This window comes from Heptranchias perlo, chromosome 3 (genome assembly GCF_035084215.1).
Source record: "Heptranchias perlo isolate sHepPer1 chromosome 3, sHepPer1.hap1, whole genome shotgun sequence".
In the NCBI taxonomy this organism is placed as follows: Eukaryota; Metazoa; Chordata; class Chondrichthyes; order Hexanchiformes; family Hexanchidae; genus Heptranchias; species Heptranchias perlo.
The window spans coordinates 12131914-12276092 of NC_090327.1; the positions used below are offsets into that span (position 1 = coordinate 12131914).

General features: G+C 44.0%; 1 protein-coding gene across 2 annotated transcripts; it reads right to left on the reverse strand.

Moving 5' to 3' along the window:
* Positions 1–11233: 11233 nt before the first annotated feature.
* On the reverse strand, positions 11234–106086 carry LOC137305964 (cadherin-7-like). Of its 2 annotated transcripts, XM_067974941.1 has the most exons (11): positions 105862–106086; positions 97753–98047; positions 93829–93948; positions 88531–88698; positions 68509–68696; positions 44973–45226; positions 39995–40131; positions 32178–32299; positions 19809–19926; positions 18161–18412; positions 11234–11727 (listed from the first exon to the last, which is right to left on the reverse strand). In XM_067974941.1, the coding sequence occupies exons 1-11, from the start codon at positions 106084–106086 to the stop codon at positions 11234–11236; spliced, it is 2373 nt and encodes a 790-aa protein (XP_067831042.1). The 2 variants fall into 2 exon arrangements, with proteins under 2 accessions (XP_067831042.1, XP_067831050.1); XM_067974949.1 differs by lacking the exons at positions 93829–93948; positions 105862–106086 and having other exon boundaries at positions 97753–97780.
* Between the last annotated feature and the right edge of the window lie 38093 nt (positions 106087–144179).

Below are 144179 nucleotides of genomic sequence, written 5' to 3' on the forward strand. Positions count from 1 at the left end.
AGTTAAAAAAGCATACGGGATCCTGGACTTTATAAATAGATGTAAGGAGTCGCACAACACCAGGTTATAGTCCAACAGCTTTATTTGAAATCACAAGCTTTCGGAGCTTTGCTCCTTCGTCAGGTGAGTGACTCACCATGCGCCGGACGCCATCATGGTATAAGTGTTTATGCACACACAGATAATGAACACCGGCAGCATGTAAAGTAAGGGGAATATGCATTCCATCAGTGTGCAGCGCTGATTTAAAGGGACAGATACGATTGTAGAACTCAACGCTCCAGCCAATTCATTGTCTTAACCTTGCACAGCTGAACAGGTCATAAATAGCATGCAGGACGCCCCAGCCATGCTATTTAAAGGGACCGTGCAGGATTTACTGATTAGTTGCTAGATTATTGCTTCTGGCTGCTGATGCATTTTTACCTGTTTTTGGAGGTTTCCTATACTTAAATATTAGGACTAGGGGACACAGCCTAAAAATTAGAGCTAGTTCTTGCAGGAGTGAAGTTAGGAAATGCTTCTACATGCAAAGGATGGTAGAAGTTTTGAACGCTCTTCTGCAAACGGCAGTTGATGCTAGCTCAATTGTTAATGTTAAATCTGAGGTTGATAGATTTTTGTTAAGGGATATGGGGCTAAGGCGGGTATATGGAGTTAGGTCATAGATCAACCATGATCTCATTGAATGGCAGAACAGGCTCCAGGGGCTAAGTGGCCTACTCTGTTCCTACCTTCCATAATAAAGTTTCAATACTCTGCAGGGAGTGGGCTGGCCAGCTGACAGGCAACAGCAGGGGCACTGGCAGAGTGGCAGAATGGGACAGGAATGCTGTCATCCTGAGAGAGAACAGCAGGATCATGTTCCATGGAGCCACTGCCACTTGCTGCCTCCTGTTATGCGTCACCTCCTCCTGCAAGAAAGCGGGACGTATGTCGGTGAGTGTCCTGTAGGATGTCTGGGTGATGTGCCTGTCATGGTTGACTAGATGTCAGAGTGTGTGAGACCTGTGAGTTGTAGGTGTGCAGCTTGCAACAGTGGTAATGTGTGAGGGTGAGAGGAAGCATCTGATTGGAAGAGTTGAGTACTGATTGAAAGAGTTTGTTGGTAGGTGGGTGATGGGGGGGTGTAGTGCGTGGAGCAGTGGATGAGGCTAGTGGCACAGTTGGTAGGGGGTGCCACTTGTCTGTTGACCTCACTTAACTTGACCACTCATGTCAAACCATTGAACTTCTTCCTGCACTGCATCCATGTCCGTGGTGCTATGTGCCTGGCATTGATTTCGTCACCTACTGCCTCCCACTGCCTCTTGAGCATATGTCTGAAGGGCCTCTTACCCCTCCTTCTGTCCACCTCTTGCACCAAGGCCTCTGGTGCATCATTAGAGAACCTTTGTGCACGCTGTCTCAAAGGCCTGGTACAAACTCGGGTCGGCAGATTGGTGAGGTCTGGCGTGCAGATTAGGATTTAGTAGTGCGCGACCTTTATTCAATGTGTTAGCATAACTCAACAGTTTGCAAATATAGGGATGGGACCTGCATCTGTGTTTTACGTGTGCAATGTCTGATCTCTGTTCAGACTCCATGCGGACACGTGCCTTATATTTTGCAAATAAGAGGTGCAGGCTGCCTTTAAGTGGTGCAGGCTGCCTTTAAGAGGTGCAGGCTGCCTTTACATGATGCCAGCCACGCGCGCGATGTTGGGCCCCCCCCTGCTGATGAGCAGCCGGTCAACAGCGCAGATAGGCCTGGCTGCTCACAGATATCAGGTAAATGACCAGGCAGAAGGAATCTGACGTGCTGCCTGCATCTCAACGGCCGGGCGTGGTTATTTGAAGTGATTGACACCAAAAGAGGTGAAATGTTCTGAACATGTGTCACTCAGATTGGTCAATTACGTAGAAATGGGGGTTTTCTTTGAAATTAACATTTACAAAGGGGTGTTTTTGTCAGATGCAGATTTTCATTGTTCATTTCCATCCTCTTTAATCTCCTGTAGTAATCTTTACCTAGCGTATGGAGAAAGCTCTGGAATTCCCTCCCTAGACCTCTCCGCCTCTCTACCTCTCTCTCCTTCTCTAAGACATTCCTGAAAACCTATCTCTTTCCTGTCTTAATATCTCCTTATGTGGCTCGCTTTCAAGTTTAGTTTAATAACGCTCCTGTAAAGCACCTTGGGATGTTTTTGCTACGTTAAAGGCGCTATATAAATGCAAGTTATTGTTGGTGTTGTATCCTGGGCAAAGAAGAAAAGTTTATAGAAGACAGATTGTACGGCTATAGCAGCCAGTCACAGGTAGAGATAAGCATGTCACCTAAATGTACTAGTTGCCTGAGATCAAGGAAGTTGAGATTTAAGCCATCTAGTTACATACGAACATACAAATTGAGAGCATGAGTAGGCCATTCGGCCCCTCGAGCCTGCTCTGCCATTTGATAAGATCACAGCTGATCTGATTGTGACCTCAACCCTACTTTCCCGTCTACCTACTATAACCTTTGACTCCCTTGTTAATCAGGAATCTATCTAACTCAGCCTTAAAAATATTCAATGACCCTGCCTCCACAGCTCTCTGGGGAAGGGAGTTCCACAGACTCACGACCCTCTGAGAGAAAAAATTTCTCCTCATCTCCATCTTAAATGGGAGATCCCTTATTTTTAAACTGCGACCTCTAGTTCTAATCTGTCCCACAAGGAGAAACATCCCCTCAGCATCTACCCCTTCTACACAGTTACTAGTGCATACGATGGATTTAGCCCAGAGGAAGGGATCTAGCAGGAACTGATAATACTTCGACAAACGAAGTCTCATCAACTCAAATTCTCAGAAGCCAACACCATCGTCTCAGGGGAGGGTGAGCAATCAGCTCAACCAAACAGCTCATAAGGACAAGGCCGTATAAGCTCTGGAAACATTGCTAACTACCGAGCACATAGCCTCTAATCTATCCAATAGATTGGCTGTCTACTGCTGTTAACTGGTCAGCTATCTAAGGAGTTTAATCATAAATTAATCTCAACAATTTATATCAGTCCCAGACACTGATCTCAGCTACAATATGAAAATCAGTGATCCAGTTATTGCTGAATTACTGTGGTACCACTGGACTGCCTTCATAACCATCATTATTCATTTCATCAGTTAACCCGATCTACTAGTTATTTACACACTCAGCGTTCAAGTTTAAATATTGATTGTCATGATTTTGAAGTTAATAAATAAATGTTCGTGCATGTCTTGTTGTCCGATTTCTTATTTGATGATTCGTCGAGATTTATTCACTAAGTAACTTACGGATGTCCTAATTGGCGGGTGGTTAGGTGAACTCACATTCACTCCGAGCTGGATGATGTCAGACGCCTCGGTGAGCCAAACTCAGGCATCATTCACTCTTAGACGCTAAACCCCAGACCGTGCCTTAACGAAGAGTTAAGTTGAAGGGGCTAAGGACATCATGGCATGATACCGATCCCAGCCTTGTTACAAGAGGAGAATAAATTGTTTTCAACCATTACAAATTGGACGGTTGTTTGAGTTTTTTTTCTAAAAGTATATCATAGTTTATAAAGCGAGCTGTGTGGTATTACAGTTATATTTCACCCAATGCTAAGTGCCAAAAGTGCTGGACCATCCCTACCTGGTGCTTTTGTTATTGATGTCCAGCTCCTAATTCCTATAAAAACAGCAGTGTTGTACCATGTATTAGACATTGATGCAGTGCTAAAGACCACTCAGCAGCAACACCAACCGTGCATTACATGTGGGACCAAAGCCTCATTCATAAACTGGATTGAACTGTGTTTCTGGTAAGTTGTAGTGGCAAGATTTATGAACACATGTTTTTTGACAAAGGTTGATTAGTTATTTATGTGTTTTAAAATGTGTTTCAAGGAACATTCTGTGACAGTTAGGAAGGTTGTAGTAATGGTGCATTTGGTGCAGAGTTACTCTGTGAAAGTGCAGTTGATCCATGTGCCATTTCAAGAGATGTGAATGTAATCGTCAGTATGACGAATGCTCTTCCAGGTGATCTATTAAACTATTTGTGATTGTTCTTGGGATTAAATACTTGAAAGTACTTATCCTAGACTATATCTATCAGTGTGGCTATTGACACCACTGTGTCAGCTAATGGGTTGGAGGCGGGGCAGGAGTTATGGCAGGACTCACAGCAAAACAGTCTATTTTACAGCAAATAAATTTGATCTAAACTGAGCACTACTCAGCAAACAGTTAGAAGAGTCTCTATGAACTACAACAAACAGAGCTCATGACCGAAACTGCAGCAACTTCTCCCGATAAAAGCAGGGTGATTTCTCCAGCAAAACGCCATGAGTGGAGGATAGTTACATAATACAAATTACATGCGGAAAACACATATGGTCAAACTATTTTGAATTGTCAAGCTGTCTGGCTTATCTTTGGACGTTAAGAACATATGAGTAGAATAAAACATAGAGCAACAAAAGGCCACTTAGACCATCAAGCCTGCTTCTTCCACAGATCATGTACAATCTACTCTATCACGGACTCAAACTCACTCAATGAATCTTTTGGGGGAAAGCGCTCCATGGTGCCCAAAGGAAGGCCGATCCCATCCTTGCCCAACATCCACGCGCTCCTTTCCAACAGAGGCCAATTTTTCCCTCCCTGACTAGGGTACCAAGTTCAATTGCAGTACCCCTATTGTTGCCCTGGCTGAAAGCAACTAACACAGCAGAGATCAGGGAATGAATCTGAGACCTTCTAGTCTGTATGGCTCACTAACTCATTGAATAATCTCAGTCACCCTCCTGATTGATATTCGTAGGCCCCCATGATAGACATTCAAACTTATTGATCTACAATGCATAGTTCATTGGTGAGGAGGAAGTTGGCTCTAGAGCTTTCAGCCCCATGGCTCTAGGATCTGATTGCTCCCCTCCGCCCCCCACCCCCACAATTAATCAAGAGGAACTCTACATTTAAAAAGAAAGACTTGCATTTTTATAATGCCTTTCAAGACCTCATGACATCACAAAGCACTTTACAACCAAAGAAGTACTTTTGAAGTGTAGTCACTGTTGTAATGTAGGAAATGCAGCAGCCAATTTGTGAAGAGCCAGGTCCCACAACCAGCAATGTGATAATGATCAGATAATCTGTTCTTTTAGTGATGTTGGTTGAAGGGTGAATATTGGCCAGGACACCGGGGAGAACTCCCCTGCCCTTCTTCGAAATAGTGCCGTAGGATCTTTTACATCCACCCGAGAGGGCAGACGGGGCCTTGGTTTAACGTCTCATCTGAAAGACTCATTCACGTAGATACATTTAATTAGTAAAATAGAATTTTGTAGAGGAACTGTGCATTTTCAAAAAAAAATAGGACCAACCCATACTTCAACATTTGATGGTGCTATTTATTCCTATTTATTTTATATTGCAAATAAGTAATATTTCTATGCTAAAATCATTCAAAGCAGATATCCTATATTGGGCTCCAATAATGATGTGATTTCAAAATGAAGCAGAAAGCCAGGTGCAGTTGTATCTGTCTTGCATTAACATGAAAAGAATCAGTTCTTCCTATGTGTACAGCGTGGGCTGGAATTGTAAATTGAGTATGTGGCAGCAAACATTTCTTCCTTTGTACATGTGGCAGAGATTGCAGGATTTGGTAAATGTCCCTCCTCCCAGTTTCATGATCTTATCAAGTGTATAACTTTTAAAAAATTGTTTTAATACGGTGCATTTGGACTCCATTTCATGTGTGCAGCAGGATAAAAAAATTGTTATTGCTGATAAGACACGTTAGTGCATCGAATATGACTAACTTTTCATTAGTCTTATCTTCCTTCGACTTTATTCCTCGTAGTGCTCAATGGAGGAAAAAAATAACACAGTGAGTTCGTACCAAGTACTCACCTCCCGTCTTCTTATCAACTCACCCCCCTCTACATAGACTCGGTGGTGTCTTCTGAGCCTCAGACATAAATGCAAATAGGCTAAACACAAATAGCATCTGTACTCTTGCACACAAGGGGAAAATGTGAGGCCCACAGCTTTGGAGCAATATGCAACATACCATTAAGATACATTTTCCTGGGGTATGGCTACCAATTTAAAAATAAAATCAGGATTGTCAATGTTTCTCTTTAAATACTTTTTGTACAATGATTTTTCAGCTAGAACTAGTAAGTGCTGTGGTTTGCTTTTCCTTTCAGATCGGGCCTTCTGTTTTATCTCCATCTAACATGCGCTGTGGTTATTTCACTGACTACAGCATCGAGACTTCTGGTGGTTAATGCTGTGTAAGAAAAAGATCAGAAGCACGTACACCTGTGTGAGAGAATAACCCTTAGACTGCCAACAGCTCCAGGGAATTTCAGGCTCCCTTGGCCAGTCAGGTTATTTTTTGCGTACGTTTTCTGTTCATGCATGATCATACCGATACCACCAAAGAATCATACAGCACAGAAGGGGGCCATTTGGCCCATCGTGCCTGTGTCGGCTCTTTGAAAGAGCTTTCCAATTAGTCCCACTCCCCTGCTCTTTCCCCATAGCCCTGCAAATTTCTCTTTTTCAAGTATATTTTCTTGAAAGTTACTATTGAATCTGCTTCCACCACCCTTTCAGGCAGTGCATTCCAGATCATAACAACTCACTGCGTAAAAAAACTAATTTCCCCCTGGGATTTTTTGCCAATTATCGTAAGTCTCTGCCCTCTGGTTACTGACCTTCCTGCCAGTGGAAACATTTTCTCCCTGCTCACTCTATCAACGCCCCTCATTATTTTGGACACCTCCATTAAATCTCCCCTTAACCTTCTCAGCTCTAAGGAGAATAATCCCAGCGTCTCTAGTCTTTCAACATGGCTGAAGTCCCTCATCCCTGGTAGCATTCTGGTACCGTTAATATATGATAGCAATATAGTTACTCAGATGCCAGGAGTATCTATATTAATGCTGTAATGTTTTCGCTATGCTACTAAAATAAAACTTGCAGGTTTTTATTCAATTTTTTAAGCACTGTACGTCTGCATAACCATCTTCCCTTTCTCTGCATTCCCTCTTCTTCCCCATTCCCATTCTCTCTCTCCGCTATATTTTAATTTTATCTACGCTTAACGATTGTAGAGTTGGATGAAAATCAGTCCGAAAGGCTGATTCTTCAGTTAGGTAAAGCTCAGAACTGTAAAGATTGACGTTGTCACATTTCTTTCTGAGTCTATCAAGCATGGCGTAAACCTAAGCTGAGAACTGTCACTATTTCAAACATTGCCCACCACCCTTTTTGCAAACATTGTGCATTCCTTTATGGACGTTGAAGGTGGCACCCGAGGTAATCTTCTGCTTTTAGGAGGTTTCTCAGTGGAGACAGCAGCCATGGATGCAGAGCAGGTCCATGCTCTCATATAACAGCCATTTACCCAGTATTTATTTCTCCTTTAAAAAAAATGAACGGAATTCTGCACACCGAAGGCATCATGGACATTTCCTGACTAACGACCACTGACCTCAGATACCACCTGAACGTTGAGCGATAACCTTTTTTTTTCATGAAGGCAATGAAATTGGTGCCCACATCCATGACACTTCATAATCAAAGAAGACTTGCCGCCCAATGAAAGCTGTCCATCGTGTCCAACTGATGTTTCCTTTCCACGGGAGAAGTGATGAAGGTGTTGCCCCCTTTGCGGACATAATGGCTGTCAATTTCCTGCTGCGTGTTTGCGCAACAGTCTGCCTGATGTGTCAGATGTTTCTTGTGGTAGCTTGGAAGGACCCAGTAGCGTAGGGAACGGTAGCATAGTGGTTATGTTACTAGACTGGTAACCCAATAGGCCTAGACTCATAATCCAGAGGTCACGAGTTCAACTCCCACCATGGCAGCTGGGGAATTTAAATTCAATTAATTAAATAAAGTCTGGAATATAAAAAAAACTAGTATCAGTAATGGTGCATGAAACTACTGGATTGTCGTAAAAACCCATCTGGTTCACTGATATCCTTTAGGGAAGGAAACCTGCTGGCCTATATGTGACTCCAGACCCACAGCAATGTGGCTGATTCTTAATTGCCCTCTGAAATGGCCTAGGAAGCCATTCAAGAAGGCAGCTCACCACCACCTTCTGAAGAGCAATTAGGGATGGGCAACAAATGCTGGCCTTGCCAGTGATGCCCACATCCCATGAACAAATAAAAAAAATAGAAGGGATGTTTCATGTTGTAGCAATTATTCAGTTCTCAGCTGTGGCCCAGTGGATAGCACTCTTACCTCTGAGTTAGTAAATGGTGGGTTCAAGCCCCACTCTCAGGGACTTCAGCCGAAAATCTAGGCTGATGGACCAGTGCATCCCTGAGGGAATACTACACTGTCAGACAGTGCTGTCTTTCTGTTAAACTGAGGCCCCCGTCTTCCCACTCTGGTGGACATAAACAACCACTTAGCATTATTTCAAAGAAGAGCAGGGAAGTTCCCCCAGTGACCTGGCTAATATTTAACCCTCAAACGCCAACTAAAAAACAGATTATCTGGTCATTGCCACTATTGCTGTTTGTGGGACCTTGCTGTGTGCAAATGAGCTGCCGTGTTTCTTACAACCGTGACTGCACTTCAAAAGTACCGTACTTTTACATTGGCTGTAGAGTGCTTTGGGACATTCATGAAGTTGTGAAAGGTGCAAATCCTTTCTTTCTACGGATGGAGCCATCCCTGATCCAGATGTTACGTATGGGCCATTATGCAGCAATATAGCACAATTCTGGGGCAGCCTGTCTTGTGAAGCAGAGGTGGCCCCAAAGGGAGATTTTTTTTTATGGCTTGTAGAAGAAGCAAGCGTGATGAGACAAATGGCTTTATCGTGTTCCATGATTTATTTTGTCCTCATGACAGCAGTAGTTATAGGCAGCCAAGGAAACAGAAAATATAACAACGATTAAGCCAGGAGTACCGTTCTAATGTTGAGTTAAAGATACTGGTATAGAATTTCAGGTGGTGCAACGTGCCAATGGCAGTGGAGTGGGGCAGAACCTCTGCCCACCACCCATCACGTTGGCTTCCCCCATGACCCCATCTCAAATCCCATGGGCAGGGTCCTTAGAATGTTAGGGGTGAGTACCCACAACTATGCAATGCAACAGGGCAGCCACCCAGCCTAACCATCAGCGTACTGAAGCAGCAAATTCCTCGTGTCATCTAACACCGACAGGCCCACAATGATTCCTCAGTGGTGGGGCTCATTTGCAGCACCCACGCCTGCACTCAGTATGGAGGTGTATCCGGCAGGAATTTTGGGAATGCCCTCAGATACATGCCAAATTGCAGTTGTGGCGTGGTGGTGGGGGAAGAGAGTCTGGGCAGAAAAAAGGAGTGCGATTTCTACACTATATTGTGTTGCAGTAAGAAGCTCTGAGTCTGGCTAAGTCCCTGGCGAACACTTTGTGTTGAGAACATCGTATTCTTCAGCAGTGTCACCACTTACTTGAACAGATACAAAATTTACCAGTGGATAAGTAAATAAATATATATCTTTTAAAAATATGAAAGAACAATATTCTATAAGATGAACCTTTGTTTTACAAACCAATGGAGACTGTGTCAAAGTTCCAGAAAAAGATTCTCTGCAGGTTGGTTGGAATTTCATGAAAATGATTGACCTGGTTTCATTTTATGAACGAATTGCAAAGTACAGTACCGTATCCCGGCAGTGAGGATATCAAGCTGTATGGTGCGTTCAGTCTGTAATTCTTATAATTTCCAGCAATGTTTCCAACAAAACTGTATGGAAACTAAAAGAGTTTTCTTGGTAAAATAGGTCGGTGTTGGCGGCTGCTGCCGCACTTTTTCAGTGTTGAACCACTAACCAGACACAAGTCATGGTGCCCCAGTCTCAACCCCGAATGACCACCTGAGCTCGGGATGGCCTTTAATGCAAGGTCAGTAATTCACGACGAGGTTCTTAAGCGCAGTGCAGTACGGAGACAGAACTCTCAAGTATGGCGGGAAAACCTTCCGAAACTGTACTTTATGTAGGCTGATAACAAGTGTGTTTATGGTCGAGTTCTCATGATCTGGAATGCACTGCTTGAAAGGGTGGTGGAAGCAGATTCAATAGTAACTTTCAAAGAGGGAATTGGATCTCGACTTAAAAAGGGAAAAAAATTGCAGGGCTATGGCGAAAGAGAAGGGGGAGTGGGACTAATTGGATAGCGCTTTCAGAGAGCCAGCACAGGCACGATGGGTCGATTGGCCTTCTTCTGCGCTGTATGATTCTACGATTGTGGAGACGTTTGTGAGTTGGCTCATCCTATAGTTTCTACGCCTCCCCCTCCAGCTAAAGGAATAATTATGGTGATTGGAGGAAATGGTTCTTGGGGGGGGGCGGTGAAATGGTAAGGATGGGACAGGTGTAGGCAAGGGAAAGAAATTGAGGGAAAAATATGAATTAAAATGAAAAAGTACTGATGTTACATAACTAGGTGCATATACTATATTAATTTGCATTCTTTTATTGAAAACTATATGACTAAACAAAATGACACGTTTTAGTATTCTATTACAAAACTCGTTTTTATTATTCATATATGTACAAATGAAGGAAACTCTACTGAAACATGGAGCAATGATTGTCTACAAAACTGCACCTGAATTTTTTCCCACAGATTATGACCTATGATGAGATTTCCAATTGTGACATTTAAAAACAATTACAAGCATTCTTCCCTTTCAGCCTGCAGTGGACAAACAGCCCAGAAAGCATAATGATCCAGTAAAAATTATTCCTTGCAATTTTAAGTGTCTCATGAAGATGAAAAATGTTCCATTAATTTACTACAATTAGGTTCTTTCATGCTTTATTTCATCCGTATATTCTGGAGTTGAGAAAAATCAGCATGTACTCCCATGCCAAATACTGACCCAGGACAAAGACTGGGTCTAATGTGACGGGGTTTCTAATATAAATATATCAACGCGTAACAAATCAAATAAGATAAATTCTCCTGTACAAATCAGAAGAGATAATGTTTGTAACCTAGCATTGCTGTCATTCTATCCCTTCATATTAAAATGTTAAGCAATGCTCAACAATCTGGTTGCCTTGTGTGTTTTCCATGGGAATTCTGATGAAACTGTACCACCTAAGAAGAGGCAAAATAAGACTCTTAAAAAATGGTTTCGTATTTACATTTTCTTTTCCAAACTGTTCAGCGACTTAAAAAAAAATCAGTGCAATCTTCTGAGCTGCATAATTAAGAGTTTATATTGTCCTTAGAGTTGCCATACATGTCTGCCAGCTTTTTGAAGCGAGGTCCCCAGTCACTGAGGTAATCGTAATTCTGGTCCGATGCTGAAGTAACGGACTCTAAGGAGCTGAGCGACTCTGCCACTGAGCCGTTCCCCTCGAATGCGTACGTCTGTAGAGAGTCATACGGAGGAGCACAGGGATCGGTGTCTGCGCCTTTCATCCTCTCCCAAATGAATTCCCTGAAAATAATATTATCAGGAGACATCTTGTGGGCCTTTTTTGAAAAGAGCTGAATTTCAGGCGTCACATCCTTACGTGTTTTTACTTCTTGAATGAAATTGAGGTTCCTCAGCGCGGCCATGTCAAAAGCTTCTGTGTCCTCCTCGCCGCCTCCTTCATCATCGTACCTGACTATATTCTCCCTGACGTCCTTCTCTTCGTCAAATATCAAAGGCTCCTTCTTGCGTCTTCTCAGCGTCACAATGAGCAGCACAAGCACTGCAACACAAAGTAACAATCAATGTTGCTTTCAAAATCTGACTCACCAAAGCAAAATATATAAGAACATAGGAACAGGAGTAGGCCATTCAGCCCTTCGAGCCTGTTCCGCCATTCAATTAGATCATGGCTGATCTGTATCTTAACTCCATCTACCCGCCTTGGTTCCATAACTCTAAATACACTTACCTAACAAAAATCTATCTCAGTTTTGAAATTTTCAATTGACCCCCCAGCATTTTGAGGGGGGGTGATTGGAAAGAGTTCCAGATTTCCACTCCCCTTTGTGTGAAGAACAAAGTGCTTCCTGACATCACCCCTGAACAGCCTAGCTCTAATTTTAAAGATATGTCCCCTTGTTCTGGACTCCCCACCAGAGGAAATAGTTTCTCTCGATCAGCCCCATCAAATCCTTTAATCATCTTAAATACCTCAATTAGATCACCATTTAATCTTTGGCATTCAGTGGAATACAAGCCTAGTCTATGCAACCTGTCCTCTAACGTATGAGGAGAGGACGTGGGTTGTCCTGGGATCATTTTGTTAGAATCACAGAATCATAGAAAGGTTACAGCACGGAAGGAGGCCATTCGGCCCATCGAGTCCGTGCCGGCTCTGTGTGAGAGCAGTCCAGCTAGTCCCACTACCCTGCCCTTTACCCGTAGCCCTGCAAACCTTTTGCTTTCAAGAACTTATCCAGTTCCATTTTGAAGGCCATGATTGAATCTGCCTCCACCATCCCCTCAGGCAGTGCATTCCAGATCCTAACCACTTTCTGTATAAAAAAGTTTTTCCTCATGTCACCTTTGGTTCTTTTGCCAATCACCTTAAATCTATGTCCTCTGGTTCTTGACCCATCTGCCAACAGTTTTTCTCTATCTACTCTGTCTAGACTCGTCATGATTTTGAACATATCTATCAAATCTCCTCGCAACTGTCTCTGTTCCAAGGAGAACAACCCAGCTTCTCCAGTCTATCCATGTAACTAAAGTCCCTCATCCCTGGAATCATTCCAGTAAATCTCTTCTGCACCCTCTCTAAGGCCTTCACATCTTTCCTGAAGTGTGGTGAACAGAACTGAACACAATACTCCAGTTGTGGCCAAACCAGTGTTTTCTTAAGGTTCATCATGACTTTCATACTTTTGTACTCTATGCCTCTATTTATAAAGCCCATGATCCCTTATGCTTTTTTAACCATTTTCTCAACCAGCCCTGCCACCTTCAACAATTTGTGCACATATACCCCCAGATCTCTGTTCCAGCACCCCTTTTAGAGTTGTGCCTTCTAGTTTATATTGCCTCTCCTAGTTCTTCCTACCAAAATGTATCAAATTGCATTTTTCTGCATTAAATTTCATCTGCCACATGTCCGCCCATGCCACCAGCTTGTCTATATCCTCTTACAGTCTATCACTATCCTCCTCACTGTTTACTACCCTTCCAAGTTTTGTGTCATCTGCAAATTTTGAAATTGTACCCTGTACACCCAAGTCAGAAATGGGGTTGTTCGCTGATGATTGCATAGTGTTCAGTTCCATTTGCAACCCCTCAGATAATGAAGCAGTCCGTGCCCGCATGCAGCAAGACCTGGACAACATCCAGGCTTGGGCTGATAAGTGGCAAGTAACAGTCGCGCCAGACAAGTGCCAGGCAATGACCATCTCCAACAAGAGAGAGTCTAACCACCTCCCCTTGACATTCAATGGTATCACCATTGCCGAATCCCCCACCATCAACATCCTGGGGGTCACTATTGACCAGAAACTTAACTGGACCTGCCATATAAATACTGTGGCTACAAGAGCAGGTCAGAGGCCAGGTATTCTGCAGCGAGTGACTCACATTCTGTCTCCCAGAGCCTTTCCACCATCTACAAGGCACAAGTCAGGAGCGTGATGGAATACTCTCCACTTGCCTGGATGAGTGCAGCTCCAACAAAACTCAAGAAGCTCGAAAACATCCAGGACAAAGCAGCCCGCTTGATTGGCACCCCATCCACCAACCTAAACATTCACTCCCTTCACCACCGACACAATGTGGCTGCAGTGCGTACCATCCACAGGATGCACTGCAGCAACTCACCAAGGCTTCTTCGACAGCACCTCCCAAACCCACGACCTCTACCATCTAGAAGGACAAGAGCAGCAGGCACATGGGAACACCACCACCTGCACGTTCCCCTCCAAGTCACACACCATCCCGACTTGGAAATATATCGCTGTTCCTTCATCGTCGTTGGGTCAAAATACTGGAACTCCCTTCTTAACAGCACTGTGGGAGAACCTTCACCACACGGACTGCAGCAGTTCAAGAAGGCGGCTCACCACCACCTTCTCAAGGGCAATAAATGCTGGCCTCGCCAGCGACGCCCACATCCCATGAACGAATTTTTAAAAAGTCCAAGTCATTAATATATATCAAGAAAAGCAGCGGTCCCAGCACTGACCTCTGGGGAACACCACTGTACACCTCCCTCAAGTCCAAAAATATCTGTTCACCACTACTCTTGTTTTCTGTCCCTTAATCAATTCTGTATCCTTGTTGCTACTGCCCCCTTTATTCCAAGGGTTGCAACCTTGATGATAAGCCTATCGTACGGCACTTTATCAAATGCCTTTTGAAAGTCCATATACACCACATCAACAGCATTGCCCTCATCTACCCTCTCCATGACCTCATCAAAAAACTCTATCAATTTAGCTAAACACGATTTGCCTTTAACAAATCCCTGCTGGCTTTCCTTAATCGATCCACTCTCATCCAAGTGACTGTTAATTCTGTCCCAGATTCTTGTTTCTAAAAGTTTCCCCACCACTGAGGTTAAACTGACTGGCCTGTAGTTGCTGGGTTTATCCTTACACCCTTTTTTGAACAAGGGTGTAGCATTTGCAATTCTCCAGTCCTCTGGCACCACCCCGTATCTACGGATGTTTGGAAGATTATGGCCAGTACCTCCGCAATTTCCACCCATACTTCCCTCAGCAACCCAGGATGCATCCCATCCGGACCGGGTGACTTATCTACTTTAAGTACAGTTAGCCTTTCTAGTACAGATATATAAACAGTAAAGGCAGTGGATGACTTTCTTGCCATCAATAGAAGGCTTGTCCATAACGATTGATTGATTCCTGGGGTGAGAGGGTTATCCTATGAGGCGAGGTTGAGTAGAATGGGCCTATACTCTCTGAAGTTTAAAAGAATGAGAGGTTATCTCATTGAAATATACAAGACTCTGAGGGGGCTTGACAGGGTAGATGCTGAGAGGTTGTTTCCCCTGGCTGAAGAGTCTAGAACATAGTCTCAGGATAAGGGATCGTCCATTTAAGACTGAGATGAGGAGGAAGTTTATCACTCAGAGGGTTGTGAATCTTTGGAATTCTCTACCCCAGAGGGCTGTGGATGCTGAGTCGTTGAATATGTTCAAGGCTGAGATTGATAGATTTTTGGACTCTAGGGCAATCAAGGGAAATGGGGATTGGGCGGGAAAGTGGAGTTGAAGTCGAAGATTAGCCATGATCTTATTGAATGGCGATGCAGGCTCGAGGGACCGTATGGCCTACTCCTGCTCCTATTTCTTATGTTCTTATGATCAACGTTTCAGCAAGAGTTTTGTGAAGATGAATGATTGCTCCTGCACTCTGCATTTCTTCACCATTTCTATTGCATTGTGAGCCAAAGTGCCAGATATCTGACCATGAATTACAGAAGCAGTTGTGATTGCCTAACTGTTCTCCTCTGAATGCTAAGTTACATGAGTAATATTCCACCACATTACACAGTATTATGTAAAGACTCTTGTTGTGGAAAGTTAATTACAGTTGTGTTTTTCAGGGGGCATTATTCGATGTCCAAACATGTCCACTTTCCATTTGGAATCACTGAATAGCAAACAGAAGTGGGAAACCTAGCTGATTTTCCTCCTCTCTAACCGAGGGGATGGTTTGATAAATAGTATTTCTGTAATTGTTTCATTTTCATACAGAACCGCATTCATTCTGTTATGAATATGCTGATATTTGAAATTCAACTTGGGATTTAGGTTAGATTATGCATCAGCCGTGGCTTAATGGTAGCACTCTCACCTCTGACTCTGAGTTCAAGTCCTGCTCTCAGAGACTTGAGCACATAATCTAGGCTGACACTCCAGTCCAGTACTGAGGGAGTGCTGCACTGTCAGAGGTGCTATCTTTCGGATGAGACGTTAAACCGAGATCCCGTCTGCTCTCTCAGGTGGACGTAAAAGAGTCCTGGCCGATATTTAGCCCTCAACCAACATCACGAAAACAGGCGATCTGATCATTATCTCGTTGCCGTTTGTGGGAGCTTGCTGTGCGCAAATTGGCTGCTGCATTTCCTACATTTTGGAATGCTCTGCCTGTTTCAATAGCAACTTTCAAAAGGGAATTGGATAAATAATTGAAGGGGAAAAATTTGCAGGGCAATGGGAAAGAGCAGGGGTGTGGGACTAATTGGACAGCTCTTTCAAAGAGCCGGCACAGACACGATGGATTGAATGGCCTCCTTCTGTGCTGCATCAATCTATGACTCTATGATTCTATGATGCTACAGTGACTGCACTTCAAAAAGTAAAGCACTTTGGTGCTTTGGGACCACCGGAGGTTGTGAAAGGCACTATATAAATGCAAGTTCTTCCTTTTATTTAACTTCAGTAAGATCGAGTTTATCTAAAGCTGAAATAAGTAGTGAAACTAAAGCAAATGCGGAAGCTAGGATCTGACCAAAGTTCACTAATATAGTATGACACTGTAGGACCAGGTTACCTTTTCCAATGATTAAAGTAGCACAAACTTAAAACACGTTTGCAGCAAGTAAAAAAAAGTGTTAACTGATCCGTCGAATACTCAAAGAATGTCAGATGTAACCATCGTGTGAAATTAGATAACTAACAAAAAGCACAATGTTTAAAAAGAAACTCTGGTATGGCAGTAATGTGGTGAAAGTCATCTGTAATTTGAGACATGACTTATGGTGAGTGTAGCGTGCTTGGGAGAAGCAGGTGACTTTGAACCTATGGTTCCCAAAGCATTCCACCACTGGTGGTTTTCCCCACCTCATGTCTGGGTCTGCTGTAGACTAATTATTAGAGATCGATTGCTATGATTAGTCAACAGCTCACTTATCATTGTATCATGCGACTACCGCATTCACTCTGTTATGAATATGCTGATATTTGTAGTTCAGGTTGGGATTTAGGTTAGAATATGTACCAGCCGTGCTTAGCGGTAGCACTCTCACCTCTTGAGTCAGAAGATTGTGGGTTCAAGTCCCGCTGCAGAGACTTGGGCATATATATATAGGCCGACACTCCAGTGCAGTACTGAGGGAGTGCTGCTCTGTCAGAGGTGCCGCCTTTCGGATGAGACGTTAAACCGTTGGACTTTGGTCTTTCCTTGTTTAACAATTCCTAAGTTCCTATCGTCTGCCTCAGCGGTAGAACTAGCTTATGGCTTTAGCTGTAAACTCCCAAAGAGATTTATTAAACAGTAAATGAGTAAGTGAACAGAAGCAATGATAAGCTGTGGATTTTCAGTAGTTAAGTGGCCGGGGAGCGATGCCGTTAGCTCCGCAATGGTCACTGTTGCTTCTGGAATTTTCTGTTGGAAGTGAAAGCGGCCATTGAATAAGCCTGACAAACACGGATGGGTGTAATCAAATATGCATTAATAGTAATGATATCAAACAATACATTTTCCATGGTTAACACCATAGCAACAACGGACACCCTGGGGATTTACTTGTTTTCGAGCCTTATTAGCCTGTCAATGATTTCCATCTCATTTATGTAAAAGTCATTCATTCTACTCAGTGAATTCCTCAGACCCAATATTGCTATGAGAGTGGAGGTGGGTTTTAAATTTCAAATGGCCTGCAAACAAGTGCAGATTGAACTCAGCCAGTGCACTTTAGGCGTCATTTCATGATTCAGGTGTCCCGAGGCAGCAGGCCACACACCGCTGATCCAGTTGCCCCAAGGCAGCGACGCCTTTATTCGTGCCCACTTGAGGGAAACTGACTGGCACAAATCCTCACTGGGAGCCCACCCAAAAAGTGTAAATCAGACTGATCCAGGAAACCTGCAGGCAGAAGGCAGCCCTTTGATTCATTTGTAAATATACACAAAGAGGTTATTAGGAGCATTTACCATTCTTTACTCATTTTTATTTACGTGCAACTCAGGAGGTCACGGGTGTTCAATTATTTCCCTTGTCCTCTATATTCCCTGAATATAGTCCATTACAACAAAGTTTTAACATGGCTCCTGAAAGGAGTTACGGAGCAAGATGTCAACACTAAACTTGATCTAACTTGGAGGTATTTAGTCTTTTTTTTTCCTCAAACAAATGTTCCATTTCAAACATCAGCAATACCTTGTAGTACAAGTGCAAAAGAATTAAGATATAGCTACGCACCAAGTAGTGTCAGGACACAGGCCAGTATGGCAATGAGAGCTCCAGTACTAAGGCCTGCGGGCAGAACATAGGCTTCAGCATTGCATGAATGGGCAACGCCATCATTATCACAACCACAGACTCGGACAGTGAGGGTGTTGGTGCTGCTCAGCGATGGAGTCCCGTTGTCCACGATGAGGATGGGCAGGAAGTAAACAGCCTGGTCCTGCCGGCTGAAACCAGTCCTGCGAGTCAGGATCAAAGCTGTGTTATCTAAATATTTTGGGGGGAAAAGTGATCAAGTTATTTTTACATGGAATTGCATGGAATGTATAGCACAGAAACAGGCCATTCGGCCCAGCTGGTCTATGCTCCACACGAGCCTCCTCCCACTGCTCTTCATCTAATCCTATCAACATATCCTTCTATTCCTCTTCTCTCCTTCCCCTTAAAGGCATCTATGCTATTAGCCTCAACTACTCCTTGTGGTAGTGAGTTCCACATTCTCACCACTCTCTGGATAAAGACATTTCTCCTGAATTCCCTATTGGATTTATTAGTAACTATCTGAAACTTATGGCTTCTAGTTTTTAGACAGTAAAATGTATATTTTTTATAGAGATATATATATATACATATATTTATGAATTTTCTTTTGTATTCATGTGAATATTATATGAATGTCATATTATGTATTGATCTATACAAGTGTGGGTGACCCTTTGCTTAATAATGCAACTCATAGTTCAGTGCTACAGTCACTTGGCGCGATAGAATGAACTATTAGATGTGACTTATTAAAATGAAAGTCAGTGTCCATCAAACATTTCCTTTCTTTCTTTACTTGCTTTACTTTAAATAGACAGCACAAAATTAGTCTTTGCTATCCTGTCTCAAGGCTGTCGTCTTCAGCAGCAAGGCACGCCCTTGAGCATGTTACTACTTAATTATGAAGAGCACCGTCACCATCCATCATTTCATGACATGAGGACATGTTGTGTGGGTGTCGCAGGTCTCCAGCGTTTTCATGCTTTGACTGATCAGTTCCACTGCGAACAACATGTTTGCATTGAAAAGCCATTAATAAAGCAAAAAGCATTTTTGTCACGCTGTCACATCACAATGTAAAATATGTGACATTAAGAAAAAAGGTCACGTCTCTTCGACCCGATTCACAGAATAATTTGCTATATTGCTCTGTCTAACCGCTAGAAAATAAAACATTGAGTTTTTATTTTAAACCACCTTACTCGATTTTTTTTTTCTTGTTTTGTTTCTGTAAGGTCACCTCTACCCGACTGATATCACGTTATAACGCTGGAAGCAAGTTGTGTAAGAACACAAGAGTTGCAGAAATATCAGTCCACGACGGTACAAAAGTGTTCAGATTAAGAGAAATGAATGTAGAATTTACAAAGTTGCTGTGTAAAATGATTGGCCACCTTCTGTTTTCATCTCGGTATTTGTGATGATTTAAGCAGCAAGGTTTCGAGACCTGACAGCTAATCCATACGTATGAATTATTGCGGAGGTCTAATTACTCTTTAATTGATATCCAGCGGACACAGAGGTTTTTGCTCAGAATCAGCGGTAAGCGGGTGAGAAAAAGGTCATGAACCGCAAAATACAACCGACCCAAGCATTAATCCGGCAGTAAATAAATAGGTACCTCTGTTATCTTGCACAGTGAAGTTCATGTTATTTGCAGCCCCAGGAGCAAGGGAATAATAAAAGTGATGTCCATTTGGCGGTTTATCTCTGTCCGTCGCACTGATTCTCTGAATTATCTGTAATTGCAGCAAAATCTCAGAATTGATTTTGGGCCTGAAGCCTGACTGGAAAAGCACCACATTCCAAGTCAAATTTACCAATTCAGAAGTTCAAGATATCTTCATTAGACAAACATAGGCTTCCAAACACTTGTAAAGAACCATGAATAACATAGGGTAAGGAAACATAGAATGGAGAAACAGTCATTCAGTGCATCAAGTCCGCTCCTTCCACAGGTCATACACGGCCTGATATACCTTGGAGTTTATCCAACGCATTTCAATTGTTGAGGAATAATGCTGCAAAGTCTCCCATCCACCCTCCCCCCACCAAAGGATACCTGCATAAGATTCCAGAATATCCAATGTTTTATATCCATTATTCATCCTTGACCAGTTACTTTTCATGACATAAACAACAACAACTTGAATTTATATGGCGTTTTTAACGTAGTAAAATGTTCCTAGGGGCTTCACAAGTGCGTTATCAAACAAAATTTGACACCAAGCCACATAAGGAGATGTTAGGACAGGTGACCGAAAGCTTGATCAAAGAGGCAGGTTTTAAGGAGGGTCTTAAAGGAGGAGAGAGGGGTGGAGAGGCAGAGAGGTTTAGGGAGGGAATTCCAGACCTCAGAACCTAGGCAGCTGAAGGCACGGCCGCCAACGGTGGAGCCATGAAAATCGGGGATGCGCAAAAGGCAAGAATTGGAGGAGCGCAGAGATCTCGGGGGGTTGTAGGGCTGGAGGAGGTTACAGAGATAGGGAGGGGCGAGGCCACAGAGGGACTTGAACACGAGGATGAGAATTTTAAAATCGAGGCGTTGACGGACCGGGAGCCAATGTAGGTCAGCGAGCTCAGGGGTGATGGGTGAACGGGACTTGGTGCGAGTTAGGATACGGGCAGCAGAGTTTTGGATGAGCTCAAGTTTATGGAGGGTGCAAGGTGGAAGGTATATATACAGCGCTAATCAAAGCCACAAATATATCCTCTGTGAGTGTGACTGTGGTGCGTTATCCCTCCTAATCCTTCTCAACAGTTCTGCAATCTTTGGCATTAAGCAGTCTTTGAAATTATGAGTGGTTTTGATAAGGGAAATCGGGATTATTATTTGAACTGGTCAGTGAGTCAGAAATTTAAGATCATCATCAAAGAATGAAGGGAGAAGTTAGGAGATTGTCCTTTTAACACAGAGGGTTGTTAAGGTGATCAATGCTCTATCACAAACAGTGATGGGACTAGAATCTTTAATAGCCATTAAAATGGAAGTGGATAAATATTTGAGAAAGAAAAATGTTAAAGTGTATGGGGAAAGGGGTAGAGACATGGTGCTAAGTGAATGGCTCTTTCAGAGAGCCAGCACAGGCAAGATGGGGCAAGTGGCTTCCTTCTGAGGTATAAATTTCTATGACTCTACACTTCTATGGTTCTTTCTGTGTGATGATCAAAAGCTTCATTCATTCTGTTTGGAGGATCAACACCTACATTTGTACTGTGCGGGGTTCAACAGCTTTATTCTTACTGTGCAAAGAGCTCCACCGTCATTCTTGTCCTGTATAGTGATCAGCAGATTTAAAGCTTCTTGCAGGAAACCGTGTGGATTTATTTTGATACCACAGAGCGCCATTATCAATCTCAGATATCCTGTGTAATTCCAATGTGGTCACAAATCTGTCATTCCTCTCAATTAGATTACTTGGAATTGTTGTGGTACTAATTAGATGGTCGAGTTTTTTCAGTGACCTGCAGCTGAATGATTTTACGAAATGTTAGAGCTTGACAGAATGAAATTTTATCCCGACCGCTACATTGACTGATTTGACGTTCCAGTGCATGAGCCTATTTATCCAGAATCTTTTACAGCTTTAAACTTGTTACACCAAAAAAAAAATGATTTTGTTTAAGCAGCTGAAAATCTTAGTTATCCCCACTGAGATCAATTAGATTGCTATGGTTCTGCACATGGCATATAGCACTTTAAGACTGATGTTCCATATACAGAAATCATATCACACTCTACATGGACATTAATTATGAATGTATAATTCCTGAACCAATCTAAACCACGTTGAAACCTTGTTTGTATAAATTCCATTACTGCAGATATCTTGTTCCAAAAAGCATTCCGCTACACCCTGTTATTGTGATTAGTAAAGGAGGTTAAACAGTGGATTGTTGTAAACTTGGTGAGAACTACAGTTCATATGAATTTAAAATAGTGATCATCTATAAAGTGCAATTATCGCCACTCCTTGAACATCAACAAGTAACATTCAGCCCCATAAAAGTTAATTTTATTATGGGGAAGGGGGATCCCCCTTCCCCATAATAAAATTAACTTTTATGGGGCTGAATGTTACTTGTTGATGCTGGAACTTTTAGTGATTCTCCTCTCATTTAAGGTGGCATAACAGCAGTGCAGAAGCAAAGTCAAGCTGCAACAGGGCAGATATCTTTTTTTTAATTCATACATGGGATGTGGGCGTCGCTGGCAAGGCCAGCATTTATTGCCCATCCCTAATTGCCCTTGAGAAGGTGGTGGTGAGCTGCCTTCTTGAACCACTGCAGTCCGTGTAGTGAAGGTTCTCCCACAGTGCTGTTAGGAAGGGAGTTCCAGGATTTTGACCCAGCAACGATGAAGGAACGGCGATATATTTCCAAGTTGGGATGGTGTGTGACTTTGAGGGGAACGCGCAGGTGGTGTTCTTCCCATGCGCCTGCTGCCCTTGTCCTTCTAGGTGGTAGAGGTTGTGGGTTTGTGAGGTGCTGTCGAAGAAGCCTTGGCGAGTTGCTGCAGTGCATCTTGTAGATGGTACACACTGCAGCCAAGGTGTGCCGGTGGTGAAGGGAGTGGATGTTTAGGGCGTGGATGGGGTGCCAAACAAGTGGGCTGCTTTGTCCAGGATGATAGCGAGCTTCTTGAGTATTGTTGGAGCTGCACTCATCCAGGCAAGTGAAGAGTATTCCATCAGACTCCTGACTTATGCCTTGTGGAAAGACTTTGGGGAGTCAGGAGGTGAGTCACTCGGTGCAGAATACCCAGCCTCTGACCTGCTCTCGTAGCCACAGTATTTCTGTGGGGCTGGTGCAGTTTAGTTTCTGGTCAATCGTGACCCCAGGATGTTGATGGTGGGGATTCGGCGATGGTAATGCCGTTGAATGTCAAGGGGAGGTGGTTAAACTCTCTCTTTTTGGAGATGATCATTGCCTGGCATTTGTCTGGCGTGATTGTTACGCGCCATCTATCAGCCCAAGCCTGGATGTTGTCCAGGTCTTGCTGCATGCGGGCACGGACTGCTTCATTATCTGAGGGGTTGCGAATGGAACTGAACACTGTGCAATCATCAGTGAACATCCCCATTTCTGACCTTATGATGGAGGAAAGGTCATTGAGGAAGCAGCTGAAGATGGTTGGGCCCAGGACACTGCCCTGAGGAACTCCTGCAGCAATGTCCTGGGGCTGAGATGATTGGCCTCCAACAACCACTACCATCTTCCTTTGTGCTCGGTACGACTCCAGCCATTGGAGAGTTTTCCCCCTGATTCCTATTGACTTCAATTTTACTAGGGCTCCTTGATGCCACACTCGGTCAAATGCTGCCTTGATGTCAAGGGCAGTCAATCTCACCTCACCTTTGGAATTCAGCTCTTTTGTCCATGTTTGGACCAAGGTTGTAATGAGGTCTGGTGCCGAGTGGTACTGACAGAACCCAAACTGAACATCAGTGAGCAGGTTATTGATGAGTAAGTGCCGCTTAATAGCACTGTCGATGACACCTTCCATCACTTTGCTGATGATTGGGAATAGACTGATGGGGTGGTAATTGGCTGGATTGGATTTGTCCTGCTTTTTGTGGACATTTTTGTGGATATTGTGTCAACAATATCCCATGAATAGCCATGAGATGAATAAGATGGCACTGGGCAGAGGTAGAATCAGTTTGGACGGAGTTAAGAAACAGCAAGGGGCAGAACACATTGGTGGGAGTTGTTTATAGGCCACCAAACAGTAGTTGTAATGTAGGGCACGATATAAAGTGGGAAATTAGAAGTGCATGTAACAAGGGTAATACGGTAATCATGGGGGACTTTAATCTACATATAGATTGAGCAAACCAAATTAGCACTAATACTGTGGAGGACAAATTCCTGGAATGTATACAAGATGGTTTTCTAGATCAGTATGTTGAAGAACCAACTAGGGAACAGACTATGTTAGATCCGGTATTGCGCAATGAGAAAGGGTAAATTAATACTCTTGTTGTAAAGGAGCCCTTAGGGAAGAGTGACCATAATATGATAGAATTCTTCATTAAGTTTGAAAGTGATGTAGTTCAATCCAAAACAAGGGTCTTAAATCTAAACAAAGGAAACTACGAAGGTATGAGGCGCAAGTTAGCTGTGGTTGATTGGAGAACTACATTAAAAGGTATGACGGTAGACAGGCAATGGTGAGCATTTAAAGAATTAATACATAATTTGCAACAAATAGATATTCCTTTAAGGCATAAAAACCCAACAGAAGAAGTGGTCCAACCATGGCTAACCAGAGAAATTAAAGAAAGTGACATATAAAGTTGCCAGAAAAAGCAGTCAGCCTGAGGATTGGGAGCATTTTGGAATTCAGCAAAGGAGGACACTGAAATTGATAAACATACGAATTAAGAGCAGGAGTAGGCCATTCGGCCCCTCGAGCCTGCTCTGCCATTTGATAAGATCATGGCTGATCTGATTGTGACCTCAACCCCACTTTCCCATCTACCTACTATAACCTTTGACTCCCTTGTTAATCAGGAATCTATCTAACTCAGCCTTAAAAATATTCAATGACCCTACCTCCACCGCTCTCTGGGGAAGGGAGTTCCACAGACTCACGACCCTCCAAGAGAAAAAATTTCTCCTCATCTCCGTCTTAAATGGGAGACCCCTTATTTTTAAACTGTGGCCCCCTAGTTTTAGTCTCTCCCACAAGAGGAAACATCGTCTCAGCATCTACCCCTTCAAGTCCCCTCAGGATCTCGTATGTTTCAATAAGGTCACCTCTCATTCTTCTAAACTCCAATGTATACAGGCCCAACTTGTCCAACCTTTCCTCATAAGATAACCCCTTCATCCCAGGAATCAGTTGAGTGAACATTCTCTGAACCGCGTCAAAAGCAATTTCTTAAATAAGGAGACCAAAACTGCACACAGTATTCTAGATGCGGTCTCACCGATGCCCTGTAGCAAAGCAGCTCTACTTTTATATTCCATTCCCCTTGCAATAAATGACAATAATCCATTTGCCTTCCTAATCACTTGCTATACCTGCATACTAACTTTTTGTGATTCATGTACAAGGACATCCAGATCCCTCTGTAACTCAGAGTTCTGCAATCTCCCTCCATTTAAATAATATACTGCTTTTCTATTCCTCCTGCCATAAAGAAAGGGAAAATAGAATATGAGAGTAAACTAGTGAGAAACATAAAAACGGACTGTAAAAGCTTTTATAGGTGTAAAAAGGAAAAGACTGGCAAAGGCAAATGTGGGTCCCTTACAGACAGAGACAGGAGAATTTGTAATGGGGAATAAGTAAATGGCAGAGAAATTAAACAAATACTTTCTGTCTGTCTTCACAGAAGAAGACACAAAAATCCTCCCAGAAATGCTAGAGAACCAAGGGTCTGGCAAGAATAAGGAGTTGAAGGAAATTAGTATTAGTAAAAAAATACGAGAGAAATTAATGGGACTGAAAGTCAATAAATCCCAAGGACCTGATGATCTACATCCCAGGGTTTTGAAAGAGGAGGCTATAGAGATAGTGGATTCATTGGTTGTCATCTTCCAGAATTCTATAGATTCTGGAATGGTTCCTGCAGATTGGAGGGTAGGAAATGTAATCCCACTATTTAAGAAATGAGGGAGAGAGAAAACAGGGAACTACAGACCTGTTAGCCTGACATCAGTAGTAGGGAAAATGCTAGAGTCTATTATAAAGGATGTGATAACAGGACACTTAGATAATAATAATAGGATTTGGCAGAGTCAACATGGATTTATGAAAGGGAAATCATGTTTGACAAACCTATTGGAGTTCTTCCAGGATGTAACTAGTAGAATAGGTATGGGGGAACCAATAGATGTGATGTATTTGGATTTTCCGAAGGCTTTCAATAAGGTCCCACACAGGATGTTGGTGAACAAAGTTAGAGCACATGGGATTGGGGTTAATATACTGGCATGGATTGAGAATTGGTTAACAGACAGAAAATAGAGAGTAGGAATAAATGGGTCTTTTTCGGTTGGCAGACTGTGACTAGTGGGGTACCGCAGGGATCAGTGCCTGGGCCCCAGCTATTCACAATATATATCAATGATTTGGATGAGAGGACCAAATGTAATATTTCCAAGTTTGCTGATGACACAAAACTAGGTGGGAATGTGAGTTGTGAGGAGGATGCAAAGCGGCTTCAAGGGGATATAGACAGGCTAAGTGAGTGGGCAAGAACACGGCAAATGGAATATAATGTGGAAAAATGTGAAGTTATCCACTTTGGTAGGAAAAACAGAAATGCAAAGTATTTTTTAAATGGTAAGAGATTGGGAAATGATAATGTTCAAAGGGACCTGAGTGTCCTTCTACATGAGTCACTGAAAGCAAATATGCAGGTGCAGCAAGCAATTAGGAAGGCAAACGGTATGTTGGCCTTTATTACAAGAGGATTTGAGTACAGGAGTAAAGATGTCTTACTGCAATTATATAGGGCCTTGGTGAGACTGCACCTGGAGTATTGTGTACAATTTTGGTCTCCTTACTTAAGAAAGGATATACTTGCCATAAAAGGGAGTGCAACAAAGGTTCACCAGACTGATTCCTGGGATGGCAGGATTGTCATATGAGGAGAGATTGAGTAGACTAGGCCTGTATTCTCTAGCATTTAGAAGAATGAGAGGTGATCTCATTGAAACATACAAAATTCTTACAGGGCTCGACAGGGTAGATACAGGGAGGATGTTTCCCCTGGCTGGGGAGTCTAGAACCAGGGGTCACAGTCTCAGAATAAAGGGTAGGGCAATTAGGACTGAGATGAGGAGAAATTTCTTCACTCAGAGGGTGGTGAATCTTTGGAATTCTCTACCCCAGAGGGCTGGTAGAGGCTCAGTCATTGAGTACATTCAAAACAGAGATTGATATATTTTTAGATATTAAAGGCATCAAGGGATATGAGGATAGTGCAGGAAAATGGCGTTGAGGTAGAAGATCAGCCATGACCTTGTTGAATGGCGCAGCAGGCTCGAGGGGCCGGATGGCCTACTCCTGCTCCTATTTCTTATGTTCTCATCTAATAATTATTGGACAGGACATGCTCACTAGCACTGATCTGCTCTTATCTATCGTCAACAAACATCTATTAAAAAAAAGATTATCTGGTCATTATCTGACTGTTGTTTGCGGGACCTTGCTGAGTGCAAATTGACTGCTGCGTTTCCTACAGTACAACAGTGACTATACTTCAAAAGTATTTAATTGGCCGTAAAGTGCTTTGGGGAGTCCTGAGGTCCTAAAAGGCGTTATATAAATGCAAGCCATTCTTTCTTTCACAGCGCAAGGAGTATTAAATTAAGTTTATATTATTTGTCTTCGTTGCTGTGCCTGGGGTATTGCTGTATAATGGATTTGGTGGGTAATAGTGCATATGGTGCATAATAGATCTTCTACAATAACTCAATTAGAGTGTTCTCTCATATTCTGTATTTTGGATTTCTTGAGATAAATGCTCCCTGGATTTTTAACTGCTGATCCATTCTTTCACATGGCAACATAATTCTTAATTTGTTGCAAATCAGTATTTTTTTTTAACTCCAATTGCAATCATTGTATCCACAATGCCTTGTGATTCCATCTAATTATAGCTTTTTATACTCATGTCAAAGTCATGAAGCATCACTCAGGAGCCGTTCAGGAGAAATTATTGAAAGCTGCAGTATGCCTTCCCCAACAATCTACACATTGTTTGTAAGCGATTTGCATGGATTATGGGACCTTTTTGCCTAATTTTTGAAGAATTGCACAAGATTTGTGCACGAATTTCTACAGGGTGATTCTGCGGGACTCCAATCCCAGCATAGAACCTTACTCAGTAGGGTGTGGATCGGAAAATTGGGCATTGAGATCAGCGTCCCCATTTTGTGCCACTCCTAAATTTCCACACCATCACCTCCAAATTCCCCTCAAAGTCACGCCCCATCCTAATACGGAAATATATCGGCCGTATGTTTCTTTATCGTCGTTGGGTCAAAATCCTGGAACTCCCTAACTTACAGCACGGTGGGAGAACCTTCACCGCACGGACTGCAGCGGTTCAAGAAGGCGGCTCACCACCACCTTCTCAAGGGCAACTGGGGTTGGACAATAAATGCCGGCCTTGCCAGCGACGCCCATATCTCAAAAATGTATTTTAAAAAAGCTAATAATATCTGCTTTTTTCGCCACCATTTAGCAGTTCACCTCCGTAACCTCGTTGCTTCTGAAGATGCCATTCACAGAAGTGGGCAAGTGTTGAGTTCTACTTTTTTGTTACCTTTGACTTTTTTTTGCCTTGTTGTAACCTATAACTGCTGGTGCATCCTTCATTTTGATGGAGGCACGTTATCCACAGTAGATTTATTTTGCTACAAAAAAAAACACAAACCTCCCACGCTTTGTCAGGTGAGTCATGAAGTAAAACATGCAGCTAAACACCCATATGTAATATATAATTACTTAAATATTCAGACAACTAGTGGGATTTTTATTAACCACCATTTTTTAAACAAAATTGATATAATTTGGCGATTTGTGATGACAATCGAGGCAAGGAATGTCAGTGCAATCAAACACTTCTTCACATTTGGCACCCAGTTTCAGTACCAAGCATTCCTGGGTCAGGTGTGCATGGGGAGTAAAGCTCCCCATACTCTGAGTTGTAAATGGACCGTCGCCCCCAGTTTCAGCTGAGTGCCCACAATTGCAGTAGTGCAGTTATTAATGGTTATCGAACCAAGGTGGGTAGGTGGAGTTAAGATACGGATCAGTCCTAATCCAATTGAATGGTGAAACAGGCTCGAGGGGCTGAATGGCCTACTCCTGTTCCTATGTTCCAATGTTCTACATATTGCATCAACCACCTTTGAGTAAGATTATAAATTTGATGCCAATTGATGCTGGATTGTGCATAGTTTGTGTTGTGGACTTGTGCCTACTTAGGACTTGGAGACCACCAAAATTAATATCATATGAAGCTCTTGCACCCAGCAGGGAGTAAACATTTTTATCCCCTAGATCCTGGCTGGTTTTAAACCCCACCCTCAGACAGTGAAATCAGTGCGCCTCATATTGAGAACTCGTTACGTTGGTAAAGTCCCAGCCTCCATGTACATGCAAAGTTTGCTGGTCTTAATAGGCTGGACTTTGCTGTGAGCAGCGCCATTCGTTAGACTTGCACTTGCCCATAGAATTTCTACGAGCTTTTGAATGGCAACAAGTCCTAACCTTTTCTGGTGAGTTTAGTCCACATCTACGTCAGTGCAGGAACTTCACCCTGTTCAATTCATTTGAACGGGGAGTCAGGTGGCGAGATGCCGTTTTCACACAGCAGGGTATCCCGGGCAGCAACTTCCCGATTTCTGCATTTAACTACGTATGTGCGGTCGCCGGAAGTTACTCTGCAATTGCCACCCATACATCCCTCAGCAACCTAGGCTGCATCCCATCTGGACCAGGTGACTTATCTACTTTAAGAGCAGCTAGCCTTTCTGGTACCACCTCTCCTTCAATTTTTAGCCCATCCTGTATCTCAACTACCTCTTCTGTTACTGTGACTTTGGCAGCATCTTCTTCCTTGGTAAAGACAGATGCGAAGTACTCATTTAGTATCTCAGCCATGCCCCTGCCTTCACGCGTAGATCTCCTTTTTTGCCCCTAATTGTTCCCACCCGTCCTCTTACTCCTCATTTACTGTTTATATGCCTGTAGAATATTTTTAGATTCCCTTTTATGTTAGCTGCCAGTCTATTCTCATACTCTCTCTTTGCCCCCCATTTCCTTTTTCACTTCCCCTCTGAACTTTCTATATTCAGCCTGATTCTCACTTGTATTATCTGTCATACGCCCCTTTTTTCTGCTTCATCTTACTCTCTATCTCTTTCGCCATCCAGGGAGCTCTGGCTTTAGTTGCCCTACCTTTCTCACTCATGGAAATGTATATAGACTGTACCTGAACCCTCTCCTCTTTAAAGGCCGGCCATTGTTCAATTACACTTTTGCCTGCCAATCTTTGATTCCAATTTACCCGGGCCAAATCTGTTTTCATCCCATTGAAATTGTCCCTCCTCCAATTAAGTATTTTTACTCTAGATTGCTCCTTGTCCTTTTCCATAGCTAATCTAAACCTTATGATGCTACAATCGCTGTTCCATAAATGTTCCCCTACTGACACTTGCTCCATTTGACCCGCCTCATTCCCCAGAACCAGATCCAGCAATGCCTCCTTCCTCGTTGGGCTGGAAATGTACTGGTCAAAAAAGTTCTCCTGAACACATTTCAAAAATTCCTCCCCCTCTTTGCCCTTTACACTATTACTATCCCAGTCTATATTAGGATAGTTGAAGTCCCCCATCATCACTACTCTATAGTTCTTGCACCTCTCTGTAATTTCCTTGCAAATTTGTTCCTCTATATCCTTCCCACTAGTTGGTGGCCTATAGAATACACCCAGTAGTGTAATGGCACCTCTATTGTTTCTTAACTCTAACCAAATAGATTCTGTCCTTGACCCCTCCAGGACATCCTCTCTCTCCAGCACTGCAATATTCTCCTTAATCAACACTGCCAACACCCCACCCTTTCCTTCCCTATCTTTCCTGAACACCTTGTATCCAGGAATATTTAGTACCCAATCCTGCCCTTTTTTGAGCTAGGTCTCCGTTATCGCCACAACATCATATTCCCATGTGGCTATTTGTGCCTGCAGCTCACCAACCTTGTTTACTATGCGTTGTGCATTAATACACGTGCACTGTAAACCTATCTTAGACCTTCTTGTATTCTCTCTTAGTCTGAAGGTTCTATGTTCTCTAGGTTCCCCCATCATCAAATACCTCACTAGCACTCAACGTCCAGGCTCACATTTGATAAATCAAGTCTTTTGACCCATGTCCAACCTTCATAACCAAAGATGATGAAAATATTCAGGGAGAGATTACTATAAAAATGCTCAATGAAGGACAATACCAACGTGCTAGAATATTTTAATATTTGCTTAAATAAAACAGTTGAGCAACAACTGCCATTTCTATTGCACCCATTATCTACAGAGAGATGTCTCAGAGTGTTTTACAGGGCAGTGAACACAGAACAGGAAGAGAAGAGTTACAAGGGGGCAAATGCACTGAAAAGAATGGTCGTCACGAGGCTTTAGAAGAGCAGAAGGGAGATCATAAGGTGGAGATGCTGAGAGAGGGAGTTCTGGATGCTGGGGTAAAAACAGTTGAACAGAAGGAGGTTGGAAGGAGCAGTAGGCTGAGATCAAATAACCAAAAGGGTGTGCAGAGGAAGAAACAGCTGGAAGAGATCACAGAGATGGGGGCGCGGGGGAGTGGAGGGTGTGGGGGCGTGGGGGGGTGGGGGAGGGCAGGAATTATGTGCTCAAGTCCTGGGGTGGGAGTTGAACCAGCAATCTTCTGACTCAGAGGTGAGACTGTTACTAAATGAGTCTAGCTGACATTAAATTGAATTAATATATCAGAGTATCTATTGAGCCAATGTCAGCCAATGGGTTGCACCGTCTCAGCCAATGAATTGGAGGCAGGGCAGGACTTACGGCAGGACTCACAGCAAACAGCCTATTTTACAGCAAACAAAGCATTTACTCAGCAAACAAAGTCTGTTTAAACACCACACTACAGCCATCAGTCTCCAGAGTCTATTTAAAAAGTCTCTACGAACTACAGCAAATAGAACTCATAACCAAAATGACAGCAGAGTCTCCCAGGGTGATTTCTCCAGAAAAATGCAGCGAGTGGAGGATAGTTACATAATACAAATTACGAGCATTAAAATCAATCCCAGTCTCTTACAGCAGTGCGGTCTCCAGGCGTGATTGGCGGGGGAATTACCCAATCATCTTCCTACTGGCCGGGAATAGTGGGGTCACTGTATTGAGCCATTAATATATGCGCAGACCATGTAAATACATTACCTAAAATGATTGAATATCAGAAAAATGTAATTTGGAAAGACCCTTACCTCGCCATGCTTGGTATTTTCACAAACAAATGTTTCATATTCCATTGGGAATTCAGGGGCATTGTCATTGACATCCACCAAGCTAATGAGAACAAAGCCTCTTCCAATCTGTGCAGGGTTCTCTGTACAAAGGATAATACACAGTCAAGGGAAGATTAATGTATGTAGTTACAGTACTTGTACGAGTTTTTTTTTAATGTTTGTTTCTAATCACGTGAAAGGAAACAGAAAAGGCTCGGAAAACAGTAGAATCAATTAGATGAGCCATTAGAAAAGTGATAAAACAAGCACAGACTTCTGGCCCAGTGTGACTTTAATGACTTTCATAGGATTACAATAATCGCAACAATCAACACAAAAGCTAACACACGAGACACATCGTTTGTGGCCTACTTAAATGATGCACTGTACTCCAAAACACTTGGTCCCCCTCCATGGCTTCGCCCCCTCCCTCTCTCTGTAGCCACCTCCAGCCCTACAACATTCCAGCCCCACAACCCTCCAAGATCTCTGCGTTCTCCAATTCTGGCCTCCCGCGCGTCCCCGAATTTAATCGTTCCACCATTGGCGGCCGTGCCTTCAGCTGCCTGGGCCCGAGGCTCTGGAATCTCCTCCCTAAACCTCTCCGCCTCTCTACCTCTTTCTCCGCCTTTAAGACGCTCCTTAAAACCTACCTCTTTGACCAAGCTTTTGATCACCTGTCCTAATATCTCCTTATGTGGCTCGGTGTCAAATTTTGTTTGATAATCACTTCTGTGAAACGCCTTGGGACGTTTTACTAAGTTAAAGACGCTATATAAATGCGAGTTGTTGTTGTTGTTGTTTGTTTGTTGTTGTTGAGTCGGAGTTCCCCTTCCACCAAACACGTTAGGTAGCCGTTGCCCTTCTGCTGCTTGGCAGAGGTACAGACCTCTGGAAAATGGGAATAGTCCACTTTACCTAATTTCCAGTGTACATTTCTGGTATATACATAGGAGTGGCGCTGAAGTTACACACCCATATTCTGCTTCATTGGGGGGTAATTTTAACCTAGCATGCCTGGCGGGGTCTAAAACGTCGATTTTACACCTCACCCGACTGTTGACTTCAAAGATCGGGCGGGGTCTAAAACCAGCATTGCGCTCCAATCTGGTCAGATTCATCAACGTGGTGGGTTAGGTCAAAATTGCTCCTAACATTTAGTTTTCAAATTTTGTTTCAGAAACTCTAAAATGTAGACAACTGTGATGATTTTGTAAAATAAGTTGAGGTGTAAGTTAAGAGGGAGGGGAAATGGATCTCACGGACAGAAAAAGTGGGAACAGGGTACTGAGTTAGACGATTAACCATGATCATTTTGAACGGCGGAGTAGGCCCAAAGGGCCGAATGGCCTACTTTTGCTCCTATTTTCTATGTTTCTATGACACTTTAGCTCGATCACCACCCAGGCTGGAAAGGACATGTGAGAAACATATTATTCTCCTCCAACGGGCAGATGAAATCCATCAAGTCCAATAAAAATCAAAGAAAATGGCTCTAAAAGGTTAAAAAAATGACAAGTATCAGCCCCATGCTAGGAGCTGCTGACAGTAGCAGGGTGGTATTACTGTCAATTATAGTGGCAGTCTATCACCGAGCAGTGGTGATAAACTAACAACACCGCCAAGACTTCAATTGTTCCCATCTCAGAACCACATCTGACAGCAATGGAGGGCGCACAGGGAGGAGGACAGCCAGGAGTGGGTCAACCATCAGAGATAAAGGCCAAAGGAAATTCGAGTTTATCACAAAGCACGAGAGATAAAACTAGCTCTCTCGGTGCCAATTAGAGCCCCGAGTCCTGTACTGTGCTGGATACAGCTCCAGAAAGGCATCGCTCAATAGCTGTACAGATAACAAAGAAAAAATAACACTTCAGAAAACAGTTTACAAATGGTCGTTGCTATGGGCAAATAAAAGTTCACTGCAACAGGTGAAATTCAGTCTATCGAGAGTTTGTTATTTAAGTTTATTACTTTGGTGCAGGCTTTGGGTTACACCGGCACCTTCCTTGGCATCAAAAATAGTAAATCCAACTTTAAAGTAATTAGCAGAAGAACTGGAGGTGAGATGGGGAGAATTTTTTTTTAACGCAGCGAGTTATTATGATCTGGAATGCGCTGCCTGAAAGGGTGAAGGAAGCAGATTCAATAGTAACTTCCAAAAGGGTATTGGATAAATACTTGAAGGGGAAAAATTTGCAGGGCAATGGGGAAAGAGCAGGGGAGTGGGACTCATTGGATAGCTCTTTCAAAGAGCCGGCACAGGCATGATGGGCCGAATGGCCTCCTTCTGCGCTGTTTCATTCTTTGATTCTAACTTTTTACATTGCCTGAGGGATAATAATAACCGGAACTACAAGCCTGCAAAACATGAACTTAAACAACATTTTTTGTAAATTACATGGTAATTTGGCACTGTCTTTGGGTGCAGATGAAGTAGGGTAAAAAATGACAAACTGCCTCAAAGTTAAAAGTGCTACCGTTTAGTTAAAGGAACAAACCCACTCAGATCAGAATTTCTGAACTGGATCTTTTTTTTTGGAACAAATTTAAATGACGTTAAAAATAATTTGGAGCTTATATACTTGACATTCAGTTTTCGTGTAGCCACGAGCTGTGATCTTTTGCCCTGTTGTATACTTAGTGCATCCAGTCTAGATTTTCTCCTCTTGGTCAACTGTTGTATTAACTTGAATCAGGTGGCCAGCACCTCAAAATGGGTGGGGGTTCCATTCTGCTGGAGCTTTAGCCCCCAGCTCAACTTCCAATTGGTCGGCTGTAACTTAATGGGAACATCATACATCCCATTTTCCATCATTTCCACGCAGTAAAGTTACATAGAATTATAGGATTTACAGCTCGATGAAAGCAACTTTCCCAAAAATAATGTCCACATGCCCAACAACCTTCATGCCACCATAATTTTAGTGATAACCCATATAGTGTGTGTGTGTGTGTGTGTGTGTGTGTGTGTGTGTGCCTATTGTTTCTTATCACCATGCCTCCCCTTGGTGCCAATGTGTGATGTAAGAACACTTGAACCTAATTCAGTACTTGTCCCAGATGCTACCTCAGTGACAGATTTGTGAGGTGCTTACATTCCAATCAGAGCCTCTCAGTCTGACGGGCAGCTAAGGGTTGAGATGAACCTGCTGTGGGCGACCCTGCCTCATGGGCAGACTAGCCCTGCTTCCCTTTTGAGTGGGGGCTGACAAGAAGGCATGCAAGTGTCGCTATCCTGAGAGACAGCACCATCATCTGTGCGCATTCCGGTTCCTCCCAGGGTTTCTGCAGGTACGACGGACAATCAGCAGAATACCCACTCCGGAGGTTGAACGTCTATGCTGGCCATCAATCTGAGTGAAGACTCACCTAACAATACCTAAGAGATCAGTGACGGCTTCTACAATCTGAGCACTGACAAAGGAAGCACGGATTGCCCTTAGAGCCTCTGTCATGTGGACCTCTGATGCAGATACCCCTGAAGCTGCCAAACATTCCTTGTTGGCCTCCAGTATTGTTAAAAGATCCTCCAATCTATTGAGCATGCTGCTAGTGGACTCCATCATCTGCAATATACCATCTGATACTGCCTCCAACCCCCCACTCCCTCAATACCTGCACCAAAGCTTCATGCTATGCCAGCATTGTTATAATCCTTTTGCCCCAAAGAAAGCCTCCCTCTTCTGCCCAGTCAGTGGCATTTCTAATGCTTGGAGCTTGGCCGACCCTGGAAAGTGCGGTGAGGTCAGCGCTCATTAGGTAAGACAAACGTGAATCACGTTGGGGGTAATTTTAACCCGGGTGGGAGTTGAAAATGGTTGTTTTTTGGGTCGCTACCGCAACCCGGCTCCACTTCCGGGTTTAACGCGGGTGCGTAAAAAAAAATACAGGCTCCCCCACAGAAAACTTTGGGGTCGTGACCCAAAAAACAACTATTTTTAACTTCCCACCGGCCCCACAACCCACCCGTTCTTGGGGGTTAAAATTCCAACCCCCCAGTGTCCCAGTTCCAGTCAGGCTCACACCTGATTGGAGAATCTAGCCTTCAAATTCCCACCACTAAAACAATTCATTCCACTCACGAATGCTACCTCCTCAATCACCCTTGCAAATTAATTATGCTGAGCATGCTTACAACTCACTCAGTTTGAATCCATCGTTTGTCATACCTGCCTTAGCTCTTACTTGAATACACTAATCATGTCGTACTAGGCCTGTTTGAACTGTTACCTCTTAACTAATGTTCGTAGTATACTTACATATTGGTCATGCTATTTCCAAACAACACACAGGTCAAGATTTACTACAATGATTCCAGGGATGAGGGATTTTAGTTACGTGGATAGACTGGAGAAGCTGGGATTGTTCTCCTTGGAACAGAGACGGTTGCGAGGAGATTTGATGGAGGTGTTCAAAATCTATCCCCGTAGCCCTGCAATTATTTTCCTTTCAAGTACTTATCCAGTTCCCGTTTGAAGGCCATGATTGAATCTGCCTCCACCACCCCCACGGGCAGTGCATTCCAGATCCTAACCACTCACTGTGTAAAAAAGTTTTTCCACATGTCACCTTGGGTTCCTTTGTCAATCACCTTTAATCTATGCCCTCTGGTTCTTGACCCTTCCGCCAATGGGAACAGTTTCTCTCTATCTACTCTGTCCAGACCCTTCATGATTTTGAATACCTCTATCAAATCTCCTCGCAACCTTCCCTGTTCCAAGGAGAACAACCCCAGCTTCTCCAGTCTATCCATGTAACTAAAGGCCCTCATCCCTGGAATCATTCCAGTAAATCTCTTCTGCACCCTCTCTAAGGCCTTCACATCTTTTCTAAAGTACAGAGCCCAGGTCTGGACACAATACTCCAGTTGGTCGAACTAGTGTTTTATAAAGGTTCATCATGACTTCCATACTTTTGTACTCTATGCCTCTATTTATAAATTGTAAACAATTTTACAACACCAAGTTATAGTCCAGCAATTTTATTTTAAATTCACAAGCTTTCGGAGGCTTCCTCCTTCGTCAGGTGAAAGCTTGTCTATTTATAAAGCCCAGGATCCCGTATGCTTTTTTAAACGCTTTCTCAACCTGCCCTGCCACCTTCAAAGATTTGTGTACATATACCCCCAGATCTCTCTGTTCCTGTACCCCTTTTAGATTTGTGCCCTCTAGTTTATATTGCCTCTCCTCGTTCTTCCTACCGAAGTGCATCACTTCGCATTTTTCTGCGGTAAATTTCATCTGCTGCATGTCCGCCCATGCCACCAGCCTGTCTATATCCTCTTGAAGTCTATCACTATCCTCCTCACCGTTCACTACCCTTCCAAGTTTTAAGTATCTGCAAATTTTGAAATTGTGCCCTGTACACCCAAGTCCAAGTCATTAATAGATATCAAGAAAAGCAGTGGTCCCAGCACTGACCCCTGGGGAACACCACTGTACACCTCCCTCCAGTCCGAAAAATAACCGTTCACCACTACTCTCTGTTTCCTGTCCCTTAGCCAATTCTGTATCCATGTTGCTACTGCCCCCTTTATTCCATGGGCCACAATCTTGAAGATAAGCCTATCGTGCGGCACTTTATCAAATGCCTTTTGAAAGTCTATATATACTACATCAACTACATTGCCTTTATCTACCCTCTCTGTTACCTCATCAAAAAACTCTATCAGGTTAGTTAAACATGATTTGCCTTTAACAAATCCGTGCTGGCTTTCCCTAATCAATCCACACTTGTCCAAGTAACTGTTAATTTTGTCCCGGATTATCGTTTGCAAAAGTTTCCTCACCACTGATGTTTAACTGACTGCCTATAGTTGCTGGGTTTATCCTTACACCCTTTTTTGAACAAGGGTGTAACATTTGCAATTCTCCAGTCCTCTGGCACCACCCCCGTATCTACGGATGTTTGGAAGATTATGGCCAGTACCTCCGCAATTTCCACCCTTACTTCCCTCAGCAACATAGGATGCATCCCATCTGGACCGGGTGATTTATCTACTTTAAGTACAGCTAGCCTTTCTAGTACCTCTTCTTTATCAATTTTTAGCCCATCCAGTATCTCAACTATATCTTCCTTTACTGAGACTGTGGCAGCATCTTCTTCCTTGGTAAAGACAGATGCAAAGTACTCATTTAGTACCTCGGCCATCCCCTCTGCCTCCACGAGTAAATCTCCTTTATGATCCCTAATCGGCCTCACCCCTCCTCTTACTACCTGTTTACTGTTTACATACCTGTAGAAGACTTTGTCACCATATCTATTCTCATATTCTCTTTGCCCCTCTTATTTCCTTTTTAACATCGGCTCTGAACTTTCTATATTCTGCCTGGTTCTCATTTGTATTATCAACCTGACATCTGACATACGCCCCTTTTTTCCGTTTCATCCTACTCACGATCTCTTTTGTCATCCAGGGAGCTCTGGCTTTAGTTGCCCTACCTTTCTGCTTGATGGGAATGTGCCTTGACTATACCCGAACCTGATTTTCCTTCGTTATTCCTCCCCAAATCAGGTGGGACAGCGGTGGAAACGGCAGCGAAAATCGGTCAGCAAGGCTTCCTCTCACTTCCTCACGCTGACCTTAATTTGTGCTTTCCCCACCCTGGACTGCCAGTGATTGCTCCCCCTTTGTGCCTGTCACACACAGAGGCCCATCTTCCTCCCTCTTCTTGCAGTTGTCGGAGACTGCCAGGTGAAGCTAGGTGCTGGTCCCAGGGCTGATGGAATGAAGGTCCCAACGTCCCTGGATGGAGAGAGAGGGCCCGATAGTGGCCTCCGCTCTCTCCATTTTGGCCCAATCTCTCACCTGCTGAAGGCATTGGTCTCAGCCAAGACGTTCAGTTAAAATCTTCAGGGCTTTTCTGTCTCTTTTAAGTTGGCCTCCCACCTCTTCTGGTGCTGCAGCGACAACAGTCCCAGTGAGGAGCCACTGATGGGAATCCCCGCCTGGAACTCGCCATACAATAACCGCCCGATCAAGGAGAATGGGCCAGGGTCATGGTGACGAGCAGGATTCCTGCCCCATCCCTCCTGGACAGGAAAAGATCAGAATGGTGCCCCACAGTTGCTCTTTCGACTCTGCCTTTGTTTGAAGGCTCCGTATCAAAAAGATATAAACTGCTTCAATAACAATATCAATCACAGTCGAACATGACCTTTCATTCAGTGCGTGTGCAGACGCTGTACAAAATAGCACCAGAGGTTTTTTTTTCTTAATTGATTTGGTTATAAAATTTTGCTGTTATTTTATGATGCATTATTCATTTCAAAACATAAACTTGTCTTTACAGTTCATTTCATCAAGTACGGAAGCTATTTGCATTAATGAACTGACAGTCAGAAGGATGTGGATTCAAATCCCACTCCAGAGACTTGAGCGCAAAATCCAGGCTGACACTCCCAGTGCAGTACTGAGGGAGTGCTGCACTGTCGGAGGTGCCGTCTTTTGGATGAGACGTTAAACCAAGGCCCCGCCTGCCCCCTCAGGTGGACGCAAATGATCACATGGCACTATTTCGAGGAAGAGCAAGGAAGTTCTCCCTGGTGTCCTGGCCAATATTTATTCCTCAATAACATCAATAAAACAGATTATCTGGTCACTATCACTTTGCTGTCGGTGGGACCTTGCTGTGCGCAAATTGGCTGCTGCGTTTCCTACATTACAACAGTGACCGCACTTCAAAAGTACTTAATTGGCTGTGAAGCGCTTTGGGACATCCTGAGGTCGTGAAAGGTGCTATATAAATGCAAGTCTTTCTTTCTTTGACGAATTTCTAATGGCAATCACTTACGACTCTCTGTCGCTAGGACTGTAATGTTGTGCTCTGCACTTGTCTCTCTGTCCAGCAATTTAGCAATTGTAATGACTCCTGTGTTAGCGTCAATGTTAAAGTATCGTTCCAGATCTGTGTTGCGATCTATGGAATATCTGGATGGAAAAATTAAAAACGACAAGTTAGTTTTACATTCTTCAATCGTTTCAGTTCATTCGAAGAAGATAATTCAAAGCCTGTTATCTGCCAGTGGAAGGGAAAATACTGCAGTTGCTGGAAATTTGAAATAAAAATAGAACATGCTGAAAGCATGCAGCAGGTCGGGGTGGGGGGGGGCCTAAAATTGGCCTTATTGTGTAAGAAATCCCACATCATGACAATCTGAGGCACACAGCATTAATATGTTTAAGTGCTGGGCCACTGGAGCACATTCCTGTTACAGTTTTGAAACAACAAGGAGGCAGTGCTGGTCACATCAAGGTAAGGGTATTCCAAGATCTGTGCGCTCCTCCAATTCTGGCCTCTTGCGCATCCCTCAATTTTCATCGCTCCACCATTGGCCTTCAGCTGCCTAGGCCCTAAGCTCTGGAATTCCCTCCCTAAACCTCTCCGCCTCTCTACCTCTCTCTCCTCATTTAAGATGTTCCTTAAAACCTACCTCTTAGACCAAGCATTTGGTCACCTGTCCCTGATATTTCCTTCTGTGGCTCGGTGTCAAGTTTTGTTTGATAAAGCTCTTGTGAAGCACCTTAGGACATATTACTATGTTAAAAGTGCTATCTAAATACAAGTTGTTGAGGTCTGACATGTGGATATTCCTCCTAATGTCCATATTCACAAAGCTTTTCCGGGCCATTTGCATAAATAGTGGAATTTGAACACAAGGAAGTGTGTAATGAGAAAAAAAAGCCATTCAGCCTACCCTACCCCTCCCCTATCAGGGACTCCATCACACCTCCTGAGGGAGAGTTCTGCATAAATTCTCCCTGATCCTCAAATGTTGTCGAGCAATATCAGAGTATTTATCCATCCTGGTCATCTCCACTATTCAAACCTGTTCTGTTGTCCTCCAAACCACATCCGCAACCGCCCACCCTCCCTCCCTGCTGCTCCCCGTAGCACAGAAACCACTGTATCCCACGGAGTATTTGATCATCTCTGTCTATTCTTGTAACCAGCAATCTCATTCCTATTTGGGGACAAATAGAAAAACTGTGCAGCACTACAGTTTGTAGTTTTGCCACAGCTGAGTGAAAATGGCTCCAAAGAGCATCACAATTACTCACAGCTACTAGGAGCTGATCGACCCGCGGTGAGACAGGAGATGAGTTCACCTCCAATAGGGAACAGCACCTCGTCTTTCGATGAGGCACTCTGCAAACTTCCCGACTCATCACTGATTTCAATAACTTCAGATCATAACCACTGCTCCCATTTTTTCGGACAGCGAGCGCTGGTAATGGATCTGCTGTTACCATTTACAGCTCCTCTAGACCCATCTTTTGTTTCTTTACTTTTCCCATTACCACCCTCCTTGCCTTGCACCATCATCCCTTCTGTCATTTAATCACTCCTGCCCTCCACCCTATCACAGACCTTCCCTTCTGTCCTTTCCTCCCTCCCCCCCTTTTCCTTGGCTCTGTACTTGTTTAAAAACTGTTTAATCTTCAACTTATTCCAGTTCTCACGAAAGGTCTTCGACCTGAAACGTTAACTCTGTTTCTTTCTCCACAGATGCTGCCTGACTTGCTGAGCTTCTCCAGCATTTTCTGTTTTTATATTACGGATCTACGCCCGTGTTCGTGGAATGAAAGTGGGGCAGATTTTTTTTTGGGTGTGACACAGCCAAATTGTATTTGCATCATGTATCCCAATTCAAATGCTGCGCAAAAATATATGAGGTGGGGGGGGGGGGAGGATTTTAAATCCCACTGCCCAGCAAAATCCGAGAGTTAAAACAGTACAGCTGTGTTATCGTAGCACCATGTAAAAATCACTTACAATGCCAAGGGAAGGAAATGGCCCCTGGGCTCATTGTTCATTTTTATTACCTCTGTAGATTGTAAAGCAAGGGGTAGAAACGTATCTTCAGCAGTTGTGCTCAGCAGGCGGTAGCACATTGCCCACCAGCCATAGGTGTCGCTCGATATTCTGCTCCATTGAAGTCACAGGGCTGGGCCTTTAACGGGCATACAATGGGCGTGTAATGGGCATACAATGGGCATACAACAGGTGTGTAACAGGCATACAACGGGCATGTAACAGGCATACAATGGGTGTGTAACGGGCTTACAACGGGCATGTAATGGGCATGTAACGGGAATACAACAGGCATGTAACGGGCATACAATGGGCATGTTACAGGCATGTAACGGGTGTGTAACGGACATACAATGGGCATACAATGGGCAAGTAACGGGCATACAACAGGCATACAATGGGCATACAATAGGCATACAAAGAGCGTGTAATGGGCATACAACGGGCATACAACAGGCGTGTAATGGGCATACAATGGGGGTGTAACGGGCGTGTAATGGGCATACAACAGGCATACAGCGGTGGTGTAACGGGCGTGTAACGGGCATACAATGGGCATGTAACGGGCATACAACAGGCATACAATGGGCATGTAATGGGCATACAACAGGCATGTAATGGGCATACAACAGGCATGTAACGGGCATACAACAGGTGTGTAACGGGCATGTAACAGGCATGTAATGGGCAACGAACAGGCATGTAACGGGCATACAACGTGCATTTCACGGGCATACAATGGGCATACAACGGGCATACAACGGGCGTGTAATGGGCATGTAACGGGCACACAACGGGTGTGTAACGGGCATACAACGGGTGTGTAAAGTGCATACAACGGGTGTGTAAAGGGCATACAACGGGTGTGTAAAGGGCGTGCAACGGGCATACAACGGGCATGTAATAGGGGGCCAATGCAATACTGCCCAGGGCAAATTTCTGCCCCCAAATGTCAGCTGTAGCACCCTGGCATCAAACAGCAGTTTACGAATAGCAATGAATTAGGCTCGGATTTTGCTGCGAAAATAATATCCAGCCTAACAATGCAAATTTCCGGTGACTGCAGTTAAACGTGGAAATCGGGAAGTTGCTCTACCAGATACCCTGCTCCTCCATGAGCTGTGCGAGATCGGCATCTCACCGGCTGGCTCACCGTTCAAACAAATGGAACGGCATGGAGTTTCTGCATCAACTCGGTGGATACAAAATAATCTCACCAAAAGAAGGTACGTCAACTTATTTAAGTCTAAGCACCCTTTTAACAGTGTAGTAAGTCTTAATGACGGCCAAACAACCTCCCTGGCACTGAAAATTAACTTTTACAAGAGTGGAGTCTCATTCCTTCAGATTTTAAATGTTGTTGGACATTTAAAAAAAATGTTTTTACACTTCTATTTTTTTTACTTTTTCTTTCGGTCTCTTTTATATCTGTCTCTTAATTCAATATTTCTTAGCCTCTCTTTATTTCACTTTCTGTACCTGATCTGATATTGAATTCACTATTCTAACTTACACTTCCTGCTTCAGTCTTTGCGCTGCTTATTAACATGATTCAATCTGATTGGTTAAGGGGACAGACAGTTGCTTGCCCCGTTCACACAGGTCCCAGATGCCCTGTAGGGGGCACTGCATTGAATTGAGTGCCTCACGAGAGGAAGCTGCCGTGTAAAAAAAAAAACAAGAAAAGTTTATGGCTAAGTCCAAGTCTAACGAGCACTGGGCAGCATCCATTCGCGAGTCGGAGGAAAATCTGGGCCATTGCATAAGTTGTACCACTTATGACCTCATTAGCGCCAACCCATTGATGTTAAGATGTCAGCCTTGGCTCAGTGGTAACACTCTCACCTCTGAGTCAGAAGGTTGTGAGTTCAAGTCCTGTTCCAGAGACTGAGGAACACAGGAACAGGAGTAGGCCATTCAGCCCCTCGTGCCTGCTCTGCCATTTGATAAGATCATGGCTGATCTGTGATCTAACTCCATATACCTGCCTTTGGCCCATATCCCTATCTATCTCAGATTTAAATTGAGCTAGTATCAACTGCTATTGTGGAAGAAAGTTCCAAACTTCTACCACCCTTTATGTGTAGAAATGTTTTCAAATCTCACTCCTGAAAGGTCTGGCTCTAATTTTTAGACTGTGCCCCCGACTCCTAGAATCCCCAACCAGTGGAAATAATTTCTCTCTATCCACCCTATCCGTTCCCCTTAATATCTTATAAACTTCGATCAGATCACCCCTTAACCTTCGAAACTCTAGAGGATACAACCACAATTTGTGTAATCTCTCCTCGTAACTTAACCCTTGAAGTCCGGGTATCATTCTAGTAAACCTACGCTGCACTCCCTCCAAGGCCAATATGTCCTTCCGAAGGTGCGGTGCCCAGAACTGCTCACAGTACTCCAGGTGCGGTCTAACTAGGGTTTTGTATAGCTGCAGCATAACTTCTACCCCCTTGTACTCCAGTCCTCTAGTATACTTAAGCAAATAATCCACGCTGAAACCTCAGTGTGGTACTGAGGGAGTGCTGCACTGTTGGAGGTGCTGTTTTTCAGATAAGATATTAAACCTAGGCCACGTCTGCCCTCTAGGGCACTATTTCAAAGAAGAGCAGGGTGTTCTCCCTGGTGTCCTAATTGATATTTATCCCTCAACCAACATCACTAAAACAGATGATCTGGTCATTACCACGTTGCTATCTGTGGGACCTTGCTGTGCACAAATTGGCTTCTGCGTTTCCTACACCACAACAGTGACTACACTTCAAAAAGTACTTCATTGGCTGTAAAGCGCTTTGGTACATCCTAAGGATGTGAAAGGCAAGTCTTTCCTTCTTTTCTAATTGCCAGTAGGAAACGAGAGCCAATGGCCATAAATGCGTTAGGCAGGCAGTCTGGCGTATTGCCGGCCATATCATCAGTTACACTCCACCGAGGATGTTGGTCAGTTAACACGCACCTCATGGGGTTGTTTGCTGTATCAGGATCGTGTGCAGAAACAGTCCCGATGACCGCGCCAACCTTCGCAGCCTCAGAGACCGACATCGTGTAACGCGGCGAGCTGAACTCGGGAGGCTCGTCCACATCCTCCACCACCAGTTTCACCGTTGCCGTGTCGACAAAGGGCCCCTGGGCCAGGAATCGCGAGTCGATGTTTTTATTGGTGACTTCAATCTTCAGGCTGTAGCTTGATTTTTTTTCAAAATCCAGTTCCTGCGAAACGATGAAAAAAAAAATGTATAAATAAATATATATAAACTCCGTGTAATGTCAGTTCATTAAGAGCATGCCAACTGAACTAAGGAACGAGACACATCCATCAGGTCCTGACATTTTCACACTGGACCACTTAATTAAATGGCAGAAGTGTTTTCAGCTTGTTTTGCTGCATGGCTCTGAACATCTATCTTTGTTACTCTTGCTATTTGCACTGACATGACAGCCTACCAAGTAAAGAAGGTTCCAAATGAATTATTTATTTACAGTTTCTCCAGCAGCCCCTTCTGTTATTTTTTTTTCGCTTAGGCTTCCACCAGAACACGTTTATACCTGACTTTGAACAATTCCACCAAGATGATAAAAGTTGGTGTCATCTTTCTGCCATCCACCCAATGACATTCCACAGAGACAATTTCTGATGGCCTTCACCTGGCGGGAATTGGTGGGGGGGGGGCAGTGCCCGGAAAATCATGACAAAACACTTACCGTCCCGACCCCGTTTCCGCTCCCGATACGCCCACTGGCATCACTGTTGGGCCCTTTTGCATCGATGGCCCAGGCCCACTGTTTCAGACGGAAGGCTATTTCTAATATGCTAATTGGGGTCTGGCAACATACATAGGATATCGATGCAATTTTGAGGTAAGAACATAAGAACAAAAGAAATAGGAGCAGGAGTAGACCATCCGGTCCCTCGAGCCTGCTCCGCCATTCAACAAGATCATGGCTGATCTTCTACCTCAACGCCATTTTCCTGCACTATCCCTATATCCGTTGATGCCGTTAATATCTAGAAATCTATCGATCTCTGTTTTGAACGTACTCAATGACTGAGCTTCCACAGCCCTCTGGGGTAGAGAATTCCAAAGATTCACCACCCTCTGAGTGAAGAAATTTCTCCTCATCTCAGTCCTAAATGGCCGACCCCTTATTCTAAGGTTGTGACCCCTGGTTCTAGACTCCCCAACCAGGGGAAACATCCTCCCTGCATCTCTCTGTAAGAATATTGTATGTTTCAATGAGATCACCTCTCATTCTTCTAAACTCTAGAGAATACAGGCCTAGTCTACTCAATCTCTCTTCATACGACAGTCCTGCCATCCCAGGAATCAGTCTGATGAACCTTCGTTGCACTCCCTCTATGGCAAGTATATCCTTTCTTAGGTAAGGAGACCACAGTTGTACACAATATTCCAGGTGCAGTCTCACCAAGGCCCTATATAATTGCAGTAAGCCATTTTACTCCTGTACACAAATCCTTCTGTAATAAAGGACAATATACCATTTGCCTTCCAAATTGCATGCTGCACCTGCATGTTAGCTTTCAGTGACTCATGTACAAGGACACCCAGGTCCCTTTGAACATCAACATTTCCCAATCTCTTACCATTTAAAAAATACTCTGCATTTCTGTTTTTCCTACCAAAATGGATAACTTCACATTTTTCCACATTATATTCCATCTGCCATGTTCTTGCCCACTCACTTAGCCTGTCTATATACCCTTGAAGCCTCTTTGCATCCTCCTCATAACTCACATTCCCACCTAGTTTTGTGTCATCAGCAAACTTGGAAATATTACATTTGGTCCCGTCATCCAAATCATTGATATATATTGTGAATAGCTGGGGCCCAGGCACTGATCCCTGAGGTACCCCACTAGTCACAGTCTGCCAACCTGAAAAAGTCCCGTTTATTGCTACTCTCTGTTTTCTGTCTGTTAACCAATTCTCAATCCATGCCAGTATATTACCCCCAATTCCATGTGCTTTAACTTTGTTCACCAACCTCCTGTGTGGGACCTTATCGAAAGCCTTCTGAAAATCCAAATACACATCCACTGGTTCCCTCTTATCTATTCTACTAGTTACATCCTCAAAGAAATCCAATAGGTTTGTCAAACATGATTTCCCTTTCATAGATCCATGTTGACTCTGCCAAATCCTATTACTTATTATCTAAGTGTCCTGTTATCACATCCTTTACAATAGATTGTAGCATTTCCCTACTACGGATGTCAGGATAACAGGTCTGTAGTTCCCTGTTTTCTCTCTCCCTCCTTTCTTAAATAGTGGGGTTACATTTGCTACCCTCCAATCTGCAGGAACCATTCCAGAATCCATAGAATTTTGGAAGATGACAACCAATGAATCCACTATCTCTATAGCCACCTCTTTCAAAACCCTAGGATGTAGAGCATCAGGTCCTTGGGATTTATCGATTTTCAGTCCCATTAATTTCTCTAGTATTATTTTTTTTACCAATACTAATTTCTTTCAGTTCTTCATTCTCGCCAGGCCCTTGGTTCTGTATTATTTCTGGGAGGTTTTTTGTGTCTTCTTCCATGAATTTCTCTGCCATTTCCTTATTCCCCATTATAAATTCTCCCGTCTCTGTCTGAAAGGGACCCACATTTACCTTTGCCAGTCTTATCCTTTTTACATGCTTATGGAAGCTTTTACAGTCCATTTTGATGTTTCTCACTAGTTTACTCTCATATTCTATTTTCCCTTTCTTTATAAATTTCTTGGTCCTCCTTTGCTGAATTCTAAAATGCTCCCAATCCTCAGGCTTACTGCTTTTTCGGGCAATTTTATATTCCTCTTCCTTTGATTTAATACTATTTTTAATTTCTCTTGTTAGCCACAGTTGGACCACTTATCCTGTTGGGTTTTTGTGCCTTAAAATGAATATATATTTGTTGCAAATTATGTATTAATTCTTCAAATATTAGCCAATACCTGTCTACCGTCATACTTTTTAATGTAGTTCTCCAATCAATCACAGCCAAATTGCGCCTCATATCTTCGTAGTTTCCTTTGTTTAGATTCGGATTGAACTACATCACTTTCAGACTTAATGAAGAATTCTATCATATTATGGTCACTCTTCCCTAAGGGCTCCTTTACAACAAGATTGTTAATTAACCCTTTCTCAATACACACTACTAGATCTAAAATAGCCTATTCCCTAGTTGGTTCCTCAACATACTATCGAGAAAACCATTTCATATACATTCCAGGAATTCGTCCTCCGACAGTATTAGTGCTAATTTGGTTTGCCCAATCTAGACGTAGATTAAAGTCCCCCGTGATTACTGAATTACCCTTGTTATATGCACTTCTAATTCCCTGCTTTATATCGTGCCCGACATCACCACTACTATTTGCTGGCCTATAAACAACTCCCACCAATGTTTTCTGACCCATGCTGTTCTTAGCTCCACCCAAACTGATTCTACATCTTGATCCTCTGAGCCAAGATCCTTTCTCACTATTGTACTGATCTCATCCTTTATTAACAGCGCTACCCCACCTCCTTTTCCTTTTTGCCTGTCCTTCCTAAACATCGATTATCCTTCAATATTCACTTCCCAGCCTTGGTCACCCTGCAGCCACATCTCCATAATGACAATCAAATCATACCCATTTACTTCTATTTGTGCCGTCAATACATCTACCTTGTTGCAAATGCTGCGTGCATTCAGAAAAAGTGCCTTTAATTTTGCCATTTTAACATTTTTTCCTATTTTGACCTAGAATCATAGAACGATTACAGCACGGAAGGAGGCCATTTGGCCCATCGAGTCCGCGCAGGCTCTATGTAAGAGCAATCAATCCAGTCCCACTCCCCCACCCTTTCTACTTAGACCTGCAAATTTTTTCCATTTCAAGTACTTAACCAGTTCCCGTTTGAAGGCCATGATTGAATCTGCCTCCACCATCTCCTCGGGCAGTGCATTCCAGATCCTAACCACTCGCTGTGTAAAAACGTTTTTCCTCATGTCACCTTTGGTTCCTTTGCCAATCACCTTAAATCTATGTCCTCTGGTTCTTGACCCTTCCGCCAATGGGAACAGTTTCTCTCTATCTATTTTGTCTAGACCCTTCATGATTTTGAACATATCTATCAAATCTCCTCGCAACCATCTCTGTTCCAAGGCGAACAACCCCAGCTTCTCCAGTCTATCCACGTAACTAAAGTCTCTCATCCCTGGAATCATTCCAATAAATCTCTTCTGCACCCTTTCTAAGGCCTTCACATCTTTCCTGAAGTGCGGTGTCCAGAACTGGACACAATACTCCAATTTTGGCCAAACCAGTGTTTTCTAAAGGTTCATCATGACTTCCATATTTTTGTACTCTATGCCTCTATTTATAAAACCCAGGATCCCGTATGCTTTTTTAACCACTTTCTCAACCTGCCCTGCCACTTTCAACGATTTGTGCACATATACCCCCAGATCTCTCTGTTCCTGTGCCCCTTTTAGAGTTGTGCCCTCTAGTTTATATTGCCTCTCCTCGTTCTTCCTACCAAAATGTATCACTTTGCGTTTTTCTGCATTGAATTTCATCTGCCACGTGTCCGCCCATGCCACCAGCCTGTCTATATCCTCTTGAAGTCTATCACTATCCTCCTCACTGTTTACCATCCTTCCAAGTTTTGTGTCTCCTGCAAATTTTGAAATTGTGCCCTGTACACCCAAGTCCAAGTCATTAATATATATCAAGAAAAGCAGTGGTCCCAGCACTGACCCCTGGGGAACACCACTGTACACCTCCCTCCAGTCGAAAAACAACCATTCACCACTACTCTCTGCTTCCTGTCACTTAGCCAATTCTGTATCCATGTTGCTACTGCCCCCTTTATTCCATGGGCTTCAATCTTGATGATAAGCCTACCATGCGGCAATTTATCAAACACCTTTTGAAAGTCCATATTCACCACATCAACTGCATTGCCTTTATCTACCCTCTCTGTTACCTCATCAAAAAACTCTATCAGGTTAGTTAAACACGATCTGCCTTTATCAAATCCGTGCTGGCTTTTCCTAATCAATCCACCCTTGTCCAAGCGACTGTTAATTCTGTCCCGGATTATCGTTTCTAAAAGTTTCCCCACCACCGAGGTTAAACTGACTGGCCTGTAGTTGCTGGGTTTATCCTTACACCCTTTTTCGAACAAGGGTGTAACATTTGCAGTTCTCCAGTCCTCTGGCACCACCCCCTGTATCTACGGATGTTTGGAAGATTATGGCCAGTACCTCCGCAATTTCCACACTTACTTCCCTCAGCAACCTAGGATGCATCCCATCCGGACCTGGTGACTTATCTACTTTCAAGTACCTCTTCTTTATCAATTTTTAGCCCATCCAGTATCTTAGCTACATCTTCCTTTACTGAGACTCTGGCAGCATCTTCTTCCTTATTTGCTGCTGGCCTTTGTTTCCACTGCCTTCCAATTTCACTTACTACTTTTTTGCTTCCACTTCCAGCTCTGTTACTCTCCCTTCTGACTCTCCTCTCAAATTCTCATCCGCCTGACAAGTTAGTTTAAACCCTCCCCAACAGCACTAGCAAACCTCCCCACAAGGATATTGGTCCCGGCCCTGTTGAGATGCAACCCGTCCGGCTTGTACAGGTCCCACCTCCCTCAAAACTGGTCCCAATGCCCCAGGAATCTAAAGCCTTCCCTTCTGCACCATCTCTCTCCAGCCATGTGTTCATTCTCTCTATCCTCCTATTTCTATACTCACTAGCGCGTGGCACTGGGAGTAATCTGGAGATTACTACGCTTGATGTCCTGCGTGTTATTTTCTTTCCTAACTCCTTAAACTCTGCCTGCAGGACCTCACCCCTCTTCCTACCCATGTCAAATCTACCTGCAAATGGACTGACTACAGTCATCCTGAAGTCCACCCAAACGGAGGAGGTAGACAGACAGGCAGACAGACAGAATGAATCTGGTTCCATGGTAATTCCACCATTCCCCATAAAAAATTCCTGTTATCCTTTACCAGTCATGTGATGCTATAATCTTAAATCGTAAAGGACAGAGACATCTATTCACATGGTGGAGAATAAAAAAAAGAACATTTTTTTTTCAAGTTTTCCCTCCACTTTTCTCAAAAGCTGCTTCCCACCTCCTGATTCTCCAATGTTCACATAAAATTATCCCAGGGACAATTACCCCATGGCTTCTGGTCTTGTGCTGATTTTGTCTTCTAAATCTCTTGATTGTGTTGCGTGTTTATAACGTAAGTATCTATTCTTCTTCACACAACAGACAAAATTGTCAATAAGTAAAATGACAGTGGGGAGAAAGAAAGCATTCAATCAAATGTAAGTCAGCCTCGGAGAAACACACTCGTCCAGATTGAAGGAAGCTATCCACTTTCCTTCGGGAAAGTTATATTCTCTGTCAGCGAAGTCTTGCTGAGCTTTTGGTATTTTTAGCCATAAATCAGAGACTGACTAAACTAGAGCAATTATATAGAATTGAAGTGTGTGCCACTAGCAGCTTATGGATGGAGCCCTGATTGTGATCGCATTTGAAACCAAACCTAGATACTTTTTCACTCTTTCCATTCTCCCCAGCTTGGAACAGGTATAATGCAACTTTGTGAGCTATTAAAAAAAAATCTTTTAAGAAATCATAATTGTTCTTGTTTTTTTTTCCTCTACTCAAATAGGATGTATCGTGGGGGAATTTTTCACGATGGAGAAGCGGTCAAATAGCAAGGCTCACAAGTTAAAAATGAACAAGAAGGGGAGTCGGACAAAATTGAAAGTCGGGCAGAATTTTAGATTTGTGGTCTAAGTTTGGAATGCGAAAGAAACGAGGAGGCGGTGAACGCACGAATCAAAAGCAAGGAGAGTGCCAGGAAGACTGAGGCTTTTTTTAAAAAAGCATTCCTGAATTGTCCAGTCAGAAAAACCAAGCAGGAAAAGGAGCCTTGAAATCTCTCAAACTGTCTTTTTAAATTTCTGCATCCACCATTTTTTTTGTTTTTTTGCCCACAGCTTGGTGAGTATTGGCTAAAAATAAAACAATAACTTGCATTTATATAGTGCCTCTAATGTAGTTAAAGGCGCTTCACAGGAGCGTTATCAAATAAAATTTGACACTGAGCCGCATAAAGAGATATTAGGACAGGTGACCAAAAGCTTGGTCAAAGAGGTAGGTTTTAAGAAGCGACTTAAAGGAGGCGAGAGAGGGAGAGGCGGAGAGGTTTAGGGAGGGAATTCCAGAGCTTAGGGTCGAGGCAGCTGAAGGCACGGCCACCAATGGTGGAACGATTAAAATCAGGGACGCGCAAAAGGCCAGGGTTGGGGGAGTGCAGAGATCTCAGAGGGCAGGTTTTCCTCCCAGGCAGGAGGTCAGTGTAAGTTCGATGGGGTGGAACTCCAACCAATGGAACCCACTGACCCAGCCAATTTTCTGTGGCGATGGCCATTTAACTATTTTAGTCTCACATCTAAATGTGATTTCCACCTCCATTTGATCGCGCACCTGGAGGGCCAGGGGAGGGCGCGGGGGTGGAGGAGAGGGAATCCAGGAGGCTCCAGGCAAATGTTACCAGGCCAGCTGTCTCCAGGGTAAGAAAGAAACAAAGAAAGAAATTCTTGCATTTATATAGCAGCTTTCATGACCTCAGGACATCCCAAAGCGCTTTACAACCAATGAAGTACTTATGAAGTGTGGTCATTGTTGTGATGTTGGAGACATCGCAACCAATTTGTGCACAGCAAGGTCCCACGAACAGTAATATGATAGCAACCAGATAAACTGTTTTTATGGTGTCGGTTGAAGGATAAATATTGTCCAGGACACCGGGGAGAACTCCCCTACTCTTCTTCAAAATAGCGCCATGAGATCTTTTACATCCACCTGAGAGGGCAGACGGGGCCTCGGTTTAACGTCTCATCCAAAAGAAGTCACCTCTGACAGTGTAGCACTCCCTCAGTACTGCACTGGAAGGGGACCCTCGAGTCTATTTGTAATACTTTAAAATTATGATGTGTGACAGGCACTCCATTTTCCAATGTTAACGTGTCGACATTTAGCTGTCACCATTCCCTGACTTGCCCCTCAGTCTTGTCAATGGGATTTCACACTGTAAGTGAACTGTAACTGTAAGGATGTAAGTGATTAGCTGTTGTGGTACCAGTCACACCTGCAGGCATTCAGTTTTCAGAAACATTCTAAGTTAGAGATTTAATTTTTTTTTACCATTTATTTAGAAGATGTGATTAGTAATTTAAGCCACTTAAAAAGTCTCAAGTCTCAAACTAACTGGGAGCGACATTTAACCTCTTTCCGCCCGTTTCTCTGGCAAAAAGCCAGGGGCCCAAGGGCGCCTGTGTCCCAAGTGCGCCTAAAATACGTCTGACGCCATATTGACTAGGGCGATATTCAGGCTTCTTTGGCGGCCACTTAAACAGGTGTTAGGCCCCTTCTGTACACTAATGAAGGGGCTAGCATCTGTTTTAAGGAACCTTCTCCGAAATTTGTCAGAATTGGTCAGAAAGCGAGCAGAGCGGAAGTAACGCAGAGAAATTCTTATGGGGATATGGGGATAGGGTGGGAAAGTGGAGTTGAGGAAGAAGATCAGCCATGATCTTATTGAATGGCGGAGCCTTCTACTGCAAGGGGGTTGGAGTACAAGAGTAAGGAAGTCTTGCTGCAATTGTACAGGGCTTTGGTGAGACCACAACTGGAGTACTGCGTACAGTTTGGGACTCCTTACCTAAGGAAAGATATACTTGCTTTAGAGACGGTACAACGAAGGTTCACTAGATTAATTCCTGGGATGAGAGGGTTGTCCTTTGAGGAGAGGTTGAGTAGAATGGGCCAATACGCTCTGGAGTTCAAAAGAATGAGACGTGATCTCATTGAAACATATAAGATTCCAAGAGGGCTTGACAGGGTGGATGCTGAGAGGCTGTTTCCCCTGGCTGGAGAGTCTAGAACCAGGGGACATAGTCTCAGGATAAGGGTTCAGCCATTTAAGACTGAGATGAGGAAACATTTCTTCACTCAGAGGGTTGTGAATCTTTGGAATTCTCTACCCCAGAGGACTGTGGATGCTGAGTCATTGAATATATTCAAGACTGAGATTGATAGATTTTTGGACTCTAAGGGAATCAAGGGATCTGGGGATCGGGCACGAAAATAGAGTTGAGGTCAAAGATCAGCCATGATTTTATTGAATGGTGGAGCAAGCTCAAGGGGCCGTATGGCCTAATCCTGCTCCTATTTCTTATGTTCTTATGTTCTTAAATGAGCTAGAAAGGCCTATACACACCTTTGCTGCTCTGGTCAGGTCATTCAACCATTTCCTGCACTGAATCCAGGTGCTGCGAGCGATGGTCTGGGAGTTTACTATCTCTGCCACCTCTCTCCAAGCCTGCTGCAGATTTTGTTTTGGCCCCGTTCCTGCCATCAGCTGTGAAGAGTCCCTCCCTCCGTTCCCTCGCGCCCTCAACCAGGACCCCAACAGATGAGTTCGAGGTCCTGGTTCATGCTCCAATACGGCACATTTTGCCAGCGGCAGCTAGAGACCTTTTTGACAGGTGAGGCATAGCCATTCACGGTTAACTAAGCCATCAGGCTCCTTCCTGTGGCATCCTATCACCAATCATATAAGCTGTAAATTATCTTTCTTGAACTGCATTGTTCTTCTCTTTTAAATCTTTGCGTCCAGGATTGAACTTACAAAAAAAGCAATTAAAACTCTGTAGGAAAAAAAACTAACTGGATTATCACCAAACTGTTTTTGCAAAAATTTACTTCTGCTCGGTGTTGCGTAAAGTAACGTGACCATTACAGATCCGCGGTCATTTTTATAAGCTGCTGAAGTTGGATGGAGTGTAACTTACTGCCACAACTTACAGTTCCTGGAGCACTGATGCCGTGCGTTATATTAAACATTCCATTCCTTAAAGGGTTAAAACATTGCAGCTTATTCCCCATATCCTGGTAGTGAGGTGATATTAGAGCTAGATACAAGATGCACTGCAGCAACTCGCCAAGGCTTCTTCCACAGCACCTCCCAAACCCGCGACCTCTACCACCTAGAAGGACAAGGGCAACAGGCACATGGGAACAACATCACCTGCACGTTCCCCTCCAAGTCACACACCATCCCGACTTGGAAATATATCGCCGTTCCTTCATCGCCGTCGCTGGGTCAAAATCCTGGATTCAGTGCAGGAAATGGTTGAATGACCTGATCGGAGCAGCAAAGGTGTGTATAGGCCTTTCTAGCTCATTTAAGAACATAACAACATAAGAAATAGAAGCAGGAGTAGGCCGTACGGCCCCTTGAGCCTGCTCCACCATTCAATAAAATCATGGCTGATCTTTGACCTCAACTCTATTTTCCTGCCTGATCCCCATATCCCTTGATTCCTAACAGCACTGTGGGAGAACCTTCACCACACGGACTGCAGCGGTTCAAGAAGGCGGTTCGCCACCACCTTCTCAAGGGCAATTAGGGGTGGGCAATAAATGCCGGCCTCGCCAGCGATGCCCACATCCCGTGAATGAATGAAAAAAAAATTGAAAAGTGCAGCCCAGTTTTAACTGCCCCCACCTGGCACAAACCAGGCTCACTCGGGTCCCTGGCTGCGGAACTCCTGCTGCTGGATGCACACTCCCGGCCGCCCAGCCGGGTAATCAATCTGGCTGGCTGTCAGGCAGGACGCTGTAGAGATTTATTTAAATGGGGCCTCCACGTCCCCGGCCTTGCCGGGTTGGTCGCTCGCTATGCCGGGTTCCCCCGCACCCTTCCCGCACCACCGCCCCTCCCCGCCCCCCCCACCAACCTCGCGGGAAAATCGAGACGGGTGAATCTCTGTTGAGAAACAGTGGGTTCACTTACTGCATGGCTCGTTGTTTCAACCCTGTTTGAGAACCCAGTAGCGCTCTCTACGCTCGCACACTCTTATTTGTTAAGCTGGCCGTTGGAAGCCTCCTTTCCAGAGATTGGGCAACAGCAGCCAGAGAGGGGTAGAGGGGGAATGGGGCATTTGGGGGAGTCGTGGAGGGCACGGGATTCGGCCACCACTTAAGAGATTTGGCGCCGGTTGAAGGCCGCGCGATCTGGGCGCCGCTCCTGAACAGCTGCGCCGCTTCTCCCCTGGAGCGCGCACACACGGGATTCCAGGTGTCTCACCTGACGAGCCGCCTCAGCGTTGTGCGGCTGCCCGAACCTTGGCGCAAAGCCCGCGCTCGAACGCCAGCTCCCTCTCGAGAGGTGCGTTCGCACTTCGAACAGGGATTGGGCGTCCCGTAGGAAGCCCCTGCCTCCCCCAACCGGTTCGGGGCTGCCCATCAAACATATTCACAAGGAGCCTGGCAGTTGGTTAAAACAATCCGGGCCTCACACTGGGTGGGGGCGAGTCGCCCGCTCTGCCCACCTCCTACCCGGGTGGGTGGGCCGTCCGCTCCAATCATTGTCTACCCAAAAACTGCTGCCAGTTAAAATCCCATCCCCCCCCCCGCCCTTTAATTTCATATCTCTGTCTCCGGAAAGACCTCTAATGCATCAATTTTTTTTTCGAGGTTTTAAAATACTCCTGCACAGTCTGACCGACGTTTAGCTGACATAACTCTACCAACCTCCCACAGTCAGGACATGTATCTGCATTGAGCAGCCAGCATTAGTTGCTGTCTGCAAGTCAGCGCCTGCTGCACAGAGGTCATGCTTCACGTTGTCTGTCCATCTGGGCTACATCTTCTCCCGGTGAAGTTTCCATCTGCTTCCCAGAGAATGTCTAATGACCTCGGACGATAAAACCCAACTTCCTATCCCCCAGCAGTCGGAAAGCAATGTAGCGCTGAGGGCTTTGTCAACAACTTGTACGGGCCAGCGGCCAGCAGCTCCCAAAGTCAAACTTCCACTTGAAACATGTGCCTGTTGTCACTGTGTCTAATTATGCAGAACACCCACCAACCTTCCCCATGCCCTTTCCTCCCCACACACACCCCCTCTCCTCTCCTCAAGTTGGTGATCAAGGTTGGAGTATGTGCACCACTAGGTACTAGAAGGACTCCAGTACCTCACCAAATGGCCATTCTTCATGTGTGAACTTTGACACTGAGGATATATGCCAAAAGGGGCATGACAGCCGAGCCCAATCCTGTCCTCAGTTTGTAAGTTCGGGCAAATCAACTATGACGGACAGGAAAAGGCCCTCTGGTCTATCCAGCCTGACCCGCACAATTTGTGATACCTTGTGTTTTTTTTATTCATTCATGGGATGTGGGCGAGGCCGGCATTTATTGCCCATCCCTAATTGCCCTTGAGAAGGTGGTGATGAGCCGCCTTCTTGAACCGCTGCAGTCCGTGTGGTGAAGGTTCTCCCACAGTGCTGTTAGGAAGGGAGTTCCAGGATTTTGACCCAGTGACGATGAAGGAACGGCGATATATTTCCCAGTCGGGATGGTGTGTGACTTGGAGGGGAACGTGCAGGTGGTGTTGTTCCCACGTGCCTGCTGCCCTTGTCCTTCTAGGTGGTAGAGGTCGCGGGTTTGGGAGGTGCTGTCGACGAAGCTTTGGCGAGTTGCTGCAGTGCATCTTGTAGATGGTACACACTGCAATATATACACATCACAATATATACACTCTCCAACTCACCCAAAACCATTTGATAAGAACATAAAAAGATAAGAAATAGGAGCAGGAGTAGGCCATACGGCCCCTCGAGCCTGCTCCGCCATTCAATAAGATCATGGCTGATCTTCAGCCTCAACTTCATTTTCCTGCTCAAACCCCATATCCCTTGATTCCCCTAGAGTTCAAAAATCTATCTATCTCAGCCTTGAATATACTCAACGACTGAGCATCCACAGCCCTCTGGGGGTAGAGAATTCCAAAGATTCACAACCCTCTGAGTGAAGAAATTCTTCCTCATCTCAGTCTTAAATGGCCGACCCCTTATCCTGTGACTATGCCCCCTCCTGGGAGAGGCAAAAAAAAGATAAAAACCCGATGGGAAAAAAAACTAGGAAATTCCTCTCCGACCCCCCCCCCCCCTCCCCCCCCCCTCCCCCCCCCCCCCCACCCACCCCGCCACACGATCAAAACTAGTCCAGGAGATCATTCAGGCCCTGATAATTCAATGCCGTATATATTTTGAAGCTCATCACATTCTGAACATCAGTCGAATTCACAAAGTTAAATAAGACCCTAGTTACTTTCATACTGCTAGTGATTTTTCCTCCAATAACATGCAGTGCAAACGTCAGCATTTTCCGACACTCTGTTTCAGATATTTCACATGATGGAGAAACCGTTTAAATTAAAACTCATCCTATTATTCCCTCCCAACCCGCAGTGTAATCACAAATAAAAGATTGTGGCTGAGAAGTGGCCTGTTAGAGGTCTTTAAGATTATGAAAGGGTTTGGTAAGGTAGACGCAGAGAAGATGTTAAAGCTTGTGGGGCAGACCAAAACTAGGGGCCATCAATATAAGATAGTTACTAATAAATCCAATAGGGAATTCACGCGAAACGTCTTTACCCGGAGAGTGCTTAGAATGTGGAATTCGCGACTACAAGGAGTAGTTGAGGTGAATAGCATAGATGCATTCAAGGGGAAGCTAGATAAACACATGAGGGAGAAAGGAATAGAAGGATATGCTGATAGGTTTAGATGAAGAGGGATGGGAGGGGGCTCGTGTGGAGCATAAACACCGGCATGGACCTGTTGGGCCAAATGGCCTGTTCCTGTGCTTTTCATTCTATGTAATAAAGACTAGAGTGCAATGAAGAAAAGAGTAGGATTTTCAATAACAATTTAACTACGTAAACAATCCCTTCAATAAATATCTGGGCCCCGATATTCCTCGTCATGGTGCCTGGGGAATGCGCATCACATAAGGTCTCCACCCCCTTTTTCTGTGGCTCCAGGATTTGCAGGGCTTCCCCAGACAGGTGGCCCTGAGTCTGTGACGACAACAGTTTGGCCCCTGGGCAACCACAGAAATTAAGCAAGAGAAAATGTTCCTGGCCCTTGTGTGTGTGTGTGTGTGTGTGTGTGTGAGAGAGAGAGAGACAAAGGGTCATCCATATGCGTGGCCGGCCAATGAAACTGGCATTAGGCTTTGTGCCTGGGCCCCCACCGATCAGGTAGACCAAAGGGCACAGGCAGCAAGACAAGGAAGGCAGCAACCTGACTGTGTCTTTGCTAATAAGGATCTCAGTCCATGCAATTATGTAAAAGCGCAGGCAACACGGAGACTCATGAGGAAAGGAGCCAGTTGAATGGGGAACTGCTGTCCTGCATGCTGAGAAAACAGCCTCAGGGTCTGCAGATGGTGCTCGGCTAAAAAATGGAGAGAAAGAAGGCAGGGTTTATTCTTTTGCTGGAAGAGAGAAACCCTGTTACTGCCATTAGTATCTTTTATTTACAGCTGAATGATAGCAGTGAACTTGAAATACTGCCAGGCTTCTGATTTCCCCTATCTGAGCACCAGGGGTACGTAAAAGAAAGAAAGATCTTGCATTTCTATAGTGCCTTTCACAACCTCAGGAAGTCCCAAGATGCTTTACAACCAATGAAGTACTCTTGAAGTGTGTGTCACTGTTGTAACGTAGGAAGTGTGGCAGCCAACTTGAGCACAGCAAGATCCCACAAATAGCAATGAGATAATGACCAGATTGGTTGAGGGACAAAGATTGGCCAGGACACCTGGGAGAACTCCACTGCTCTTCTTCGAATAGTACCATGAGATCTTTCACGTCCACTTGAGAGAGCAGACGGGGCCTCGGTTCAACGTCTCATCCGAAAGACGGCACCTCCGGCAGTGCAGCACTCTCTCATCACTGCACTGGTAAGCGTCAGCCTAGATTTTGTACTCAAGTCTCTGGAGTGGGACTTGAACCCATGACTTTTTGGCTCAGAGGCAAGAGTGCTAACCACAGAGCCACGGCTGACATGTAAACAGTGGAGGTCAGCAGGGAGATACCACTTGGTTCTTGGGAAAGCCAGTCGATAAGAGGATTTTTTCAGGAGTACTCCTGACCCAGTGCTCTCGAGCCAGAGGCAAGTTCAGATTGAAGCTGTTGATCTCCACCGCTGCTCTAGAAGTCCGATCTCCTTCAGTTAACATAGCGGCTGCTGCCTGACAGAACTTGAGCCAAGCACAGGCCAAGGGATTCAAAGGCGCCGCACTTGTTTTTCGGGCGCCTAAACCTTCAATATGGCGGGCAGGAAGCGCACGCTAATTACGAGCCAGAAGTGCGCTGCCCACCATATTGGTGTAGGCAAAAAAAAAAGGTGTTCAGGTCCCGGGCCTGAAACAGGCTTTAGGTCCTTTGCAGATGCAAATAAGGGGCCTTTATTTTAGGCTCCCCCCTTCTGCAATATTAGTCTGCCTTGAGGCAGCCAGTGCCAGCTGCATTCAGGAAAACCAGGTCTACATGCAGCCTAACGGATGGTGCTTAAAGGGACCACTGTAGGCCACCACCAAAAAGGTAAGTTTGTTCATAATGCTTATCTGATTGTGCAGCCAGGAGGAGCACTCCCCACATTAAAACCATGGGCCGCTACCGGCCAGCGCTCGCCCTCCCTCCTGATCACCATTACCCTCCCTTCCAATCGCCCCCTCTCCTGATCACAACCCCTCCTCTCCCGGTCCCCTTTAAAAGGACTTACCCGAGAGCCTCTACCGGCGAAGCAGTGGCCCGGTCTTCAAGGCTTCTACTCCGGTGAGCTGCTTAGAGGACACCCATTAAGTGTCGGCAGCTTGTCAGTTCGATGACAATGAGGCCCGAGACCCGAGGTGGGCATCGATGGCCTAAAACGGGCATCCAACCTGAACTCCCCCCGCCATTCCCGCCGGGCAGGTAAGACTATAATCAGGGCTTTATATGTTGTACCTCTAACTATTCGAGAAACGCTAACGTTTATCCATACGTTCATGTAAAGTGGAGAGAAGCTGAACAGGGATTAGTGCTTCTCGTAAGAAAGCTCCTCAGGGCGCCCAGTCTTTTGAGGATTGACTTCCCACGCAAAGTGAAAGTGTACAGCATGACCGTAGAGTGTGTGCAGTCTCAGACTCAGACCCGAATCATCTGCTCCTCTCTAACAGGCCAGCAAACAATTTACAATGAGAGTAACACTCACCAAAAGCTTTCCACATTTATTCTGACTGTGTCTGCTTCTTAATTTGTTATTGTTTGGTCTGTGCTTAAATTGGAGCAAGCAAAATATTTATCTCGAATTCTGGAGGCCTTAACTAGCTGATATGGTGACTAACGGTTTCAGCATTCTCCTTTTACTGCCCGACACAGACTGCATTTAAAACCTGTCAAAATAAAAAATCAATCAAGGGGATCAGCCTCAAGTGTTCTCCCCCCTAAGTTGACACAAATAATGTTTAACTTGAGTGGTAAGTCCTTGTAAGCCCCATTCTTCTTTTAGAATAATGAGAGGAGATCTCATTGAAACATATAAGATTCTGAGGGGGCTTGACAGGGTAGAGGCTGAGAGGTTGTTTCCCCCGGCTGGAGAGTCTAGAACTAGGGGGCATGGTCTCAGGATAAGGGGTCGACCATTTAAGACTGAGATGAGGAGGAATTTCTTCACTCAGAGGGCTGTGAATCTCTGGAATTCTCTACCCCAGAGGGCTGTGGATGCTGAGTCGTTGAGCATATTCAAGGCTGAGATGGAGAGATTTTTGGGCTCTAGGGGAATCAGGGGGTATGGGGATCGGGCGCGAAAGTGGAGTTGAGGTCGAAGATCAGCCATGATCTTATTGAATGGCGGAGCAGACCCGGGGGGCCGTATGGACTACTCCTGCTCCTATTTATTATGTTCTTATGTTTATTTAGAGTTTATTTGCGAGATCATTAGCCTTGAAATACAAGGTCCCATCCAAGCCTCACCAATCCAACATCACTGTACACAAATTCTGGCTGTGTGGCAGACTTCACACTACAAATGAAATTGGATGCAGTAAAATATACTTCTGCTCCATATTGTTCAGCCGTGTGATTTCTATGTTCGATGCGGGTCACATTCTGGCAACGAGCCACAGTAAAGACTGGTGTGGAAAGCACCTGTGAGATTTGCCAATAAGGAACGGGGAATGTTGGAACTATTAAGATTCCTACTGTCTGTAACAAAACCCCGTGAAACACAGATATTTACTTTCTACCATTTTAGTGCTAAGGAAACTGTGGGTGCGACCACTTAATAGAACAGATTGAAATATACTGTACGTGGAAAGAAAGGCATCTAGTTAGGCAGGGAGAAATTGATTTATTGGGGCAGGGGTTCGATGGCAGTGTTACAGGCCTACAAATTATCTTAGGCTATTTTTAAAGCACCATAAGGACGCAGGGAACGATCCCATCAGCGATTTGTGGCGGGGAGGCCTGTTTTCCTTGTGGGATTCGGAGGAGCATTCCTGCTCCTCCTGGCCCCACAAGGAGAGTTAAAAGGAAATTTTAAATGCGCCTTTTTGGGCTTCTGTTGTCCGTGATCTCCTTGACCATTGGGGATGCCTGACAAAGAACTCAAGTGCCACTTACTGTTCAGGCCGCCTGGTTAAAATTGCAGTTAGTTCTCGATGATGTCATCAGGACCTGGTACATAAACGTTAAAAAGGACCCCGCCGGCTTTGGGCGGCTGTCCTTGCCGCCTGCTCAGGATTGACACAACAACAACTTGCATTTATATAATGCCTTTAACATAGCCAAGCGTCCCGAAGCTCTTCACAGGAGTGTCTATCAGACAAAATTTGATGCCGAGCCGCATAAGGAGATGTTAGGACAGGTGACCAAAAGCTTGGTCAAAGAGTTAGGTTTTAAGGAGCATCTTAAAGGAGGAGAGAGAGGCGGAGAGGTTTAGGGAGGGAATCGATACAAGATAGAAGAAGATACACATGGGAGATCCGCAGGCCCAGAGCCAGACTGTCCACACCCACCATTATGCCACTAACCAGATCTGTAGGCCCTGATAAAGACTGAGGGCAACTACCTCTGCAGGCACTGAGTCAGCAGGGAGTCAACTGCAGAGATGCGGGGGGGGAGTTTTAACCCCCAAGAACGGATGGGTTGGAGTTGGATGGGAGGTGAACGTAGTATTTTTTGTGTTGCAACTGCAACCCGGCTCCAACGCGTCCACTTCTGGGTTTAACGTGGGCGCGTTTGAATCAGTGCGAGGAACGCACTGGATGAGGTCGCGTCCCCAATTAGTGCTGGCAGGCGGGTATTTAGCGGGGCAATTAACCACGTTAAGAGACGTTATGTAATGTTTTTTTTTAAAACCGAATTTAATTAAGCTTTAAATTTAACATCTCCAGTGCGGGTTTGCTGGAGCTCGTGAATCTCGCCAGGTAAAAGGAGGCGAGAGGGCCCGCATCATGAGGTAAGTGCCTTTACTGCACAGCTTATGGGCCAGGAGGAGCAGAAGTGTTTCCTCCAGGCCCAACAAGGTTATCGGCCCCGATCAGAACCCCACAATCAGCCAACCGCTCCCCCCACCCCGCGATGTCCGAGATCCCCCTGATGTCCGACAGCCCCCACCCCCCCGTCCCCCACCGATGGCCGACTCTCCCGATGTCTGATCACCTTCCCCAAGTGATGTTACCTGGCATCCACTTCCTGGCTGCTTTCCCGCCCGATGTGTGGCCCGCCTGTCAATCTGGCTCGATGTCGCGCAGGAAGGCCAGAATTAAAATTGTAATCATTCAATTAGGTGGCGATCGCATATTGTGACCCACCGACTTTATTTCCGGGTTTTGCGCCCGCAAGTCTTCCTCCTCCGCTCTCTTCCATGTAAAAATCATGCCCGTGCTATCTGCTGCAAGACCACCTGCAGCCAACTAACACCATAGGAACGGTACTGTCAGTGGCGTTCTAAGAGATCTCATTGGCGATCTTTGACTTCCATCCGATACAGTCACAACTGAGTAGAATGGGCCTATGTTCTCTGGAGTTTAGAAGAATGAGAGGTGATCTCATTGAAACATGCAAGATTCTGAGAGGGCTTGACAGGGTAGATGCTGAGAGGATGTTTCTCCCAGCTGGAGAGTCTAGAATTAGGGGGCATAGTCTCAGGATAAGGGGTCGGCCATTTAAGATGGAGATGAGGAGGAATTTCTTCACTCAGAGGGTTGTGAATCTTTGGAATTCTCTACCCCAGAGGGCTGCGGATGCTCAGTTGTTGAGTATATTCAAGGCTGAGATCGATAGATTTTTGGACTCTAAGGGAATCAAGGGATGTGAGGATAGGGCGGGAAAGTGGAGTTGAGGTCGAAGATCAGCCACGATCTGATTGATTGGTGGAGCAGACTCTAGGGGCCGTGTGGCCTACTCCTGCTCCTATTTCTTATGTTCTATAATCAGCGGAGCGGCTGAGCTGCCGATGTCGGGCGACCCGACCCACAAGCAGCCTCCTGCCTGTTTCAGTTGTTCGCCTATTTACATCCCTACCCCGGGTGGGCCTTGGATGTCAATGTTATGGCTGAGGTGACCATCCGCCCCCCCCACCCCTCGACCCCACCCCGACCCCCACCCTGATTTTCAACTGTCGACCATCCATTTTTCAAGCAGGCGGCAGTTGAAAATCGCCCTCTTCCTCTCTTAACCTTTCCGCTTCTGTCTCCTTCCAGGCTGGCAAGAATTTTGAACAGGCCAAAAAAAACACACTGCCTGGCTGGACAACGGTGGCCTTGTGTCACCAGAGCCAAGGAAGTTCAGGGCCGTTAGCTTCTTCCAATAATCTGTTGAGTTTCAAGATCGGGCAGCATACAACGCCTGAGTTACCTCCCCAGCAAGAAGCCTTGCCAGCTGGGAGCAAATATGAGGATTTTGGGCATGCACCACACATTTAAATGGTCAGAAAATAGGGTTGCCAACCCTCCAGGATTGTCCTGGAGTCTCCAGGAATTAAAGATTGAACTCCTGGTCACTGCTTCCTGCAACTCTGGAGAAAAATCACAGGGGGCATTAAAAAGATGTTTTTTTTCTCAGAACACTTTTGTTTATTAGTTATGCTAATACTGGAGATTAGGGGGGAAAGGCCGCTTGACTGACAGTCAGGAATCATCCAATCGGGTAACAAAGAGTCTGTTCACTTCCCGATTGGTGCGGGAATAGTGGGCATGTCGGGCGACCAATGGCGGGACCGTGGGGGCGGGAGGTTCATGTAGAAACATGGAAACATAGAAAATAGGAGCAGGAGTAGGCCATTTGGCCCTTCGAGCCTGCTCTACCATTCAATATGATCATGGCTGATCCTCTATCTCAATACCACATTCCCGCTCTCTCCCCATACCCCTTTGATGCCTTTTGTGTCTAGAAATCTATCTAGCTCCTTCTTAAATATATTCAGTGACTTGGCCTCCACAGCCTTCTGTGGTAGAGAATTCCACAGGTTCACCACCCTCTGAGTGAAGAAATTTCTCCTCATCTCAGTCCTAAATGTCCTACCCCATATCCTGATACTGTGACCCCTCGTTCTGGACCCCCCAGCCAGGGGAAACACCCTCCCTGCATCCAGTCTGTCTAGCCCTGTCAGAATTTTATATGTTTCAATGAGATCCCCTCTCATTCTTCTAAACTCGAGTGAAAACAGGCCAAGTCGACCCAATCTCTCCTCATACGACAGTCCTACCATCCCAGGAATCAGTCCGGTGAACCCTCGCTGCACTCCATCTATGGCAAGTATATCCTTTCTTAGGTAAGGAGACCAAAACTGCACACAATACTCCAGGTGTGGTCTCACCAAGGCCCTGTACAACTGCAGTAAGACATCCTTGCTTCTATACTCAAATCCTCTTGCAATTAAGGCCAACATACCATTTGCCTTCCTAACTACTTGCTGCACCTACATGTTTGCTTTCAGTGACTAGTGTACAAGGACACCCAGGTCCCTTTGTACATCAACATTCCCCAATCTATCACCATTTAAATAATACTCTGCCTTTCTGTTTTTCCTTCCGAAGTGGATAACTTCACATTTATCCACATTATACTGCATCTGCATATATTCCTCCAGGAATATGTCCAACCAGAGTTGGCAACCTTGTCAGAAAGCAATGTGCTCTAACTTCCAATATGTGCAGTTAGCAGCTGAAGCTCCCTGATAGGAACACAAAAGTTGAAAAATTGCTCCTTATCTAATTGAAATATGTACTTCTAATGCAGGGGAAAACGTAAGAGAATTTTTTTTTTTCAGATCAATATAAGCCCAGAAAACTTCTTCGATTTTCACAGATCAATCCACTTATCTGACTTTTCATCATATGCCTCGATCCCTTCTTTCTCCAGAAACACAGCGGATTTCAGTATATATCGACAATTTGGACTTAAATGTAGGGGGCATGATGAAGAAGTTTGCAGATGACACAAAAATTGTCCGTGTGGTTGATAGTGAGGAGGAAAGCTGTAGACTGCAGGAAGATATCAATGGACTGGTCAGGTGGGCAGAAAAGTGGCAAATGGAGTTCAATCCGGAGAAGTGTGAGGTAATGCATTTGGGGAGGGCAAACAAGGCAAGGGAATGCACAATAAATGGGAGGATACTGAAATGTTTAGAGGAACAGAGGGACCTTGGAGTGCATGTCCACAGATCCCTGCAGGTAGCAGGGCAGGTAGATAAGGTGGTTAAGAAGGCATACAGGATACTTGCCTTTATTAGCCGAGGTATAGAATATAAGAGCAGAGAAGTTATGCTAGAGCTGTATAAAACACTAATTAGGCCACAGCTAGAGTATTGCATATAGTTCTGGTCACCACATTACAGGAAAGATGTGATTGCACTAGAGAGGGTACAGAGGAGATTTACGAGGATGTTGCCAGGACTGGAGAATTTTAGCAATGAGGAAAGATTGGATAGGCTGGGGTTGTTTTCTTTCGTACAGAGAAGGCTGAGAGGAAATTTAATTGAGGTGTATAAAATTATGAGGGGCCTAGATAGAGTGGACACGAAGGACCTATTTCCCTTAGCAGAGAGGTCAAAAACCAAGGGGCACAGATTTAAAGTACTGGTAGAGAGATTAGAGGGGAGTTGAGAAGAATTGTTTTCACCCAGAGGGTGGTGGGGGTCTGGAACTCACTGCCTGAAAGGGTGGTCGAGGCAGAAACCCTCATTGCATTTAAAAATTATTTGCACATGCATTGAAGTGCCGTAACCTACAAGGCTATGGACCAAGAGCTGGAAAGTGGGATTAGACAGGATGGCTCTTTTTCAGCCGGCACAGACATGATAGGCCAAATGGCCTCCTTCTGTTCCATAAATTTCTACGATTCCATGAATCTATGATTGCTACCTTGAACCAATTTCTACCACCTGCTTCAATAGCCATCTCTGGTAATTTAATCCACAAGGTACCCTTTGTTTCAACAACAACTAATTGCATTTATATAGTGTCTTTGACATAGTAAAACATTCCAAGGCGCTTCACAGGAGCGTTAGCAAACAAAATTTGACACCAAGCCACATAAGGAGATATTAGGACAGAAAGCTTGGTTCAAAGAGATAAGTTTTATGGAGCATCTTAAAGGGAGGAGAGAGAGGTAGAGAGGTTTAGGGAGGGAATTCCAGAGCTTGGGGCCTAGACAGCTGAAGGCACGGCCGCCAATGGTGGAGCGATGAAAATCAGAAGGAGCGCAGAGATCTCGGAGGGATGTAGGGCTGGAGAAGGTTTCAGAGGTAGGGAGGGGCGAGGCCATGGAGCAATTTGAAAACCAGGATAAGAATCTTAAAATTGAGGCGATGACGGACCAGGAGCCAGTGTAGGTCAGCGAGCAAGTCAACATGTTCTGCCTGACTTAATTTCTTGTTCCTAACTTTCTAATTTTTAAACTTGTGTCTGTTGGTATTTGAAGCCTTCACCATTCTGAACAATCTTCCTGGATCGATAATGTCAATTCCCTTCATAAGTTTGAAAGCTTTCTCAACTATTGCTCATCCGTTCTTCACAGCAAGCAGAACTATCTCTGTTGCGTGTTTCTGAAGGGTAATAATATCTATGCGATTAGTTAACTGGGAACATTGGGGGGGAAAGCTGGCATTCATTGTCCTGGTTTCCTGACTGCCACAAACCTGTATCGGGGCTTTGGATTTCATGGTGAAGATTTAAAGCTGTAATTGAAAGATTTGATATAGGAGGAAAGACTGGCTCTGATGTGGGATTATCGTAGAGAAAACAGGGTCAGATAGCAAACAGCAAGAAAAGTTATAAATAGCTTTATATGCAGTGGAAGTCAGTCAAAGTGCAGTGTTATAACTGAGACACCAGTAGGCGACAAGAGAGACAGTAACCACAAGTGACAACATTGAAAATTAATGTATAATCCATCATTTAAAAACCTGTCTGTACTGTATCTCTACAGTGAGAATTATATGGTATTCCAAAAGGCAGTGATTAATTCCCTTCAGCTCAGTTCCGCAAAGACTAGCAGATTTCAATTTAGTCAACGAAACCTTCATTCAAACACCTCAGCAGAATATTTCCCCTTTGACCAGTCTTACCTTTTGAAGAGCGATGATCCCCTCCTGAGTCTCCTTGTCAGTAGAAATTTTGAGAACAGCAAAGCCATCTCCATCGACGATTCTGTATTCCATTTCAGCACTTGGGCCAACATCGGCATCCAGAGCTTTGATTTTAGCGACGGTTGAAGCCACGGGTAAAGATTCAGGCACATTGTATTGATAAAACCCTGTCAAGAAGAAGGCTTAAAAACGTCATTCACCCAAAATTCACTGCATTCGTTTCTTGCCTTGCAGAGCGACCAGGAAGGATGTCGAAATAGCCTCTTGATTTTAACCCAACGCCGCACCGGCGGGAACGCGATTGAAATAACAGAAGGAGAAAGGCTTAACAACCCGTTTCCCGCCAGAAACCCACCGACTGCCATTTTAACTCCGGGAGTTGACTCTGGGGGAAAACTGGACCCGACGGAAAGTAGCAGCAGCCTCATTGCTGAATGCAAATCGGGGTCCTAAGATGTCATTAGGATCCCGTGATTTTAACTGGGCGGTTCAGAAATCCCGCCCGGTGGCAAACCCAATGAGTAAAACCTCGCGGGATTGGCTTCGCAAACTGACTAGGTATTTTTGAGCCTGCAGCTTGCTTCTTTCTGATTGTATTTTTGCCTAAACCACCCTGGTTAAGCGTTCACAGTTCATCGTGTGCGGCATTTTTGCTCTATTGCTTTGGATGGAGGAACATCGACTGCAGTTTGCCCTCCTGCAGATCAGTGGAAGTGATGAGCCCCCAGCCCCATGGGAATGGGAGTGGCCCATCAGTACCTCAAAATTGGGCTGGAATCCTATCTCTGTCATAGGACTCCAATTAGCATATCACCAATAGCCTCCGCCTGAAACATGCCAAGCCCCCCAATCAAAATACAGGTGAGTGGGAACGGAGTAGGAATGGGGCGATAAGATATCATCGTGATTTCGGGGAGCTACTATCCCATTCCTGCTGAGTGGAGGCCTTCGAATATCAGCCCATCCATGTTCATCTATAATCCATACATTCAATAGAGCTCCCTTACAAGGTACCATGTATACTGTAGGCTGTCAACATAACATATGGATAATTTTACAAATTCCCCTTTCCAGTGTGGAGTGCACATCAGGATTCAATGGATGGAAAACAATGGAGGAGCCCATGTCCAAATTCGAGATGTGTGCAAATACGTGCATTTACCCTTTATATGCCAACGTGTTGTAACCAAAGGCCAATTGCAATTTTAAAAAGTATACATAGAATTACATAGAATGAACAGCGCAGAAACAGGCCATTCGGTCCATGCCGGTGTTTATGCTCCACACGAGCCTCTTCCCTCCCTACTTCATCTAACCCTATCAGTATATCCTATTCTTTTCTCCCTCGTGTATTTAACTAGCTTCCCCTTTATACGAAACAATAGGGATCTAAGTGTTGTGCCCTTACGGGCCTCCACTGAACAATTCTCCTCAGTTTGACTTCACACTTCTTTTTCATACTCGGTAAGTTAATGCCAAATTTATTGCCCACCCCTAGTTGCCCCCAAAATGGTAGAGGTGTGCCTTCTCCTTGAACCACTGCAGTCCTTGTGGTGATTGTACTCCCACAATGGTGCTCCATAAAGAATTCAAAGATTTTGCTCAGTGACAATGAAGGAACCGTGATATAGAATCATAGAATCTATCATAGAAGAAGGCCATTTGGCCCATCGTGCCCATGCTGGCTCATTGAAAGAGCCATCCAATTAGTCAATTAGACCCACTCCCCTGCTCTTTCCCCATAGCCCTGCTATTTTCTCCGCTTCAAGTATTTATCCAATTCCCTTTTGAAAGTTACTGTTGAATCTGCTTCTACCGCCCTTTCAGGCAGAACATTCCAGATCGTAACAACTCCCTGGGCAAAAATAAATTCTCCCCATCTCCCCTCCGCTTCTTTTGCCAATTACCTTAAATCTGTGTCCTCTGGTTACTGACCATCCTGTCAGTGGAAACAGTTCCTCCTTATTTACTCTATCAAAACCCTTCATGATTTTGAACACCTCTACGCCCAAATCAGGAAGATGTGTCACTTTAAGGAGAACTTGAAGGTGAGGATACTCCTTGACATTCTGCTTTTGTTCTTCTTAGTGGTAAAGGTCATCGGAGTTGCTGTTAAATTAAGCTTGGTGAGTTAGCGCAGTGCATCCTGTAGGTGGTACATACTGCAGCCAGAGGTGGTGAAGGGGGTGGATATTAAGTGTAGTGACAGGGTGATGATTAAAGCAGATTGCTCTGTCCTGGGTGGCTCTGAACTTGGTGAATGTTGTGGCGGTTGCCCCCATCCAGGAAACTTGAGCATTGTAAATGGTGGAGAGGATTTTATTCGTCAGAAAGTGAGCTACTGATTGCAGACGACCCGACCTCTTCCCTGCTACTGTGGCCATGGTGAAGATATGGCTGGTCCAGTTAAGCTTCTGGTCAGTGGTGACCCTGAGGGTGTTGATGGTGGGAAATGCAACAGTGGTGCTGCTGTTGAAAGTTGGGCCTGTTCTTGTTGGAAATAGTCACTGCTTGGCATGAATGTTACCTGCCACTTCTCAGTCCAAGCTTGGATCTTCTCTAGGTCCTATTGATGATTCCTTCCACCACTTTGATGATTGAGAGGAGGCTGTTAGGATAATAATTGGCCAGGTTAGATTTGTCCTGCTTTTTGCGGATCTGACGTACTTGGGCAATTTTCCACATTGTTGGGTACATGCCGATGTTACAGCTGCACTGCAACAGCTTGACTAGGGGTGCAACTAGTGCTGGTGCGCAGGTCTTCAGCACAACAACAGGCATGTTGTCAGGGCCCATAGCCTTTGCTGTGCACATCGCACTCAACTGCTTCTTAATGTTACGTAGAGTGAACTGTATCTGCTGGTCACTAGCATCAGGTTGAGATTAAGTGAGATTATCCATTTGTTACTTTTAGCTGAAGACACTTGCAAACCATTCAGCCTTGCTCTTGCCCTTATGTACTGGGCTCCACCATGGCACCTCCTCCTCCTGTTAGTTGCCTGATTGTCCACCACCATTCTTTCTCGATGCGGTAAGGCTACAGAACTTTGCTCTGATCCATTGGTTGTGGGATCACTCGGATCAGTTTAAAGCCTGCTGCTTTGGGTGTTTAGCATGCAGGTGAACTTGAGTTGTAGCTTCACTAGAATCATAGAATCGTTACAGCACAGAAGGAGACCGTTCGGCCCATCAAGCCTGTGCCGGCTCCTTGTAAGAGCAATCCAGTTAGTCTCATCCCCCGTTCTTTCCCCGTAGCCCTGCAAACTTTTTCTCTTTAAATATTTATCCAATTCCTTTTTGAAAGCCACGATTGAGTCTGCATCCACCACCCTTTCAGGCAGCGCATTCCAGATCATAACCACTCGCTGCGTAAAAAAGATTTCCTCATGCCGCCTTTTTTTCTTTTGCCAATCACCTTAAATCTGTGTCCGCTGGTTCTCGATTCTTCTGCCAATGGGAACAGTTTCTCTTTATTTACTTTATCTGTCAAATCTCCTCTCAACCTTCTCTGCTCTAAGGAGAACAACCCCAGCTTCTCCAGTCTACCCACGTAACTGAAGTCCCTCATCCCTGGAACCATTCTAGTAAATCTCTACTGCGCCTTCTCTAGGGCCTTCACATCCTTCCTAAAGTGCGGTGCCCAGAATTGGACACAATACTCCAGCTGTGGCCGAACCAGTGGCACCATTAGGTCGGTGCATCTTTCTCAGGTATGCCTGTTGCTGACTCCTGGAATGCCCTTCTTACTCTGCATTGACCCAGGGTTGGTCTCCTGGCTCGATGGTGACGGACTGAGGGATGTGCTGGACCATTAGATTATTGATTGTGGTGGTATATAATTCCGATAGCCTGTAGCGCCTCATGGATGCCCAGTTTTGGAATGCGAGATCTGTCCTTAGTCTGTCCTCCGTGGCACAACAGTAATGTTACTCTTCTCACAATTACTCACAGTTTCCTATTTTAAAGTATTTCTTATCCAGTTCTTTGCTTTACCCTGTGTTTTTGTGGCTTTTAGTTTCCATGCCTTTTATATGGAACATTGTGACAATCTTGCTGAAAAATGAAATAATCCATGTCAATGGGAGTGCCAGTGTCTACTTTGTGTGTAACATCCTCAAAAGGAGTCAAAGGTTTGTCAGGCAAGATCTCCCCTTTCAAAATCCACACTGAGTGTTTCCTATTAAGTTATTGTTGTCGAGGAGTTCCTCCAGCCTGGCACCTAGAAAACTGTTATTTTACCTGTTGTCGATGCTATTGATGTGGTTGCTAGGGTCAGCTTTTTAAACACAGGTACTATCTTTATCTGCTTCCAGCCCGACTAAACCACACCAGCGCGTACTGATCCCTCCTTGACGACAGCCAGGGACCAACAAATGTTCCTCCCCGGTGTCCTGAAGCACTTTTATATTTATACATAAAATCATAATCTGATTTGGAGGATTTGTAAGTCCCCCGAGATATTTGTAGCTCCACGATGCTGACTTCAGAATCTTCTCGGATACTGTTCTCCACTGAAGATAGCGAGGTAGCATCATCATAGAATCATACAACACAGAAGGAGGCCATTCGGCCCATCGTGTGGGTTCTTTGAAAGAGCTATCCAATTAGTCCCACACCATTTTTTCCCCAATAACCCTGCAAATTTTTACTTTTTAAGTATTTATGCATTTCCCTTTTGAACGTTACTATTGAATCAGCTTCCACCACCCTTTCAGGCAGTGAATTCCAGATCATAACAACTCGCTGCTTAAAAAAAAATCTTCATCTCTCCTCTGGTGCCAGTGGAAACAGTAACTCCTTATTTACTCTATCAAAACCCTTCATAATTTTGGATGCCTCTATTAAATCTCCCCTTAACCCTCTTTGCTCTAAGGAGAACAATCCCAGCTTCTCCAGTCTCTCCACATAATTGAAGTCCCTCATCCTTGGTACCATTCTATTACATCTCCTCTGCAGGTCCATCCTTAAAATATTTTCATGAGGCTGTTAGCATTTGTTTCGCATCTGTTTCGCATTTGACTCCTGGGGGTTTCCCAGGCCTCAGGAAACCCGGCAGCTGAAGGGAGGCGAAAACGGCAGAATGGAACAGGTAAGTCCTTTCCAGCACTGCTTGTGGGCCGGGAGGAGCAGGAGTGCTCCCTTCCCCGGTCTACCAACCTAACCTGTAAACCACCCCGCGATCCGACCCCCTCCATCGACTGACCCCCGATGCCCAACTCCCCTCCCAATCTCCGATGCCCAACACCCCCCCAACAATGTCTGATGTCCAACACTCACTGCCGCCCCCAACCAATGTATGACTCATCTCCGTTCCCTCTCCCCTGCTGCCTACCCACCCGACACAGCCAGCCAGCCTCTCAATCTGTCTGGCTAAGGCTGGGAAACCAATTAAAAAAAAATCAAAATCAAGCCCTGCCATTAAATTCGGCAGGACCTCCAGGAAACAAGTATTGCCGGGTATCCCGGTGGTTAAATCTACCCCCCCCCCCGGCCCCACCGCTGCCTCCCCGTTATTATCGGGGCCTGTGTAATCCACGTCATTCTCTTTGAGCAAATTTCTATTTTTCTCGGAGAATTGTCTCCCTCCTTTCCCTTGTAGTTTTGGATACTTTTGTTTCAATTCCCATTTTAAATGACCAACTCATCATCCATTTTAAAAATTGCTGCGACCTCTTGTTTAGCCTGAGGTTGCTGGCCTTAGTCCTGTACTTGACCTGGATGACCAGCATTACTCTTTCAAAGGTGTTCCATTTGACTTCCACTGAAATGTTGACCAACGTCCTCCTCCAATCTATTTGTCTCAATTCTTCCCTCAGCTCTTTGAATTTAAACTTCTTGAAGTTAATACACCTGGTTCTTGGTCTTTGGTATAACATAATAAGGTTAATCTTGATCATGCTGCTGTCGCTGTCCCCCAGGGGCACGACAGCTTCCATTTCTTGTACGTTATCTGGGTCTTTTGAAAATACCAGGTCAAGATGAGCACCGCCTCTTGTGGTTTCCCTGACGCACTGAGTCAGGGGGCAGTGATGCGTTGCATTTACCAGCCTCTGACTCTAAAGCCACTTGGGTCTTCCTGACTTATATTGGGTTGATTGATGTCTCCCATTAAAATAACTTTCTTCTTTTCACACACCGTTCTTATCTCTTAATATAACAAACTGTCCTCCTGCTAGTATTGACCTAGTGATCTGAAGAATTCCCCTAGCGTTAGCTTGGATTTATTCACATTAGAGATTTCTGACCGGAGCAATTCTTTTTGTGGTTTATCCCCTCCCACAGGATCAACTTTATTTACCTCCCAGCTGTCCTTGACGTGTGGCTACACCACCTCCTTTTCTGTCTTTTACGAACCCTAATGCCCTTGGAATATCAAATTGATTTCCATCCTCTGGGTTTCACCATGTTTCTGATATTTCCATCAGGTCGCAGTTCCCTGCTACCACAATCACATATATTTAAGAAATAGCTCAGGGACCAAAATATTTATATTGTACATACTAGAAGATCTCCCATTGTGTCTAATGATCACAGATAAAATAAATCAAATAGTGCTTTTGTTACAGTGCACTATAGGAGTGCTAGTAAAGAAGTTTCTCCTGAATTCCCTATTATTTATTAGTGACTATCTTATATTTATGGCCCCTAGTTCTGGTCTCTCCCACAAGAGGGAACATCTTCTCTCCGTCTACCCTATCAAACCCTTTCATAATCTTAAAGACCTCTATCAGGTCACCCCTCAGTCTTCTCTTTACTAGAGAAAAGAGCCCCAGCCTGTTAAGCCTTTCCTGCTAAGTATATCAGGTATCATAGTATCGATATAGGTAAAGCACAGAAGGAGGCCATTCAGCCCATCATGCCTGTGCCGGCTCTTTGAAAGAGCTATGCAATTAGTCCCATTCCCTGCTTTTTCCCCATAGCCCTGTAAACTTTTCCCCTTCAAGTATTTATCTAATTCCCTTTTGAAAGTTACTATTGAATCTGTTTCCACCACCCTTACAGGCAGTGAATTCCAGATCATTACAGCTCACCACCAAAAAATATTTCCTCATGCCACCTCTGGCTTTTTTGCTGATCACCTTAAATCTGTGTCCTCTGTTTACTGACCTGTCTGCCACTGGAAACAGTTTCTCCTTATTTACTCTGTCAAAACCTTTCATGATTTTGAACACCTCTATCAAATCTCCATTTAACCATCTCTGCTCTAAGGAGAACAACCCCAGCTTCTCCAGTCTCTCCACAAAACTGAAGTCCCTCATCCCTGGTACCGTTCTAGTAAATCTCTCTGCACCCTTTCTAAAGCCTTGACATCCTTCCTAAAGTGCGGTGTCCAGAATTGAACACAATACTCCAGCTGAGTCCTAACCAGTGTTTTATAAAGGTTTAGCGTAACTTCTTTGCCTTTGTACTCTATGCCTCTATTAATAAAGCCCAGGATCCCATATGCTTTTTTAACAGCCTTCTCAACTTGTCCTGCCACCTTCAAAGATCTGTGTACATACACCCACCCAGGTCTCTCTGTTCCTGCAATCCCTTTAAAGTTGTACCATTTAGTTTATAATGCCTCTCCTCATTCTTCCTAGCAAAATGTATCACTTCACATTTCTCTGCATTAAATTTCATCTGCCATGTGTCCTCCTAAAGTCTGTTACTATCCTCCACATTGTTTGCTACAATTCCAAGTTTTGCATCATCTGCAAACTTTGAAATTATACCCTCTATACCCAACTCCAGGTCATTAATATAGATCATAAAGAGCAGTGGTCCTAATACTGACCCCTGGGGAACACCACTGTATACTTCCCTCCAGTCTGAAAAACAACCGTTCACCACTACTCTCTGCTTTCTGTCCCCTAGCCAATTTTGTATCCACGCTGCCACTGTCCCTTTAATCCCATGGGCTTTAATTTTGCTAACAAGTCTATTATGTGGTACTTTATCAAATTCCTTTTGAAAGTCTATATACACAACATCAACCGCACTACCCTCATCAACCCTTTCCATTACTTCATCAAAGAATTCAATCAAGTTAGTCAAACACGATTTTCCTTTAACAAATCCGTGCTGACTTTCATTAGGTACAGGCTAATCTTTATTCTCTCCATTATCTCAAAGCTCATAAAACAAGTCACACTCGATCAAGCGTATGAATATTAGCAAATTTATGAATAACAAGAAATTTTGGTTCAGATTCATTGTACTGCCATTAAACTTTCGCATCTAAATTACTTGATGCCTTCCATCGGGAAGAGATGTATGAAGCTAAGCTACTCAGAAAGCCTTCGATATGAAATTACAAAATATTACAAATTTCGAACATGTGGTCTCTCTGTGACAGCTCTTTATTGGCTCTCTATTTAACTTCATGACAAAAACAGAAAGTTGTCATCAGCAAAATTGGGAATCAGACTTGTGCTCTGTGTCTTTGAAGCCCCCGGGGTTCTGTGCTGAGCCCTTTGTTATTTTGTGTTTGCACCAATGATCTTCCTGAAGTTTTTTTTAAACATGGAGATGAAAATATTCCAGTTTGCTCCCTTGAATCACTAAAGAAATGCTGGACAATTAATCTGGACAAGCAGTATATTCCTGCTGACTTACACTCTCTGAATCAGCGTTGACAATATGGCCTGCTCTATTGATTGTTTTTGCACCTTTGCTAATTCTGAAATGCACCAGCACAACTTGATAATGGACTCAAGCCTGAACTCATTTCTGTTATGTCTTTATCTCTATACCACCTATTACATCCATATCTGATGGAGCACATGGCAGTTTCCCAATACCACTTACCATCCACTCTGTGGCTGTTTGTAAATGTATATTGAACAGAAATGTTATTAAAAATGTATGTGCATCATGCAAAAAATAAATAGATCTCTGTTACAGTTTACTCATTGGGAGTATACAGTATCATTGGGGTAACTCCACTCTATCTGAATTTAAAATGTGTAGGGTGGATTGTATCTTTGGGTCTTAAAATCCAACGGCAATACATTCTCCTGAATTCCTATCCTCACGGCTCAGTGATTTTGTTATTTCCCCTAATGGTTCTGCACTTTAGCTGATCCATAGCATCAAATACCTGAGAAGTTTCTTAGTTTCCCCGTTGATTTTAATTGCCAGATTATAAAGCTTAGCAAGCTATAGCTTCAACCCTCCGAAATCTCTGTGCTCCTCCAATTCTGGCCTCGAGCGCATCCCCGATTTCCTTCACCCCACCATTGGTGGCCGTGCCTTCAGCTGCCTAGGCCCTAAGCTCTGGAATTGCCCCCCCAAACCTCTCTGCCTCTCCACCTATGGGGAAAGAGCAGGGGAGTGGGACTAATTGGATAGCTCTTTCAATACATCGGCACAAGCACGATTGGCCGAATGGCCTCCTTATGTGCTGTAACATACTATGCTACTATGATACCTCTCTCTCCTCCTTTAAGACACTCCTTAAAACCTACCTCATTAACCAAGCTTTAGGTCACCTGTCCTAATATCTCCTTATGTGGATCAGTGTCCAATTTTGTTTGATAATCGCTCCTGTGAAGCACCTTGGGAGGTTTTACTACTACTTTAAAGGCATTACATAAATGCAATTTGTTGTTGTCATAGTCATTTTGTGATGCTTCTGTAATGCTGCTCCCTTGAAAAAAGGCTATAAAACCCATGGGTGTCATTCTGTTTAAATATTCATAATAATTACCTACTTTGATCATTAGAACAATCATTAAGTGAATTTTATAAGGAATAGAAGTCCATTATCTTATAACCATAAAGTTCTTAATTAAACAGCCTAGTCAATGGGACGTTTCAGCATCATCCTCTCCTTGTGTATGGCAAGACTAACAGCTGCATTTTAAATGTGGCCCCTCTCGGGTTGAACCAGACAGTTCACAACCTCAGTGTCCTATCTGACCTCGAGCTGAGCTTCTAACTCCATACTCTCTTCATCGCAAACACCGCCTACTTTCACCTCCATAACATCGCCCATCTCCGCCACTACCTCAGACCATCTTCTGCTGAAACCCTAATCTATGCCTCTGTCAGCTCCAGACTCAACTATTTTGATGTTCTTCTGGCAGCCTCCCATCCTCGAGCCTCCATAAACTTGAGCTCATTCAAAACTCTGCTGCTCATATGCTATACCACACCAACTCCGAATATCTCCTTCTTTGGCTTGGTGTCAATTTTTATCTGATTATGCTTCTGTGAAGCGCCTTGGGACATTTTTTCTATGTTACATAGAACTAACATCACAAAACAGCCCATTCGGTCCAACTGGTCTATGCCGGTGTTTATGCTCCACAAAAGCCTCCTCCCACCCCTCTTCATCTAACCCTATCAGCATATCCTTCCATTTCTTTCTCCCTCATGTCTTTATCTAGCTTCCCCTTAAATGCATCTATGCTATTTGCCTCAACTACATCTTTTGGTAATGAGTTCCACATTCTAACCATTTTCTGGGTAAAGAGGTTTCTCCTGAATTCGCTATTGGATTTATTAGTGACTATCTTATATTTATAGTCCCTAGTTTTGCTCTCCCCCACAAGTGGAAACATCTTCTCTACATCTACCCTATCTGACCCTTTCATAAGAAAAGAGCCCCAGCCTGCTCAATCTTTCCTGATACTTAAAACCTCTCGTTTCTGGTATCATCCTTTTTAATCTTTTTTGCACCTTCTCTAGTGCCTCTATATCGTTTTTATAATATGGAGACCAGAACTGTGTACAGTACTCCATGTGTGGTCTAACCAAGGTTCTATACAAGTTTAAAGTGATATACAAATTGCACTACTGATTTTTTTTTAGATAAGGATTTTAGCAGGAGGGACGAGGGAGCAAATATTTTAAGATAAACCTTTCAAGCTCCAGTAAGACAAGGTCAGTGTCAGATTTGAATCCCACAACCTAGATTTTATTACAGGGTTTATTAACTTGCCTCGGAGTGAGAAAGTTGTGGGTTCAGGCCCCTGTATGAACTTAAACACATGATCTAGGTTGACATTTCAGTGCAGTACTGAGGGAGTGCTATATTGTCAGAGGTGTCGTCTTTTTGAATGAGACATTGAACTGAGGCACGTCTGCCTGCTTAGGTGGACATAAAAAAAATGTTTCAGTTCAAAGAAGAGCAGGGAGTTATCCCAGTCTCCTGGTTTAAATTCCTCCCTCAACCAACTCCATCAAAAAGCAGACTAAATGATAATTCATTCATTTGCAGTTTATGGACCTCGCCGTACAAAAATTGGCTGCGACATTTGCCGACATTACAACAGTAACTATACTTGAAAAGTACTCCATTGGTTGTTAAGCACTTGAGGAAATCCCAAGGGCATGATAAGGCTCTATATCTTACTATTAATATCGCACAGTGTGATTTCAACAAGTATTTTCAAATAATTCCAAAATCATTTAAACATATTTTGGCTATGTCCCAATTACAATCTCATAATTGTTCAAGTATTTACAACGGAAAATAGTTCTCATTCATATACTGGCAGCAGGGACACAGTAACCAGAGGACACAGATTTAAGATAATTGGCAAAAAATCCAGGGGGGGGAAATGAGACAACATTTTTTTTTAACGCAGCAAGCTGTTATGATCTGGAATGCACTACCTGAAAAGATGGTGGAAGCAGATTCAATAGTCACTTTCAAAAAGGGGACTGGATAAATACTTGAAAAGGAGAAATTTGAAGGGCTATGGGGAGAGAGCAGCGGAGTGGAACTAATTGGATAGTTCTTTCAAAGAGCTGGCATAGGCACGATGGGCCGAATGGCCTCCTTCTGTGTTACATGATTCCAAGACTCTACCAGGTTGGGACCTTAATCTCTATTTTAAGATTGTTCTTTACCTCAATTGTTTCTAAACCTAAATTTGTAAACTAAATTCCCAATCAAACTGTCATCCTTTGTTGCTAAGCATAGTAAATATTTGGGAGAAAGACCTGCAGTGTAACATGTAATAAGCCAAAGATGGGAAGGTGTATGCTGATACATGGCCCATTATCACAAGGTTATCAAAGAATCATACAGCACAGAATGAGGCCATTCAGCCCATTATGCCTTTGCCGACTCTTTGTATCCAATTAGTCCCATTACCTTGCCCTTTCCCCATAGCCTTGCAAATTTTTCCCCTTCAAGTATTTATTCAATTCCCTTTTGAAAGTTACTATTGAATCTGCTTCCATCACCCTTTCAAGCAGTGCATCCCAGATAGTAACAGCTCGCTGTGTGAAAAAAATTCTTCACATCTCGCCTCTGGTTCTTTTGCCAATTACCTTAAATCTGTGTCCTCTGGTTACTGACACTTCTACCTCAGTAAACAGTTTCTCCTGATTTACTGTTTTCAAAACCCTTCATGATTTTGAAAACCTCTATTAAATCTACCATTAACCTTCTCTGCTCTAAGTAGAACAACCCCAGCTTCTCCAGTCTCTCCATGTAACTGAAGTACCGCAACCCTGTATCATTCTAATCAAGGGTGCAGAACATTCTGCGAGGGGAAGGGGAATAGCCAGAAGTCGTGGTCCATGTCACGACATAGGAAAGGAAAAAGTTAGAGTTTCAGGAACTAAGGAGGAAGTTAAAAAGCAGGACCTCAAAAAATCTCTGGATTACTCCCAGTGCGACACGCTAGTGAGTACAGAAATAGGAAGATAAGGCAGGTTAATGCGTGGCTAGAGACATGGTGCAAGAGGGAGGGCTTCAGATTCTTGGGGCATTGGGACCAGATCTGGGGCAGGAGGAACCTGTTGGACAGGTTGCACCTCAACAGAGTTGGGACCAATGTCCTCGTGTGGATGTTCAATAGTGCTGTGGGGGAGGGTTTAAACTAATTTGGCAGGGGGGATGGGCACCAGAATGGAGCATTGGAAAGGAGAAACAAGGTGCACAAAGGATTGGGAAAGACAGATAGCACTAGAGTAAGAAATAGTACAGTATTAGGTGGGATCAGACTGAGAGAGAATACGAGAAGGTCTAAGATAGGTTTAGAGTGCATGTGTGTAAACGCATGAAGCATGGTAAATAAGTTGGGTGAGCTGCAGGCGCAAATAGCCACATGGGAATATGATGTTGTGGTGATAGCGGAGATCAGGTTCAAAAAAGGGCAGGATTGGGTACTAAATATTCCTGAATACAAGGAAAGATAGGGAAGCAAAAAAAGGAGGGGGGTAGCAGTATTGATTAAGGAGAATATTGCAGTGCTGGGGAGAGAGGGTGTCCTTGAGGGGTCAAGGACAGTATTTATTTGGTAGGAGTTAAGAACAATAGAGGTACCATTACACTACTGGATGTATTCTATAGGTCACCAGCTAGTGAGAAGGATATAGAGGAGCAAATTTGCAGGGAAATTACAGAGAGGTGCAACAACTATACAGTAGTGATAATGGGGGACTTCAACTATCCTAATATAGACTGGGATAGTATTAGTGTAAAGGGCAAAGAGGGGGAGGAATTTATGAAATGTGTTCAGGAGAACTTTTCTGATCAGTATGTTTCCAGCCCAATGAGGAAGGAGGCATTGCTGGAATTGGTTCTGGGGAATGAGGTGGGTCAAATGGAGCAAGTGTCAGTGGGGGAACATTTAGGAAACAGTGATCATAGTATTATAAGGTTTAGATTAATTATGGAAAAGGACAAGGAGCAATTCAAAGTAAAAATACTTAATTGGAGGAGGGCCGATTTCAGTGGGTCGAGAATGGATCTGGCCCAGGTAAACTGAAATTGAAGATTGGCAGGCAAAACTGTAATCGAACAATGGGCAGTCTTTAAAGAGGAGATGGTTTGGGTACAGTCTAGATGCATTCCCACGAGGGAAAGCCAGAGCTCCCTGGATGACGAAAGATATAAGAGAGTAAGATGAAGCAGAAAAAGGGGGCGTATGACGGATGTCAGGTTGATAATACTATTGAGAACCAGGCTGAATATAGAAAATACAGAGGAGAAGTGAAAAAGGAAATAAGAGGGACAAAGAGAGAGTATGAGAATAGACTGGCGGTGAACATAAAAGGGAATCTTCTCTAGGCATATAAATAGTAAACGGGTAGTAAGAGGAGGAGTGCGGCTGATTCAGGTCCAAAAAGGAGATCTACGCATGGCTGAGATACTAAATGAGTATTTTGCATCTGTCTTTACCAAGGAAGAAGACGCTGCTAAAGTCACAGTAAAAGAGGAGGTAATTGAGATACTGGATGGGGTGAAAATTGATAAAGAGGAGGTACTAGAAAGGCTGGCTATGCTTGAAGTAGATAAGTCACCCGGTCCAGGTGAGATGCAACCTAAGTTGCTGAGGGAAGTAAGGGTGGAAATTGCAGAGGTACTGGCCATAATCTTCCAATCCTCCTTAGATATGGGGGTGGTGCCAGAGGACCGGAGAATTGCAAATGTTACACGTTGTTCAAAAAAGGGAGTAAGGATAAACCCGGCAACTACAGGCAAGTCTGTTTAACTTTGGTGGTGGGGAAGCTTTTGGAAATGATAATCCGGGACAAAATTATTAGTCACTTGGACAAGTGTGGATTAATAAAGGAAAGCCAGCATGGATTTGTTAAAGGCAAATCATGTTTAACTAGCCTGATTGAGTTTTTTGATGAGGTAACAGAGAGGGTTGATGAGGGCAATGCAGTTGATGTGGTGTATATGGACTTTCAACAGGTGTTTGATAAAGTGCCACATAATAGGCTTGTCAGCAAAATTGAAGCCCATGGAATAAAAGGGGCAGTGGCAGAATGGATACAAAATTGGCTAAGTGACAGGAAACAGAGAGTAGTGGTGAATGGTTGTTTTTCGGACTGGAGGGAGGTGTACAGTGGTGTTCCCCAGGGGCCGGTGCTGGGACCACTGCTTTTCTCGATATATATTAATGACCTGGACTTGGGTGTACAGGGCACAATTTCCAAATTTGCAGATGACACAAAACTTGGAAGTGTAGTAAACAGTGAGGAGGATAGTGATAGACTTTAGGAGGACATAGACAGGCTGACGAAATAGGTGGACACATGGCAGATGAAATTTAATGCAGAGAAGTGCCACGCGATACATTTTGGCAGGAAGACCGAAGAGAGGCAATATAAACTAAATGGTACAAATCTAAAGGAGGTGCAGGAACAGAGAGACCTGGGGGTATTTGTGCACAAATCTTTGAAGGTGGCAGGACAGGTTGAGAAAGTGGTTAAAAAGCATACGGGATCCTGGGCTTTACAAATAGAGGCATAGAATACAAAAGCAAGGAAGTTATGTTGAACCTTTATAAAACACTGGTTCGGCCACAACTGGTGTATTGTGTCCAATTCTGGGCACCGCATTTTAGGAAGGATGTGAAGGCCTTAGAAAGGGTGCAGAAAAGATTTACTAGAATGGTTCCGGGGATGAGGGACTTCAGTTACATGGATAGACTGGAGAAGCTGGGGTTGTTCTCCTTAGAGCAAAAAAGGTTGAGAGGAGATTTGATAGAAGTGTTCAAAATCATGAAGGGTTTAGACAGAGTAGATAGAGAGAAACTGTTCCCATTGGTGGAAGGGTCAAGAACCAGAGGACACAGATTTTAGGTGATTGGCAAAAGAACCAAAGACGAAGTATGGAAAACCTTTTTTATGCAGCGAGTAGTTATGATCTGGAATGCGCTGCCTGAAAGGATGATGGAAGCAGATTCAATCATGGCTTTTGAAAAGGAATTGGATAAATACTTGAAGGGAAAAAATTTGCAGGGCTACGGGGAAAGAACGGAGGCATGGGACTAACTGGATTGCTCTTACAAAGAGCCGGTATAGGCTCGATGGGCCGAATGGCCTCCTTCTATGCTGTAACGATTCTATGATTTCATGATTCTAAATCTCCTCTGCACCCTCTCCAAGGCCTTGACATCCTTCATGAAGTTTGGTGCCTAGAATTTGACACAATACTCCAGCTGGGTCCTAACTAGTGATTTATAAAGGTTCTTCAGTTGAGAGAACCTTTTAAGATGAGCTTTCATTCTTGCAGTGCACACTTGCTAAAATGCAGCTATCCATTCTCTGACTTTAATTATTAAAAGTAATATCTCAACAAATCCCAGGTTGGCAATCTTAAGGCCTTTTTTTTCTTCTTAATGATTTCTTTCAAAGGTATAGATGTTATTAAATTTGGATCATCAATTGCTAAAAGGTTGGCTTTGCAGACTTGGAGCTCTCTAGACCTTTCCCCGATGACAAGATGGTAGAGACATGGTTAACCTAAAGATTAGTATTAGTTTGGGAACTGAGGATAAATGCTTTCAAAAGGTACGGCTGCTATTTCTGAATTATTTACAAGGCATGTGATTCGTGGCTAGGTCATCCAACTCTTCAATTTGTTTGGTGAGCTCAGGGAGTTTTACTTACTTCCCTCCGTGCCAGTCAGGTTTGATCGCCTTTAAGGAGCAGCCATATTCCTTGCTGCGCTATGGTGAAACATTATCATAATTTATACTAAATGTGTTGGGTTTATGGCGGTAGTTTTCTTCTCTTTCCTGCTGTAAACTTTCAGACTTTTGTGACCAGGCTCCAACTGACAAATGCACAAGGCTGATATACTGGCATGTCAATAAGTGCCCGGTATTCAGCTTCTCACTCCAGATTCCAAAAGCCCAACAACCACAAAACCACATAATGACCAGAAGTACTCATTTAGAAAATGTTATTTTTTTTTTAATGGTCGCATCAGAAGATAATTCTTTCCATCACATACATCACCTACTTCCACCTCTGCAACATTGCCAATCTCAACCTTAGCCTCAACCCATCTGCTGCTGAATCTCACATCCATGCCTTTGTCAGCCCCCAGACTTGACAATTCCATTGCTCTCCTGGCTGGCCTCCCATCCTCTTCAAACTTTAGGTCTGCTCCCCCTATCCTATCTTGCACCAGGTCGAGCTGACACATCAATCTTGTCCTTGCTGACCTACATTGGTTTCCAATCCTCCCAAAGCCTCAAGAACGGGTGGGTTTGGGGGGGGGGGGTGGCGGATGACCACAAGACCATAAGAGATAGGAGCAGGAGTAGGCCATTCGGCCCCTCGAGCCTGCTCCGCCATTCAATGAGATCATGGCTGATCTGATTTTTACCTCAACTCCACTTTCCCGCCTTTTCCCCATATCCTTTGACTCCCTTGCTGATCAAAAATTTGTCTAACTCAGCCTTGAATGTATTCAATGACTCAGCCTCCACAGCTTTTTGGGGTAAAGAATTCCAAAGATTCACAACCCTCAGGGAGAAGAAATTCCTCCTCATTTCTGTCTTAAACGGGCGACCCCTTATTCTGAGACTATGTCCCCTCGTTTTAGATTCCCCCATGAGGGGTAACATCCTCTCAGCATCTACCCTATCGAGTCCCCTCAGAATCTTGTATGTTTCAATAAGATCTCCTCTCATTCTTCTAAACTCCAATGAGTATAGACCCAACCTGTTCAATCTTTCCTCATAAGACAACCCTTCCATACCCGGAATCAACCTAGTGAACCTTCTCTGAACTGCCTCCAATGCAAGTATGTCCTTCCTTAAATAAAGGCTCCAGAACTGGACGCAGTTATCCAGGTGTGGTCTCACCAGCACCCTGTACAGTTGTAGCATGACTTCGCTGCTTTTATATTCCATCTCCCTAGAAGTAAAGGCCAATATTCCGTTTGCCTTCCGGATTACCTGCTGCACCTGTATGTTGACTTTTTGTGTTTCATGTACGAGGACACCCAGATCCCTCTGTACCGCAGGGTGGGAAGTTAAAATAACGGGTGGGTTCTTTTCAGAGCAATAACATGATAATTGAGACAACTCAGATTTACCCAAAAGCACTTCCAAATGTAAATCTGTTGTCTCGTAAAAGGAGTCAGATGTGAGGGCTCACTGCTCCCCATTGATGAACAATTTACTCTTCTTCCTAATCCCCACAAACTCACTCGCTGCGCAAAGTATTTCTTTATTAGTTTCACTAATGATTTTAGCACATAATGTTAATAGGAAACTACACAATATTTGGGATTCAATAAATATATTCTTCCAACAGCTACCAAAGTCACACTCATGAGTTGCCTCTCCTTGTTACAGTTGCCTCTACTTGAACCATATCGTTATGCCACCTAATATATCATCCAAAAGATGAACAGACCGGTTTGTGTTCGGAGCTCAGTTTGGTCCCAGTCAAAACTACCCCCCAAACTCAGCGAGCTCAAGATAAGCTTATCTTCTTTTCAACCAGGTCACCTGCAGTCTGCCCTAGCACACTGCTAAGGTACTAGCGTTCCTATCGCTTAGGGAAATACAACATATCAAGACATCTCAGCCTATTCTATAGGACCTAGGAAATCCCTCATCCATGCCAATCATTGTAAACAATTTTACAACACCAAGTTATAGTCCAGCAATTTTATTTTAAATTCACAAGCTTTCGGAGGCTTCCCCCTTCGTCAGGTGAACGATGTGAACGAAGGGCTTCCCCCTTCGTCAGGTGAACGACCTGACGAAGGGGGAAGCCTCCGAAAGCTTGTGAATTTAAAATAAAATTGCTGGACTATAACTTGGTGTTGTAAAATTGTTTACAATTGTCAACCCCAGTCCATCACCGGCATCTCCACATCATGCCAATCATTGCTCTTTAGGCAAATATAAACTTCTCTGAAAATGGCTTACTGAATATTCCAGATTGCCTTATAAATGTTGTTGACAAATCCCCAGCTCCTAGATGATGTTGACTGTTTTTCTCAATGGATGTTCTAAGCATTAAATAGTGCTGATTCTTCTCCCACTGGCCACTCAGCCGAAACAACACTGACTTTTCCCTTGTTAATACTAAAAACTATTTTTAAAAAAGTGATTTCTGTACCATGCCACATTTTTTTTTAAAATCAGAATTTCTTCAGCAACATCAAATATCATTGAAATAATCTCACACGATAATTCAAAATGTCATGACATTCACTGCGTTTTGAAAATTATGAAATAGTTCATGATTATGCTTGAAGGTGTGAAAATTAACTTTTAGAAATCAGTGCCTTGAAATCAGGCCCTTCCAGTATTAGCATCAAAACATTTAAAGGCCCTCGAGCCTGTTGCGCCATTCAATTAGATCATGGTTGATCTGTATCTTAAATCCATTCTACTCGCCTTGGTTCTGTAACCCGTAATACCCCTTGCCTAACAAAATATGAATGTGCAAGTGTCATATGTTAATATTTAGACTCGAATTTCAAGACTAATGTTTAATACTGGACCTGCATGATTGGACTAGTAAAGTTTGGGCACAATGATTCTCACTCCTCTCAATCTATTCACCATGAACAGTCAGAATCCATCGAAAGTAGTATGACATGTACCAACACAACATCACATTCTGTAATCATTTACACCTCCTCTGGACCCATCTTTTGTTTCTTTACTTGTCCCATTACCACCCTCCTTGCCTCGCACCATCGTTCCTTCTGTCATTTAATCACTCCTGCCCTCCACCCTGTCACAGACCTTCCCTTCTGTCCTTTCCTCCTCCGCCACCACCACCCCTCCCTATTCCCCAGCTCTGTACTTGCTTCTAAAAAGGTTCAATCTCTAACTTCTTTAAATTCTGATGAAAGGTCATCAACCTGAAACGTTAACTCTGTTTCTCTCTCCTGACTTGCTGAGTATTTCCAGCGTTTTCTGTTTTTATTTCCGATTTCCAACATCCGCGGAATTTTGCTTTTGTACGACATTCTGTGCGTTTCGATCAGAGGTTTGGTGCAGTCTTGGGAAGTTTCTCCTTGGTTAGTAAAGTACAAAACAACACTCCTACATTTCTGAAGCCAACATAAAGTATATCATAGAGAAATGACACAGATAACTTTTAAAGTCTGCCTCAACATTTATCAGAGCTAAAGACATATAATTCGTGAAGACTGACCACTAAAGTATGGAAGGTTAATATGCACTGCACACTATAATCTGTTGCTTAGTTTCACCAACTAGGAAAATATTACAGTGAGATTTTGATAAATAATCTGTTATAATGGAGAGTTAATATGATTCTCACTGCGAAAGAAGCGAGGTGGGTTGTCATTGACATCACTGAGAGTAACAGTGATTGATGTTGTTCCAGACAAGCCTCCCATCTGTCCCACCATGTCTTTAGCTTGTATAACCAGTAGGTAGCGATCCTTCGCCTCCCTGTCCATGTTGGGTAGAGCTGTTCTGATGATTCCTGAAAGACATACCCAAAAAGATCAGTTGTAGAGCTCCATATGTCTGAAACATGACCGGTATGACAATTTAATACATTCAGCATTCACCTGTGTGGTGGATCTCACTGTTTAGTTTTCATAGTCTCATTTAACCAAAGAATCATACAACACAGAAGGAGGTCATTTGGCCCATCGTGCCTGCGCTGGCTCTTTGCAAGAGCTACCCAATTAGTCCCACTCCCCTGTTCTTTCCCCAGAGCCCTGCAAATGTTTCCTTTCCAAGTGGGACTAAATTGGACAGTTCTTTCAAAGAGCCGGCACAGGCACGACGGGCCGAATGACCTCCTTATGTGTTGTAGGATTCTATGATTCTATAAGTATTTATCCAATTCCCTTTTGAAAATTACTATTGAATCTGCTTCCACCTCCCTTTCAGGCAGTGCATTCCAGATCATAACAACTCACCGCATAAAAACAAAATGTCCTCATCTCCCCACTGGTTATTTTGCCAATTATTTTAAATCTGTGTCCTCTGGTTACCGACCCTTCTGCCAGTGAAAACAGTTTCTCCTAATTTACTCTATCAAAACCCTTCATAATTTTGAACAGCTCTTTTAAAGTTCCCCTAAACCTTCTCTGCTCTAAGGAGAACAATTCCAGCTTCTCCAGTCTCTCATCGTCCCTGGTACCATTCTCGTAAATCTCCTCTGCAGCCTCTCAAAGGCCTTGACGTCCTTCCTAAAGTGTGGACGCAATACTCAGCTGAGGCCTAACCTCAGGTTTAGCATAACATCCTTGCTTTTGTATTCTATGCCTCTATTTACAAAGCCAAGGATCCCGTATACATTTTTTAAAAAACTTTTTCTTACTGTAATTAAAAAAAAATAATATTTTCACTGCAACATCAATCTCAAAACATATGAACCTTGAAATGACACCATTTGATATTACCATATGAACACTTACTTCATTCATATCAAATTCCTTCTTTCCCTATTTTAACAGAGACGTTAACCCATTTAAAATGAATAGGTTATGCTAGCACCTCTGCTAAAATGGTAGACAGAAGAACTTGAGACAAACATAAATTAAGTGTTTGTACGATAATATCACTTAGCTTAACTTCCAGGCTATAAATAGCAACGTTAGCAGCCGAAATCAAATAAAAGCACATGTGAAATATCGTGGCAAGGACGCCAGGCTTGGTTTTATTGGGATGAATAATCTCATTCAATTTAATGATGTGCGCTTCACAATTCTGCCTTCAAAATAATTAAAAAAGAACATGCGGTTGGTTTTGGTGCAGTGTTATTCTTTGACAGACCTGTTAACTTACTCAGGTCAGATGTAGCATTTAACCAATATTACGGAAAAGATTAATAATACAAGGGAACGTAGATTTATTTTGCCTCCATAAAGTCGCATTGCAATTTTCAGACTCTTGCACGACTTAACATAATAGCACTGCAAAGTCTTTAATAAGCATTGCAAAGTCTTTAATAATCTCTAATAACTAAAATGTGATTATCTCTCGATCTGCAATGCAGTACCAGATGGAGTGTGCATAAATGAGAAAGATCAGAGTTGACAGCAGTTCACTGCAAATAAATTTTGGTTTCCCGTTTCTTTCTAACACGAGTTAGTAGCTCAACGAAGAGCATGTTCAATTCTTGTTAATAACGACAACAGTATCCGGATCTCTCTCCCTCTGCACTTTAAAGAGATCCCAAAACAGTCTGTCATCATGGCCTTGGTCATCCTCATTCAATATACAGAATGAACATTTAATATGTAAATGCTAGTCCTTTTTTTTTTAAACAGAAGAATGCGAGCACACAGTAAAATAGGTTTTCAATTTGATATTTTTCACTTACTAAGAGCCCCACTTACTACTAATGAGAGAGGGTTCCCAGCCTTTACAGATGGGAAATAGTTGCTGGGGGCTTTCGGTTTAGTATTTGTCCTTTCGTCGGAGTGTAGGGTAGCCATTAACAGAGAAAACGCCTCTTCTATTTAATCACTTATAAAAACTAGTTTTGTGAAATCTCCTAATTATAAAAACCCTTCCAATTTTGACGTTTATGGCATCCTCATGCCCTCGAACCGACAATAGTGAGCAAGTGTCATGTGATCCTCTGGCGCCAACAAGCTGCTAATGATTCTCTCCAAAGCAATAATGGTTGCTCGCAGTGAGTGGGAAAACGTTCACGATAAAACTAGTCTTTGTTCCCTGTGTCGATGAAACGATTAAAAATTAATTCGTGCCAGGAGCCCGATATTGTATATTCAACAAAAGCTGTTAGGAAGCTCAACTTTTCCTTTAACAGAAACAAAACAGGAATTATAAATTCTCGCCAGCACTTAAGAGTCTGATTCAGAAGTTTCTATGTTTCATTTGGAGAATTTTACCTCTGATATAATTGTGTCTTGTTGAAACTTCTTCCTAGAGGTGCGAGGCATGAGCTCAGAGCAACTTTATACTTCGGTAAAAATAAAACAAGGCACGGCTAATCTGAGAGGTAAAGGGACCATCAGTGATTGTTGCCGTTGTTGTTGTCGGTAATCATTACAAAGGCTTACAGATCTCTGGACGTGTTGCTCAGGACAACAACAACTTTCATTTATATAGCACCTTTAACGTAGCAAAACATCCCAAGGCACTTCACAGGTGCATTATCTGACAAAATGTGACACCGAGCCACCTAAGGAGATATTTGGACAGGTGGCCAAAAGTTTGGTCAAAGAGGGAGGTTTTGAGGAGCGTCTTAAAAGGAGGAGAGAGGTATAGAGAGGCGTAGAGGTTTAGGGAGGGAATTCCAGAGCTTAGGGCCTCGACAGCTGAAGGCACGGCCGCCAATGGGGGAGCGAAGGAAATCGGGGATGCGCAAGAGGCCAAATTTGGAGGAACGCAGAGATCTCGGAGCGCTGGAGGGCTGTAGGGCAAGTCAGATATTATGCTGCATGATAAGGACAGGAGCGCTATACTACGGAATACATAATGTGTTAATGTTGTCTCTGAGCTGGACAGAGCAGTACCTGAATTTACAGGTGCGGGCCTAGGATCACCCTTCAAATGGAAGGTTTGGAAAATCCTAGGCAAGATAAAGTGGACTGAGACCCAACATAACTGTTCCCCGCTCCATTTTCCTAGCTTTATTGAGCTGGGAATGGACGTTCCTCAGGTGCAAAGGTCAGAAGAATCACCCCCAGTTGATTAGTCCACTGCCAGAGTGGAGCCATTAAGGCCATAAAGTCTACATGTTATCAAGTGAATACAGCTTCAGGAGGTGAATTATTGATTGCGTAGGGAATGGTATGATCGGGAAATAATTGTACGTTTCAGGCTTGAGGTCACATTGTTTCGCATCTGTAACAGAGCTTGAAGTGTGGTAGCTGGAGTGTGATGTCTTGCGTGTGATGTCTGGAGTGCAATAGAGACAACGTCCATTAGATGGAATGCAAGCCTGCCATAGTACTCCTCGTAGTTAGTGAAAGGATACATCATGTTATAACAGCAGGGGTCTTAAGCAAAATATTGTTTTTCCAGCATGGAGCGTAAGAAGGAGTGAAGTCATAGAATTTTACAGCACAGAAGGAGACCATTCGGCCCATCGTGCATTGGATAACTAATTGGATAAATCTTTGAAAGAGTTATCCAATAAGTCCCACTCTCCCTGTTCTTTCTCCATATGCCCTGCAATTTTTTCCCCTTCATGTATTTAGTAGGGACGTAGTTCTATTTTTTTTTAAAGCTTGAAGCAGAAAATCAGTTATTTTTTAAAAAAAATTAGAGGGGCTGTATGTCAGAGCCAATGAAGGGAGAATGGGTTGAAGTTTTTACTTTTTATTCTACAGGTGGGAAGAGGTCAGGAAATGGAGCCGTTGTTTTTTATGTTTCGGGAAGGCATTGTAGAACAGTGAAGAGCAGGGTGCAGGCAGATGGTGCCATCTTTCAAATCGAGGTGGAAAAGATGGAATCGGGGGCTGAGAGCAAAGGTCGGGCAGCAGGGCCGCATTTAGAAAAACACATTTTCTAGCTGGAGTGGTGAGTTCTAGCAGAGATGAATTTTACATTTTTATGTATAGCTTGTGGCATGGAAAGAGTGCAGAGCAGGCAATCTGGTGATAATTGAGCCATTATTATTTTATTAAGCAGGGATCGGGGCTCTATGAAGAGCAAAAATTATTCTTTTTTTTTACACACAGTGGGGGTTGGAGCCGCAGACCTTACATTTTATTGATTATTGCAGTTAGCTGAGAGGGATAAGGACTAAAGTGGAGATCAGGGCTACAGGCCCCAAGTTTAATATTTTTCAGGGCAAGCAATGGGGATCAGAGCCATTGGACAGAAGCTCAATGTTTTTTTTTAAGTCAGCAGAGGAGAGCAGGCTCGATGCTTGAAATTTTTTTTCCAGGCCTGCGAGCAGGAAATAAACCCGGGGAATGTCAGCAGAGGCAGTGGGCATGATAAAGGAGCCATGATGTGGAGATGCCGGTGAAGGACTGGGGTGGACAAATGTTAAGGAATCTTATAACACCAGGTTATGGTCCAACAGTTTTATTTGAAAATCACAAGCTTTCGGAGCTTACCTCCACCTGACGAAGGAGGCAAGCTCCGAAAGCTTGTGATTTTCAAATAAAACTGTTGGACCATAACCTGGTGTTGTAAGATTCCTTACATGTGATAAAGGAGGTGAAGAGAGCAGCATTACGGGCTCAGTGGTAAGCAGGGAAGGCAATATATTTTTTTAAAAATAAAAGAGCCAAACTTTCAAAACTTCAAGATTGAAAAGACAAAATAAACAAGATGGAGGGCAGAGCTGGTAGAGAGTTCAGAACAGTGTCATCTAGTGGCCAGACCTTGAAACTACAGTGTGACAGGCAACAGTTGACATTACCTCATGTACTGCAGCTGTCACTATTTTACATACATTTTATACTCTACACGTCAGAGATAAATTAGGAGTCTCTAAATCAATGAGGAAACGTTTGGAACTGTCGCTGTCACCATAACAGAGTGTAACAAAATGAGGCAGAATAAAAATGAGTGCTTTTAGGTCTGACAAAAATAATTATAATTGAAATTGCACAATTCCAAACTTCTGCTATCTCCTGCAAAAAAAAAAACGGATATCGTCAGCGTTTGTCACCTGTCTTTGGCTCCACAGAGAAATATGGCTGTCCCTGGAGGATACTGTACACCACCCTGGCACTGCTCCCATAAGTAGGATCATCAGCGTCAGTCGCTGTCACTTGTATCACAGAAGTTCCTGCACAGAATGTAATGGATCATTTGTTACATCAAATACCAAGAGCCATTGTCAAAGTTTTCCTTGAACAGAATGAGGAAATAAACTGTAAAATACTTTAAAAATTCTTTTATCATAGTCCTTTCTACGCCCTGTTTCGTAAAGTTTTTTGCCAATCTTCTAAAACGCAGTTGAGCTTAAAATGATGACTTTTTTTTTCTAATTGCAAGCGGGAAACCCACGGGATCGGGCGGATCACCGATTTTACACTTCGCCCAATATTGTTCTCCATTGACTTCAATAGAGAGTAAAATCGAGTGGGATGTAAAACCAGCGTTGCACCGGATCCCGTCCGACTCCAGACGGGCAGGTGAGGTTAAAATTACCCCCACTATCTCCTTGAAATTACCACCAACAGCATTACTTTACAGACGCTTAATGCAACCGCTCGTAAGATCATTGAACTGATCATAACTTTAACCCTTATAAATGCAACTTTGTGAGTTGAGATGATCTTTTCCAGTGTGATATAATTATGCATCACAACATGTGGGTGATAATCTCCTGCCCATTCATATAACGAGATATCCAGGAACATCTGTATCTCAAAGGCCCAAATTGGCTTTTAACTAGATGAATGTGAGCTGGTTCAGATACTGACTGTCCGTCTCTAATAGCTTTGTTTTTACACACTGTGTGATCGAGTACAGTAGATGTAGTGGTTAAGCTACTGGACTAATAATCCAGAGGCCTACACGAATAGAATCAGAGAATGGTTACAGCACAGAAGGAGGCCATTCAGCCCGTCAAGCCCGTGCCAGCTCTCTGCAAGAGCAATCCAGCTAGTCCCACTCCCCTGCCCTTGCCCGGTAGCCCTGCAAATTTTTTTCCTTCAATTCCCTTTTGAAAGCCACGATTGAATCTGCCTCCACCACCCTTTCAGGCAGCGCATTTCAGATCATAACTACTCGCTGTGTAAAAAAGTTTTTCCTCATGTCGCCTTTTGCCAATTACCTTAAATCTGTGTCCTCTGGTTCTCGAGCCTTCTGCCAATGGGAACAGTTTCTCTCTATCTACTCTGTCTAGATCCCTCATGATTTTGAACACTTCTATCAAATCTCTGCTCAACCTTCTCTTCTCTAAGGAGAACAACCCCAGCTTCTCCAGTCTCTCCATGTAACTAAAGTCCCTCATCCCTGGAATCATTCTAGTAAATCTTTTCTGCAACCTCTCTAAGGCCTTCGTATCTTTCCTAAAGTGCGGTGCCCAGAATTGGACATAGCACTCCAGTTGTGGCCAAACTAGTGTTTTATAAAGGTTCAACATAACTTCCTGGCTTTTGTACTCTATGCCTCTATTTATAAAGCCCAGGATCCCGTATGCTTTTTTAACCGCTTTCTCAACCTGCCCTGCCACCTTCAGCGATTTCGGCACATATACCCCCAGATCTCTCTGTTCCGGCACCCCCTTTAGAATTGTGCCCTTTAGTTTATATTGCCTCTCCTCGTTCTTCTCTGTGTTAAGTTTCATCTGCCACCTGTCCGCCCTTTCCACCAGACTGTCTCTCTCCTCTTGAAGTCTATTATTATCCTCCTCAATGTTCACTACACTTCCAAGTTTCGTGTCATCTGCAAATTTGGAAATTGTGCCCTGTACACCCAAGTCCAAGTCATTAATATATATCAAAAAAAGCAGTGGTCCTAGTACCGATCCCTAGGGAACACCACTGTACACCTCCCTCCAGACCGAAAAACAACCGTTCACCACTACTCTCTGCTTCCTGTCACTTAGCCAATTTCGTATCCATGCTGCTGCTTCCCCCTTTATTCCAGGGCCATCAACTTCAATAATTCAGAGACCGTGACTTCAAATCCTTTTGTCAAAGGGTGCTGAAAAATTTTAAAATGTCTTAATTTTTGTGGGGCCGGGGAGAAACAGGAGCGTTCCTCCTGGTCCCCACAAAAAAATTCCGGCCCCATGCGAGACCTCCCTCTGGGATTGCCCTACCCCCCACCCTTGCCAATCTCCCGCCCTCCCATGACCGGTGAGGTGCAGCGAGTCGAGTATCCGCTTGGCACCCGCAGCTCACAGGCGGCATTCAAATTGAGGTCCAGGATTGAAAACGGTTTGGGCCTACTGTACGACGGAGCGGTACAGCCACCTCACCGGCTCGGCCCTGGGTTTGGCCCTGATGTTCCATGGCTAGCAGCTTAAACAGTGGTACAGGAATAAAGCTGGGAACAAACAGCATGTCAGAAACTGTTGCGGGGGGCAGGGGAATGTCTGAAGAAGGGGAAAGAGGTGGAGAAGGGAAGATAAATGTTCAGAAGCATTTATTATAGATTTAATAAAATAGTGATTAATTCTAGCAGTTTAACAGTATTTTATTAAACATATCAATTATTTATACCAATGATATTACAGTGTCATTCAACAACTATTAATCATTTTATAGTTAGACGGCAACAAGCATTAATATTCATGTACAGATGAAGTATTACTGGATATTTTATTAATTGTAATTCTGAACGAATAATCACAATATCAAGAATACTTTTAATCAATTATCATACTGTTGGAACAGGCTCAGCTATTTCTTACCTTCCTGCATTTTTTCATTATATTGAAAGATTTTACTGCAAAGGTTTGAAATTTATGAATAAACACAGGGACAAGTCATTTAAGTCTGAGGATTTAACGTGAATACTGGGAATGTACATTTGTTTTAATTGCTGCACAAGATTAGTGACTGACCCAATGGATAGACAGAGGATATATAACATAGTGTGGCAGATTATGGAGCAGCAACTAATTTATACTTGCTGTGCCACCAATTTCAGCACGTAGTCCATTAATCCCATCCAGCCATTTTAAACTAGAGAAAGAACCTGGCGATATAAATATGTTTTCTTTTTGAAAATATCTGTTCACTTCCGCATCACGATGCATTTCTTCACCACTTTCCCATTGTGAGGTTATGGTGGGTGACAAGAAAAGCAGGTATCACGCACCTTAAATCATTGCTGGAAACCGACACACACAAGCAATGTAACTGACATAGAAGAAATGATGTGGAGATGCCGGTGATGGACTGGGGTGGACAAATGTAAGGAATCTTACAACACCAGGTTATAGTCCAACAGTTTTATTTTAAAATCACAAGCTTTCGGAGATTATCTCCTTCGTCAGGGAACTACTCCCCTGACGAAGGACATAGAAGAAGTTAGCAAAGTCCCACTCCCACTCTGACCTCTCTGTCCTCGGCCTCTTACACTGTTCCAATGAAGCTCAACGGAAGCTCGAGGAACAGCACCTCGTCTTTCGATGAGGCTCTTTACAACCTTCTGGACTCAACACTGATTTCAATAACTTCAGATCATAACCACTGCTCCCATTTTCTCGGACAGCGAGTGCTGGTAATGGTTCTGATGTTGCCATTTACAGCCCCATCTTTTGTTCCTTAACCTGTCCCATTACCACCATCTTTTGCCTCGCACCATCATCCCTTTTGTCATTTAATCACTCCTGCCCCCCCACACTATCACAGACCTTCCCTTTTGTTCTTTCCTCCCCTCCCCCGTTTTCCCACCCACCCACCCCTCCCCCACCCCATCCCTTTCCCTGGCTCTGTACTTGCTTAAAAACTGTTAAATCTCTAACTTCTTCCAATTCTGACGAATGGTCATCGACCTGAAATGTTAACTCTGTTTCTCTCTCTCTCTCTCTCTCTCTCCGCAGTTGCTGCCTGACCTGCTGAGTGTTTTCCAGCATTTTCTGCTTTTATTAGCAGAGTGCTGGGTGACCAGATAACATTTTTGAACTCACCCACGGGAGACATTTCAGGGATACTGGTCACATATGGACCATCCAGGAACTGTGGCTCATTATCATTGATGTCTTGCACTTTCACAATAAACTCTGACAGAGGTTCGACAGGTTTATTTGTCAGCCTATCAACAGCTTGTGCACGAAGTGCATAGTAGGCCTGCTCCTCTCGGTCCAGCCTTTTTGTAGCGTGAATATCCCCTGTGCTCTCGTCGATAACGAAGATGGAACCTGCCCCTTCTCCCGAAAGGATGTATTTGACAGAACCATCCCCTCTGTCAACATCAGAGTGAAGCTGGTGGTAAATAAATGTGAGATTAGATTCATTCAGTCTGCAAGTCAGTTAACACCATAACGCAAAATATTCTCATGTGCTAACCTGCAATACAAACATTTTGGGTAATTTATGTAAGTCATATGATTGTTAGACATGTTTTATGGCTTTCAATGGAAGTAAGCGAGTATGAGGCAGTTGAAAGAAAGACTTGCATTTATATAGCGTCTTTCACGACCTCAGGACGTCCCAAAGTGCTTTACAGCCAATTAAATACTTTTTGAAGTGTAGTCACTGTTGTAATGTAGGAAACGTGGCAGCAAAATTTGCGCACAGCAAGCTCCCGCAAACAGCAATGAGATAAATGACCAGATCATCTGTTTTAGTGATGTTGGTTGAAGGATAAATATTGGCCCAAGACACCGTGGAGAATTCCCCTGCTCTTCCTCGAAATAGTGTCATGGGATCTTTTACGTCCACCTGAGAGGGCAGACGGGTTTATCGTCTCTTCCAAAAGACAGCACCTCTGGCAGTGCAGCACTCCCTCAGTACTGCACTGGAGTGATAATCCAGATTTTGTGCTCAAGTCTCTGGAGTGGGACTTGAACCCACAACCTCCTGACTCAGAGGCGAGAGTGCCACCACTGAGCCACGGCTGCCAACTTTGAATGCCAACTGCTCTTCGTACATGGCTATGGGGGGGGTGGGTGGGGTGGGGGTAAGAAATGTCTAGTCACGATGCTCTGGCCATCATGGGTAGAGGCAGGCTTGATGGACCATCTGGTCTTTTCCTTTGTATGCACGTGTAACCAGGAGCAACATTAAGGATTATCTTGTGCATTTAATGACACCTGCAAATAACACTTGCAATCATACACTGAACTGATTTACTAAATACATCTTATAACATCAGAAATTGTTCTATCAAGTGTTTTTTCTTTGTCTACAAAGTACTTTAATCCTTGTTTTCTTAAAAAAAGAAAAGGAATGGGCTGGCAAAAAGGAGAACACTTTGTATTCTCATATCTATCCAACTTTGGGCAGCCACACATAGAAAGAGGTTTGCATTCCTGTCTAAAAGGTAGGAGGAGAGGTGAGAGCAGCTGGTCTCAATATCCAAGCCGCATTTCATCGATTATGGCACCCAGCGGCCCGAGTAAAACTGAGGTCAACGGAGGTCCAATGGGAAAACCCTTCAATGGCCGGAGTCACGCCTGACACAAAGGAAGATGGACATGCTTGTCTGAGGTCAATCATTGCAGCCCAGGTCATCGCTACTGGAACCCTTCACAGCAGAATCCAGGGCTCAACCAACTACAGTTATTTCATTAATGACCTTCCCTCAGTCATAAGGTCAGGCGTGTGGCTGCTTGCTGACAATCCAACACCTTCTCAGAGTAACTAGCGCTGGACAATAAATGTGGCCCTGCCGGCATTGCCTACACCCCCCAAGAGCAACATTTTATAAAAAGCAACTTTGCTCCAGTAGAATCATTATGTTGGTACCCGTGCAATCAGTGTGTTACGTTATTTTGTGGTGCTGTATATTAAACATTATTCCAAAACAAAGTCAGCTTGGGGAGGAGACAGTGAAGTCCATGGTTGTCTCAATCTTTATCCAATCTGTAGGTATCACACCTCAGCAACGCAGAAAAGGAGACCTGGCCATTACTAAACCTGAGAACTTTGGTCCCTAGGTGGAGTATGAGTCTACAACTTCAGAGGGTAATTAGCTTTCTCTCTCTCCAAAAAAAATGCCTCTGATCCGTATCATTTATGTATGGCCTCAGCAACACTTGTTCCTCACTCTGGGGCATTGTTGAGCCTGCATCTCACCAGTTAGTGCTGTCATATATTTGTGCCTCAGTGTCTCACACCTCCAGGATCAGCCTACCCATCTGTAAATAGCCTCTCTGATAACCATTGTCAGTCGACCAGATGATAATCATTGTCAGTCGACCACAATTTGTGCACAGTAGAATATTTTTGTTTTTAATTGTCAGCTTGAACATGTTGAATCATACTTTTCATCTTGTAAAATAATTGCAAGAAGCTGAGGGGTGCTGACAGGTTGCGATATATAAAAAAAAATCACATAACTCAAGACATTTTTATGTCTCGAGGAGAATATTTGTTGTTTTTTTTTAAAACAGTCTGACGTACCTCAAAAAAAAATAATGCAACAAGGTTTCAAATGAGCTGCAGAATGAATACTGAACATTTCATCTTCGCAACATCACTTTCATTCAATGATTTTTTTCCCCCTTATCAACCGTGAAACTTCATTTAGCTATAGACCTGTCCGGTGACTATCACATTCCCACTTGCAAATCTGAATCGATATTTAATTACAGAGTGCAGTGATCTTAGAACTCAGTCAGATTAGTCTGGTAGGAGTGGGGTGCTGGACCTCCCATTCTGGGGAATCAGCTTTATACTAATGTTTAAACTTATCACCCAGTGGGGTGACTTTCTTTTATATGTAGCCAGAGAATCAGATGCTGATTAACTCCAAAGTGGGGCGGGGGGAGGGGGGAGGGCAGGGGACCTGGAGGTGGAACCTATTCCACTTGACAAAGTGTGTCCATTTTTTTTATTGACCAACGTTGAATTGCACTGATGGCACCTATGGGGAAAGTCCAAGGCCAGGAAAACCCACTCCCATTCAGCTGAAGGGCAGTAACTACACAGGATGGAAAGAGGGAAAGAAATAGGACAGGGAATTGGTCGTAGCACACCAGCAGAGGACAAGGAACGCACTGCTATGGGCCCAGAAGCATTCCTGCTCTTCCTGGCCCCGCGAAAATAAAACTTAAAAGGTATCTTCGGCCGTTTTTTGAGCGGCCTCCGACGATCCCTTTAAGGGCTGCTGCTTAGGCCGCTCAATGCCAGTACAAACGGGTAAAGCGTTGGCAGCATATCATCTGCCCATTTGTACCTCAAAATTCCAATGAGGGCCCTACGCGTATCATTGGCAACATATTTAGGATCTATTTAAACTGCAATCAATTCACTCACGCGTTTACTCATTGTTAAATAAATACCAGGTAGTGGGTGTGTACAGAGACACAGCCTCATGTTAATTAGCCCACTTTGGATTACATGTAAATTAGATTTTCTATTGTACAGAAACCTAACCTGCCAAATATTTGGAGCTGAACCAGGTTTAAACATCTACCAGCAGGAATGTCCTCATTTCCTCTGGTTGGGGGGAGTCCAGGACAAGGGGGGCATGACCTTAATATTAGAGCTGGGCCGTTCAGGGGTGATGTCATGAAGCACTTCTTCACACAAAAGGGAGTGGAAATCTGGAACTCTCTCCCACCTCCCCCCCCTCCCGAAAAGCTACTGAGGTTGGGATTCAATTGAAAATTTCAAATCTGAAATCGATAGATATTTGTTAGGCAACGGTATTAAAGGTTACAGAACCAAGGTGTGTAAGATACAGATTAGCCATGATCTAATTGAGTGGCGGAACAGGCTGGAGGGGCTGAATGGCCTACTCCTGTTCCTTTGGTCCTAGAACATGCTCAGAGTTCGATGGGTTGGGCCAATTTTAGCCAAACTAAACAAAACCAAAAAACCTTTCATAAATTATTTCAGATGATGAGATGTGAGTCATACATAATGGAGTCAAAATGCATTAGCTTTGTTAGGAGAGGATTATTGAAAGGTTTGTCTTAATTAAAGTTTATTTTGAGATCTCTATCGAATTTGGCCAAGATGCTAACACTTATAAAGCTAAAAATGATTTTCAACGGGTGTTATTGTATGAATGTTTAACATGCTCATGTCAAATTCCTTTCTCGGCTGTTAATGGAAGCCATAACCTATTTAAAATAAATTGGTTAACACCACCATTAAAATAATGGGCAGAGGCATTTGGTATGATTTGATAAGATTCGTACGATAACATCACCAACATTCAAATACTACTTTTGTCCTTTTTTTTTCCCGCTGCTTGACTATATATCTCCAATAAGGAGGAAGTTCCAGGTAACAGGTAACTTCAATACTAATCATCAATAGCATTCCAAAATCAGCCAATCGTAGGCCTACTAATATTCAGTGCTGGTATTTTATTCTCTTCTTACTCCCAATGCTGCACCTGTGGAAGGTTCTATATGAGGAGCCCAACAAAATCATTACAACCAAGAGTGTTGGAACCAAGGAAAGGGCAAATGACAGTTCTGGAGCTCACAATCGAACGCCAGACAGGACCTGAGACGGATCATCAAGGTGTACCTTAAACGCGGAGGAGGAATATTGAGAAGCTCAAGAGGTTACAAATGAATACTGGGCAACATTCGGATTCAGAGCAGAGGGTTGGAATTTGCATTAGACACAACTTGCATTTATATAGTGCCTTTAATGTAGCAGAACGTCTCGAGGGAGTATTACCAAGCAAAATTTGACACTGAGCCACATAAGGAGATATTAGGACAGGTGACCAAAAGCTTGTTCAAAGAGGTAGGTTTTAAGGAGCATCTTAAAAGGAGGAGAGAGAGGCGGAGAGGTTTAGGGAGGGAATTCCAGAGCTTGGGGCCTAGGCAGCTGAAGGCACGGCCGCCAATGGTGGAGCGATTAAAATCGGGGATGCACAAGAGGTCCGAATTGGAGGAGCACAGAGATCTCGGAGAGTTGTAGGGCTGGAGGAGGTTACAGAGATAGGGAGGGGTGAGGGATTTGAAAACAAGGATGAGAATTTTAAAATCGAGGCGTTGCCGAACCGGGAGCCAATGTAGGTCAGCGAGCTCAGGGGTGATGGGAGAACGGGACTTAGTGCGAGTTAGGATACGGGCAGCAGAGGTTTGGATGAGATCACGTTTACAGAGGGTGCAAGGAGAGCATTGGGATAGTCAAGTCCAGAGGTCACAAAGGCATGGAAGAGGGTTTGAGCAGCAAACGAGCTGAGGCAAGACCAGAGAGTCAATCACAGTGCCAATCAGCTCTGAGACATAAAAGTCTAGATTTTCAATTGCCGATACTTTAACACCAGCAACAACCTACTACTGGGCTAATCTAGGCTTAAATTCTTACCTTTATAGGAGCATTCTTACTATTACACATTGGGATGGAGCTCAATGAAACATAATGACACTGCAAAAGCTGTCATGTACGCTGGAGTATTTTTGATCATTATTTTCTGGTGAATTTTATGTTAATTAAGGTGCAGGATGTTAGCGGTGGGAAATAGAATATTTTCCCATATCAAGTATCCAGAATTAGCATCAGGTATTCCCAGGATAGTACGCTGTTCAAGTCACATTCAAAAGGCCCAAGTTCCAGTAAAAGAAAAGAACTTGAAATAACAACAGAAAATGCTGGAAATACTCAGCAGGTCAGGCAGCATGTGTGGAGAGAGAAACAGAGTTAACCTTTCAGGTCGATGACCTTTCATCAGAACGACGCGAGGCCTTCGACCTGAAACGTTAACTCTGTTTCTCTCTCCCCAGATGCTGCCTGACCAGCTGAGTATTTCCAGCATTTTCTGTTTTTAATTCAGATTTCCAGTATTCGCAGTATTTTGCTTTGGAAAAGAAAGAGTTTGTCTTTATATAGCATCTTTCACCACCTCAGGACGTCCCAAGGTACTTTGCAGCCGATTAAGTACTTTTGAAGTGTAGTCACTGACATAATGTAGAAATCTCGACCTTAACTAGCATTTGAACTCATCTACCCTCTCTGATGTGTTTTAGCTGGAAGAGTTCAATGGGGTATGTTTCGTATATCAATTACTGCTTGTATTACACCATTGCTGTCATTTACTTTATATACTGGACAGAACAAAACAGATATAATTCGTAGAATTCTGATGAAGGGTCATCGACCTGAAACGTTAACACTGTTTCTCTCTCCCCAGATGCTGCCTCACTTGCTGAGCGTTTTCCAGCATTTTCTGTTTTATTTCGGATTCCCAGCATCCGCAGTATTTTGTTTTTTATTTAATTCGTAAAGGTAGTCCCGACATGTAAGAATCCGTAAGAGCAATGATCATCTTATCCCTCCTCCACTCAAGCGTTATTCCTCCCTCTCCCACCTCTCAAGATGCCAACTCATGCTATAGAATGGTTTGACTGGCCTGCACTGGCACAGAATCCATTCAAAACCCTTGTCCTTGCTATCTTTCTCAGCCCTCCTTTTTTTTCCCCTGACTCTTGTCTACTTTGCAACTACACCCTTCTCTCCGCCCCACCACTGATGGCAAGTCCTTCAGTTGCCTCAGCCCTTGCACTCTCAAATTCTCTTCCTAGGGCTCTTCACTGTGCTACCTCTCCAACTTCTAAAGCCTCCAGAAAACTTATCCCTTTCCACTATGCCTTTGGTCAACCCCTTCCCCAACCTCCTGCTTGTTATTCAGCACTGCACCTGTACGAACCACAGGGCCTTTTATTATTTGAAAGGAGCTATATAAATATAAGTTGTTCATAAGCATGTCACTGACAGCACGCCATAAGGTTAATGAATTGCTTTACAGGGTTTCAGAATGGATCGTTGTTTCTAGGGCTTGGCTGAAACAGGGACTGAAAGTCTCTTCTGTCAACAGTTTATCGCAAAGGGACCAGCTGCAAACCACCAAAGTTCTGGGTACATAACAATGAAAGAAATACCAGATTATTACATGATGCGAGTTTCACCTTTATGATCTGTTTTATAGCCCACACCTCCTTAAGTCTTTTGTCCTTCATCAGGTTTATAGCGATGGACCAGCTATTTTCAAAGGAGTGCATTTTCTTGGCAATAGCTTATTTTTATAAATCACGTATTTGCAAATTAAACATGAATGGCACTTGTTGGCGTGAAACCAATGTAACTGGGTTAAACTTTCAGTGTTAATTGAATAGAATAGGAGATAATCATTCTGCCTCTGTGAAATACGACTCTTCTCTCAATGGCCTGACAGGTTAATTCATGAACAAAGTCATCAGGGAGTCACGGTCAGCCCCATGAGTGATAATAAAAATCAGGTGGAACCACTCAGTTCTCTAGGAATCACACTCACAGTCATTTTGGGGATTTCAAACAATCACTTTGACAAGGACTTTGTTCATTTTTTAAAGTTGGAAAAAGAAGAAAACTGTCTCAAGACATAACTTAGTACTTGAAAATATCTGCACAGTGTTACATTCACATATTTTAAGGGTTTGTGAACGCAACAGCTCAGGAAAGATTGAGCAGGCTGGGGCTCTTTTCTCTAGAAATGAGAAGACTGAGGGGTGACCTGATAGAGGTCTTTAAGATTATGAAAGGGTTTGATAGGGTAGACGTAGAAAAGATGTTTCCACTTGTGGGAGAGACCAGAACTAGGGGCCATAAGTATAAGATAGTCACTAATAAATCCAATAGGGAATTCAGGGGAAACTTCTTTATCCAGAGAGTGGTTAGAATGTGGAACTCGCTACCACAAGGAGTAGCTGAGGAGACTAGTATAGATGCATTTAAGGGGAAGCCAGATAAATACATGAGGGAGAAAGGAATAGAAGGATATGCTGATCGGGTTAGACGAAGTAGGGAGGGAGGAGGCTCGTGTGGAGCATAGACCTGTTGGGCCGAATGGCCTGTAATTTTATGTAACAATCAGATGCTGAAATCACACTGTGAGACGCCTAGGAACATTGTCTGAAATCCTCTTTCCGTTACTTCAGCAGAGGCACAACTCATTAATTTTGAAAGAATTAATGCCTCCATTAAAATAATACGGACAGGGATTTCAGACAAATTCATATGCCAGTGTCCCAAGGCATCATTTCAGGGCCAACATTTCCAATCAGGAGATCGATTGAGTGAACAAACGTTTAGCATTTAAAAAGGGAAGAGAAATAAACGCTGTCTACCTTCCCCACGTACAGTGGGTCTGTGCCTGTATATTCCTCCAGCACAAAGAACTGATTCCACACCCAGCCTCGCTTCACCCGCTTGTGCGCTTCCCCCGACTTTCCTCTTGGCACGTGCGATCCTGACGCCGACGACGAAGGAGCTGATTGACTTGTTCCGCCAAGGCACTGAAACAGTGTCGTTATCACGAGGAAACGGCAGAGCCTCCCGTCTCTCGGCTTCATTTTCTTCCCCCACTCTGAGAGCCTTGACGAGAAGCACAGGCGCTGTGTTCCACTTGGTTTGGCCGCAATAGCCTTTGGCAGCGTGTCAGTCTGGAGCCCAGAGATAATAATTTGTTGCCAGTTGGGCCGAAGGAGCTCGCTACTGCAGTGTAAACTTTACTGAAGAAATGGTGTAATGGACACCTAGGACAGATAAAAACAAGAACTGCTGACAGTTAACCGCTTCACCAACCCGTGTCATTTTGTTTAACATTCTGTGGAACAAGATCCAAAGGTGTCTTAGAACAAATAATGAGACCGTTTCTTCGGTTAAATACAAGCACAGGATATGTGAACATTGTATTACGTTAGTTAAAATATGCACACATTATAGAATATGGCCATTGTGCTGAAAAGAGCATTGGCTTTGCATTTCTTGATATCTACCTTGCTGTTGGTGACCATTTTACATTATATCGCTTCAAAGTCACTTCTCTAACTGAATCAGAACAAAATTGACCTATTTGTGTTTGGATTTCAGGTACGTCAAATCCAAATGTGATTGGGATTTTCTTGACTAAGTTTCAGATCCAGAACTTGGATATATTTTAGATGTTCCAAAGTCCAAGCTCTTGTTTGAATATTTACATATCTTCTGCCTTTATTATTATTATAATATACACTTTTTTTGTCCTGGATTTTATGCACCTGTCTGTGGAAGGTTCAGCCAGCTGGAGAATTGTATTTTGTTCTCTTGCACCCATTGTACCCTCAATTCAGTTGGCAAAGATTAGGTTCAGAGCCCCAGACCATTGGACAACAGGCTTATTTCTTAAAGCAAGCGTGGGATTCTCTTCCTATGGATTTGTACTTTACGAGTTGCTATTCCGACGTACAACGCAGTTCGCGTCAGGGCTGTATTTACCACATTGCTGTTGGGACTTGAATCCAGTCAAGCGTTTACAACATTTCCTTGAAATGTACAAATAAATGAGCTATAACACAGCAGAGAGGGAACCAAACCATTAGGGCATTGCGTTTTTATATTGCGCTGTTAATAATATCAAACATGATCACAAAGGAACTTTGCAACAATAACAGGAAACACAAGCCTCTTAAAATTGAACCCAGTCTCTATCATCTTTAGAAGAGTGCCCTTAACTGCACTGTTGCACAATCGAAAAAAATTGCTCATGTCTCTGGAAAATGCCCCCTGTGTGCCACTCTCTCCATTTTGCACATTCCATTGGGTACTGATCTCCGTGACGCTGCTGGGCTCTGCCAAGCAATGGGGTGACCCAATTGCTTAAAAAGGGTACAGGCACGGGAAACTAGATTGATTCCTGGGATGAGAGGGTTGTCCTATGAGGAGAAATTGACTGGAATAGGCCGATACTCTCTGGAGTTTAGAAGAATGAGAGGTGATCTCATTGGAACATATAAAATTCTGAGGGGGCTTGACAGGATAGATGCTGAGAGATTGTTTCCCCTGGCTGGAGAGTCTAGAACTAGGGGGCATAATCGCAGGATAAGGGGTCGGCCATTTAAGGCTGAGATTAGGAGGAATTTCTTCACTCAGAGGATTGTGAATCTTTGGAATTCTCTACCCCAGAGGGCTGTGCATGCTGCGTCGTTGAGTATATTCAAGGCTGAGATTGATAGATTTTTGGACTCTAGGGGAAACAAGGGATATGGGGATTGGGCAGGAAAGTGGAGTTGATGTTGTAGATCAGCCGTGATCTAATTGAATGGCGGAGCAGGCTCGAGGGGCCGTATGGCCGACTCCTGTTTCTTATGTTCTTATGTAAACTGGTTCTCTGCAGTTACATTACAGGCACAGGATGGTTCAACTCTGTAGTAGATTTATAGACCCATTTCGGTCTACAGCATCATCAGTTCCAGAGAGAATCATGGAATGATACAGCACAGAAGGAGGCCATTTGGTCCACCATGCCGGTGCCGACTCTTTGAAAGAACTATCCAATTAGCCCCACGCCCCTGCTCTTTCCCCATAGCCCTGAAAATTTTTCTCCTTCAAGTATTTATCCAATTCCCTTTTGAAAGTTATTACATAAGAACATGAGAACATAAGAAATAGGAGCAGGAGTAGGCCAATCGGCCCCTCGAGCCTGCTCCGCCATTCAATAAGATCATGGCTGATCTGATCCTAACCTCAAATCTAAAGAACACAAGAAGTAGGAGCAGGACCTGGCCACTCAGCCCCTGGGCCCACTCCACCACCCACAGGGCCTTGACCGATCCAAACTCAGCTTCATGTCCAATTTCCTGCCCGCTCCCCGTAACCCCTAATTCCCTTTACTCCTAGGAAACTGTCTATTTCTGTTTTAAATTTATTTAATGATGTAGCTTCCACAGCTTCCTGGGGCAGCAAATTCCACAGACCTACCATCCTCTGAGTGAAGAAGTTTCTCCTCATCTCAGTTTTGAAAGAGCAGCCCCTTATTCTAAGATTATGCCCCCTAGTTCTAGTTTCACCCATCATTGGGAACATCCTTACCGCATCTACCCGATCAAGCCCCTTCACAATCTTATATGTTTCAATAAGATCGCCTCTCATTCTTCTGAACTCCAATAAGTAGAGTCCCAATCTACTCAACCTCTCCTCATATGTCCACCCCCTCATCCCCGGGATTAGCCGAGTGAACCTTCTTTGTACTGCCTCGAGAGCAAGTATGTCTTTTCTTAAGTATGGACACCAAAACTGTATGCAGTATTCCAGGTGCGGTCTCACCAATACCTTATATAACTGCAGCAATACCTCCCTGTTTTTATATTCTATCCCCCTAGCAATAAAAGCCAACATTCCGTTGGCCTTCTTGATCACCTGCTGCACCTGCATACTAACTTTTTGATTTTCTTGCACTAGGACCCCCAGATCCCTTTGTACTGCAGTACTTTCCAGTTTCTCGCCATTAAGATAATAACTTGCTCTCTGATTTTTCCTGCCAAAGTGCATAACCTCACATTTTCCAATATTGTATTGCATCTGCCAAATCTCCACCCACTCACCCAGCCTGTCTATATCCCCTTGTAGGTTTTTTATGTCCTCCTCACTCTCTACTTTCCCTCCCATCTTTGTATCATCTGAAAACTTTGATATGTTACACTCGGTCCCCTTCTCCAAATTGTTAATATAGATTGTAAAGAGTTGGGGACCCAGCACCGACCCCTGCGGAACACCACTGGCTACTGGTTGCCAGTCCGAGAATGAACCATTTATCCCAACTCTCTGCTTCCTGTTAGATAACCAATCCTCCACCCATGCCAGAATATTACCCCCAATCCAGTGATTCTTTATCTTGAGCAATAATCTTTTATGTGGCACCTTGTCGAATGCCTTCTGGAAGTCTAAATACACTACGTCCACTGGTTCCCCTTTATCCACCCTGTACGTTATGTCCTCAAAGAACTCAAGCAAATTTGTCAGACATGACTTCCCCTTCATAAAGCCATGCTGACTTTGTCCTATTAAATTATGTTTATCCAAATGTTCCGTTACTGTCTCCTTGATAATAGACTCCAAAATGTTACCCACCACAGACGTTAGGCTAACTGGCCTATAATTTCCAGCCTTCTGCCTTCTACGTATTATTGAATCTGCTTCCACCACCCTGTTAGGCAGCGCATTCCAGATCATAACAACTCGCTGCGTAAAAAAATTTCTCCTCATCTTGCCTCTGGTTCTTTTGCCAATCACCTTAAATCTGTGTCCTCTGCTTACCGACCCTCCCGCCACTGGAAACAGTTTCTCCTTATTTACTCTATCAAAACCCTTCATGATTTTGAACACTTTTATTAAATCTCCCCTTAACCTTCTCTGCTATAAGGAGAACAACCCTAGATTCTCTAGTCATGTATGTTAAGGAATGCAGGTGATGGAGGAATGGCATATTCCATAACTTACTCCAGGAATTCATAGAATCAGACAGCACAGAAGGAGGCCATTCAGCCCATCGTGTCTGTGCCGGCTCTTTGAAAGAGCTATCCAATTAGTCCCACTCCCCTGCTCTTTCTCCTTGGACCTGCAGATTTTTCCCCTTCAAGTATTCATCCAATTCCCTCTGTGTGAGTTTGGCTCATTAATAGCTACTAATTGGGAAACTTACATGACTGTTAAATGTCAATACATGCAAAGATTTTTAGGGTTATCTTTTCCTCCCATTTCTTCGCGTGAAAGTGTTTTTCAGATTCCCCACAAATTCGAAAGGTCTTGAAATTGATGCTGAAAACTTTGCTTGAGACCCTGGCGAAATCTGTTGAAAATTCCTCACTGACATCAAGAACTCCTCTTGGATTCTTGAGCACACGTTAGGATCACGTAACATCCAGTGGCAGTCTCCCTCGTGTCAATGTACTTGTCAAAGCATCAGTGACGTATGTCAGTTTGTTGGTGAGTTAGCCACTCCTAGACAACGATAATTTTTTTTTAAATCTTCAAAGTTGTGACATACTTGGCAGAGACATGGACAAACGTATCGGCCCTCTGATACAGTGATGTCTGGTAGTGTCATGAGAAGAATTACAGAGAGAACTGCCATATTTCCTGTTTAGACTGGACTCAAATCCAGGCCCCAGAGGTAAAAGGACAATGTTTTAACTTATTGCAACAAGCAACCTAGTAATTGTTACAATTCACAGGTCCGTGGATAGAAAAATCAATAGATATGTTATAGTAATCCTAACTAGTAGCAACTAAACAAACCATTAAATAAAGAAGATTCAGTGTATTGAAGTACATATGTATAGATTAGGCATGTTTCAGTGGTTAATCAAAGTGCCTACTTTTATCTAGTGACCTCTATCTTTGAAATAGTGCCATGGGATCTTTTACACCCACCTGGGATGGCAGACGGGGCCTCGGTTTACCATCTTCAAGACAGCACCTCTGGCAGTGCACTACTCCCTCAGTACTGCACTGGAGTGTCAGCCTGGATTATGGGCTCAAGTCTCAAGTCATACATCTCTCATTGAACATCAGGAGAAGTGTATAACGAGTAGCTGAATTGATATTGCTCATTTTACACTATTAATCAAAGTCAAAATTACCCCCCCTGGAGTGCATGTGCCTTATATTTTTACTTCCTGCATCCTGCATATTGAATTTGTCCACGTTGAACTTCATTTGCCACTGATCAGTCATGCTCTCTTTTCAAGTTCTTGGTCGCCTCCTCTGACCTAGCAACTTGTGTACAGCCCTGAATTTCTATGGGTTCTCTGGATCCCCTCCCGTGATTTCAGTAGAAGATCAGTGGGAATCCCAGTGAATTGGGCCATTTTTAGCCGTTGCTTCTCTGGGGGTTACACCAATCTCCTGCCACAGAAACTTCACGGAAATTCCAGGCATATGTCTTTACACAAAAGGTGACCAACACCTGGCACTAGTTGCTAAGAAGGGATGTTTTTGATGGTAGGGCACTGGACTGATTTAAGAAACATCTGGATTCTGTGATGAGAGATGGTCGGGATCGGTATTGAGGACGGGTAGCAGCGAAATGGGCTGAAGGACCTCCTTCACCTGAAACTGCCTCGTGACCTTGCAATGTACTTGAGATGATGTTCCTTGGAACTTTTCATTTTTGTAGCCACCATCTGTCTTTCTAGATTAATTGTAATTGCTTATGGTAGTTTTAACTTTCTAATTAAATCTATGAAGGACTTTTGGAACAAAAGAACCACATTATTAAAAAAAATAAGTATTGGGCCTGATCTTGCTGGAAAAATAACGGTCTGTTATCGACGCACGCTGTTATCAATGCGCAAATCGGTCATCAAGTTCAGGGGATTAAGAATTACACCGTGAGTTGCCAATCTCCAGAATTTGCTGGTCGATTTACGTTGCTCCGCCGTTTGCTTCGTACCACCCCATTATTTTTAAGAACTGGCACATTAATTGCCCATTAAACTGACTGCAGAAAGTTAGGGCTGGAACTTAACAGCGTAAGTACCCTTTTAACAATGTGATAATTGTTAATGCACTGCCGATCAACCATGTTAGCCCAGAATGGGAACAATTTAAACTGTTCGATCTCATTCTGCATATTGTTGTTTGAGATTTTAAAAACGTCAAATTTAAAAATTTTTTCTTACTTTTCCTCTCTCTCTTAATCCAATCTTTTCTCCCCTCTCTTTATTTCTCTTTTTGTACCTGCTTTGACTCTAATTCACCCTATTTCCTTCTCCATCGTTCCTCGGTTTCTGTCTCAATCCTTAAATCTCACTGGTTAAGGAGGTAGACCGTTGGTCCTGTCGTTCACTAAGGTCCCAGATTGTCCTCGCCGTCCCGTTATCAGCTCGCACTTCAATATGACGCAATCATTTTTCCAGCTGAAGGGCACAGGAAAAGTCTGACTAACGGTGCACGCCGTGATATAGAAACATAGAAACATACGCCCGTGAACTTTATTTTGATACTTTTTCCCTCAGGCATGTCTGACAAAAAAAGACATTGTGCCTTTGATGTCAACATATTCAGTAAAGTACTAGTGCAGGGCTGCATATGTCATTAGACCCAGTTAGCTGCAGCTATCTTGCTTGTGGATATTGTTTCTTTCCTTCCCGAGGATACAATGCATTTCTCTCCATCCTTTCCAAGGTAGCTGTATTTTTTACCTTCTGCAGTCCTGCTGTTCTCCCAAACCTCATGCTGCTTCACCACTCAATCATTTTTGCCGCTTTCCTTCAGTTATTCCTTCCAAGGCTTCTGATTACCCCCTTCCCCAGTGCTGCTACTGTCCTTCTGATGGTTGCTACTATTTCCCTCTCTAAACTATATCTATTCTTCTTTTTGTCTCTGTTTCCCTTCCAATGCTGCATTTGTTCTTCCTGTGGTTCTTTCCCTCTGTAATGCATTTACTATTCTATACTACTGCCCACAAACACGATCAATATTTATAAACAAATTCATATGGAGCAGCATCAGGTAGGTGCTGAGTCGCAAAATGGGGAGTCGAACAAAAGTCCGTATTTGATTTCCCACTGGCTGAGCTTCCTATCTTGGCAATACTGGTCCGCTAAGTCTGGTTCACTTCTCCCAAGCCATTCTTGTGCACCTCCTAGTGGTTAGCTCAAGAACAGCACTGACAGAGCCCTGGCAGAAGGCGCATCTCCCACCCTCCCTCTCAACTGGATTTTTGTCCATCGAACGGAGAGATCTAGAAGAAGGGGTAAAAGAGAGAAGTAACTGTCAAATATCAACAATTAAAACAATCCCAAACTTGATCGTTTTTGAGACATTGATGCACCCAACAATTTGATCATTTGAATTCTTGTGTTCCTATTTATAAACATTTTTAACCTGAAATACATCACGGATTTTGTGATTATTGTTTATAGAACAGCATGTTAGTACCCCAGTGTGTTTTCCTTCCTAAGTTTGCTTTTGGGTTTCTTCGTTTAATGCTTTTACATTTCTCTTGGGGTAGCAATGTTGGCATTGACTGCTGCCTTCTTCTCTCTTCCGTGCCTAATGACACGTGAAGCAACCCATCGCTTTTTACACCCAGTAGATTGCGCTCTGGCTTTCGCTGCAAGAAGATACATTCTTGCGTGTGGACAGGTTATTAGCCCGACCAAGGGGACCGGCTGACTCCACTCCCATCAGTTGCGAGTACCCTACTGGTAGTCAGCTCAGTATTCAGAGGCCGAAACTATCGACTCCACTCGCCAGGGCTGCCTGGAGTGGGGCTCAAACCCATAACCTTCTGACTCAGGGGCGACAATACTACCACTGATTTCCCAGGCGGATAGAAATATTTGTTGCCGATCAAAGGCACAACGGGAGGGTTAGTATTTACTTTACCACCCTTCCTATTTTGCTTTGGCTGCCGCTGTTACTGTTTAAGTGGTCAACAGTGGAGAGGGTGTTTTGAGCTGAAATGAGGTTGGATATGGGTCAATACGCAATCCATACAAATGTTTTTGCAGCTGCATCAAGCGATATAAAACAACTTTCTTGGGCACTCAAATGAGTACATCTTCCAATTGACATTAATAGGGCCATTACTAACAGAAATAAATGGCTTCAAACATATTTATTAAGGAATGGATACTCAGATTTCTGCTGCTTCACTCTCCAATGCTGCTGCCAATATTGTCTGTCAGGGAGTAGGGTGTGGAGGTCGTAGGGTTACCAACCCTCCAGGATTGTCCTAGTGTTTCCAGGAATTGAAGATTGCTCTCAAGGGCACGGCTGCAAGTAAATCCTGGAGAAAAATCATCGGGGCCTTAAAAAAAATTGGTGTGCTTTTTCAAAAATTTCTTTGAACACTTTCGCTTATTAGTTATAAAATAAATATTGGAGACGGGAAAAAAGTGCTGTTTGACTGAAGTCGAGAATCATCCAGTCGGGTAATGAAGTGTCTGTTCGCTTCTCGACTGGCGAGGATGGACAGTGCGAGGATGGACGTGTTGGTAGACCAATGGTGGAGACGGGGCAGTGGGAGACGGAAGGTCATGTGATGAAACCTCTATGGGGTACATTCCAACCAGAGTAGGCAACCATGGGAGGATGGCAGGAAGGGAGGTGTGAGGAGGGGGGGCAGGGGAGGCTTGTGTAGCATGGCGACAAGCATGACCACCAAAGCATTGCAAAGTGTTTGTGTTTAATGTGTCTCAACTGACTGCTAGCCAAAGGGAAAATCAAGCGTTTGTCTGAAATCAATGGTAAAATAAGCAAGCTCCGCTTTCACCAACAGCACAGTAAAAATGTTACCAGCACTGTCAACAATCATCAAAATAATGATCATGACTTTCCGATGAGTATGATCGATAGAAAAGGGAGGCTAAAATTCTTTAACCCTCAAATGTAAAAAAATACCTGATTTTAACATAATGTTGGAGTGGAATTGGTAACGGCGTTAGGGGGAGTAATTCCTTTCGAATCCCCCTTAGCAGTGTATGACTTTACACTTTAAATCTAAAATTAATGTTGATATATTCAATGTGTAGACCACTAATGATTTTTTTTTCATAAAATGTCATCCTTCCCTTTGGAAATTATTCACAAAAAAAAAAGGTCAATAGTGTAGATTTTAAAAAGTGAAAAAAAATCCCAAGGTCACTGAATGCAAATCTGATAAGGAAGGTGACCAGATAACATTCATCTGTTCCTATTATCACAAGCAGACATTACTTTTCTGCAGTCTCATTAGAGGTTACTCTGTGACTGCCTGAGGAAATAATGCTCAGGGACTACCTCTTATGACAAGAAGGCCCCAAAGTGTTTGAATAAAGGTAGATTGAAGATGATTCTTGTATTGTTTTGTAGCTTTTTCTTTTCAAATGCGCTTTTTCTCTTTGCTTCTTCAACCTTTTGTGGATGTTAACTCATCGAACACCAAAATCCCCTTGCAGTTTTGCAGAATCTAGATCAAAGAAAAACCACAGACACTAGGAATCTGAAATAAAAACAGGAAAACTCTGGAAATACAGTCAGCATTCTCATCCTTGTTTTCAAATCGCTCTACGGCCTCACCCTTCCCTAGCTCTATAACTTCCTCCAGCCCTCCAACCCTCCGAGATCTCTGCGCTCCTCCCAATTCTGGCCTCTTGCACATCCCCGATTTTCATCGCTCCACCATTGGCTGCTTGGACCTAAGTTCTGGAATTCCCTCCCTAAACCTCTCCTCCTTTATGACGCTCCTTAAAACCAACACCTGTTCTAATATCTGCTTATGTGGCTCAGTATCAAATTTTGTCTGATGACGCTCCCGTGAAGCGCCTTGGGACATTTTACTACATTAATGACGCTATATAAATGCAATATACAGTTGTAGTAGTAGAAGAGACAATCCCACACAACCATTCATTTAGCCTTCTGTTTCAGACAGACAAGCTATGCATTTCCAGCATTCTCTGTTTGAAAGAGCTGTTGCGAAAATAAACAAAGAGCTGGCATGGGCACGATGGGCCGAATGGCCTCCTTCTGTGCTGTCTGATTCTACCATTAGATGACATTTATTAATCGTAAAATGAAGCACCACTTTATCCTCTTCTTACATTGAAGATTATGAAAGGATATGAATGAGCTTCACAGCGCAAAAGATAAAAAAAAAACACTTGTTTATGAATTATAAAACCGAGAGGCTGAACCTCCAGAGTGAAAAGATTCACCACTTTCCCTAAAGAATATAATACTGTGGAGAGAATCTAAACCTGGGTGCAACTGACAATTAAAATGCTGACTTAAGAAACACGCAGAAATTGAATGTTTTCTTTTTGTCTTCTTTGAACAAATTCTTCGAGGAGCAGAAGAAAGGGCTGTGCCTATCATTGTGGAAATGTCAAAAATATTGAATTACCACTTAATAGCAAGGCAGTTTAAAGTCAAGTTTGTTCTAAACCCACTCTTCCGTCGGAAATAATTACCCCTGAGGGAATACTGATATGAAGAAATTATTTGCGTTTTCCTTTTGAGGTGTTCGTCTAATATGATACTGCAATATTTTCATTTCTTTCTACATCGTGTGAATATTCTGAATGTATTGTGACTGCCAATATTTGTGTGTCACAGCTCACGGAGGATATTCAGTTGCAATGGAGCAGTAAATATGCCTCAACCTTGTTATTGAAGGAGGCCAGGATGCTATCATTTGAGCGAAAGCAGCTGTGCTTATTTGCCTGACTTAGTGCTATGTTTAAAAGACTAATTCCTAGGATTTCATTGTGCAGTCTCGCTGTGCCGAGCCACATTTCGCTCCCCATGTTGGCTACTGCCAGGGCTGTGGCAAGTCAGGACAGAAGGCATCGACAAGAGTACAGCTACATGGCTGCGTGACAGCGTGATCAAACACGATTAACTCCCCCTGCCAGATGACACAACTCTCGGGGCTGCAGACTCCTGCCGTTAACTGCCCTAAGTATTCGCATGGGAGCGTTTTAAATGGAGTGAACATACTGTAGTGTGCATCTGCAGTTCACATACACACCAAAAAAAAAGGGCAAAGCAGCTCCAAACATATGGCATTGTAATACTGGGCTACATTAGCCTCTGAGCTCCCCAGAAAAAAAAGCTTGTGAAGACAACAGCTCCAAACTGTAACACAGCAGAGCTGCGTACAGATTAATAGCAACAAAACACTCCGAAAGATGCTAAAGCAACTTGGTTCACAATATTCCACGACTGGATACGGGTGATTAATATTCTTGTTTCATTTCATAAGTTTCCTTTGTTTTATTGTTTAGTTTTTTATTAGTTGTACCCCTCTAAAAAGAGGGGTACAACTAATAAAATTTTCACATCGTTCACCTGACGAAGGAGGAAGCCTCCGAAAGCTTGTGAATTTAAAATAAAATTGCTGGACTATAACTTGGTGTTGTAAAATTGTTTACAATTGTCAACCCCAGTCCATCACCGGCATCTCCACATCTAAAAAGAGGGCACTTTCATTTGGTTTTGTTTCTCCAGTTCTGGCCTCTTGAGCATCCCCGAATTTAATCGTTCCACCATTGGCGACCGTGCTTTCAGCGGCCTAGGCCCCGAGCTCTGGAATTCCCTCCCTAAACCCCTCCGCCTCTCTACCTCTCTCTCCTCCTTTAAGACGCTCCTTAAAACCTACCTCTTTGACCAAGCTTTTGATCACCTGTCCTAATATCTCCTTATGTGCCTCGGTGTCAAATTTTTGTCTGATAATTGCTCCTGTGAAGCGCCTTGAGATGTGTTTCTATGTTAAAGGTGCTGTTTAAATGCAAGTTGTTGTTGATGGCACTGAGGCTACCCAGTGTCTCCTTAAGATTTTATTAGAAAAGGCATAGTATTTCAGTGAAATGCAATATTTCAGTTGCAGAAAATATCTATATTTACATTAGGATTTTTTTTTTAAAACCCTTATATTATTTCCATTCCTCCAAGTTAACAACCTATATTGATGCGGTTCTCATCTGTCAGGGCGATGGCACTGCCAACCTGCAGATACCTCCACAGTTCCCCTTACCCAGTGCCAATCTTCACTTGCCAACCATTGCACCAGCTTGCGAGATGTGAAAAGAAACCATTCCCCCTTCCCCCCCTGTAGTTCTCCTTACTGAGCTCCCTAGATGACTGATTCCTCGTTGGAAAAGTTTCCTCTGCAGGAAACACCAAGTCAAAATTATCACCCATGACTGTATCAGACTCAGTTCACCTCGTCAGGGATCTAATAGCATTGCAGCCACTAAGCCAGTTTCGAATATAAAATGTGGGAGATTTTTTTAGGCATGGGTAAAGGTCATTAGGTCATAACAAACCCATCCCTTCTCTTTATAAACCAACACCGCCTATTTACAAAAATCTAGGCTAACACTTAAGTGCAGTACTGAGAGAGTGCTGCACTGTCAGAGGTGCCGTCTTTCGGATGAGACGTTAAACCGAGGCCCTGTCTGCCCTCACAGGTGGATGTAAAAGTTCCCATGGCACTATTTTGAAGAGGAGCGGGAGAGTTCTCCCTGGTGTCCTGGCCAATATTTATCCCTCAACCAACAGCTCTAAAAACAGATTATCTGGTCATTATCACACTGCTGTTTGTGGGAACTTGCTGTGCACAAATTGGCTGCCACATTTCCTATATGACAACATTTGACTACACTTCAAAAAGTGCTTCATTGGCTGGAAACTGCTTTAGGACATCCAGAGGTGCTGAAACGCACTATAAAAATGCAAGTCGTTCTTTTTTCTTTCCCACATCATCCTTTCTCTCTCCAGAAGGGCATCCAATTGTCTTTTGAATCCATGGGTATGATCTCCTGCAATACTTTTCCTGGTTACTTATTCCACAACTGCATGCAGTAGATTTTCGACTTACTGCCCAGTAGGCAGTCAAAATGCCATCGGCTCCTACGTATGTCATAGGACCCCGATTGTCATAGATTAATGAGGCTCCAGTCTGATTGAGGCCCCGGGGTAAATAACGGCCGAGCACGTACGTCGACCACCTTCGTTTTAACTCCCTGTTTCCCTCGTGTGGAAGGAGTTGAAAGCTCCCCCCCTCCACCCCTCCACAATTATCCTCATTACTTATCTCTATACTCCCTCAAGCATCTGTTTATTAATTAGAAACTGAGATTCAGCACGAGTTTATACATTTCTCACATTGAACACTTTGAAAGGATATGAATAAGTTGCACAACACAAACAAATAACATCCTTCCTATGATTATGTTACCAGAGCTGCAGATGGAGTCTGTCCAACACATTACAAAAGCACAAATTAAGAGATTTGTATTCTTTCCCTCAGCTATTACTACCTGTACCTTACTTGCTTTTGTCACTGCAGCTGAGCACTATCCTATTTTAATGTTGATTGTAGATTTTATCCACTCCAACCCCAGATCTCGATCCTGATCATTGTACCACTGTTTTATTTAACGCACTCTTCCTTCCATATCAATTACTTTACCCTGTATACATTTAATTGCATCTGCCACCTATTGGCCCTGGTTATCTAAACTTTTTTTCTCATTAACTGCCTGTCTCCTATAATCTGCAAACATGGGGATTTTGCCTACAGTACTTTTGTCCAAATCATTACTATTTTTAATATATATACAATAAAGGTCCCAAGACCAATCCCTGTGTTGCCCAATAACCTCTTTGCAGTCTGTACAGTTTCCATTGATGGCTACCCTCTATTCCCCTTTTTTTATATAAAAAGATAATTTTCTGTCCATTGCTGTACATGAATTCCTGTTCTGTGTTTCCTCACGTTTGCCAATAATTGCTCATGTGGAACCTTGTCAAGGTCCTTCTGAAATTCCAAGTACATAATACTAACTGGAGCTCCTCTCTCTAACATTTCACTCGCATCTTTAAGAAGCGTTAAGGTGTTAGTTAAACGTGACCTCGTTTTCCAGAATCCACGCTGACTATTCTTTAACAAGTTCTGCTTTCCCAAGAGTTTGCCCACCATAAAGGACTTTTTAAATATATAAGTGGGCCAAGCACATCCAATATCTATACAATCCTATGACATATATACAAAGCACACGGGATCCTTGACATTATAAACAGAGGCAGAGAAGCAAGGAAGTTACGGTAAACCTTTACAAATCACTGGTTAGGCCTCAGCTGGAGCATTGTGTCCAATTCTGGACACCACACTTTAGGAAGGATGTCAAAGCCTTGGAGAGGGTGCAAAGGAGATTTACCAGAATGGTTCCAGGGATGAGGGAAATCAGTTATGTGGAGAGACTGGAGAAGTTGGGATTGTTCACCTTAAAAAAAAAGGTTAAGGGGAGATTTAATGGAGGTGTTCTAAATTTTTGATAGAGTAGATAGGGAGAAATTATTTCCACTGGCAGAAGCTTCGATAACCAGAGGACACAGATTTAAGATAATTGGCAAAAAAGCCAGGGGGTAGATGAGGAGAATTTTTTTTACGCAGCAAGTTGTAATGATCTGGAATGCACTGCCTGAAAGGGTGGTGGAAGCAGGTTCAATAGTAACTTTCAAAGGGAAGTGTATATATAATTAAAAAGGAAAAGCAGGGCTACGGGGAAAGAGCAGAGGAGTGGGACTAATTGGATAGCTCTTTCAAAGAGCCGGCACAGGCACGATGGGCTGAATGGCCTTCTCTTGTGCTGTATGATTCTATATATCTCCCTTCTACGTACTATGTACCATGTGCAATATGCTGGTCCCTATACTAGGAAATATCACCTGTGCACCATACAGAAACTAATGCGTCACATACACATGTTCTTCTGTGCCAAGCAGACTGTACACATCGTACAACACATTTCTGTTCCAATAAAATATATTATGACTTGTGTACCATGAAGACCAATCTATGCCATACATGCAGGCTATCCTGTAAATAAACATAGCTTATGCAATACACAGACCAACATACACTGTATATGTAGTGTACCCCAGGACTAACAACTGTCACATGTGTACCATGCACACCAATTTACACCATACATGCAGCCTATCCTGTAACTAACATAGCTTATGCAGCATGCAAACAATATACACCACATACATAGTGCACCCCCATAACTCACAAACATATCTTATGTAGCAAGCAGATCGACATACACCATAGTGCAGGCTATTCTGTAACTAACTTATATGGCACACGTACCACACAGACTGATACATTACATACATACTGTCAGTCCCACACTTAAAAAAAGCATAGTTTGTGTACATTGTGTACATATACAGTAAAGATACAATCTGCCCGAACATGCACAACTCAGGCACCTTTCAATTGTATGCGGATGCAAACCTCACACACGTAAAAAGGCTTTCCTTGAGATTGGCAGCAAATCTGCAGCCTATCTGTACATTGATGACAGACAGACTTGTATCATTATTGATCACAAATATACTTGCAATTCATGTTCACGGGTGCAAATGGCATTTCAAACATAGATGTTCCGATAGGGTGCTTTATAGCACAGTGCTGCGCACTCTTAATTAACAGTTTGTTTCTTTAAGCACTGAATATCCCTAAGACTTTGAAAAGCACAGAAAGGTTCCAAACTCAATGGGAGTAATACTGAATCGAATTGTGTTGCTAAGAAATGAGAATAATAATCACAGCATGAAACTGCATATCGTTATTGTGACTTATTTCTAGAACGTTAGTGCCCCAACCTTTTTACATTATCTGCAGCAGTGACACTCACCCAGAAGTTTTCTATGGGCTGCATCAAAAATTAGTTTACTGGAGAATTTTTGGAAACCAAAATAAACAGTGGACTACCTCAGCAGCAACCAAATTCATTCCTACGCCCCTGTTGATTTATCCATTAATGTCGTCTAGACCTCAGTTCAAACTGAACAGTTATGCTAGCGTTAGGATAAAATCTATAACGGATTTCCATCACCGCAAGAGTTGGCAAGTGAATCAGCCGGAGATTGCCAGCCCTGTCCTCATAATCTTCGCACTCATAATCTTACCTGAGGAAGGAGGAAGCCTCCGAAAGCTTGTAGATTTCAAATAAAATCGTTGGACTATAACTTGGTGTTGTAAAATTGTTTACAATTGTCAACCCCAGTCCATCACCGGCATCTCCACCTCATGATCTTCAGCATCATCCCTATTTATCAGGGGTTCTCTTGCCACTAACTGCAGAAAAAAGCTAATTGATATTTGCATGAAGATGCAGAATGATTTGTTTTTCATAATGCATACCACCGATTGCTCGCATGTAACTTCTCATTAAGCTATGCTGAGGTTTGTGAGATTTATTAGCGGCACTGCACCGACTCACCTGAACCGGATCAATACCGACATGGTTAAACTGATCCCACACACTCAACGGTGTTTCGGATCCATCCCAGTGCACGAAAACGGCAAGAATTCAATAGGGTGGCAAAATCAATAGATTATAAGAGATGGACTTTCAGTCAATCTAACAGCAGCACAGTCGCTGCAGAGCTGACCCTATCTACGGAATACTAATGAAAGAAAGAAATAAATGTGGTTTTTTTTTAATTTCCTTTTGTGTTCTAATCATCCCATCTTACTAATCAAATGAAACGAAGCAAAACAGTAAGCTACTCCACTTTCAGTGAGAAGCAGACAGTGCAAGTTGCTTAAAAATCAGCTCTGCCTTACCTTGTTCCATCCACCTTTCAGATCTCGGTCAATTGCACTGTCTCCTTACAGCAGCATAGCCGGGATTTGATGAAATATCCAGCTATAGATTCCTTGTCCTTACAAGCATGTACAAGAAGCTGCTGTTTTATGTCCCGCAGAGAGAACTTCCAGCTGCGGTGGGCAAATTCAGCACAGGACTTGCACACAGCAGAACAGACTCTTCAGTGGTGTGTGTGAGGGAGCAGAGCAAAGAACATTGTACAATTGCCTCAGTCCAATGACATTTCATCGAGGAGGGAAGAGAGAGGGTGGGGGGGAGATTCTGAAAGGGACCGAGACTTGTCCCTGACCACCAGTGGCTAATAATTTTTTTTTTAAAAAAACAGCCCCTCCCTCGACAGGATCTACAGATGGATTCCTTTGGAGACAAAAAAAAAGAAATTCAGAAAAGGTTTGGGGGAGGGGTTGAAGTCAATCTATCTTTCAGAGGAGGAGGAGGAGGGGGGGTGTTATTTTGCATTTGAAAGCACCAAGCCTCTGGAAAGACCAAAGTTTTTATTTTAACTTGTCAGAGAGCAAGTGATCAATTGAACTCCTGAGGCGTGCAGGCGAAGTCACAAAAACTAATCAGGATTTACAGGTTGCCTGCCGCAAAACTTCAACCGTTTCTTTTTTTTCACTCTCCTCAGGGGGGCTCTCGTTCGATTCTCTTGGGTTGTAAAAACCGTCTGCTCCTGCCAGGTACATTGCTTTTCAAGCTTTAATGTGTGTGTTTTTCAGATAAACAGACATTACCATGTACTTTTCTTCGATGTTATTTTCAAGCAGCCAGTAGCAAAAATTAAATATGTGATATCAAATAAAAATTTGAAAGGAGATCAACCCTGCGGGGAGCCCCGATACCTTCAGGACCAGTTGGCCGACGTTATTTACCTCACCAATTGTCTTTCTTCCACTCTCGAAAGAGCTGGCTCATGCTGAAGGACAGTTCCACGCGCACCACTTGTCGCCCAAGTGTCTATTCTTCATTGGTGAGGTTGGACAGCTAACGTCAACGGGCTACTCCACAACAGTGTGGGTAGGATATGGGTGACATCACGGATAGAAGTCTGATCCTTTCCTCAAGTCATGTGGAGAGAAATTCAGGGGTCGGCTGCCCGATTGGCACCTCGCCCGATTTACACCCGGCCTGATTTACACCCGGCCTGATTTACACCCGTCCTGATTTACCCCAGCCCGGTTTACACCCGGCCCGATTTACACCCTGCTCGATTTACACCCGGCCTGATTTACACCCCACTCGATTTTCCTTTTTACTGAAGTCAATGGAAAAGAAAATCTGACCAGGTGTAAATCAGGCCCCAGAACTGCTGTCGCCCATTTCCTGCTCATCGGCAACAGTTAAAATCAGCTCCCTGCAGTGGGAATCTGACAGATTTCCCCCTCGCTAGAACAGAGACATTAGGGTCAAATCTATCACTTTCTTTTACTCGTTCATGGGATGTGGGCATCACTGGCAAGTCCAGCATTTATTGCCCATCCCTAATTGCCCTTGAGAAGGTGGTGGTGAGCCGCCTTCTTGAACCGCTGCAGTCCGTGTGGTGAAGGTTCTCCCACCGTGCTCTTAGGAAGGGAGTTCCAGGATTTTGACCCAGCGACGATGAAGGAACGGCGATATATTTCCAAGTCGGGATGGTGTGTGACTTGGAGGGGAACGTGCAGGTGGTGGTGTTCCCATGTGCCTGCTGCTCTTGTCCTTCTAGGTGGTAGAGGTCACGGGTTCGGGAGGTGCTGTCGAAGAAGCCTTGGCGAATTGCTGCAGTGCATCCTGTGGATGGTACACACTGCAGCCACGGTGCGCCGGTGGTGAAGGGAGTGAATGTTTAGGGTGGTGGATGGGGTTCCAATCAAGCGGGCTGCTTTGTCCTGGATGGTGTCGAGCTTCTTGAGTATTGTTGGAGCTGCACTCATCCAGGCAAGTGGAGAATATTCCATCACACTCCTGACTTGTGCCTTGTCGATGGTGGAAAGGCTTTGGGGAGTCAGGAGGTGAGTCACTCGCCGCAGAAAACCCAACCTCTGACCTGCTTATGAGCCCAAGCCTGAATGTTGTCCAGGTCTTGCTGCATGCAGGCACGGAATGCTTCATTATCTGAAGGGTTGCGAATGGAACTGAACACTGTGCAATCATCAGTGAACATCCCCATTTCTGACCTTATGATGGAGGGAAGGTCATTGATAAAGCAGCTGAAGATTGTTGGGCCTAGGACACTGCCCTGAGGAACTCCTGCAGCAATGTCCTGGGGCTGAGATGATTGGTCTCCAACAACCACTACCATCTTCCTTTGTGCTAGGTATGACTCCAGCCACTGGAGAGTTTTCCCCCTGATTCCCATTGACTTCAATTTTACTAGGGCTCCTTGGTGCCACACTCGGTCAAATGCTGCCTTGATGTCAAGGGCAGTCACTCTCACCTGACCTCTGGAATTCAGCTCTTTTGTCCATGTTTGGACCAAGGCTGTAATGAGGTCTGGAGCCGAGTGGTCCTGGCGGAACCCAAACTGAGCATCGGTGAGCTGGTTATTGGTGAGTAAGTGTCGCTTGATAGCACTGTCGAGACACCTTCCATCACTTTGCTGATGATTGAGAGTAGACTGATGGGGCGGTAATTGGCCGGATTGGATTTGTCCTGCTTTTTGTGGACAGGACATAACTGGACAATTTTCCACATTGTTGGGTAGATGCCAGTGTTGTAGCTGTCCTGGAACAGTTTGGCTGGAGGTGCGGCTAGTTCTGGAGCACAAGTCTTCAACACTACAGCGGGATGTTGCCGGGACCCATAGCCTTTGTTTTATCCAGTGCACTCAGCCGTTTCTTGATATCAGGTGGCGTGAATTGAATTGGCTGAAGACTGGCTTCTGTGATGGTGGGGATATGGGGAGGGGGCCGAGATGGATCATCCACTCGGCACTTCTGGCTGAAGATGTTTGCCACCCACCCGAGATTAGCTAATTTAGCACTGGGAAGGGATCCAAGATGGGATCTTTCTGGTCTGCAGTCAACCCTGTTATTTATTTTTGAAAGCACGAAATATATTCACCGTCTCTGCAATATTTCTGTTAAAATTTATTTGCCCAGCATTTACCTTAGATGCCACTCCGTAATGGCGTCCATCCCAACCGCAGGTCAGAGCAAGTTCCGACCCATTAATGCTGTAACTATCGTAAACTTTGAGATAAAGGATTTAAAATGTACCTGCTCATCTTCAGAGGGAACGTAAGTAGTTGTTTTACTTAAGCCAATATTTATCCCTCAACCAACATCACTAAAACAGATTGGTCATTATCACATTGCTGTCTGTGGGAGCTTGCTGTACGTAAATTAGCTGACACATTTCCTACATTACAACAGTGACTTCATTGGCTGTAAAGCGCTTTGGGACGTCCTGAGGTCGTGAAAGGTGGTATATAAATGCAAGTTTTTCTTTCTTTCTCTTCTTCTTTATCGGAGAAGTTATGAAAGGACAAAACTGTGACCAGATGTGTCAACCTTCCTCAGCAAAGATTTAAAATAGTGGAGCTTGCAAATCATAGAATGGTGACAGCACTGAAGGAGGCCATTCGGCCCGTCGAGCCCGTGCCGGCTCTTTGTAAGAGCAATCCAGTTAGTCCCACTCCCCCGCTCTTTCCCCGTAGCCCTGCAAATTTTTTCCCTTCAAGTAGTTATCAAATGTTGCACTATTAAAGTTAAAGAATGTTCAATTCGACCCATCAAGTTTGTATTGGTATCTTTCTCCACATAAACCATTTAGCCTAATGTCACACTCCAGATTGTTCCTTATACTGTTTTAATGAGAGTCTTTTTCAAACATCTAGCTAATTCGCTTTTAAATGAATTCATAGACTCGGTTTCAACGTTCCAAATTCTAAGCACCCACCGTGAAAAAAAAATTGTTTTAAACTCCTCTTTAATTCTTTTATGATTATCTTAATGCTGTGCTCTCTTGTTATCGTTTCACCAACCAGTGGAAAAACCCTATCACTATTTACTTCATCATAATCTTTCATAACATGGAAGTTCTCTATCAGGTCATCTATAATGAAAAAAGCCTGTTACACTGGAACTCCATTTGTAATGGAACAAATACCATTTTCCAACATTGCTATCCATATAATAGAATAGAACGGAAAATGCCAGTTCTGACAAAAGGCCTTCGACCTGAAACGTTAACTTTTTCTTTCTTTCTCTGCTGCCTGATTTGCTGAGCTTCTCCAGCGTTTCCTGTTTTTATTTCAGATTTCCAGCGTCCGCAGTATTTTGCTTTTCATCGAGTAGAACATCATGTCCAGCTGCCTGGGTCCTAAACTCTGGAATTCGCTCCCTAAACCTCTCCGCCTCTCTACCTCTCTCTCCTCCTTTAAGACGCTCCTTAAAACCTACCTCTTTGACCAAGCTTTTGGGTCAGCTGTCCTGATAGCTCCTTATGTGGCTCGGAGTCCAGTTTGGTTTGATAATCGCTCCTGTGAAGCGCCACATGGGACATCTTTACTACGTTAAAGGGGCTACATAAATGCAAGTAGTAGTGGTTGTTGTTGTTGTTGTTGTGAAATTATTACTCACTTACATTGAAAGACAAAGTACTAAATTGGCATTGTTTAGTCCAGAAGGAGCAGTGACAAGGATCACCGTGGGAATGACTTCTCTTTGTCACCTGTAGCAGCAAACTTAGGAAGATTTCCTCTGGTCAGTATCTTTAGAGAAATCTTAAACTTGTTTAAAAACACCGTCCATTAGAAAATCAATTCGAATTTGTTCACAATGCTGCCATACACGGCAACAAGAGGAAATCATCACCGATTGTGCTTCTGGTCACAAAGCCTCACATTGTACTCCGTGTACTCTTGCTGAGTGTTTAAAGTCCACCCTGTTAAACAGCTTACATTCCATTTCAGTCGCAGCAAAGAATCACAAATTGACAATCCTTCCAGTAATGTATGCGGCGAGTTTCAAGGCAGACTTGCAGCCTGAAGAAGCCAAGGATGCGATCGTGTGAATTAAAGAGATTTAGAAATAATGTTGAGAATGCAGCGATTTTAGACGGAGCCAAACTTTACAATAGCTGCACACGATCCCACTGCTTTCTCAGTTTCATCAGTCAGTAACGCTTTAATCAAGCAGTTCCTAAGAGTGACAAAGCTCCCATTATTTTACACCTTTTGGTAACCTAAAACAAAAATATATGCAGATTATTTTTATTTTTGATTATTTTGAGGAGGCTAAGGATTTTTTTAAAAATGGCTTCTCCTTGTTCCACAAAGTTTGCTTTATATTTAAGGTGGGAGCCTAGACCGCAAGTGGAACTCGGAGCCTTCTCTTCGTTGATTTGTTGACACAATGAGGGTGGGTGGGGTCAGGAAATGGGTTGGTGATCTATTCCACTCATTCCCCACCAATTGTCACAGCCCTCCCATTTTCACCGGAAATGACAGGCAATATATAATACATCTGCCCATATATGGGCGGACATGTAGTAGGAGAGTGCTCGCTGACCTACATTGGCTCCTGATCCGGGAACACCTCGATTTTAAAATTCTCATCCTTGTGTTCAAATCCCTCCATGGCCTCGCCCCTCCCTATCTCTGTAACCTCCACCAGCCCTACGACCCTCCGAGATCGCTGCAATTCTGGCCTCTTGCACATCCGCGATTTTAATCCCTCCACCACTGGTGGCCGTGCCTTCAGCTGCCTAGGCCCTAAGCTCTGGAAGTCCCTCCCTAAACCTCTCCGCCTCTCTACCTCCCTCTCCTCCTTTATGACCCTCCTTAAAACCTACCTCTTTGACCAAGCTTTTGGTCACCTGTCCTAATATCTCTTCACGTGGCTTGGTGTCAGATTTTGTGTGATAACGGTCCTGTGAAATGTCTTAGGCCATTTGACTACATTAAAGGCGCTATATAAATGCAAGTGGTTGTTGTAATGATAAGCAAATAACAGGGCTGCGTTTCAATGGTTTAATAATTAACGTTCAGCAATCCTAGGCAATTGATCATTCTGCGACCGATTTGGCAAAATTTTTCAAAATTATTCTTTTTTAACCTTCAACTGGCAGCAGAGAAGCCTTTGGACACTCTATTCCATGGCAGGCCTCTGATGCCTGCCCCAACCAATCTCCGCACCCCCTTCAGGCCAGCCAAAATGACCCCAGGCCTAGAAAACCATCCAAGGTCAGGGACAGGTTTGAATCTCTGTCCAGATATCCTACAACTTTATCTTATGTTTACTGCATTTCTATTCTATCTTTTTGTAAGTTCGTTTCTGGCCTTATTAGTACTGCCTTCTTTCCCAACCCCCCCCACCACACATACATGCACCAAACACCAGATTCTATAAGGCCCAGCAGCTAATTGTTCTGTGCCATTGCCACACTATATCAAAGTGCCTGTGACGTGTGTCCACTTGGCTTAGTTGGTAGCACGTTCACCTCTGAGTCAGAAGGATGTGGGTTCAAGTCCCACTCCCAGTGCAATACTGAGGGAGTGCTGCACTGTCGGAGGTGCCGTTGTTCAGATGACGCATTAAACCGAGGCCCCGTCTGCCCTCTCAGGTGGATGTAAAAGATCCCATGGCACTATTTCGAAGAAGAACAAGGAAGTTCTCTCTGGTTTCCTGGCCAATATTTATCCTTCAACCAACATCACCAGAACAGATTATCTGGTCATTAACTCATTCCTGTTTATGGGCACAAATTGGCTGCTGCATTTCCTACATTACAGCAGTGACTACACTTCAACAGTGCTTCATTGGCTGTAAAGCGCTTTGGGGCGTCCTGAGGTTGTGAAAGGCACTGTATAAATGCAAGTCTTTCTTTCTGTAACTAGCTGCCGGGTGGTGTCTATGGGAGGCCCACACTGACTCACCCGATGAATACAATTATGGCAGGTACTATATAATATTGTTCACTTAAGTGGCATTTCCGTTGATCCCTACGACAGTCAAATTATGGACTGTACAAAGAGCTTTCAGTGGAGCAAACCAATCCATTCAGCTGTTCAGCAGATGGATATCTGAGGGCTAAAGCTAAGTCTTTAACGACGGCCAGTGCATTTATTTATCTGACACATACTTGGATGTTTTGACACACATTTTGCACACTAGTTTCACAGTTTGTTTCACAGTCCGCAAAATTGGTGTAAGCATCACTTGGAATGGATTTCTATTTTTAAATTTTTTTTTTTTACTGCTGTCTTTACCCCCCTGTGGGGGGGGCGGGGTTTACACATTCACTGCCCAGAGTGGGGTGATCTGGTTAAGTGGTTTGCCCGTCTGTTATAGATCTCGCCCGATTTCCATTTCCATTGGTTTCCGTTTCCTTCGGCCGCAATAGAAATTAAACCAGGCGGGTCCTCTAACAGTCGGGTAATTCGCTCCGCCACTTCATCGCCCGGGCAGTGAAGGTGAAAATGACCCATGTGCTCTCCCACACTATTAGCACCTCCTGTGTCTGAGAGGAGCGACTGAAGAGCCAGCTTCACCAATCCCTCTTTATAGCTAGGCAACTGCCATGTGATGTGTCACTGTCTAATTATTCCTTAGAGCCAACTCACTGGTTGTATCTGTGGGGGAGACCAAAACTAGGGGCCATAAATATAAGATAGTCACTAATAAACCCAATGGGGGATTCAGGAGAAACGGCACCTCTACCCAGAGAGTGGTTAGAATGCGGAACTCGCTACCACAAGGAGTAGTTGAGGAGAATAGCATAGATGGATTTAAGGGGAAGCTGGATAAGTACATGAGGGAGAAAGGAATAGAAGGATATGCGAATAGTGTTAGATGAAGAGGGGTGGGAGGAGGCTCATGTGGAGCATAAACACAGGCATGGACCAGTTGGGCCGAATGGCCTGTTTCTCTGCTGTACATTCTATGTAATTCTCTGTAAAACTGCCTACTCAGTGCAAACCTCAAACTGCAAAGTGCAATGTCTTAAAATGTTTCTTTTGCTTGTAACATTCATCAATTTGAGTGTGAGAGCACCTTTGCTCACTGTTAACAGAGCATTCCCAAGTCGGCAGCAATAACCAGATAGAGAGTAAAGTTCTCTCTGTTCTGCCTAAATAACATGCCTATTTTTTTATACTTCCCACTCCAGCTAAGTGTTAAATTATGGGCTGTTTTGCGCTGCAGTGGCATGCCCATGAGATTACTCATTTTTTTTTGTTGCTTGCTTTCAGCCAACAGAAGAGAATTCCATCCCGTCGGTTTGGGCTCGATTTGAACTCAGCTCCCAGAGGTGAACTGATAATGTGTTAACTCTCTGAACCACCCAGTCCCATTTGGAATAAAATGCTAATGAAACAATGGATAATGGAAGTTTTAACGAGCGGAATTTAATAGGACAGAAATACACTGGAAGGGTCAGCCATGGGAAGGTTAAAAATCGTGTCTATGTTAGGAAATGAGAAGTATTTATGTGGATTAAATTAAATGATTGGCTAACACAATGGTAAGGACCCAGTCCCTGAAAAGGACCGTTATCTATTTGGGTAACAATGAGTGTTCCAGTACATTTTGCATTCAAGCAGGGGACTTCATATTTCAATCAGCTCTCGTTCTCCCTCATTCTGGCAACAGAAACACAATGAAATGCTTAAGATGAGCAAAACATTGAGGATGAAATTCAACTACAGTTGGGTGCCTCTTAAATCCAACTACGATCAGGCGCCCATCACCCCCCCACCCGATTATCTGTTCTGCCCCCCCGCTGAAGTAAAATTTCACCCCCATCGTCTCTTTAAAGCTTTCAAGTCTTGAATTATTTGAGGAACAAAAAGTTACCCAAGTGGACAAGCGATGCAATATTATAATTCCAGTGTCACCACCACATTGCCTTTTTTTTTTGTTGACTCATCGAGCTTTCATTTAATGATAACCACCTTCGATCAGGAATATGGCAAGTCCTTAATAGTTCACATGCTGATTGAACACTGAGACATTGCAGGTGAAATTGGAATGCGCTGCCTGAAAGGGAGCAAATTCGATGGCAACTTTCAAAAGGGAATTGGATAAATACTTGAAGCGGGGGGCGGGGGGGGAGGGAATTTGCAGGGCTACGGGGAAAGAGCAGGGGAGAGCGACTAATTGGATTGCTCTTTCAAAGAGCCAGCACTGGCACGATGGGCCGAATGGCCTCCTTCTGCGCTTATAAGATTCTACGTTTCTAAATTGGTCTCGGGCAGTAGCTTGAAACAAATGACAGCAAATCGGCAGTGGACATTACAATGTGCCTGATTTTCTCTTCATTTGAAGTCAGTGGGAAAAGGGAATCAGCGGAGGTGTAAAACGGGCAGGCGGTTCGCTATTGCCCGTTTTGGGCCATTGCCCGAGACCAATTTCACCCCACCCATTGTACCAGTGTATCAGGTGCCCATGATATTTTGGAAAACGTCAACTATTTTAATTTAATTTAATAAAAATTGAAAAGAGATATATTTGATAATCTTTATTTCCGGCCTACATAATGCACATGAAAATTTTGGGCAATGGGGTGGCGGGGGGTGGGGGCACGGTAGCAGGACTAATTGGATACGGAGATACCAAACTGATGGGCAGTAAAAGACCAGCTGGTCCATCAGGCCTGCCCCTAAATGTAGCTCTCTAAAAGAGCCGGCACAGGCACGATGGGCCGAATGGCCTCCCTCGGCACTGTATGATCGCTGTGAAGGCAAAAGAGAATCAAAGCTGCTGTGGCAAATCCCTCGGAGTGTGCTGAAGTGCAGAACTGTGACATGGAGTCACTGTGACAGAAGCAGACACTTAGCCAACAAATAGCACGGAAAGCAAAGCTCAGTCTAACTGCTGCATCCAATAATTCAGTGCAGCCATTTAATGGATTTCTATGACATTCCTGTGCCCTCTATTTTAATACAGGCATTCATGTATTTAAATTGAATGGTACCACACACGTTGAAACAGTGGACAGAGGAATGCCATACCACCAACGACAACAACTTGCACTTATATTGCGCCTTTAACATTGTAAAACGTCCCAAGGCGCTTCACAGCTCGTCCACTGATATCACCAGCAGTAATTTCTAGGCTCATATTGGTTCCGAGCGTGTAATAAAGGAATAAACTTCACTTATGTGACTCGACGGGGCCGTTTTTAAATTCCACCCGCCCCGCGCGGTGTCGTAGTTAAAACCGCAGCGGCGAACGTACCGCTCCGCCGCCATGTTTACTGTGGGCCTTCCGCTGGGAGATAACCGTGGTGACGAGAGACGTTTTAAAATCGTTACAGTTCGAACAAAATAAAAGTGGCACGATAAGCCGCACGGCACTTTAGGGGCGACCCGAACCTTGCCCGCCCGCTGGGACCCACCGAGGAACCGCCCTCTTCCCGCAGCTTCCGATTTTAACCCGCTCTTCTGAGCAGGCGAGAGGGACGCCTGCCTGAAACCGGCGGGGTCCTCGTTGAATAGGCCGATCAGGCCTGAATGCAATTTTAACCGCGGGCCTGCCTGAGGAAGCTGTAGTGGCTTTTCCCCCAGGTGAAACCTCACGGGGAGAGGGGTTGAGGGCAGGAAGAGGCCCTGAAAAGGTAAGTATTTTTTCAAAACCTGTTTTCACGGGGTGAGGAGGGACAGGATCCACTTACCCATAAGAACATAAGAAATAGGAGCTGGAGTAGGCCAATCGGCCCCTCGAGCCTGCTCCGCCATTCAATAAGATCATGGCTGATCTGGTCCTAACCTCAAATCTAAATTCATGTCCAATTTCCTGCCCGCTCCCCGTAACCCCTAATTCCCTTTACTTCTAGGAAACTGTCGATTTCTGTTTTAAATTTATCTAGTGATGTAGCTTCCACAGCTTCCTGGGGCAGCAAATTCCACAGACCTACCACCCTCTGAGTGAAGAAGTTTCTCCTCATCTCAGTTTTGAAAGAGCAGCTCCTTATCCTAAGATTATGCCCCCTCGTTCTAGTTTCACCCATCCTTGGGAACATCCTTACCGCATCCACCCGATCAAGCCCCTTCACAGTCTTATAAGATCGCCCGAGTGTCGTGGGGGAGAGTTGGGGGGAGGGGGGGGGCAAGGTTCCTTCGGGTAACCCCGGCAGCGGCCTCTTGTCACAACGGCATTCCGCTCCGGCCCGCCGGCCAGCTGCCGCTTCCCGTCAGTCGTCTCACGGGCATCCCGCTACCGTGGTTGGCACAGTTTTGCTGCCTGCACGCACTCGGGATTGCCACTCTGAGTTAGAAGCGGGCCTCTGGTCTTCCTATATTGCGGGCAGGCCTACGTATATGCCACAATTCGGGAGCCACCTCAGAGACCAGACACCGCGCCGCACGAGGTGGGACGAGAAACGTGAGCGAAAGGGACGTCCCGCGGGCATTACGGGGATATCTTAATCAACCGTGTGAAAACAAGCTGGTCCTTCGAAGCGCAAAAAAATTACTGCGGATCCTGGGAATCTGAAATAAAAACAGAAAATGCTGTAAAAGCTCGGCAAGTCAGGCAGCGTCCGTGGGGAAAGAAACAGGAGTCAACGTTTCAGGTCAAAGAAAGGTCTGTTTCTTTCCCCACAGATGCTGCCTCACTTGCTGAGCTCTTCCAGCATTTTCCGTTCTTAGTCCTTCAAAGAGCTGGAAGGAATTGCGGTTCGAAAATGATGCGACTTTAGAAGACGTTATTTAAAGAATCAATTTGATGAGATGATGCCTCAGATTACGGCCTTCAACCGTAACGGCACTGCAGGGGGCAGCGGGGGGGGGGGGAAGAAAAGGACTCACTTATCAGAACGAGCTGATGGAAAATAACGGACGTGCAAACGGCCCCACTTTAAAACAAAAAGAATCCTCGGTATCATAGGAATGGCTTGTCACTCGAACAAAATGACACCGCTGCTGTTGCTCAACGACTTTTACTGGGTATGAAATAAGGAGATGTGAGAAATAGCCACGGCAGCTGCTCTAAGATGGCGTGACTCCACCAAACAAAATAATTAGGCCGCAGTTGGGTGACAATTCCTTCAGAGCAGTTTCTTGAAAAGCATCCAGCGTAACAAGGGACCTGACTCTCTGTGTGTGTCTGTGTGTGTGTGTGTGTGTGTGTGTGGTGAAACGAGGCTGAAACATTCGGTTTAAAGGAACCCATTCTCTGCCGTTGAATTGTTGGCAGTTCTTTAAAAAGATATTACCCTCAGTCACTTGCGAGGTGACAGATGTTGGCTAAGGCTGCGCCCCCCATTCTGCTTCAGACTGGAAAAAACAAGTAAGGGACATAAAGAGAGAGAGAGAGAGAGAAAAGGAAAAGAAACTTGCTTTAAAATCACTGAACCGTTTGGGTGCCCCCCTCTCCCCCCCCCCCCCAGCAAATGTGTTCGCGCACGCCTGACTGGCACAGTTGAATAGCCGAACCCTCCGCATTCAGTTCAGGGTCAGAATCCTGCTCGGCCTCCACGACCCAAGCCTCCTTTCGCATTGAGCAGCTGGCAGTGATTACCGGAACGAATCGAGGGGGGATTCGAACCACCAGCACAGGAACAGGGGGAGGTCCTTTCACCAAAAAAAAAAGTGTGGAAGCCAATCTTTTAAAACAGGACCAACCGGGGCTGCACCACAATAACACCGTAGGATTAGATTTGATACACCCAATATTAAGACATGCTTCCGTTCAAAAGGTAGCTAGTAACGACATCAGAAGTTCACAGACGCGTCTTTACAGGGAACAGAAGGAAACGATGTCGTATAATTTATTGAGTTACACCGAATTACACACTTAAAGCAGGGTGGTAAGCAAAGTGCAGCGAAAGGGGAGAGGGAAAAAGACACTGAGATCAAAGTATTTATAGTACTGGATAATGATGTGGTACCGAGCACATTAACATGATGGAGAGAATATACTAATTGGTATTGGAAAACATGATGCAATTGCAAGATCGATGACTGAGTCTCTGGGAACACATTGTAGTACATCAAGCAATGTAAAATATTTACATCTTACACAGTAGGCCTCATATACTCTGTGATCTGGGGTTCAGGTTTCATCTCTTTTGTGCTGTCTTAAGATGGATTTCACTCCAGTGCCTGACACAAATGAGAGCTAGTAATGACAGTGTGCGTGTATAAATATAGCTTTCATGATATAACTGTCTTGAATGAATCAATGGAGATTGTCGACATTTTTACAGCTCATGTTTATGTAGGACATTACATAGAATTACATCGAATTTACAACACAGGAACAGGCCATTCGGCCCAACTGGTCCATGCCGGTGTTTATGCTCCCCACGAGCCTCCTCCCACCCCTCTTCATCTCACCCTATCAGTATATCCTTCTATTCTTTTCTCCCTCATGTCCTTATCCAGCTTCCCCTATGCTGCTCGCCTCAACCACTCCTTGTGGTAGCGAGTTCCCCATTCTGACCACTCTCTGGGTAAAGTAGTTTCTCCTGAATTCCCGATTGGATTTATTAGTGACTATCTTATATTTGTGACCTGTACTTTTGGACTCCCCACAAGATGGAAACATTTCCTCGACGTCTACCCTATCAAACCCCTTCATCATTTTAAAGACCTCCATCAGGTCACCCCTCAGCCTTCTCTTTTCTGGAGCTTGTTCAGCCTGTTCGGTCTGTCCTGATCATTATAACCTCTCAGCTCTGGTATCACTGTTCTTTAGAAGTTGAAAGACTATAGTCCTAGTTTTAACCCTGCCCTTCTGACGGGAATGGGGATGGAGGGTGGTTAAAATAGCAGGAGAGAACTACCTGTCATTTGCCCAACATGCTCCTGCTCCTCCAATCCACGCCCCGAGTTAAATTCAGGGCTGATATTTCTGTTTCTCATCAGGACTTTAAAACAAGTAACACAGACATGTAGAAGGATCTTTCCTTTCTATTTGTCTGGGATTTGGAGTGCGTTTCATAAGGCTAACCAGAATTCTTCATAATAGATCGTGTGAGGCAGAATTCCAGGGCATTTCACTGGTGCTGGTTCGTAGTTACATCAAAACTAGAGCACAGAAACAGGCCATTCGGCCCAACTGGTCTATGCCGGCGTTTATGCTCCACACGAGTCTCCTCCCACCCTACTTCATCTAAGCCTATCAGGATACTCTTCTATTCCTTTCTCCCTCATATGTTTATCTAGCTTCCCCTTAAATGCATCTACACTAGTCACCTCAACTATTCCCTGTGGTAGCGAGTTCCACATTCTAACCATTCACTGGGTAAAGAAGCTTCTCCTGAATTCTACATTGGATTTATTAGTGACTATCTTATATTTATGGTCCCTAGTTCAGGTCTCCCCCGCAAGTGAAAACATCTTCCCTCCGTCCACCCTATCAAACCCATTCATTATCTTAAAGACCTCTATCAGGTCACCCCTCAGTCTTCTCTCTTCGAGAGAAAAGAGCCCCAGCCTGTTCAATCTTTCCTGATAGGTATAACCTCACATTTCTGGTGTCATCCTAGTAAATCTTTTTTTGCACCTTCTCCAGTGCCCCTTCATCCTTTTTATAGTGTGGAGACCAGAACTGTTCACAGTACTCCAAGTGTGGTCTAACCAAGGTTCCTGTACAAGTTTAGCATAACTTCTCTGCTTTTCAATTCAATCCCTCTAGAAATCAACTTTGGTAAATCTTTTTTTTGCATGGCTGCGTTTCTAGGCCTCCCACCGTTAAGCAGGGAGGGTCAAGAACATACACACAAAGTGCATGATTTTCAACTGCCAGCTTTCCCGTTTCCCACACGAAAACCGGGCAGCCATCGGAGGAAAATTGGGTTGACATCTCGGACACCTCCTTTGGTCTGCCTGATTCAATTATCAGGCAGGCCTCCAAAATAGGCGGGCGGGCTGTTTAAATATACAAATCGGGGTCCTACGCCAATTCATGTACAAGCGGGCGAGGTGTGCGGTGCGCTCACTAGGCCCAGTTGTGTCAGGTGTGAGTGCCCTCATCGGCAGTCCTTAAAGGGACCACTACAGGTCACTCAGGAAAAAGGTTTTTGGATTGTTAAGATTGTGGAGTTTGATGCTAACAATCGGTGGCCACTGGTGACTAGATAAGCACAAAAAGCAACCAAATATATATTTTTTATTTTAAATTATATCGTGGAATACAAGTGTAATACAGATATGTTTGTCTGAAATTTCCCTGAAATCTTTTATAGGAAAAAGTTCTGGTTTTTGTACTTTGTTAGAAATGTCAGCTTTTGAGAATTGGGCACCTATGAAACATCATACTTGTTAGTGGTTATGTGTCTTTTTTTAAATCAAAGCACAAGCCTGTTAAACAACAACAACAGCTTGCAATAATATAACGCCTTTAACATAGTAAAACGTCCCAGGGCCAGCCGAATGTGCTTAAGGTTATGTGCTGGAATGGAAAGCAAGTGTTAGGAGATGTTAACTCATTTAAAATAAACAGGTTAATAATACCTCTGTTGAAATAGTGGAAGAAGAAATTTCGAACGAGTGCGTGAAATGTTTACATGGTAATATCACAAGGTGTAATTTCAGGGCCTTTCTATTTAAAGGCGACATCCTTGGGACAAACAGCACGGCTTTTTAGTGCCTGTGAAATGAAAGGCTCTATATCTGCCCAATGGCTATTTCGGGAAGGAAGGAAAGACAAAGGATTCGGTTGCCAATAGTGACCATATATTATTGACATCAAGCACAGCTTCAAAGAGTGATCTTGGATTATGCTCAGTAATGATGTTACCACACCAGCTTGTGCAGCAACGTAGGTTTTCAATTTGACACAGCAAATTCAGGACAGCATAGGGCCCTTTAAGATTGCTGGTGTAACTTATTAAGGTGTCTGTGGTCCATTATTTTGTGGTACTGTACAGAAGGGCCATCTATGATGAAGTACTGTGAAAAGCAGCTTTTGAAATTCAGCTTGCATCCTTCAAGTGCGGAGTCCTGTCACCCCCGTCTAACCGAACCAAAGAAACTTTTCCTTTCATTTTGAACAAGACATTGACTGCTGACTGTACCATTTTGTTTTTTTGTTAAAGCTTTGTTAACACTACCTGGGCTAAAAGGATTAAATTATGAAGACAGGTTGCATAGACTAGACTTGTATTCCCTTGACTATAGAAGGATAAGGGATGATCTATTTGAGGTGTTTAAGATGCTTAAAGGAGTTGATAGGGTAGATGGAGAGAAACTATTTCCTCTGGTGGGGGAGTCCAGAACAAGGGGTCATAACCTTAAAATTAGAGCTAGGCCGTTAAGTGGTGATGTCAGGAAGCACTTCTTCACACAAAGGGTAGTGGAAATCTGGAACTCTGTCCCCAAAAAGCTGTTGACGCTGGGGGTCAATTGAAAATTTCAAAACTGAGACTGATAGATTTTTGTTAGGCACGAATATTAGAAAGTGTAGTAACAACTTAAGAACATAGGAACAGGAGAAGGCCATTCAGCCCCTCGAGCCTGTTCCGCCATTCAATTAGATCATGGCTGATCTGTATCTTAAATCCATCTACCCGCCTTGGTTCCGTAACCCTTAATACCCCTTGCCTAACAAAAATCCATCGATCTCAGTTTTCAATGGCTTTTTTGGGGGAGAGAGTTCTAGATTTCCACTACCCTTTGTGTGAAGAAGTGTTTTCTGACATCGCCCCTGAACGGCCTAGCTCTAATTTTAAGGTTATGCCCCCTTGTCCTGGGCTCTCCCACCAGAGGAAATAGTTTCTCTCGATCTACCCCATCAACTCCTCCCATTTTCCATCAGATCACTTTGATCGAGTCATGAGATTTGCTCACCTCAGGGTTATTTTTCTTTGTTCACAAGTGAATATTTTTTTTTAAAGTTTGTCTTGGGTTTTGAAATTGCATTGTGCAATATTAGAATCGACACATATTCAAACATTGGTATGAATCTCCTTTGTTTACTAATTTAACAATTTTTTCTCAGAGGCCCAACACCTTCATGAAAATAGCGTTCAGAGGACTTTGATAGCAGTGTTTTCATTTGTTGGTTACTAATTTTGTATCCGTTATTTCAATCATTTCTAGAATAATCAGATGCAAGTGACTGAATCCTACAGCACAGAAGGAGTCCATTCGGCCCATCGTGCCTGTGTCGGCTCTTTGAAAGAGCTACCCAATTAGTCCCGCTCCCCCCCCCCTGCCCTTTCCCCATAGCCCTGTAAATTTTTCCCCTTCACGAGCTTATCCAGTTCCCTTTTGGAAGTTACCATTGAATCTGCTTCCACCACCCTTTCAGGCAGCGCATTCCAGATCATAACAACTCGCCGCGTAAAGAAATTTCTCCTCATCCCGCCTCTGGTTCTTTCCCCATAGTCCTGCAATATTTTTCCTTTTCAAGTATATATCCAATTCTCTTGCATTGTAGGAAACACACCAGTTCATGCCTACCCCTTGTGTCTTCACTATCGGCCTTTTCTGCAGCAGGGTCACATTCAGCTCATCCGATCATTTTAGCCCCTAATGCTAAGCAGGATAAAGAGAAATTTTTTCGTTATCACCACAGGTACTGAGATATTTCAGCACTTTTACCCCACCCAGTGGTCACATTGTTTTTACAAAACTGTTTTCTGTTTTGTACTTCTTAAAAAAAAAAGCAAGGGAAAATATTTAGTGATGAAAATGGCTGTTAAGGCCCAACAAAAAAAGCAGATGCCTCATGCTGCTCACATTATCGGGTATATTAGCCTCTCATTTCCAGTGGTGACATTGCCATCTGTAATGTGCTCTGGGGCAAATCAGGTGAGTTCCGACAACCCATGCACAACTGGCAGATGCTACTTCCAACAGGAAGATATATATGGAAACTCTGTGTATCACTTATTGATTCAGACACACAGCAGAGTGGAAAGGTCACTTGCATTCTCCTCCCCTCCTCCTTTATTTTCCTTCCCCTGCTCCTTCTTCCTCCTCCCCTTCCTTCTCCTCCCCCTTCTCTTTCTTTCTCCTTCCCCTCCTCCTTCCTTCTCCCCTCCTTCTCCTTCCCTCCTCCTTCCTTTTCCCCTCCTCCTTCTCCTCCTCCTTCTTCTCCTCCTGCTCCACCTCCTCCCATCTCCCCTCCTCCTTCCGTCTGCTCCCCATCCTCCTTCTTCTCCTCCTTCCTTCTCCTCCTCCTTCTCCTCTCGTCCTTCCTCCTCCTTCCCCGCCTTCCTTCAGCCCAATTCCATCTCCTCCTCAATCTTCCTTCTCCTCCCCCTCCTCCTTCCTTCTCCCCTCCTTCTCCCTTCTCCTCCCCTCCTCCCCCTCCTCCCCTCCTTCCTTTACCCTTCCTTCTGCCTTCTCCTCCCCTCCTTCTTTCTTCTCTTCCTCCTCCTCCTTACTTCTCCTACCCCCCTCCTTCCTTCACCTCCTTCCTTCATCTCCCCCTCCTCCTTCCTCCTCCTCCATCCTTCTCCTCCCCTCCTCCTTCCTTCTCTTCCTCTTCCTCCATCCTTCTCCTCCCCTCCTCCTTCCTCCTCCTCCTCCTCCCTTCTCCTCCCCTCCTCCTTCCTCCTCCTCCTCCTCCCTTCTCCTCCTCCTCCATCCTTCTCCTCCCCTCCTCCTTCCTTCTCTTCCTCTTCCTCCATCCTTCTCCTCCTCCTCCTTCCTTCTCCTCCCCTCCTCCTTCCTCCTCCTCCTCCTCCCTTCTCCTCCCCTCCTCCTTCCTCCTCCTCCTCCTCCCTTCTCCTCCCCTCCTCCTTCCTCCTCCTCCTCCTCCCTTCTCCTCCTCCTCCATCCTTCTCCTCCCCTCCTCCTTCCTTCTCTTCCTCTTCCTCCATCCTTCTCCTCCTCCTCCTTCCTTCTCCTCCCCTCCTCCTTCCTCCTCCTCCTCCTCCCTTCTCCTCCCCTCCTCCTTCCTCCTCCTCCTCCTCCCTTCTCCTCCTCCTCCATCCTTCTCCTCCCCTCCTCCTTCCTTCTCTTCCTCTTCCTCCATCCTTCTCCTCCTCCTCCTTCCTTCTCCTCCCCTCCTCCTTCCTCCTCCTCCTCCTTCCTTCTCCTCCCCTCCTCCTTCCTCCTCCTCCTCCTTCCTTCTCCTCCTCAAATACAAATTAATCGTGAGTCCATAGAAGAGGAAAGCAATCATTACGTGAATTGTAAATCCACTCGGGGACACTCAGGGGCCTACATGAGCAGACATTATTACATCTCTGAGAGGCCTGAATCGCTGCAATCTAAAGTAGTGGAAAGCTGTTGTGCTGCCATGGCAAATCGTTAAAAAAATATTTTGAAGAACAAAATACAGAAAAAGAGTCTTCAGTTACCACGATAAGTGATTAAGAGTCAAAGGGAAAATATCTCATGTTATTACGATATATACTAGAGCCAAGATAAAATAAGGAAATGTTTTCTAAGTTTGCAAAGTAAACATTTTTTAAGCTACAGTTTTATGGTAAGCATCTAGGCAAATCCAGAATTATGGGATATGGAGATGAATCTTTTTTCCCTAAATATTGAGTTTTTGTTTATCTTCCAAGTAAAAGTCAAGTTAATGAAGGGAATCAATATTATACGTTAGCTGGAAACTAGGATGCGAATTTTATGTTACAAACTGTCAGCAAAATCTTTTACACATTTTGTTGCTTACTCTCATTTATTGCTAATGCAATTTTCAAAATTCTTTTTTTCTATTTTTATTTCATTTATCCAGTTATATACTTGTTTTCTAGTAAAAAGGAAGCACTTGCATTTATATAGCGCCTTTCACAATTTCAGCACGTCCCAAAGCAATTTACAGCCAGTGTTGTAATGTTGGATACATGGCAGCCAATTTGCATACAGCAAGGTCCCATAATCAGCAATGTGATAATGACCAGATAATCTGATTGAGGAATAAATATTGGCTAGGACATCAGGGAGAACTACACTGCTCTACTTTGAAATAGTGCCAGGGGGACCTTTTACACCTACCTTGAGAGAGCAGACAGGACCTTGGTTTAACATCTCATCTGAAAGACAGCACCACTGACAGTGGAGTAGTGCAGTTCTACACTGGAGTGTCAGCCTAGATTATGTGCCCAAGTCCCTAGAGCAGGACTTAAATCCACACCCTTCTGACTCAGAGTCCAGAGTGCTGCCACTGAGCCATGGCTGACACTTTGGGCTCAATTTTACCACCCGCTATCGGGTGCGTTTCCCGCGGGGGGGGCTCCGAAAATCGGAGAACCCCGGCGCGGTAGCGGAGCCCGCCCCGAACCCGCGCACTTCCGGGTTCCCCGCTGACGCGCCGGCGTGCGCGCGCAGCCCCTGCTGGTGGGAATCCCGCAGGCAATTAGAGCACTTGACAATATTTAGTTAGGTATTGCAGGTCATTAACTGACCTGATTAAGGGACTATGTGGGATTTTAGAACAAAATGGGACTGTTTCCCTCACTGGGGGAAACACTCCCAGCTCGAATGGACGTGTTGCAGCCGTCAGCCTGTGGCAGCTGCAAAGGTCCATTTGACAGGTGGTCGGGGGGAGACCCTCACTCATTGCAGGAGGCCACTCTGTCACTCGGGACAAAGTTTGGCCTCCACCACCCTCCTCCTGACAATCAAAGTCACCAACCTGTACACTTACCCCGGGGTCCGGAGACATGTACCTACCTTACGGACCCCCTCAGATTTACATCTTGCGGATGGGGGCCGCCGTAGCTGCAGTCATGACCTCCTCGGAGGGCGAACAGCATCACCACCCTCACCAGCCTCGCCATCCACGCCGTCCACCTCTGACACGTGGAGCTCCACAACACAGTGCTGTGACACATCCACCTGTACAGCAGGAGGGAGGGCTACCGCAGAGAGAGATGCGTCGCAGAGGGCACTACCCTCGCCACAGGGTCCACAGACCGAGGCTCAGCCTCCTGGACCTCTCCGAGCAGCAGTGCTCACGGAGGCTCAGAGTCACTCGACATGTAGCCGTGGACATCTGCAGCCTCTTTCATGCCGAGCTGCTCCTGGCTGGCCCGAGCACCATCTTCTTACCTGTCGCTGTCAAAGTCACCACTGCCCTCAACAACTTCTCCTCTGCAGCCTGCCAGGGTGCAACCGGGGACATCGCCGATGTCTCTCAGTCGTCTGCGCAGAAGAGCCCTGCAAATACACCTACACTCACACTGCAGTGACACAATGGGTGGCATCAGTGGTGGGTCCTCATAGTGATACCCAGGAGCGGGCATTATTGCACAAACCAGACAGGATTCACGGAGACATGGCAGTAGTGGTGCCAATATAATGTGTGATGTGAGTTGTTCTGAAATTCAATATAAGTAACACCCATGACAAACCCTCAAACACCCTTGTGCATCCCCTTCATGCTCACGACACGTTTGCCTTACGCTGCCCACTGCACATATGTGATGCATGCCCTGTGGCTGCAGCACAGGTAGTGGCAGGTTGAGTGAGGCTGGCCGTGAGGGAGATGCACGAGAGGGTGAGTATGGGATAGAGCCATGAGATTGTATGAGGATTGGGTTGAGTGGTAGTGGCGGGGTGAGTACTCGCGAGGTGAGTAGGTGCAGGTAAGATGAGGATAGGGTTTGAGTGGGTATGAGGGGTGATGTGACAGAGTAGTGTTGGCAGTGCTGAAGGAGATGTGGGGTGGGGGCAGTGC

What these genes read in the sequence shown, in the direction of transcription:
- LOC137305964 (XM_067974941.1), bottom strand. Translation starts at nt 106,086, where the DNA reads ATGAAGCCGAGAGACGGGAGGCTCTGCCGTTTCCTCGTGATAACGACA. An exon ending in AGTCCTAGCGACAGAGAGTC is followed by an intron (nt 32,300 to 39,994) that starts GTAAGTGATTGC and finishes TCCTTTGTACAG; the next exon opens with AGAACCCTGCACAGATTGGA. An exon ending in AAAATACCAAGCATGGCGAG is followed by an intron (nt 19,927 to 32,177) that starts GTAAGGGTCTTT and finishes CTGCAATTACAG; the next exon opens with ATAATTCAGAGAATCAGTGC.